Source organism: Tasmannia lanceolata, unplaced genomic scaffold (assembly GCF_043159265.1).
Source record: "Tasmannia lanceolata isolate RefF3 unplaced genomic scaffold, GAP_Taslan_0.1 ptg000011l, whole genome shotgun sequence".
Taxonomy (NCBI): Eukaryota; Viridiplantae; Streptophyta; class Magnoliopsida; order Canellales; family Winteraceae; genus Tasmannia; species Tasmannia lanceolata.
The window spans coordinates 19,268,646-19,374,177 of NW_027518688.1; the positions used below are offsets into that span (position 1 = coordinate 19,268,646).

General features: G+C 40.1%; 5 protein-coding genes across 18 annotated transcripts in view; 3 read left to right on the forward strand and 2 right to left on the reverse strand.

The window, feature by feature from the left end:
* The first annotated feature begins 727 nt into the window (after positions 1-727).
* Positions 728-33,108, forward strand: LOC143886555 (monooxygenase 1-like). 5 transcript variants are annotated; one of them, XM_077390583.1, is made up of 7 exons: positions 728-873; positions 2,042-2,188; positions 15,764-15,814; positions 27,301-27,465; positions 27,831-27,903; positions 28,959-29,187; positions 32,446-33,108. In XM_077390583.1, exons 1-7 carry the CDS (start codon positions 791-793, stop codon positions 32,967-32,969), a joined length of 1,272 nt encoding a protein of 423 aa, XP_077246698.1. In that variant the 5' UTR covers positions 728-790; the 3' UTR covers positions 32,970-33,108. The 5 variants fall into 5 exon arrangements, with proteins under 5 accessions (XP_077246698.1, XP_077246699.1, XP_077246700.1 ...); XM_077390584.1 differs by lacking the exon at positions 27,831-27,903 and having other exon boundaries at positions 27,297-27,465; XM_077390587.1 differs by lacking the exon at positions 2,042-2,188 and having other exon boundaries at positions 732-873.
* A 1,068-nt stretch (positions 33,109-34,176) lies between these two features.
* On the reverse strand, positions 34,177-44,215 carry LOC143886558 (putative hexosyltransferase MUCI70). Of its 7 annotated transcripts, none has more exons than XM_077390596.1 (9): positions 44,111-44,215; positions 43,424-43,481; positions 43,044-43,290; positions 42,653-42,832; positions 38,917-38,988; positions 38,618-38,817; positions 35,288-35,703; positions 34,854-35,038; positions 34,177-34,578 (listed from the first exon to the last, which is right to left on the reverse strand). In XM_077390596.1, exons 3-9 carry the CDS (start codon positions 43,126-43,128, stop codon positions 34,205-34,207), a joined length of 1,512 nt encoding a protein of 503 aa, XP_077246711.1. In that variant the 5' UTR covers positions 43,129-43,290; positions 43,424-43,481; positions 44,111-44,215; the 3' UTR covers positions 34,177-34,204. The 7 variants fall into 7 exon arrangements, with proteins under 7 accessions (XP_077246711.1, XP_077246709.1, XP_077246712.1 ...); XM_077390594.1 differs by having other exon boundaries at positions 43,044-43,327; XM_077390597.1 differs by having other exon boundaries at positions 43,424-43,471; positions 44,111-44,213.
* Positions 44,216-48,913: 4,698 nt separating this feature from the next.
* LOC143886560 (aconitate hydratase, cytoplasmic-like) lies at positions 48,914-68,196 on the forward strand. The gene is made up of 20 exons (XM_077390601.1): positions 48,914-49,216; positions 49,553-49,657; positions 49,758-49,918; positions 50,028-50,120; positions 54,176-54,361; positions 54,538-54,699; positions 55,250-55,394; positions 55,552-55,694; positions 55,772-55,828; positions 55,942-56,021; positions 56,150-56,225; positions 59,695-59,880; positions 61,003-61,070; positions 61,165-61,283; positions 61,383-61,504; positions 65,346-65,444; positions 65,540-66,019; positions 66,255-66,353; positions 66,736-66,978; positions 67,708-68,196. The coding sequence occupies exons 1-20, from the start codon at positions 48,943-48,945 to the stop codon at positions 67,780-67,782; spliced, it is 2,973 nt and encodes a 990-aa protein (XP_077246716.1). The 5' UTR covers positions 48,914-48,942; the 3' UTR covers positions 67,783-68,196.
* A 6,074-nt stretch (positions 68,197-74,270) lies between these two features.
* Positions 74,271-93,106, reverse strand: P4H5 (2-oxoglutarate (2OG) and Fe(II)-dependent oxygenase superfamily protein). 3 transcript variants are annotated; one of them, XM_077390604.1, is made up of 8 exons: positions 92,776-93,106; positions 92,563-92,647; positions 86,182-86,279; positions 85,986-86,083; positions 81,439-81,568; positions 81,115-81,302; positions 80,927-81,016; positions 74,271-74,289 (listed from the first exon to the last, which is right to left on the reverse strand). In XM_077390604.1, the coding sequence occupies exons 1-7, from the start codon at positions 92,976-92,978 to the stop codon at positions 80,943-80,945; spliced, it is 876 nt and encodes a 291-aa protein (XP_077246719.1). In that variant the 5' UTR covers positions 92,979-93,106; the 3' UTR covers positions 74,271-74,289; positions 80,927-80,942. The 3 variants fall into 3 exon arrangements, with proteins under 3 accessions (XP_077246719.1, XP_077246718.1, XP_077246717.1); XM_077390603.1 differs by lacking the exon at positions 74,271-74,289 and adding an exon at positions 75,340-75,681 and having other exon boundaries at positions 92,776-93,105; XM_077390602.1 differs by lacking the exon at positions 74,271-74,289 and having other exon boundaries at positions 80,759-81,016; positions 92,776-93,103.
* Positions 93,107-98,286: 5,180 nt separating this feature from the next.
* The window catches only part of LOC143886562 (uncharacterized), a 13,142-nt gene continuing 5,896 nt past the window's right edge, over positions 98,287-105,532 (forward strand). The window contains exons 1-2 of one of the 2 annotated variants that reach the window (XM_077390605.1): positions 98,287-98,479; positions 100,291-101,144. In XM_077390605.1, the coding sequence (XP_077246720.1) occupies positions 100,401-101,144 (744 nt within the window). In that variant the 5' untranslated portion in view covers positions 98,287-98,479; positions 100,291-100,400. The remainder of the gene's footprint in view (positions 98,480-100,290; positions 101,145-105,532) is intronic. The other variant, XM_077390606.1, reaches the window with a different exon arrangement.

Consider the following 105,532-nt stretch of genomic DNA (forward strand, 5'->3'; position numbering starts at 1 on the left):
AGAAATAATTGCGAGCCCAAAAATGACTTTTGGACTCAAAATTAAACCATAAATTTGAGCCCAGTTCTGAATGTCCAGAACAAATAAGGTCTTGTGACGGCATATTTAGCAATTTAGCAATTTAGCATTAGATGGGTCATTTTACGTGAGACATGGATATTTTGGTAATTTCCTATGAGATAGTAGTTAGGGGTGTAAACGAGCCGAGCCGAGCTTGGCCAGGCTCGGCTCGGCTCGTTAAGCTCACAAGTGAGGCTCGGCTCGGGCTCGGACTCGAACCAGGCTCGTGAGCCTTACCGAGCTTGGGTTATATTATGTTCACACCCCACATCTTCCCTGGACAGCCCTACTAGTGTAATTTGACTACTTTTTTTACACTATGGGGGGTGGTCCTAGTAACAAATGGGGTTCCAAAAATGAAGTGACATATTTTGCCCCCCCCCCTTTCCCTCCATGGATAACCCTTTTAGTGTTATATAATATATATATTTAAATATATTAAATTCTTAACGAGCTTTAACGAGCCGAGCCGAGCCTGGCCTAACTCGGCCTCGGCTCGTTAAGCTTAACGAGCCGGCTCGGCTCGGCTCGTTAAGATTCGAGCCGAGCCTCCGAGCCCGAGCCAAAATTGACACCCTTAATAGTAGTCTTTTTGACAATTTTTATTAGAGGGTAATTAGGTCATTTTACATGTTGTCATTTCCCATTACACAGGTCAACAAATATTAGAGAGAATATTAGAGAGGCTTGAAAAGATGAAGCTTTGAGAGAGAGAGAGAGAGAGAGAGAGATGAATATCTCCAAAATCGATTACGAGATAGCAATAGTCGGTGGTGGAATTTGTGGCTTAGCGACCGCCCTCGCACTTCACAGGTACTCCTTTTTTCAGTTTATTATTATCTCCACACTTGCTTTTTTTCTTCTTCTTATTGCTAAATCAAAATCATGCAAGGAGATATACAAGAATTAACTAAAACCCATCTCAGATCCTTTAATTGAGACCCTAATTTAGCGGTTTTCTTGCTCTTTTGAGAAGTTTTCCGGCAGTTTTGTGGTGGTTTCGGGTGATTTGGGCGGTTTCACTGCCACATTTAGGGTCTCTGTCTATGCATTTGCAGATAAGATTAGATTGGAAATGTTATCAGCACTACTGTATTTTGATGAGGGCAATCCTCACTTTATTCAAAGTACGGTATGCCCCGCACCATAGGATGATCCAAACCATCCATTAGATGGGCCACACCTTAAATAGATCGTGCCCCAAAAATTATTTCCATAGGTTGATCCTAACCCTCCGATCTGAATGTTAGAGGGTTAGGATCAACATATGGAAATGATTTTTGGGGCAGTCAGGGTCAACCGTCTAACATTCAGATCGAGGATTAGGATCAAACTATGGAAATGATTTTTTGGGGCACCCATCATCTAATGGAGGTTTGGATCATCCTATGGTGCGAGCCATACCATACCATACTTTTAATAAAGTGAGGGGTGCCCTCATCAAAATACAGTAGTGCTGATAACATTTCCCTATTTTAGTTGGACTTGGATCTTATCTGTAGATGGGACTTGTTTGTCCTTTTTGAAAATTAGTTCATATCCACCCGTAAAATCTCGTTAGATAAAGCCATTTTCAGGAATCGACGAACAAAAGAGGGTGGAAAAGGTTTAAAGGTTTAAAATTGAGTGGAAATATCATTTTCCAAAGGTCGATGATAAAGAATGGAGTGGAAATACCATCCTATAGAGAAGATTTTCTGGGCACACCGTATTTGTGTCTGCCCAACAAATGAATGGTTTGGATCACCCAAATAATGCGGGCCCAGCGTATTTTGGGCTGCACCCTCTCATTATTATAAACTATAATATTTAGTTATAGAAGTATAAAACAAAGAGAGGAGTGCCATTATCAAAACTGATAATAGATAATTAGAGATGTGTAAAATAAAGAGAGGAGTGGGATTGTCAAAACAAGGAAGTGAGGATATCATCCCCTCCTAAAAATTGTATTGAAATTATCTTCATTGAAATGAAATCACAGGAAAGGTTTGAGAAGTGTAGTTTTAGAAAGAGCAGAGTCTCTGAGGGCTACAGGAGCAGCAATAGGCGTGTGGACGAATGGGTGGCGGGCACTAGATCAACTCGGTGTGGGTCCAATGCTTCGCCAAAAGGCTATGCTAATACGAGGGTATGCCTTTTCATTTTTTCCAACTTATTCATCTATTTAAGTTGTCAAGGAAAGACCGGGAAACAACCAATTATTCCAATAGCTTTAGTTATTAGAGTTGGTGTTTTTTAATCATTTATACTTAGGGCGTGTTTGGCGTACCGTTTGAAATAGCGTTTAAAACGCCGTTTTGTAAAACGGTATTTTGGTTCAAAACGGCGTTTTGCTAAACTGTGTTTTCATGTTTGGTTGGCCAAATCAAAACGGCATTTTAAACGGCAAACGGAGGTATTGTTTGTTTGGTTGCAAATGCCCCAAAACGGAGTTTTAGTGGTAAAATGACTAAAAAGGGCATTGTTTGGTTGGCCTCAATGTAACTCAACTACTCCCTCATTAGGCCCAATATTAAAAGATCATTAGGATCTCATTCAAACACTATTAAAATTAAACATCATTGCCAAAAAAATAAATGGCTATACCTTTGGGGTTCTTCTCCTTCTTCTTCTCAACAGCCGGATTTGCCGGATTTGACGGACGAGTGGAGGTGCTGAGGCAGTGAGGCGTGAGAGGGTTTGTAATTTTGCAAAGTAGATGAAGAAAGTAAGAAACTAGGGTTTCTTGTAATTCTTTTGTCTTTAAAAAATCAAAATTAAGAGATCATATAATGATATTAGCAGCCCCTTGTTTTGAATTAAATATTAACAATTTAACAAATTTGTGTCCTCAAGAATGATATTAACACCCCCACTTTTTTGTATTTGACGTAACGCATAAAATCGCGTGCATATACGTAAAAATGGGTTTTGGTGAGAGCAAACATGTAAAAACCCACAGCCCAAAAACTCCGTTCAAAACGGCGTTTTGCAAACGGACTTCCCCCCTCCATTTGCAAAACACCGTTTTGAGGGTTCAAAACGGTGTTTCAAACGGCGTTTCAAACAGTGGCTGCGCACCCAAACACTCTCAAACGGCCGTTTGGCCCCAAAACGGTGTTTCAAATGCCAAACGGTGTTTTAAACGGTACGCCAAACACGCACTTAACCCCTTACGAGTTGGCCGCTATTTTTTTGGGTTGGCTAGTGGATTTTTAATATCAAGGAATTGTTGAGTTTTGAACCCAAGACCTTAGAGTTGGTGCTATTTAATCATTTATACGTTGACAAAAACTACCAAATTGGTAATTAACTTGGGCAAAACTACCAAGTTACCAAGATTTTACGGAAACCCCTAAAGAGGTAAAAAACACTAAAAGCACAGAAAAAATCTCCAAAAATTGGAGAATAATAAAACAGAAAAAAAATAAAAACAAAATAAGCATTACCATATTAGGAAACATGGATTAAACATGCACTACTAGGTTAGGATTTTCCTATAACCAATGGAAAATAACAATACGAAAACAGCAACTAATGAGCTGTCGACGCGTGGCCCCGGAAGGGCCCACCACAAACCCAACTGCTGCGCAGGGGTAATTCGGTAATTGCCTAAGAGTGGGTGAACCTAAACCCACAAAAGGTCTGACACCTGTCCTGGGGTAGGTAATCCAACCACCCCAGGTCTCCCTCTATAAAAAGCCTCTCAAGGCTCAGAGTAAAGGATAATAACTTCTAAGCTACCACTCTTAAAATTTGGATCTGCACTCCTGCTCGTACTGACTTGAGTGTCGAAGGGCCCGTCCGGAGCAACGACTCCGGGTTGGTCTTCTGACCTCGTTTGCTCTTGTGCAGGGCTCAGCTCCTTCACTTCAGTTCCTCGGGTCCTCCAGCCCAGCTCTTACGTCACTGCCGTATATGTTACCGATTTTAGGCTTAACAGATTTGGCGCCATCCGTGGGACCCCGGACTAAAAGCTGTTTGAATCCCCTATACAAAATGGTAGGGCGGAAGAGTGCTCGGGTACCAACTGCACGAACTACCCGAGCCGTAATACCTCGCAGGACCTGGAGTGAGAGAATCGCCTCGCAGGTGGTGGCTCCCTCTGCTACAGCAGAGCAGAGCCCAGCTCATTCGGAACATCTCAATCCCACGCCCACTCCGGATCAAGTTCAAGCTCTCTTTCACCAGATGACGGCTCTTGTCGGTCAATACCAACACCTGATCTAAGCGCCTCCCCAACATCCTCCGGAAGCTCCACGACCTACACAGAAAAGGTCAAATGCCCACAGGGGAGAGCCAGCGCGCCCCAGTAGAGACCGGACACCCACCACTCCACAAGGCGAGTCCATCACTCCAGAACCAGGCATGCCCATACAGAGCCTCACCACAGTCGGAGGTCACAGTCCCGCTCCGCGCGAAAGCACCGAGCCCAGGAAGCCCGCTCACCGCAGGAAAAATCCCGGCCTCATCGAAGGAGTCCGGAAAGTCAGTCCAGCTTCGCTGCGAGCCCATCGGAGGAGAAAAACAAGTCTTTGGACCGAGCATACCGGAGGGCTGACCCAATGTTACGGAGGATAGAAGAAATAGATCACCATATAGAAGAGCTGGCAAAAAATCAGGGCCGGCCCGCTGTGAAGATGTACTCAAGCAGACCTCCGTTCACAGATAATGTTATGAACGTGCCAGCGCCCAGAGGGTTCAAAATGCCGACGGTTCCGCAATACGACGGAACTACCGACCCTGTGGACCACCTGGAAACGTTCAGGACTATGATGCTCCTCCACAGCGCCTCTGACGGATTCCTCTGCAAAGCATTCCCGACCACACTAACCAGTGCAGCCCGAGACTGGTACTCGAGGATCAAGCCGAACTCCATTAGCAACTTTGAGGACTTTGGAGACAACCTGGTCCGCCATTTTATGAGCAGCCGAAGGCCAAGGAAAACAACAGCATCCTTGATGGCCTTGCGGCAGGAGGATAACGAACCTCTGAAAACATTCGTCAGCCGTTTCAACAGAGAGGCTCTTCAAGTGCCGAATTTGGATCCATCAGCCGCCATGAATGCGCTCCTCGCAGCCGCCAAATCCAACGATTTTCGCCGATCAGTTGCTCGCCAGAACCCGCACTCACTGGCGAATCTGATGGCAGGGGCTGAGGAATATATAGCCGTGGAGGAGACTCTAGCGGCCTTAGACTCAAACCGGAGGAGAACCTCCGAAGAAAAGAACCCTACCAGGCAGCATAAGAATGATAAGGCCCCCAGAAGAGAGAGGTCCCCCCAGAGGAGGGAAGAAAACTTTAACCCTCTCAATACCTCCCGGAGACACATACTGGCCGCAATCGGAGGAAAACAATTCGTAAGGTGGCCGACCAGAATGATCTCCAAGGGAAATAAGAGAGACAAGTCGAAATATTGTCGGTTCCACAGGGACCACGGGCACGACACAGACGAGTGCTGGCAGCTCAAGGAAGAAATCGAGCTGCTGATTGGTCGGGGATACTTGAAAAAGTATGTCAAAGATGACGGCCACAGAAGAGAGCGCAGAGAGAAGAGTCCCCAGGGCCAGAGCCCTCGACGGTCACAGTCGCCCCCTGCGCGGGATCAATCTCCCCCGCCATCCAATCCACGACCAGAGGCACGCCGATCCCGGCCAAAGGGGGTCATCAACATGATTATGGGCGGACCGGCCGCTGGGGGCACATCATCCGCCGCTCGAAAGCCTACGCGCGCCGAGTCAATGCCGTGCACACGTGCGGCAAAAAGATGAAGACGGAGAACGAAATCGCCTTTTCAGATGTAGATCTCGACAACTTCATACTACCTCACGACGACGCACTGATCATAAGCATGCTCGTCGCAAACTGGGAGCTGAAGAAAATCCTTGTCGACAACGGAAGTTCAGCAGATATCCTATACTATCATGCTTTTAAGCAAATGATGATAGGAGACGACCGGTTGAGGCCAGCAAACTCCGACCTGTTCGGTTTCTCGGGTGAAATCGTGAAAGTAGAAGGACAGATCGAACTCCCAGTCCTCGTCGGGGAGCCACCCTGTCAAGCCTTCAAAATGGTCAACTTCCTGGTAGTGAGGGTCACCTCGGTCTACAACGCTATCTTGGGACGACCCGGCCGGAACCTCATCCGTGCCGTCGCCTCAGCATATCACCAGAAAATGAAGTTCATAACACCAAAAGGCGTAGGCGAAGTCAGAGGAGATCAACCGCAGTCGAGGGAGTGCTTTGCCATGGCACTCAAAGGTAAGAATGCCTCAGAGTCGCTGCCGATCGAGCTACTTGACTTGAGAGATGAAGCTCAGGTGAGTCAGCTCGCCGAAAACCTTATCACCGTCTCTCTGTGCGAAGGCGATAGTGAGAAGGTCGTCCAAATTGGCTCCTCTCTAAACGGTAGCACCCGGCAGAACCTTACCCAGTTCCTTCAAGATAATGCAGATGTCTTTGCATGGGCCCCCACGGACATGCCTGGCATAGACCCGGCAGTCAGCACGCACAGGCTCGGTGTCGATCCCACCTGCAGGCCGGTGAAACAAAAAAGGAGACATTTTGCCCTGGAAAGGCGGCAGGCGATCAAGGAAGAAGTGGAGAGGCTCTTAAGGGCTGACTTCATTCGAGAAATCCAATACCCGGACTGGCTGGCAAACGTGGTCCTGGTAAAGAAGACCAATGGGAAGTGGAGGACCTGCGTTGATTTCACCGATCTGAATAAAGCATGTCCCAAGGACAGCTACCCGCTCTTGAAAATCGATCAGCTCATTGATGCCACCGCAGGTCACGAACTACTGAGCTTCATGGATGCCTTCTCCTGGTACAACCAAGTCAGAATGTATGAGTCAGATATACCAAAGACTTCCGTTATAACGGATCAGGGGACGTACTGTTACCGTGTCATGCCCTTCGGCCTAAAAAATGCCGGGGCCACGTATCAGAGGCTCCTGAACAAGCTCTTCCAGAAACAGATCGGCCGTAACATGGAAGTCTATGTGGATGATATACTGGTCAAAAGCCGAAGTGCACAAGATCATCTCTCCGACCTGAGAGAAACATTCCAAATCCTAAGAGAGCATAACATGAAGCTCAACCCCACCAAGTGCACTTTCGGCGTCAGCTCGGGAAAGTTCTTGGGATTTATGGTAAGCCAAAGAGGGATAGAGGCTAATCCAGAGAAGATCAAGGCCGTGGTGGAGCTCACTTCACCAAAAACCATTAGAGAAGTACAACGGCTAACCGGAATGGTGGCCGCACTGGGGCGCTTCATCTCAAAGTCTGTAGAGAGATGCCTGCCTTTCTTCAACGCCGTTAAAGGAATCAAGACAGCACCCTGGACAGAGGAGTGCCAGATCGCGTTCGAGGAGTTGAAGCAGTACTTGTCCTCCCCACCGCTGTTGACAAAGCCGGAACCGGGGGAGGAGCTGCTCCTGTACCTGCCCGTGAGCCCCATGGCTTTGGCAGTCATCTTAGTTCGAGAAGAGCACAGCCAACAAAAACCGATCTACTATGTCAGCAAGGTCCTGCACGATGCCGAGATCAGGTACCAGTGGGTCAAGAAATTGGCGTACGCCCTGATCATGGCAGTCAGAAAATTGAGGCCGTACTTTCAAGCCCACACAATAAAGGTCCTGACAGATCAGCCGCTCAGGCAGGTTCTCCATAGGCCGGACATCTCAGGGCGACTCGTGAAATGGGCCGTGGAGCTGAGCGAATTTGATATCCAGTACCTGCCTAGGCCAGCGATAAAGGCTCAAGTGCTGGCAGACTTCGTTGCTGAATGCACCATCCCCCAGCAGAGCATCGAATCTGAAATTGTCCAAACCCCGGTTGTGGAGAAGGTAACTACAACTGGGGAGTGAAGAGAAGCCGAGACTGAACCAGTAAGAACAGAAATCGTCCCCATACCGGCAAAACAGGACCCATCGACCACCGAACCGCTCTGGGAAGTATATGTTGACGGATCGTCAAACAAGGTTGGTTGTGGAGCCGGTTTGGTTCTCTTGGGGCCCGATAACTTTGTTCTGGATTATGCGCTGAGGTTCGGGTTCCGCGCGTCCAACAATGAGGCAGAATATGAGGCTCTCATCGCCGGAATGAGCCTGGCAGTCCAGACCAGTGCCCAAAGGCTGAAGGCGTATTGCGACTCCCAGCTAGTCGCAAACCAGATTCAAGGGGTCTATGAGGCCCGCGACGAGCGTATGATCAAATACCTCTCCAAGGTCCGCCAGTTAGCCAGCAAGTTCAAAAATTTCGAGGTCATCAGAATCCCTAGAACAGAAAATGCAAAAGCGGATGTGCTGTCTAAGCTGGCTGCATCCGGATACACCACACTCGGGAGTATATGTATGGAGTTTCTACAGAAATCCAGTATCGAAAATGAGGCCGCCGAAATAATGCAGGTGGAGCACGAGTCATGCTGGATGGACGAAATCATTGAGTACCTACGTAGTGGGAAGCTTCCTGAAGCCAAGAAGGAGGCCCGCAAAGTGATACAGAGAGCAGCCAGGTTTTCCCTCGATGGTGAGAGCCTGTATAAACGGTCGTACACTCTTCCATACCTAAAATGCCTCCGTCCAAGCAACGCCGCATATGCTCTGCAAGAGACGCACGATGGAATTTGCGGAGAGCACCTGGGGGCAAGGCCTTGGCCATCAAAGTACTGCTAAGGGGCCTGTACTGGCCAACCTTGAGACAGGACACTCTAGATCTGGTCAAAAGGTGCGAGAGATGTCAGAAGTTCTCTCCCACCATCCACCAACCTGCTATGTCCATGGCCCCGATCATCAGCCCGCTCCCTTTCGCAGTATGGGGATGGACATCTTGGGCCCCTTTCCACCTGCCTCCGGGAGGCGTGAGTTCGTCGTGGTAGCCATTGACTATTTTACCAAGTGGGTGGAGGCTGAACCTCTGGCCCAGATCACAGAGCAAAACGTGCAGACCTTCTTTTGGAAGTCAGTAGTTTGCAGATTCGGGATCCCCCGTGTCTTGATAACGGACAACGGTAGACAGTTCGACTGTGGGAACTTTCGAAAATTCTGCTCTGACTTGAAGATCGAACAGAGATTCACTTCAGTAGCGCACCCTCAGACGAATGGGCAGACCGAAGTAACGAACAGAATCCTACTTCAGGGGATCAAAAAGAGGCTGGACGAAAAGGCAAGCCGGTGGGCAGACGAGCTTTATCACGTCCTATGGGCGTATCGTACCACCCCGCGCACATCGACAGGGGAATCACCATTCAACTTGTCATTTGGGACGGAGGCCGTAATACCCGTCGATGTGGGCGCCCTTCTCCCAGAGTCACCAACTTCAATTAACAGCTCAATGGAGATGGGCTCCGCGCAAATCTCGACTTGCTGGAAGAAGCCCGGGAAGAGTCCCGAATCAGGGTCGCGGCCTACAAATAGAAAGTGTCCAACTATCATGATTTGAAGATACGCCCCAGAGAATTCCGAGCAGGGGATCTAGTCCTAAGGAAAGCTGCTATCTCCCAACCGAAGAAGGTCGAAAAACTCTCCCCGACCAGGGAGGGGCCGTACCGAGTGAAAGAGGTGATTCGCCCAGGGAGTTATAAGCTGGAAACGCTCGGGGAGCACCTACTACCCCATGCCTGGAATTCAAAGGACCTCCGAAAATACTATCAGTAGTTGGCCGCCCGGCGCGAAAGTGACGTTGTAAATATATATTGAATGTGAATGATAAAGAGGACTCTTTGCAAATCTCCTAGCACTCCTCCCCGAAACCCAGTTCACTAAAACTTGGGTACTCGCTGCTTGGTTCGCCTCGACTCGTCTCCGCAAAGACCGGGAGCGCACTCCTGGTCAGGAACGAGCCCGGACAGAAAAAACCAAACCTACTTGGAAACCCAGTTCACTAAAACTTGGGTACTCGCTGCTTGGTTCGCCTCGGCTCGTCTCCACAAAGACCGGGAGCGCACTCCTGGTCAGGAACGAGCCCGGACAGAAAAAACCAAACCTACTTGGAAACCCAGTTCACTAAAACTTGGGTACTCACTGCTTGGTTCGCCTCGGCTCGTCTCCGCAAAGACCGGAAGCGCACTCCTGGTCAGAAATGAGCCCTTACAAAAAAAAACCAAACCTACTTGGAAACCCAGTTCACTAAAACTTGGGAACTCGCTACTTGGTTCACCTCGGCTCGTCTCCGCAAAGACCGGGAGCGCACTCCTGGTCAGAAACGAGCCCGGACAGAAAAAACCAAACCTACTCGGAAACCCAGTTCACTAAAACTTGGGTACTCGCTGCTTGGTTCGCCTCGACTCGTCTCCACAAAGACCGGAAGCGCACTCCTGGTCAAGAACGAGCCCGGACAGAAAAAACCAAACCTACTTGGAGACCCAGTTCACTAAAACTTGGGTACTCGCTGCCTGGTTACCTCGGCTCGTCTCCACAAAGACCGGGAGCGCACTCCTGGTCAGGAACGAGCCCGGACAGAAAAAACCAAACCTACTTGGAAACCCAGTTCACTAAAATGTGGGTACTCGCTGCTTGGTTCGCCTCGGCTCGTCTCCACAAAGACCGGGAGCGCACTCCTGGTCAGGAACGAACCCGGACAGAAAAAACCAAACCTACTTGGAAACCCAGTTTACTAAAACTTGGGTACTCACTGCTTGGTTCGCCTCGGCTCGCCTCTACAAAGACCGGGAGCGCACTCCTGGTCAGGAACGGGCCCAGACAGAAAAAACCAAATCTACCCGGAAACCCAGTTCCCTAAAACTTGGGTAATAGCTGCTTAGTTCACCTCGGTTCGCCTCTACAAAGACCTGGGTCAATTAAAGCTTGAATGTCTGCCCAGAGTATTTTTGGCCCACAGTGAGTCAAGCAGTATTAGCCAGAGGCAGACATAAGTGGACAGTGGACAGTGGACAGCGAAATGTAACTTCTATTCATGAAAAAGTAGGGCCTCGAAGGGCCATTACAAAAAGTAGGGCCTCGAAGGACCATTATAAAAAGTAGGGCCTCCAAGGGCCATTACAAAAAGAATCAGGAAGCCGTGCCCAAGAGGGGAAAATGGGGAGCTCAAGACACCCCGTGAGGGATGTGCCCCCGGGACCTCTGCTGCTGTTGTGGTGTCCTGCTCGTCGTCGCCGACCACCGGCAGATCAGGAATGACAAGGCCCGTCAAGACGACAGCCGAGTTGGATCCCTTGACCTGCTCAAGGCAATCCATGAATCCCAGCTTGTAGGATTCAGTGGACAAACTAATAAGTTCTTCCTCTTTCTTCTGCACGGCCTCCTCGACGGCCGCTGTCTGCCTCTCCCGGGCTCTTTCCCTCTGTGCATTAAGGGCTTCGGGGCCCTTCTGCTTCTGGGCGGCCATATCATCTTTGAGCCGCTGTATCTCCGCGTCCCTCTCCCCGATGGACCTTTGGAGCTCGGCTGCCTCCTGCATCAGTTGGCCGCACTCCTCCTCGGACTTAGTAATTGCCTCAGAAAACTTCCGGCTCTTCTCATGGAAGTCATTATAATACAGTCTGATCTGCAGGCGAGCGCAAATAAATGATTACCGAGCGTTAAAAAAATAATATACCTAATAGAGTGAAGAGAAGATGGCCTCGTCGGCCGCAGCTGGAGGTTCGTTTAGAACCTGGACCTTGTCCTGATTCAGGAGACCCTTGGTGACGATCTCCATGGCTACCCGGCTCTCACCCAGGCCGGTGTCGCTCTTCTGAACGGCCCAGTTGGGCCGAAAAACATTATCCCCAGACTTCGCCTGGGCGGGGCGGACTCCGGTGGATGCTACCCCCGACTTGGAAGACCCCGCTCCCCGGCCGTAAGCACCGCCCAGCTTCACTGAGGGCTTGCCCCTAGAGGGCGGTGCGTCCTGGGTCGGAGCAGGACTCGAGGTCTCTGGGGCTTTCCTTTTTTGGCCCTGTTGGCCCTGCAGGCCCCTGACAAAGGCTCCTTGCCTCACCTTCTCCAACTTGGACTGCGTCTGCATCTCTTAAAGTCAACATGGACGAACAAAAACCGGTCAGGAGCAGAAAGGAGGAAAAAGAGTTTAAAAGCAAGACTAGCCACATACGTGCCGGGGTCGCAATACTAATGCCAAGCCCGACCAGAACCTCTTCCCCAGAGAATTCCGCACAATGAATGAGGCCCTCCTGGTGCAACTCCTCACAGACTAGGGCGAACGTTCCCATATCCTCGCCCTCAAGGAGCGGCTTGCGGCTCAGCGCAAGTGTGTCTGGGGTGTCCCATTTTAGAGGAACCGGCCAGGGCTCAGTAGGCTCTCTGTCCTCGACATAGAAGAACCTGTTCTTCCATAGATGTATGGAGGATGGAATGCCAGTAATCATTTTCACCTCAGGGCGCTGGCTAATGTAAATCCAACCCCCGTCCTTATGCCTCTTCAAGTGCGCACACATGCGGAACAACGGCACAGACAAACTTCTTTGAAGCCGGCCCTGGACGAGGTATATAAACCTGATCAGCGTCCTCCATGAGTTCGGCGCGACCTGAGCCGGACCCAGCCCGTAATATTGAAGGACCGCGATGAAGAATGGATGCAGAGGGAACCTGAGCCCGGCCCTTAACGACTCGTCGTATATACAGACGTCGAAGCTGTCGTTGCAAGCCCTATCTCCCTCTATCGCGGCCCTAAACCCAAACCTTTGGGGAATACAGTACCTATCCCTAATGTCACCTAGCCTGGACTCATCAAGGATATTCTCCTCGGAAGTAACTATCCGTTGGAGGCGAAGTATTATTCAAATCCAAAATCACCTCGTCCCCACTATCTATGACCTCTACGCTAACGTCAGGACTCGCCATATAGGGGCCGGGAATCTTGGTCGGACTAGTTCGAGTCCTCTCCGACGAGCTAGATGCCGAACTACTAGAGGACCCGGACTCCCCTGAATCAGACCTAGAACCGGACTCAGAACTTGAAGCACTACTGGACATAAAGAACGCTGAAAGAAATCAAATAAATATACTAAAAGAAGGATTACCGGCCTGAAGAGAAAGACTCCTAACTCGTGGACGACCACAACCCCGGGCTATCAGAGCCGAACAGGCAGAGCAAGAAAAAAAGAAAAAAAGGAGAGAAAGCAAGTGAGTAAAAGTGAAATGTGAAAAGAGAAAACCTCCTTTTATAGACCTTGGCTTAAGGCGGTTTGCATTAATGAAAGGCGCGCGCTTCGAGGGCCCTTACATGGTGCCACGTGTTCCTCATTAATGAAGGGGTCACGTCCCGAGGCGGAAAACGCGCGTGCAATACAGGCGGAAAACGGTCGGTTATTTAAACTGCTTGAGCGCGGGATACCTTCTGAGTAATTGTGTCCGGTCCAAACCGGACACAAAATCAGTCCGGCCCAAGCCGGACAGGATATGACGCGTCCGCAAGACGACAAAAAACTGCCTGGCCCAAGCCGGACAGGATATGACGCGTCCGCAATACGACAAAAAACTGGCCGGCCCAAGCCGGACAGGATATAACGCGTCCGCAAGACGACAAAAATCAGTCTGGCCCAAGCCGGACAGAATATGGCGCGTCCGCTAGACGACAAAAATCAGTCTAGCCCAAGCCGGACGGAATATGGCGCGTCCGTTAGACGACAAAAATCAGTCTGGCCCAAGCCGGACAGAATATGACGCGTTCGCTAGATGACAAAAATCTGCCCGGCCCAAGCCGGACAGGATATGACGCGTCCGCAAGACGACAAAAAACAGTCCAGCCCAAGCCGGACAGGATATGACATGTCCGCAAAACGACAAAAATCAGTCCGGCCCAAGCCAGACAGAACTAGACGACAAAAATCAGTCCGGCCCAAGCCGGACAGATTCCCCAGGCCGGACAGACGGCTTAGCCGAACAGATTTTCCGGACAGACGGCTTAGCCGGACAGATTTTTCATGCCGGACAGACGACTTAGCTGGACAGATTTTTCGCTCCACTTCTGGTCGTCCCAGGCCAGCAGACGGCTTGGCCAAACAGGTTTTCCATCGAGCCATCCCGAACACCGGCTCATTCTACCATTTAAGAATACAACTCCTCACACTTCCCCAAATCACTACAATGACTTGGAGAACTGGGGGGGCAACTGATGGGGTACGAAAAACAGCAACTAATGAGCTGTCGACACGTGGCCCCGGAAGGGCCCACCACAAGCCCAACTGCTGCGCAGGGGTAATTCGGTAATTGCCTAAGAGTGGGTGAACCTAAACCCACAAAAGGTCCGACACCTATCCTGGGGTAGGTAATCCAACCACCCCAGGTCTCCCTCTATAAAAAGCCTCTCAAGGCTCAGAGTAAAGGGCAATAACTTCTAAGCTACCACTCTTAAAATTTGGCTCTGCACTCCTGCTCGTACTGACTTGAGTGTCGAAGGGCCCGTCCGGAACAACGACTCCGGGTTGGTCTTCTGACCTCGTTTGCTCTTGTGCAGGGCTCAGCTCCTTCACTTCAGTTCCTCGGGTCCTCCAGCCCAACTCTTACGTCACTTCCATATCTGTTACTGATTTTAGGCTTAACACGGACAACAAGATCATCATATTGAGAGGATTTCTAGTCTACGTCCTACTTACGGCAGGGCTGAGCAAATAAGAGGTTTAAATCACCAAATACGTGGGATTCACCGTATCTTTCTTACCATGTACACTCTCTTGTCCGCGAATTCACAATATAAAAAGGGGAAATTATATATTTTTAACTTGGGAGTTGGGACTGACCCGTCTAGTGTAAATGTAAAACAGTAATCATAAACGGGGTTTTAAATTTCGACCGAGACCGACACCAAAACCACCGTAACCCGAAACGGTCATTTATTTCGGCCGAAATTAAATTCCTGAATTTCGGTGGAAATTTCGGTTTTTCCGAATTTGACCCAAAAATCTGTTTTTTTTTTTAATTAATTTAATATTTCACCGAAATTTCGACCGAAATTTAATATTGAATAAAATATTAGTTTCCATTTTTGTACCAGATTTCGACCGAAATTTCAAAATTTCAGGGTCCGAAACCGAAATTTTAAACCTTGATCATAAATACTTTAGAGTGTCTGTCTCAAGTACAAAAAAAAGTGCCCAATACTTTTCCCTACTAAAACTTATTTAATAACTAGTGGGGATTTGCTAGGGTCTATCGCAAATGGCATTTCGTGGAAGGTATGTTGTATGAGAGAGCAGCCACCTCGTGAATAATGACAAAATTTGTTGGAAAGTGAGCCTATGTGGCTGCTCTCTCGTGCAAGGCGTTCCGCGAAATGCCTTTTGCGATGGGCCCTAGGCAAATCCCTAACTTGTATTTAGGGCCTATGTCAGGCATGGGTGCATCAAAACATGAGATGTAAAATGAAGGGCTGCATCCCAGTGCATGCATAGGATTACATATGGTGGACCCCACCTCATCAATAACATTAGGAGTGAATTGGTGGGACCCATCCCATCAATAGGATGGTTTATAAAATGGTGGGGCACACCTATGCTAGGCATGGTCATAAAATGTTGTGCCCCACCCCATCATAGCATGAGGTGTAAAGTGGTGGGCCCACTTATATGCATGGATTTGTGTATAGTTGGTAGGCCCACCGGATCTAAGTGTAAAATTTTAATCCTAATGCGTGACTTCTATATAAAATGTTGGGCCGATTATAGACGTTCCATCAAAGTTCATGCATCCATAATCTTTTTTTATATTTTTAGTTGATTTTGACAAAAAAATTTCTATTTTCCCTCTCTCTTTTTTAATTATAATCAGGTCTCGAGAAATGTCGGTGGATGGCAAGACGATACATGTAATACCGAACGGGTAATTCCTATTCTTGTAGCAACATCTAATATTTAAGGATTGATTAAATGGGCTTGTCCTAATTTTTTCCTTTTAAGAAAATTAAGGGCAAGCAAAAGTATAAGTTGGACCACTTGGTCAATTTGCACACTATTCATTTGTTGGGTCTAATTGCGGATGGCCCATGCACTAAAAATCTTCCATGGTAAACAATCCTAACCCTTTAAATTATACTCTCCAAAATGGTCAGTTTAGAAAATAAAAGGCAAAATTTTCTACAAATTGGCGGATTGGGATTGTACAATGTACGTGATTTGGTCATCCATTGTTGGACTTAGAGATGAATGATCACACCATTATCATGGCAGACAGGAAGTGGGCATTGATGCGGACGGAAATAACCAAGAACGTTCGGTTCAATGGCATAGAACATGATTCTTATTTTTTAATTTGTATTTTAATCATTTTATTTGTAGTTTTTTTTTTCAGGCATCAAATCTTGTCTGTTTGGCTGGATTTTGGTATCTTTGGAAAGGTTTTTCGATTACCTATCTAACGAGCCCAAGATCACGCGATTTGGATATGATTTGAGCAAGTTATTGGCATTTTACGGCTATGGTATATGCATATTGCGGGATTACTATTTTAGGCAAGTTTTAGTCAAGTTTTAGGTTTTATTTATGTTATTTTAGATGAATGGCTAAGATTAGTTGCTTAGGCCTTAAGTTAGATTTTAGGGTTTCTTTTATTATAAATAGATGATATGAAAGCAATGTAACGGACTTCTTTTGAGTATTGAATGAAATTTGCCTTTAAGCTAATGAGCTCTTTGAGAACTCTTGGTTGCTTGGATTGGCACCTGTAGGAGTATTTTCTAGTTTTGCTATGAGAAACTCGACTTCGACGGGACCAAAGTAAATCTCATCCCCTTCGACGGTGATCGAAGTATTATATTCCCTACGACGGTAATCGAATGGTCATTTTCTACTTTATTTTGTCTATTTTGCTTCCACGGGTACGCAACGAAGAGTATCCGGATTTTCGGACTGCATCAGTTGGTATTAGAGCTTATTCATTTCTTAGGTTGAAGAAGAAATTTGATAGCGACGTTTGCGTGGATTCACGGTAGTTATAGAGTATCTTCGGTCTCTTCAAATGAGAGTTTCTGGATGCCAAGATTGAGAGGCAAACCACTTAAAATCGTTTTATTATTACATAGAGGAAGAAATCATAAATTGAGACTCACCACCAATCTATGATGAATATTCGGAAGATGGGTATTTAATTAGAGTTTCTGGATGCCAAGATTGAGAGGCAAACCACTTAAAATCGTTTTATTATTACATAGAGGAAGAAATCATAAATTGAGACTCACCACCAATCTATGATGAATATTCGGAAGATGGGTATTTAATTATTTGTAAAATTTCATATAATGGGTCATTGGTTTTTTATGGCGACGAAGTGATCAACGAATCACTTAAAGTGGTAAAGGATGTGCCCCATGCTATCATGAACGAAGAACTAAAAGAAATTGGATTAAATAGCTTATTTGGTGAACCTATGGAGATAGAAGAGGGGTGGTAAAATATTACATTAATTTCTTCATCAATTTACATTGATCCTTTTTTATTCGATCCTCCATTGAAGCCTATAGCAGTTATTTACGAATTCAATCATGTTCAAGATCAAGACATTATATTTTCGTCTTCGGGATTATGATGCAAGATTTGATCTTCAACAGTTTCAATTGATAAATGTTCTTCAACACTTTAAAACTCGAGGACGAGTTTTTTTTAACCGGGCGATTTGGATGTGATTTGAGCAAGTTATATGCAATTTATGGATATGGTATATGCATATTGCGGGATTACTATTTTAAGTAAGTTTTAGTCAAGTTTTAGGTTTTATTTATGTTATTTTAGATGGATGGCTAAGATTAGATGCATAGGCCTTAAGTTAGATTTTAGGTTTTATTTTCTTATAAATAAATGATATGAAAGCAATGTAATGGACTTCTTTTGAGTATTGAATGAAATTTGCTTTTAGGCTAATGAGTTCTTTGAGAACTTTTGGTTGCTTTGATTAGCACCTGCAGGAGTATTTTTTAGTTTCGCTATGAGAAACTCGACTTCGACGAGATCAAAGTAAATCTCATCCCCTTCGACGGTGATCGAAGTATTCTATTCCCTACGACGGTAATCGAAGGGTCCTTTCCTACTTTATTTTGTCTATTTTGCTTCCACTGGTACGCAACGAGGAGTGTCCGGATTTTCGACTGCATCAGTTGGTATCAGACTTGATTCATTCCTTGGGTTGAAGAAGAAATTTGGTAGCAACGTTTGCGTGGATTCACAATTGTTATAGAGTATCTTCGGTCACTTCAAATGAGAGTTTCTGGATGTCAAGATTGGGAGGTAAACTTAAAATCGTTTTATTATTACATAGAGGAAGAAATCATAAATTGTGACTCACCGCCAATCTATGATGAATATTCGGAAGATGGGTATTTAATTATTTGTAAAAATTCATATAATAGGTCATTGGTTTTTTATGGCGACGAAGTGATCAACGAATCACTTACAGTGGTAATGGATATTCCCCATGGTATCATGAACGAAAAACTAAAAGAAATTGGATTAAATAGCTTATTTGGTGAACCTATGGAGATAGAAGAGATAAGTGGGTGGTAAAGTATTACATTAATTTCTTCATCAATTTACATTAATCCTTTTTTATTCGATCCTCCATTGAAGCCTATAGCCGTTATTTATGAATTCAAGCATGTTCAAGATCAAGACATATTATATTTTCGTCTTCAGGATTATGATGCAAGATTTGATCTTCAATAGTTTCAATTGATGAAGGTTCTTTGACACTTTTTAATCTCGAGGAGTATGATGCGGATGGCAATCACCAAGAACGGTTGGTTCAATGACATAGAGCTTGATTCTTATTTTATAATTTGTATTTTCGTCATTTTATTTGTAGCCTATTTTTCAGGCATCAAATCTTGTCTGTTTGGCTTGATTTTGGTATCTTTGTAAAGGTTTTTCGATTACCTATCTAACAAGCCCATGATCACGAGATTTAGATGTGATTTGAGGAAGTTAGTAGTATTTTACGGATATGGTAGATGCCTATTATTGGATTACTATTTTATGTAAGTTTTAGTCAAGTTTTAGGTTATTTATGTTATTTTAGATGGACGGCTAAGATTAATTGCTTAGGTATGTAGTTAGATTTTAGGGTTTCTTTTATTATAAATAGATGTTATGAAAGCAATATAATGGACTTCTTTTGATTATTGAATGAAATTTGCATTTAGGCTAATGAGTTCTTTGAGAACTTTTGATTGCTTGGATTAGCACCTGCAAGAGTATTTAATAGTTTCGCTTTGAGAAACTTGACTTCGACGGGATCGAAGTAAATATCATCCCCTTTAATGGTGATCGAAGTATTCTATTCCCTACGATGGTAATCGAAGGGTCCTTTTCTACTTTATTTTGTCTATTTTGCTTTCGCTGCTACGCTTGTCAGAGAAATTAGGTCAAGCAAGAAGTTGTTTAAAGCATTACACCCAAGGTATCTAATTTGGAATACCAAGTTTGTTGCCTCCAGCCCCTACATATATTAGATACACTATAGGGTTTTAATAGGTTAGTGGGCTCTAGCCCAAATAGGCCCACTACACCGGTCCATTATCTTATTAGGCTTGTATTAGAACATACATGGGTTATATTATATACCCAACAATCTCCTCATATGTTCTACATATAGCACAATCCAATAGATAGATAATGTGATGTTCAAACAAAATATTGAATCATCCATAGCACCATATTAAAAAAGATCTGTAATCCAACTGAAAACATGAATACTTTTAAGACTAACTAAGAGTTTTAGAAATAATCTAAACTCAACGAAAGCAGTTTCACATGTAAGTGAACCCCACTGATCTTAGATGAATTCATTCATGGGGTATGATTCTCATCGAGATCCAAAATAAAGTTTCACAAAAAAGTGAACTCTATGCATACTGAAATGCAAGCATAGTCTTTATGACTTTAGAAGATTTACTCATCAAGTAAGTCATCTTCATCAAAATTCAAATCAAGACAAGCTCCTCCTTTTTCGCCAATCCCTGTGAATTACCAAATATGGATTTCATGAAAATGAATCCAATCATTTGTATAAAACACTAAAGTATCTAGTTCTACCTGAAGAAGAACTTAGTACAATTCCATAATTCACAAAAGTATCTAGTTCTACCTGAAGAACTTAGTACAATTCCAAAATGGTTGAAAAAATATCAGTATCACTCTCACCATAAGCATCATTGTCAAGTTTCAATAAAGAACAAGACCTAAACAGTTTTTTTTGCAAAGAATCATTCATCATTGTCAAGTTTCAATAAAGAACAAGACCTAATAGTTTCTTCTGCAAAGAACCATTTCATGTTTTCATTTGGAATGTTACAGTCATCTTATCCATATTTGAGTTAAGCTGAATCATCTATGTATGGAATGTCCAACCTTTCCCAAAAAGGATAACCAAATTTGAGGTGAGTTGTATCATCTATGTATGGAATATACAACATTTCCCAAAAAATGGCATGTTATCAAATGTGGAATGACACACAACAACTGTAAACATCAAGGAAAACATATCAAGTGCCTATCTTTGGGCCAAAAGGGAGATTTGAAAATTCAAAATAACTTGGATGATGTAGAGATTAAGACATGTCTACACAGTCTTTAACCTCATCTCCCCCACAGTTTTGAATATTCAATCTTTGTTCAATCCCTTTGTGAGAGCATCGGCCATATTATCCTTCGATCTCACATCAATCAAAGTAATAATCCCGTGTTCAATGAGATAATTCAGCATGGCATGTTTCAGCCTAATATGTCTCCTCTTACTATTAAAGAGTGAGTTCTTCACAATCGTAATTAGCTTGATTATCACAGAACGCACTTAAGGAATTAATCCTTGACCGAGTCAGTTGAATGTTCATAATCAGATTCTTTATCCACTCTGCTTCATCTCCTTCAGAAGCTAGAGTATAAAGTTATAGTTCCATAGATGACAGAGCAATGCAAGTCTATCTCGTCGACTTCCACGCAACAACAGCTCCACCCAGGGTAAACACATAACCACTGGTAGACATACTGTCTCCTAATTCTGAGCCCCATGATGCATCAGAATATCCTTCCAATACAGTAGGATGGCCACCATAACAAAGAGCATAATCTTGAGTACCCTTAAGGTATCTCATCAGCCTCATAAGGGCATCCCAGTGCTCATGACCAGGATGACTAGTGAAACGACTCAGCATGCCAACTGTAAAGGCTATGTCTGGCCTAGTGCAACTCATAGCATACATGAGACTACCAATCAGTTTAGAATAATCTAACTGACTCACACTGTCACTTCCTTAGAGATCAGCTTCTTGGTATAGTCAAAATGGTGTCTCAGTCGGTTTGCACTCACTGCATCCACAAAAAGAAAATAGTTTTTCATATAATGGGCTAGGCCAAGGGTGATTCCTTGACTTTCAAAAACTTACTTTCATGCTAAGAATGGTGTTATCAACACCCAGGTCTTTGCATGTCGAATTCTTTACCTAAGGATTGTTTCACATTACTCATCACACAGAGAGATTGGAAAGAAGAATCAACATCTACATATAAGCAAATAATCATGACCTAATTAGATACAAAATTATAGTAAAGGCATTTATCCGAGTAATTGATCAAAAAATCCAAAGCTCTTTACTACTTTGTCAAATTTGGATGTCACAATTTAGGTGCTTGTTTAAGACCCAACAAAAGTTTGTATAATCACATACAAATATCTACTTATAGCCTATAGTCGTAGCCCCTTTTGGCAAATCGACTAGCTGTCAAGTTAGATTTTCTAACAGAGAGCCAATTTCATCATGAATGGCTTCTGCCCACAACATAGAGTCCTAGATCTCATCACTTCCTGATAGGATGATTGATCGTTCTCCAATTCGTAGGTCATAAAGTCCTCACCAAACTTCTTGGGTACTCTATCACATGGAAGAGCATTTAGAGTTTTAGGATGTGATTTGCAGTCAAAGCTGCCTCTCCCCAAATGCAACTAGGCATGCCAGCTGCCATTAACATGGAGTTTAACACTTAAGTTACAATCATGTTCTTACACTCAACTATGCCATTTGATTGAGGCGAGTGAGAAGCAGTAGTTTCAAGAATTACGTCCTGAGAGGCACAGAATTCCTTGAACCCTGTCAATGTGTATCTTCTCCTTCTTTATCACTCCTGACTCTCACACTTGTCAAATTTATGATATATATAATGGTATCTTATGAGTGATAGTAAGGTGGACCATTTTCTGATAGTGCACATATCCCAATCGGTTGTGTAACAACTTAGGATCAATGAGCGGTGAACTATCATAACTAACGGTCTCATTTTCTAAACTCAAACCATACATACCATCTATCAAATATGCACAATCAAAATAGTATGAGTTAACAATCAAAAATTACTCTACCACACATAAATGAAGTGCATATGCCATCATAGTCAAACAGACTAATGAAAAACACTTTAACATCTTATAAAGTAAGCAGTTTACCTGAAGAAAGGGCCAAGTTCGCAGTACCAGTGTGAGTAACTTCCACGTCTGCTCCACTAGCCACTGTACCAGTCTCCTTTACTTCGATAACACTTAGTGAACAACTTTCTTTGAGTTGCAAGCATGATAAATGGCATCTGTATCTAACCACCGATCTGAAGAAGTACTGGCCTTATCTTTTCCCAACATGGGAGTGAAACTTTTAGGCTCAGCCTTATCTACTAACATAGTAGCTTCCTTGTATGGTGTGTCAGATTTAACTATCTTAGGTTGCCGACACAGCAAAGTGACCATATCTCCCACAGCTGTAGCACTTGCATTTCTTTTTCTTAAAGACAGTCTTTTTGGCGTCCAACTTGGAGATATCACTCTTAGGTGACTTGGATTTCTTAGGAAAGTTCTTGGGATATATCACCGTGTTAGCAGCTAACTTCTGCTGTCTAACCATCTCCAAGTTATTCCTAGCTCTATTCTCATCTTCGATTCGAATGAATCATTTGAGATCATCCAATCCCACTTGCACCTTCTTTCTATCCAACTCTGTTTTGAAAGAGTGTCATGCAGATGGTAACTGATATATGATGGCACCCACAAGAAATAGATCACACACTACTATTTTCTCATTGGTTAATTTAGATCTCAAATTCTCTAAATCAGTTACTTGAGGAGTGATTTTCATGTCCTTTTGGAATTTGAAATCCATGAATTTGTCCACAAGATGAGTCTTAGACAATTCCTCCTCCTTTCAGAATTGAGCATCTAAATTATCCCAAATTTCTTTAGCAGTGGGTTTCTGCAAGACGGTCTGAAAGACAGTTCAACAAGTAGTCTCTGTAGAAATCCCCATCTCGAATCCATTGAGATTCCTCAACATCTTTAATCGAATCAGCAAAGGTACTCAAGACGGTGTAGAAAACATTCACGTATTTCAGACCGAATTGAGTCTTTCGCTTCCAAGAATTAAACTCAGATCCTCCAAACGATTGAAGTTTGACCATCTCAAATGGAACTGTAGTCTTTTCCATTGTAATAAACTATTTACGAAAATAAAGTGGAAAGAGTGCACCTGGTTGGCGAATCACAAGAACCCAATCCGAGAGCCAAATCCAAGACCCGAACCGCGAGAACCACAATGAACCGTGTGAACCAGGCGAAAAACCGGCAAGAACCGGCTATAAGAACCCGCGCAAGAAACAAATTCTAGGCCGAGCTCCAAGAACCAAATCCCTTTCCCAAGAAAGTCGAATCGCAAAACCCGCCTGAACTGAACCGAAGCAAAACCGGTGAAGAACCGGTGAGATCCGATTGAAACCTTTTCCAGTGTTGGTGTAATCCGCCCAAAGAATTGTATCACAAAGAATCAGCCCAAACGCTTTGATTTTGCACCAAACGACCACCAAGATGACCCAAAAAGGGGTTCGGCAATGGAAGTTTATGCAAAAATTGGATTCAGCAATGGATGGAATAAATCCAAGTGTGAGGGCTGTTATCACGCCCAAAACATATGGAACAACCACCAATAGGAGTTCATTTTCCAGCAAAACTTGTTGTGTACTCACAACCTCCACCAAGTATTTCACCAAAGTTTTGGTCTCCACCAAGTAGTATTCTAGGCCACCAAGAACTTCCACAACCTCAGCCCTTTGGAGCAGGGACGGGTCGTTCAACAAGATAGAACCCAACCAATCTCAGCCCTTTGAACAAGGATGGTTCAGTCAACAAGATAGATCCCAAGATGAGAAAGAGAGTGACCATCGCCCAAAAACCAAGCACTTCGGCTCAATTTCTGGAACGTGAAATCCAACCCACAAAGAAAAGAAATTTTGGCCACCAAGGATGGTTGTGTTTCAAGTTTGCAATTGCACAAAGGCTCAGATGAGGGAGAGGGCTGCTCGGTGTATAATAGCAGGTTCCAACAAACGATGGGGGCTCGGTGTATAATCGGTGTATAATCAGTCACAATGGATTGAAACCCCAATTCAAAACCTTGTTTAACTTTTCCTACTGCCGTTGAAGAGGGTTTCACCACCGTTTCAATAGGTTTCTTCCAACCGACATACACACTCACTTTCTCTAGGATGATCACACGAGTTGTTTTTCCTTGTACGAGAAAAAAGAGTCATCACATCTCTGTTGGTATTTTGGTGGAAATAATAAACGAGAAATTCAACGAATATCCAAGAGAGATAATTGCAGGCCACATGTCTGACGATGGCTTCTTTGATTCTCTTTTCAGGGAACCCACGCTTGAAAACAACCCATGTTTTAGAGGCAGACGTCCTCTTCTTGTTTTGTGGGAGTTTAGAACGTCCCTAAGAGGAAAAAAAACAAACGTACTTTAGGGTTTTATGCCTAATGCTTTAAGATTGTTAGAGAAATTAGGTCAAGCAAGAAGTTGTTTGAAGCATTACACCCAAAGTATCTAATTTGGAATACCAAGTTTGTTGCCTCCTGCCCCTACATATATTAGATACACTAGGGTTTTAATAGGTTAGTGGGCTCTAGCCCAAATAGGCCCACTACACCAGTCCATTATCTGATTGGGCTTGTATTAGAACATACATGGGTTATATTATATACCCAACAGCAACGAAGAGCGTCCGGATTTTCAGACTGCATCAGGCGTCATGGCCCCGGCACACTCCCTATGTGTGCTCTTATCATTTCAAATAGGCTTATTTCTTTCTACGTAAATTGGGCCTAAAACAAATTTTAATCCCATTTTACATCGAAAATACGCATTTTACGCCCATTTTCCACTTAAAATAGCTGTAAATTTGTTTTACAATTGCTTCTTTTAACGTAAAATAGGCTTAAAACAAATTTGACACCCATTTTCCCACTAAAAATGGCCATAAAAAAATTTTTACACCCACTTTCCCACCAAAAAAAGCGGTAAAAAACTTGTCTTATACTGAGTTTATGTTGAAAGAAATAGAACCTTAAAAATAGGTGAAATTTTTTTTACCCCCATTTTAAGTCGCAAGGAAAGGAGACTTAAAAAAAAAGGTTTTGCTAACGAGTGCCATAAGTTACATTGTAAACTTCATTTTACACAAGGTTTGGGACTTCTTTATCAAAACATGTGTCAAACCCTCAAACCTAGGGTTGCAACTTGGGTCAGGTTTTACCCAACCCGCATTGACTTGACCCGGAAATAACTCAGGTCAGGTTTAGAAATCATGGGTATTGGGTTGGGTAGGGTTTTAGGTGGAAAAACCCGACCTAATATTGGGTCAGGGTGGGTTTAAAGAAAAAAAAACCTGAAGCCTGACCCAACTCTTATAGATGTACTAATGACTTTCTTAATTATCTCTTTAATAACATGGCAAATTATTTTTAGAGGGATTCTAAACTCACAGGAGCCCTTGTAGAAAAGGTGGAGATGGGCGCCACTATTGGATCCATGTCATAGTTAGAGCATTTATTGTGGCTCTGAAAACAGTAGATGCAATGACGTGGAGCCAATAATGCCACCCTTTTCCACCTTTTCTACAAGGTCTCCTATGAGTTTAGCATCCCTCCTATTTTTAATATATTGATATAATTGTTTGAGAGATGATATTTTCACTCCCCCTGCATTACCCATGTGCTCCCCTTATATCATGAAAATTGGGCAACTTTAACATTTTTTGACGTCAAATCACGTTACAAGGGGGGCGCATGCGTAATGCAGGGGGTGAAAATATCATCGCCCTAATTGTTTTTATTGGGCCGATCATGTTTGTGATGTGAAAAAATAGTTTCCTTAAATTAATGCACCTGATGATATAAATTTAGAGATTTTTGGCATGAAAATGTGTTGTTTTCTACAATCTTTGAAATTAGTCATTATCTTACACTAAATAATACAAACCCGACCCGACCTGCACCAACCCGAGAAATTATATTTCTTGTGTGTGGTCAGGTTTATGAATCTAGGATTTTCTCAAAGAAAACTAAACCCGGCCTAACCTGAGGTAATTTCTTGGGTAGGGTAGGGTTCTAGAAAACCCGACCTGGCTGACCCCGGTTGCATCCCTACTCAAACCTAGTGTAAAATAATAGCAAAATGAACTAAGGGAACTGTTAGCAAAACCCCCAAAAAAAAAAAAAAGTGAGCGGCTAGGTAGACCCGTCTGTGTTATTGAAGGAATGATAGAATGAAAGGCAAAAACTGCTCCAAGGGCGCCCTGATTGGTCGGGTCTACTTTTTGCAACCGGATTTACAATCCCATCCAATTGTGAAATTTGGTCTAATACGCCTTTTTTTACGGGAGAAAGAGATTTGTGTTTTCATTAAAAGCTATTAAATCTCTTTCTCTCTCCTCTCTCTCTCTCATGCCAATTAAATCTCTTATAATCTCTCTCCCTCTTTATTAAGTTTTTATTCACGATTTTTTGTACTATAATTACTATGGAGTGGGCCAATAAGCTGATTTTTACAAAATCTCTCTCTCCGTCTCTCACACACACTCTCTCTCTCTCTCTCTCTCTCTCTCTCTCTCTCTCTCTTACACACACTCACAACCCATTTTAATAGGAGATTTAATAGCTTTTAATGAAATTTAGGTTTAACACCCAAATCTATCCCCCCCCCCCCCCCCCTCCCCCTCCCCCCCAAAAAAGGCGTATTAGACCCGATGAGATTGGAAATTCGATTGCAAAAAGTAGAGCCAACCAATCAGGGCGACCTTTGAGCCATTTTTTGCAAGGGCGCCTTTCATTCTATCATTCCTCTGTTATTCAGCCATCTTTCCAAGGGTTTATTTTTATGATAAAACTATAAAAGTACCCTTTTTATGTAATAAAAATACAAAATTATATGTACTTTGGTTCACTTGGTAATAGTAAGAAGGCTACTTGGTATAATATCCTGATTCAATGCTATCTGTGATAGGAAGGAAGAGCACCGATGCCTTAAAAGAAGCGATCTCATTGAAGCCCTTGCCCACGGATTGCCTCCCCAAACAATCCGTTTCGGTTTCCGTATTGTTTCGGTTGAAATTGATCAACTCACCTCTTTTCCGGTTCTTAATTTACACAATGGGGGCGTCATCCGTGCCAAGGTGACTTAATGATTCTCTTTCTAAGAGATTGTATCTGGTGCCCAGCCATGAAGTCCAGTGTGGGCAGTACCTCCCTTGATATTTGATCCAACATCTGACCACTTTTAAGGGCGGTCCTTTTATCCATTGTTTTTAAATTTCGGTCGGGTCCGGATTTCGGTGGGTCGGAAATCAGTTCAATTTCAATTTCGGTTTCAATTTCGGCCGAAATTTGATCTGTTTTGACCGAAATTTGTCCGAAATGACTGAATTTGGAAAAAAAATTCGGTTTCAGTCCCTGAAATTTAATTCCATGCTTTTATCAGACCATCCACACTGGACTTTACAGTCGGGCACCATATAATTTCTCCCCTTTCTGATTATAGTGCTGCTAAGGAGATCAGCTGCCTAACCGAGAGTGGAACAGAACAAATCACCATATGCCACATGGCACAAGAGGTAGTTTTCGGGGAATAATGCAAAAATATTCATTGACATTTTTAGATCTCTCTGATCTATTTTTTTTATGAAATAATACTACAAAAACTTTATAATTATCCAATATTTTGAGCTCAACCATGTTTTAACTTGTATTTTCTTTTTTTTAATGGGCTTGTGAGAGCTTTTCGTACTGTAATAAACTTTTGATAGCTCTTTAAATATTAATAGATAAGATGCTTAAGTGGAAATATCAAAAGATGGTAGTGCAGATACCATTTATTTATTTAAAGGAAATTGCTAGTGTCCATAGGAAAAGGCATTTCGCGGCTGGTCTGTCGCATGTCAGACCACCCACCTCGTGAATGGAGACAAAAGCTGTTGTCTTCATTCACGAGGTGGCTGGTCTAACATGTGACAGACCAGCTGTGAAATGCCTTTTGCGATGGACCCTCTCAAATCCCTTATTTTAATTGTAAATTTTCAATTAGAAATAAAAAATTATATTTACTTAACCTACTAAAATTTCCGATATATTACCTAATTTATCGGTGAATCCAAGAATTTTATTTTTCTCAGGTTAGCCGAATCGGACACTCAGTAACGGTATCGGATTCTGACATTCGTACTCATTCTCATGCCTATGAGTTCATGTACCGTGTTGTCCTTTTTAAAATTCTACATATCAGAGGGTTAGAGTCATCCTACGTAGATGGTTTTTGGGACACGGCTTATTTAAGTTTAGGCACAAAATGAACACCATATAAATACACCCAACAAAATGTGGGCGCTAATGAGTATTTCAGTGTACTTGAATATACTACCCAACACCATATAAATACAAGGAGCTGGTATACATGACACCCATTTTATTTGACTTGAAAGAAGGGCACACCTCCTTTTAAAAGAAAGCCTCAAGTTTTAATGCTTTTGGAGTTAACTCTTGCTCCTCCAGCCCTTAAAGATATCCTAACGATTTCTGTTAAAAGGGGGTGTATTCTTCTTTCAACGGGGTGAATTTATCACTGCCCAAAAAAAAATATGAGGTAAAAAAATTCTAAGTTTGTTCAGTGCAGGTTGTACTCGGCTGTGATGGGGTAAGCTCCATTGTTGCGAAATCTTTTGGACTGAAACCTCCGAGGATTTCACCGATTATCGAAAGGAGAGGCCTTACAACTTACCCAAAAGGTCACGGATTTAGCAATGAGTTCATCCGCATAACGGAGAAGTGTCTGCTTGTCGGTATAGTTCCGATCGACGACAAGTTGGTTTTCTGGTTCATCGATCGTCCACGGCTTCCTAGAGGTTTGCCAATATCATACTTAATATAATAAGTAGATAACTAAAGATCGTATATAGTTACCACAAAATCAATCTGATCATGCACTCACACATCTATAGTCATTAGTGCAATCTAGAGCGTTAAAGTTGCATTAATATATATATATATATAGAGAGAGAGAGAGAGGAAAATGATTGTGAGCTTGAAGCTCATATAGCTTATATGAGCTTGAGGGCCCAAACACATGTGGGCCCATCTTGTTAGAATGGTCCAAAGCATTCATTTGAAAGGCCCTTACATAGATAGGGTGTGTATAAAAAATCAGCTCCATATGATCATCCTAACCCATCCAAAAGTGTAGGGCAAAATGGACAGACACCTTTGGTCACAAATTTGCCCATTTTTGCCCTCCGTTTTTAGAGGGGTTAGGATGATCCAATGGAGCTGATTTTTGGTACACACCCTATCTATGATGGGGCCTTGCAAATGAATGGTTTGGATCACCACAAAAAATGTGACACCATGTGTTTGGGCCCTCAAGCTCATATAAGCTATATGAGCTTCAAGCTCACAATCATTTTCCTCATATATATATATATATATATATATATATATATATATATGTATGAGAAAACGGTTCCTACACATATGTGTAGAGAGTTCTCTACACACTAGCTTAAAATACAGTGGGGGCCCACATTGTTTGGCTGATCCAAGCCATCCATTTTAAAGGCCCTCATATAGATAGGGTGTCTACAAAAAATCAAATCCATAAGATCATTCTAACCCTACGATGTGTGGAGGTAAAATGGACGTCTTTAAACCTTCACAAATTAGTCCATTTTTTGCCTCCACAATTCGAATGGTTAAGATGACCCTATGGATCTGATTTTTTGTGGACACCCTATATATGTGAGGGCCTTAAAAATGAATGGTTTGGATCACCCAAACAATGTGGGCCCCCACTGTATTTTAAGCTAGTGTGTAGAGAACTCTCTACACATATGTGTAGAAACCGTTTTCTCATATATATATATATATATATATATATATATATATCGGAAAAATGAGTGTACTCGGTCAAGTAGATAAGCTTATGTACTCGGTCGAGCTATAAAAAGCGGGGGCCCACATTGTTTGGGTGATCCAAACCGTTCATTTGAAATGCCCTTTACCTACATAGGGTGTCTACAAAAAATCAGATCCATAGGATCATCCTAATCCATCCAAATGTGGAGGGAAAATGGGGGAAAATGGACAGACACAATTTGACCACAAATCTGCCCATTTTTCCCTCCATTGTTGGATGGGTTAGGATGATCCTATGGAACGAGTAGATAAGCTTATCTACTCGACCGAGTACGCTCACTCACACACACACACACACACACAGAAAAGGGTTCCTGGGGTGGCGCTAGCGCTACTTTATATGAGGTGGCGCTCACAAAACATAGGAGGTCACTTTGTTTGGATGATCCAAAGCATTCATTTGATAGGCCCTCACATAGATAGGGTGCCCACAAAAAATCAACTTCATAGGATCATCCTAACCCTTCCATTTGTAGAGGTTAAAATGGATGGGTATAAATCTAAACCTCCACAAATGGAAGGGTTAAGATGATGCTATCGACCTAGTTTTTTGTGGGCACTCTATCTATGTGAGGGCCTATCAAATGAATGCTTTGGATCATCCAAACAAAGTGGGGCCCCTATGTTTTGTGAGCGCCACCTCATGAACTGTGTGTAAGGCATTCACATAGATAAGGCATTCCTAAGAAACCATCTCCATACCATAATCCTAACCATTCGATCTATAGGAGCCTAATTTCTAGCCATCCATTTCAAAACCTCCACAAATCATAACCCTAACCATAACCCATAATCCTAACCATAACCATAATCCTACCTATAACGTACAGAATGAATGGGTTGGATGAGTCAAACAATTATGGGAGATGGCGTATTTAGAGGGCTGCTCAGGCTGCGCGATACCACATAAACATTTTCCTAATATATATATATATATATATATATATATATATATATATATATATATATATATATATATGAGAAAAGTGTAGCTACACATACGTGTAGCTAACTTAGCTACACCAACGGCTTAAAATACAGTGAGCTTAAGTGCACCATTTTTTTGGTGCGCTTAAGTTGTTATAACACCTCTCATTGGTGCGCTTAAGTGGGACCCAAACATTTAAACGAATGGGAGGCGTTATAACAACTTAAGCGCACCAAAAAAAAAATGATGAGCTTAAGCGCACCAACAGTTTTCTCATATATATATATATATATATATATATATATATATATATATATATATATATATGAGAAAATAATTCTTGCGCTCGAGCGCAAATAGCTTATCTGCGCTTGAGTGCAGAAAACAAGGGTTGGCCCACATATGCTAACCATTCATTTGAAAGGCCCCATCATGGATGGGGTGTGTACCAAAAATCAGCTCCATTGGATCATCTTAGGGTGTCCAATTGTTGTGTGTGTGGGAGGGAGAGGGGACAGATACTGCTTATCCACAAATCTGCCCATTTTTCACCCAACAAATGGAAGGGTTAGGATAATAGAGCTGATTTTTTATACACTCGACTCCTTAAATAGACACACATATATATAGCATTCGGCCCATGCTATGCATGGAGCAAAATAATGGCCCACTTCATAGAATGATCCAAACCGTTCATTTGTTGGCCACAACATAAATTGGCTCCTATGGAGATGATCCATGGGGTACAACCAATTTATGTTGTGGGCCAACAAATGACCTGTTTGGATCATCCTATGAAGAGGACCCCACTATACTTTTTCAAATATATTGAACTTCATGCGCAGATAAAAATCCGTCGCTAATTATTATGTAAAAAATGAAATAATTTGGTATAATGAAAACTTTCGGAGACGGACTGTAGAAAAGTGTTGCTAATGATATAGGGTATATTAAATCGTTGCTAATAGTTCAGTAATAACTCAACTCAACTAAGCCTTTGTCCCAAACTAGTTGGAGTCGGCTTGCTAATAGTTTAGTAATGACAAAATTTATTTTGTCTTTAAAAATTGTCTATAGCGACGGATTTATGGGAACGGTTTATTTTTCACTCCCCGGAATGGAGTTTTTCTTGCAATGTTTTTTCATAGATTCACTCCGGACTTTATTCGTAAAATGTGCTTAAAACAAATTTTATGCCCGTTTTTAAGTGGAAAATAGGTGTAAAATTTGTTCTTGATACTCAATTTAGAAGACATGTGAACAGATTCCCGAGTTTCTCGCGAGCCCGAGGTTTTAAAAGAAGCAATGGTGGAAGAAATGAAGGATTTTCCTGCAGAAATAACTGAAATGGTGAAGAACAGCGATCTCGACTCGCTGAGCTACACACAAATAAGATATCGGGCCCCATGGGATCTATTATTGGCCAGATTTCGGATTGCTACAATGACAGTGGCTGGGGACGCAATGCATGTAATGGGCCCATTCCTCGGGCAAGGTGGGTCCGCAGGCCTTGAAGACGCCATCGTGCTAGCTAGATGCTTGGCAAAAGAGATTTGTCTAGATCAAAGTAGTAATGATCGCAATCTGCGAATAAGATTCGAATTTGGGCTGGATAATTACATCAAAGAACGGAAGACGAGGATTTTGATGCTGTCTACAACTACGTATCTCGTAGGATTGATGCTTGGGACCTCATCAACGGCTAAGATGTTATTGATCCTTGCAATTGTTAGGATTTTCTTTGGAAATCCATTTAGCCATGCTCAATATGACTGTGGTCACCTTTAAATTTCTTTAATTCCTATATGTTTTGATCTTGTTAGTGGCAGAAGAAATGTTTACAGATGGTTTAATTGTGAAGATGTGTTGCTCGATCTGAACGTTAGAAGTATTTTATTGTAATCAAACGTATGTCGATTTTACGTTATGTAAGAACAGATTACATCAAACAAGTTCTAATCGTTAGCTCGGCAAGGTGTTAGATTAGTATACTATGTTAGAGTAAGTAGTTAGGTTAAATTAGGGACTAGATGGTTTGGTCTGGTTCATGGTTGGACGCAAACTAAGTGTACAAAACTTTTCTTCAAGCATTACCCTACTCATCCTTATATCTTCTGCTTCTTATCTTAATCTCTCTTCATAATTTCATGTTTATCCTTTTAAGTGCTATATATATAAGCATTGATCTTATGCAATTAAATAAGATTAATGAAATCATTCATTTTACAAGTAGCCAAATGAAATTTTCCAGTTCCTAGGTACTACCTTTTCTTCATAATATTATTATCACAGCACTACCTTTTTTATGAATAAAAATAACAATAGCCCCACTCTTGGATAAAGTGAGATCCAAGGTGGGGCCTATTAAATGATCTACCGCCAATGGCTAATAGCCCCACTCCTGGACAATGTAAGCTCTAAGGTAGGGTCCATCAGATAATCTTATCTTTAAAGGCTATCAAATCCGCTCTTATGCAATGAGAGATCTCAGGTGGGGCCCTATTAGATGATCTCTATCTTCAATGGCCATAAACTTCACTCTGTAGAAAATCAAGATCAAAGAACAAAGCTTTGATAACACAAAATCACAGCAAGAAGCAAATTCACCCAAACACAAATCACATGGAGGGAGGGAGGGAGAGAGTTATTGTAGCCCTAAGTTCTTGTTGCTGTTATCTTCTAGATTGATTATCTTTAGCTAGACACAATCTTTATAAGTCATTATTTATATAGTGAAAGATTTTATTGAACTAGGTCCCATGGTTTCTTTGAAGAGCTAACGAGTCCATTCATTCGCCAATTGTAACCAAGTTGACCTTAACAAGGATACGTCAAGAGTCTCATAGTGAAAACATGCTCAAGATATATAAAGGTTTTTTTCCTATTATGTATTTCTGTATGCTCTACCTAAAGGGAAGTTGGAACAGACCAAATAAATCCACAATCAAAAACTTACTTCTTAAATACAGGCAGGAGAGATTGCTTAACTTCAAGATTAAAAAAAAATGCCTTGTATTATTTTCTCAGCCTGCCTGTAATGTCCTTGGAACAGTTGGGAGTTCAACTGAGTTCAAGTCTCCAGGATAAGGAGACCACAGGCCTAAACCCCCTCTGGTCTCTTTTAATCCACTACTATTCCCTTTAAATTCATCCAAAGACTTAACCCACTCAATAACAGAAGAATGCTCCCTAGTATGTCTATGTAATATGAACAATGAATTGTATTCACAGTTGGGAAACATAAAGAACTTGAATGACCCTGCTAACCTGTAGACTATGTAGCCGAAACTCAGCTGATCCCTCGGCGTGAAGAGGTTGACCTCATTGAACCACAGACAGCTGAACAAGTTGGTCAGTGCCGTGTGTTCCCGTATGATGACAGCTCCCTCCGGCACATCTGCATTTTGTCATCGCATATTAATATCATTAACTAAACAATGTGAAATTTGTCTATCGATCTTACATAATCAATAGTTATCACTCTATTCTTTAATAACTCTCTTATGGAGTTAAGCCTCCGACGAATGCGAAAGGATTTTTCATTATACACATTGTTCCCTGCTCTTGGGTGACCTCCTGGGAAGTCCTCATATTGCACCCATGTCACTTTGACCGTTCCAAAAAAGAAAAGAAAAACCAATGTGAATTGACCGGGAAGTTTCTTTTTCTTACCGCTAAGTGTCCCATTCTCTGGACTCCATGGTTCCATTCCCTCGTAAAGATATATTTTCATGTGAAGGTCGATGAGAGGCCGTGCATATCGCTTCCTTCTTTTGATCGCGTCAGCCTCCTCATATATACTCTGGTGGTGTTTGTGACGAGCAATAGCAAATGTGTGCTTCCCACGCCACAGGTATCTGCAAATTATATAGATGGAATTGCTTGTGTATTTTAGGGTTTGGTAAGTATTGTCAGTATTAAAATAGTAAAATACTAATGTAATTTGACCAACGACTCAAACCCAAGATAGCAGAATGTCAACACATGAGTCTAGCCACTAGCCCAGTCAATGATTTGGGTAGACGTGATTATTTATATTCAAATCAAATATAAAAGAGAAATATTAAAGAGGACAATGGTCCGGTCAAAAAAGACAAGGATCGCACCTTTCGAGAATAAGCAATGGGTCGACTATAAGCTCCATCTTTCCATCAATCCAAATGCTATACTGTGCATTAGGAAATAGCCTGTGGGCTAGGATCTTAGGAACCTTCCCATTCCTTCTGGGCTCATCATATGGAGGATGGCGTACTAACACAAGACGCCAAATACCAACCCATTTTCCCCCATCACTATCCTCTCTGACACTAACATTTTGTCTGATGAAATCAAGGGAGTTCTCGTCCACCACCATAAGAAAACAAAAGAGCTTTTGGGAACGAAGGCTTATATTTGAAGGTTGATGAGGGGTATCATAACCATCAAAAATGCCAGAGGCAACCACAAACTTACATTTCTTGGCATACTTGATGTCCACTGCATCCATCTCTGCACCTCCGTTTTTCATAAAACCACAGTGAACCTGAAAGACAGCATGTGAATACCAATACAAATTTCCAGCTTGCAGTGTCTATAATGCTGGCACACAACAGGATCAAAGATAAAGAGCAAATAAACAATTCTTCTTGAAAAAAAAACTTTGCCATTTAAAAAAAAAACTTTTCAAAAAAAAAATCTTCTTGATCTATTTTGATAAAGGGACCCACATACAAGTGGTTAATAACATATTTTTAGGACACAATGATATTCACATGAAAAAAAACTGAGATGACACAGTAAAATTTATATTAAGTCGTGTTCTGTACGCATGGTACATGCTATCGCAAATAAAATAACTCTTTCAAAAGAGCATTTAGACTCTTTCCCAGTAATCCATCATCTATTTAGGAGGTTGAGAACCAGATGGCTGGTGAAGATACATGCACTCAGTATCATTAAATGGAAGTTATTGGGGATAGTATTTTGAGGCATGCTCTGATAAAACTTTGAAGATTTGCCTGTTACTGATTGGCATTGCTGATCACTATAACAGCATGTGAACTCAAGCAGGTGCAAGGAACACATTTTTAATATGTACCAATGCAAGAGATAGAGACCATGTATCTTTGGGTAATCTTCGCCATAGATAGGCTACTGGGTTTCTCAAATTTCGTGAAAGGAATGAACAGTAGCAGAGAGTCACAGTAGTCCAAAAAGAAAAGGAAAATTAAAGCATAGCAAGTAAGAAACCAAAAGACACCTCAAACGCTCATTTTCGGGAGTCTCAACTCAAAAGAAGAAGAACAGGTATGATTGAGATGGGAGAGAAAATAAAAAATCTAATCAATCATGTTCTAACCTCTAAAATGAAAGACATGGCCCGTCTTTACACATTTGTCCTGAACGACGAAACCTCATAACATTTTCACTCCATTCACAGGAAGCTGACACTTTCCCAAGACAAACCAGTTTTCCTAAAATATTTACATCTACAAGTCCTTCCTAACTTCAGCATGCAAATCTCATCCCAAGTAACAAATGGATTTTATTCTTGTATTCCTCACCAGTCCTTTTGGGGTTCTATTTCACTATGCTTATAGTTTCAACGAAGTGGCCTTGACCAATGTGACCCTATTAATGAGATCATCCAAGATTCAAAATCTTAGGATATAGATACCACAAGGATCTGATATGTGAGTGTGGGATATGGATAAGGATCCTTTGAGAAAAGGTTGGAATAGTTTAAATCGAACACAGTTTGAAATTTGAAAAGCACACAGAGTCTGGAGTTGCTAGGCTGAGCATGTAGATGAGAATGGAGATGTTTGACAAGCTCCCCCCTTGATATTTCCAGTGTGTTGTTCCCATTTTTTGTTTTTGTTTCTTTCCTCTGTATTGCTCCGACCATCTCGGTAGCAGGATTCCTTTGTATTGTACCCCCTTTTCTTTTTTAATAAAATCTCTCATCATTTCAAAAAGAAATCAAGGGAACATGTATATATATATATATATATATATATATATATATATATATGAGAAAAGTGTAGCTACAGATACGTGTAGCTAACTTAGCTACACCGACGGCTTAAAATACAGTGGGCCCCATAATGTTGTAATAATTGCACAAACTGAGCTTGTCTTTTTCTTTTTTAATTGGCTTATGAGAGATTTTTAGGAACTGTAATAACCTTTTACAGCTGTTTAAACAACAAAAAGACAACACAGCATATAAATAAAATCTAATTTTCGAGAAAAGGGGTTAACATTCTGCAGCAAATGATCCAAAGAATGCTGCACAATGATGAACAGGGGTTCATATTGCAGTTTGATATAATTAAGTTCAATGTTACCCTCAGTAACAAAGGCCAAGCAATGACAGGAGGTTCAAACTCTTCAGTATTTTCCAACAGCATAAGGTCCTACAGAGGGTATGAGCATCAAGGTACCAGAAAATATTTTACCAAATTATGTTCCTAACAGAAGCTAATATAGCCATTAGACAGTCAAGACAAATGGAATATCATGAACCCTAGTAAACCAAAATTACAGGATTGGGTGAAAAACATGCAGGTGCATAATGCAATCAAGATTTACTTGCATCAGAACTGTTATTATCATAGGAAAATAGCATGCCTTTATGAGGTTTAAACAAATGTTGCTATAAAGGAGGTTCTATAACGAACTAAACTTGGAGGCGAGGATTTGAACATAAGAGAACAGTTCAATTACACAAGCCTGTCCTTAAATAGTAGCATTAGCAGATAACTTTCAATTTCTAGATATAATATAATCTACAAGAACAAGAATTTTCAAGCTGGAGTTATGTGGTTCATATTATAAGAAGTCTACCGAGCCAGGATAAAGGAGGAGGGTAGGCGTCAGGTTGGCAGCTGGCCGTAAACTTTGCCACTTTTCTATGAAGCCGCCAGAAAAAATTTACCAAATTATGTTCCTAACAGAAGCTAATATAGCCATTAGATAGTCAAGACAGATGGAATATCATGAACCCTGGTAAAAGAAAATTACAAGGTTGGGTGAAAAACATGCAGGTGCATAAATGCAATCAAGATTTACTTGCGTCGGAACTGTTATTATCATAGGAAAATAGCATGCCTTTATGAGGTTTAAACAAGTGTTGCTATAAAGGAGGTTCTATAACGAACTAAACTTGGGGGTGAGGATTTGAGCATAAGAGAACAGTTCAATTACACAAGCCTGTCCTTAAATAGTAGCATTAGCAGATAACTTTCAATTTCTAGATATAATAAAATCTACAAGAACAAGGACTTTCAAGCTGGAGTTATGTGGTTCATATTATAAGAAGTCTACCGATCCAGGATAAAGGAGGAGGGTAGGCGTCATGTTGGCAGCTGGCCGTAAACTTTGCCACTTTTCTATGAAGCCGACCCCAACTAGTTTGGGACAAAGGCTTAGTTGAGTTGAGTTGAGTTGAGTACCTTCATGGTTGAATTCAGTTTAAAACTCTCCTCTCTCTGCGCCCAGCTTTGGTTTCCTCCAAATAGTGGAGTTGTCTCTGGTTCACTCTTTGCAAGCTCATCCTCCAAAATATATGATAAACTTTTAGGAACTGTGTCAGGAGTTTCTCTTTTAGGAATGACTACAGCATCTGGGTCATCCGAAAGAGGAATTGGGCAACCTAATTGCATTACCAACACAAAAACGGCATCATTTGAACCTTAATATCGCAAAGAAAAGCCTTACTAATAAAGGAGATCCTCTAATATCATAATCTTACGATGTTGTGGTTTTGGAACAAATCCCATATTGTCCAAAATAATAAACAGCTTGCTGTCTCTTCTACAAATACCTACAGATAGTGCAAGTGAGAACCATATAATTCAGAGAGAGAAAATTAGGCCCAGCAATTTCAATAAACTGGTTTCAATCATGAACCCAGGACAATTAAGAAGTGATAATTAAACAATGGACAAAATCCAAAGAAAACATGATACTATCATCACGACAATGAGGATACCTCATGGAAACAATACACCTACAGTACTGTTTTCCTAAAAATGCTTAGTGTCAAGAGACTTAAAAGGTAAAGTGGGCATTGTGGGTAAGATGGACATAGAGAAGGGATGTGATTATGTTGAGAATAGTTTTCTAGATTACAAGATGTTAGGCCTGATGGAACTGGACTGGTTGAGAGCGTGAATCCGGACTTGCATATCATAGGCTTGGTTCCCTACTTCAGTTAATAGCACATCCAAAGGATTTTCAAGAGCAAAAAAGGTTTGAGACTAGGAGGCCAATTACCGTGTTTCTGGCTCACTATAGTATCTGAAGAAGTCAGTAGATTGATGAAACGGGTTGTATATCTTGAGTAGATTAAAGGATTTAAGGTGCTCAATCCAGACTTTCAGATTACACTTCAGTTCGTTGATGATCATGACACCAGATCATCACTCGAAATTGATTATCAAAGTTTTGAAGTAATTTAGATGTGAATCTGAGAGAGAGTTTGATTATGAGCATTAGAGTCGAGGAGATATTGATGGAGGTGATGACCAGAAGATTACGATTTAAAAATGAGACTCTCCCTTTTTCTTTATTTGGGACATTCAGTATGAATTTGAATGCCTCCTAAAGCCCTTTGGGACCCAATGGTGGAGCACTTGGACCATAAACTTGACTCATGGGAAGTATTTGTCTTTGCCTCTTTGGGAGGTGCATCACTCTTGTCTTCGAAACTATGAATGCTAGAGTCTTCAAAGGTTATGCAAAAAATCCATCGTATCTTTATTTCAAAGTGGTAGCTTTGATTATATCGTGGGTTAGAACTCTCCCTTGTTTCAGATTCCTCTCTGCCTTTGACTTGTCGAATGGGTGGCAGGAGGTGTGCTCGAGCAGGCGGTAAAAGGTAAAGACTGTACCTGTGTGGTCTCCTCCTCTCCCTGGATTCCTGAAGCTAAACTTTGATGGGTCTAGCTTAGGAAACCCGGGCCCCACTGGATTGGTGGAGTTCTAAGGAATGATTCAGGAGAGGTGATTTGGGCTTTTTCAGGTCTGATTGGCATGGCAGATGCCAATGAGGCTGAGGTGCGAGCAGTGCATCAAGGTATTTTGCTCTTGGATGTTAGTAGCTCGAGACAAGTGGTGGTAGAAGGAGATTCCCTAAATGTTATTCGGTGGCTTAAAGGATCTCATAGTCATCCGTGGAGATTTGACCGCTTCTTCGATGAGATGAGAGAATGGGAGGGGTTTAACTCTATCGTCTTCCAGCATGTTAGGAGATCTGCTAATGTTGTGGCTGATTCCCAAGCTGGGGAGGGGGTGTCTATGGAGTCTTTGGCTTTGTTCGACTCTCACCCTCCTTGAGCTTCTTTTCTTTTTGTCTTTTTCTTTTGGATGTGCTGGTTTCATTTCTGTTTGTCTTGCATGGTTGTATTGTTCTGACCATCTCGGTCATCCTTTTCTTAATAAAGCTGCTACCATTCAAAAAAATGAATATATTAGAACACAAGGATTTCCCAGGATGATACTCCTTGGGAGGTGCAACACTCATATCAAAAAGGACCCTACCTAATGGACTGTTCGGATGGTCGACTTAATAGTGATTTTGAAAACTCAGCTGAGTCGATGATCCATGCAGTGAGTTTTTGACGAGTCGACACTACTCGATATGCCCAAAACCGAGTCAATTCAACTGATTCTTGAGTTGACTTGACTGGGGTTTAGACATTGTTGTGAATACTGTTCAGGTATTTATTGGGGATCAATGATCTAGAACTCAAGGTAAATTTGGAAATCACCCAAGCCTTGCACGAATTATAAGAGGAAAAGGGCAGCCCAGTGCAGGATGCTCCCGCCATTGCGGGGCCTGGGGAGGGCTAGATGTACGCAGCCTTACCCCTGCTTTGCAGAGAGTTTGTTTCCGTGACTCGAACCCGTGACTACCAGGTCACAATGGAGCAACCTTACCATTGCGCCAAGGCTCGCCCTCTAAAAGGACGGCCTAGTGCACGAGGCTCCCGCCATTGCGGGATCTGGGGAGGGCTAGAGGTACGCAGCCTTACCCTTGCTTTGCAGATAATATAACCAGTGGGTCCAAACATAACTCTTTCAGTTCATAGAGGCAAAGAATCACTCTCTTGGATATGTGAATTACATCCAAAACCGCTAAATTTTTCTTCTTGTTGTCAACTCAACTCCAGAAGTTTGGGACAGAATGATGGTGGCATATGAAGGAGAAACGTCAGAATAGTTGGAATGGCCGTCCGCACGATCCTAGTTTCAAATTGCGACAACTTTCAGTAAATATCATTTAGAAGAGATCTTCTAACAGATTCCATACCAACAACCGCTTTGCCCTTAGCGTATGGAACTAGCATTGATATCCCTTACATAAATAGGTAACATGCGGCAATTATTAAGCCACCTTAATCATGCTATACATGTATAGTAATATAATTAAATCTGTTTAGGACTTAATTCCAACTACCTTTGTGAAGTTCTATCCCAGCACCCACTAGCCTGAGAAGCATCGCGGCATTCTAGTCATGGCGCATGCACAAGCATGTATCCCATGCATCCAAGCCAATATGATTGTGAACAAGCTTGCTTGTTGTTCTGTCTAGCTAACCCTTCTAATTTGTTTGGCTTACCAAAAGTTGCAGCCAAAATTTAACCATAACATTGGATCTTGTTCACAATCTTAGCTAACTAAGCTAAGGGATGTCATTTTCTCTTATGTACATAGAAAGCCCAACCTCACCAACAAAGTGAGATGTTTTCTTATATAAGGATTGTCAGTTGAGACCAAGGTTTTAAATTTCAAGAAATTTCGGGTTTCGATCGAGACCGAAATCGAAATTGGGAGAAGTTGAAACGTTACAAAATTTCGATCGAAATTTCGTTTCCCCCGAAATTTTGGGCCGAAATTTAAGGGATATCACCAAAAAATCTGGTTTTTAATCATTATTTAATATTATCCCGAAATTACTGAAATTTCGGTAATTTCGCCGAAATTTTGTACGGGATAAAATGTTACTTAAATTGATTTCGATAGATTTCGTCAGAAATTTTGAAATTTCGGCTGAATTTTCGGTTTCGGTGAGGGCCGAAACGCATTCCGAAACCAGAATTTAAAACCTTGGTTGAGACAACATTGTGGAGTACATAAGGCATGGGGAGTGGGGACATTTTTTCCCTTTCCAAGGTATGTAACTCGTTTTCCCTTTTTCAGTGCTTCACTTATGATAATATAAATAGAAAAAAAAAAGATAAGACAAGAATAAAAATATGCACATGCACACGCACACATAAAAGGGAAAAAGATCTTAATGAAGCCTGGATTTAAACAATGAGAACTGAGAAGTACTCTACAAGTACTTGAAATTGTATCATAACTCCAGTTCAAGGAATCTTTAAGAACAAAAATGACCATACATAATATAAATAAAATAAAAGGGCAACACTTCAAATGGTAATCACCTAAATATTAATAGCTGAGACATTCTCTACAATACCTGAAATGAATGCTGCAGAAGATTGGCAAGACCACACATGAAATAATAGCACAACAAGAATGAGAAACATCCACAAAATTCCTACTACAAGACACAATCGTATAAAACCCCTCCTCCAAACAATCTTCATCAGGCCATCTTGCGGTAGCCTCCCTTGAGAAAAGAGACCATCCTCAATATCTGCACGCACCACACTATTCCACTACGTAAGAACTAAGAATCCCACAAAATACAATCGCAAATTGAATACGTGAGAGAATATCCAGACTTCAAATCCAAATCCTACAATAAAAGACAGTTAACTCTATAATGTGTTTGTAAACATTTAGTTTGACTTCAAATCCAAATCCTACCATAAAAGAAGGTTAAACTCTATAATGTGTTTGTAAACCTTTAGTTTGTTGGCCTTGATTATTACGGTCTGCTCTGCGGTATGCTGCCCTAGAAGAGAGGGAGCGCTGAACATCATTCTCCATTATTTTCTTTCTCTGTCCATCTAAAACAGAATTTAAATTTGGAATTAAAACCAAGGAAGCAGGATTCTTCCCTGGGAGCCTTCGATTCCTGCTCTGGCAACCTTGAGCAGGATTCTTCCCTGGGAGCCTTCGATTCCCGCTAACGATTCCCACTGTGGCAACCTTGATTAAAACATTCACCATGAAAGGGATAACACAACTACAAGTCATCAAATCAGATCAAACCAACTACTTTCAATTGCCACACTATCCATCTTGACAACAGAATTTTCAAAAGTAAAAGCGAAAATCTTACAAATTAGACTGTGGCAAGAACTGAAGCTATTCCTTACAATTCATCATGCTGAAAATTCCTAAAACAAATCATCAAATTAGCAACCACACAACATGCTACACATGATCCAAACAGCACTCTCATATTGTTTTTTTTTTTTACTTATACCACAACATAAAACTCTGCCACAAATCAAGTGACCAGATTACCGAAAAAATGCTGCTTTCAATGAAATTGATTAGCAAATACAGATCTCTAGATGATTAGGTATCAAACTACTTTCTTTTCTTTTCTTTTTTCATTTGTTTTTGGTGGAAGAAATAAGAATCAAATTACTTTCTCATTTATTCAAACGTGTATGTAAATTTCACGAAGCTCTTCAGATTGGATTGCATAAAATAAAATAACTGAACAAAAGAAAACCTCAATTGTAAGATTAATCTGGAATAAAAATATTAAAAAATATATGTGGAATTTTTTTCAGGACCCATATCTGGAAAAATCATAAAATGAAAAACCCATGTTCCAAAACAGAGAGAAGTTGATCCGAATTACTCGAAAGATCTATAGAAAGCATAATGCTTTTGAGAAGAAATAGAGAGGGATAATTATCATGTAAGCAAATTGGAACAAAAAAAAAGGTTGGGGGGGGGGGGGGGGGAGTAAAAAGGAGAGGAGAGAAGGAGGAGAGTAGTAGAGGAGGGTTACATATCGGTAGAAGTGTAGAAGAAATAGCAGCTGAAAATTTCGTTTGAGGGCAGATTTCGGTCCTCCGCTACGAAGTTTTGTTTGTCTCAAAATATCACCGAATTTACAACGTAGTAGAGGAAAGCTCCACCCAAAAGAAAAAGGGGGTCGGGTCCGGTCGGTCTCGAGTTCGGGTTCGGGTTGAGTTTTCCCAAGCCGGGTTGAGTTCGGGCCGGGTTCGGCTTCAGGGCTTGGGCAACCTGACCAAGTGAAACCCGATATTTTTGTAATCATTTTTTTTCTACCAAGCTTGAAAACTCGGGTTAGGTCGGGTTAAACTTGGGTCGAGTAGGATCAAGTTGGGAAAAAGGGATCGTTGGATCGGGTCGAATTGAACCTCGTCGGGTTGGAACTTGGGTCGGGACGGGTTCGAGTTGAGTAAATGGTTCCTCGGGGTTGGGTACCGATTGGCCTCTACCCGACCCCATTTGATAGGAGTTGCACCCCTGGCCTTGGTATGGCTGGCAATTCAACCGGTGAAAATGGGATCCGTCTTGCCCCGATTTAAATCCCCCTTGTTACGGTGTAAACCTCCCTTGTATCTAATACATATGATCTCATCCGTTCGTGTAATCTATAAAATCCAAGACCCTGATTCTCCAAGAATCCTCAAATGTCAAGCGAGTAATGAGTGGGATCGTTGCATGGATCCGACAGCCTATCCCGTAGGATACTTAGAACCCCATTGCAACCTCGCTCTATAGTCTTACTACGGTTGCACTTAGGTAAGTGGCCCCCACCGTGACATTACCCTGAAGATGACCGCTAGGTCATCCAAATACCCCTAATCACATCCTATGTATATGTCCTTCCTCCAATCCTCATTTACCAAACTGGGTCCTAGGGGTGGACACTTACTACCCTTGGGCCCACACAAGGTATGCCTTTCAATCTAAGTGCTTGGGCCTACAAATGCATTTGCAAATTCCTCTGAAAAATAAACAGTTGTTTTCGAAAGCCTTTTGATGGACACTTTATCAAATCATCTAGCCGGACATATTTTAGAGGTCCACGTTGAGACTGTAATTGTAAATAACTTTCGTCTGTAAAAGAAATGGAGGATTCCGTGTTGGGCATCCCTATTGACCTAGTGGGTTACTCTGTGTCCCAACAAACCTGAAAGTGATTATGAGGCCAGAACCACCATTGGGTAGACAAAGCCATAAAGCGGGCCCACAAACCAATATGACCCCTCATGTCTAAGGACATATCAAGGGTCTTTTATGGCATAATAGCCTAATCCTTATTCCTCGTCCACAAGATATTATGTAGCGAACTATTCAATGCAAAAGGCATTTGTTGCACCCGTTATGCATGCTTAGGGTCCACTACCATGCTTAGGGTCTACTACCATAGTGTCAAAGATAAATCATCCATATTCATGTATTGAACATTTTAGGTTTGCAAAGAGCTGGAATATCATATCTCCCTGCCCTTTTAGGATCTGTGAAACCATGGGCATGATATTCCTACGATGCTACCTAAGGAGAGACGTATGTCAAAGTAAAACAAGCATATCACAAGCTCCTTTATAGTACCCTATTATGAAATGAAATCCTTCTTAATAAATCAAGTTTTAATTCATCAATGACTGGCTTTTAGGGTATAAACTCCAACGCTATCATCTTTTTCACCGTCTAAAGTCCGGGGAGAAGTCTTCTGAATTTTTGTACGTCAAATCCTCCAAGGTCTATCCTTTTTCATCACGGAGACGGAGAGAGGAGTCATCATTTTGCTTGTAACGCATGAGTGCCAGGCTGGGCCGTGTCCCGGGGTCCGGGTTTGGGTTCGAGTTTGAGTTTGGGTAAATAAAAAATTTCTTTTTATTGAGAAAAATGGCTTTGATTTTTTTAATTAGTAATTACTAATTTTAATATAAAATCTAGTGGTTTTACATTCTTAAACAGTTTTTAACTGCGCCATTTAATATTGTTGACTTTTTTTTACTGTTCTGGTGCGATTCATGTCCTCCAAACAACCACAAGAAGTGAATGTTGGGAGAGATGTTTTATCTTCGAAAGGTCATATTCTTCTTTATAGAGGCGGAGAGTCCTAGCCCCCAAAGAATAGTCTCATACATTAACACAAAAAATACAGGAACTGATTTTTTCCGTCAGTTTTGGAGTATATTTTCTCGTCTTCTCTGATCCGTGCCTTAGGATAGCTCTAAGATGATTCAAAATGAACCAGTGAGCGAGCGCGCGTCTACTGGAGCTTGTGGGGCTGTTTTATCTTGGAGCGTCGATTAACGAATCCCAGCTGCATTATAAGGGGCGAATACAATTCTTAAGGAGAGTGACCAAGTGGCACAACTCAGCCCGTCTTCTTTCTTCCATCAACAATCAGCTTTCAAAGGGAATTTATCTTCACATCGATAAGTGCAATCTGACTTCTCGATTTTATTCTTATTCTGATTTTCCAACAGTATAAAAATTTTGGATTTGGACTAGCCAAATAATAGTTCGAATTGGCCATAGATCAATCCTTATTTCTATATTTTCCAATATGATTGATTTTTCCTTATTTTTTAGCCACTTCTAACCCTTTACTCATTCAATCCCTCTCTAGTCTCTCCTTCTCCAACCCACCCTATGCCTCTCTCACCACTATGAGAAACAAATTTTATCAAGGAAAAAGAAATTTCAAGGTTGCCAACACATGGCCTTAATGTATCAACTTTTCTACTTTGCCTTTATATTTTTTAAAATACAAAATTACACCTAGAAGTGGTAATACTCTAATATGCCATATTCCTCCCATTTTAACTCCTCCCTCTTGCTTGAAGTTAGTGACATTCTTAGGATTTTGTTGTTGCATATGTGTATATATATATATATATATATATATATATATATATATATATATATATATATATATATATATATATATATATAGAGAGAGAGAGAGAGAGAGAGAGAGAGAGAGAGAGAGAGAGAGAGAGAGAGAGAGAGAGAGAGAGAGATGCTCCTAACAATCTTCTCAAAAGATAGATGAAAAAAACCTTCATGGGGCCCACTCAACACGTATCCTGTAGTGATTCTTATTCGAATTAAGTAGGCCCCACAATGGTCAATGCAAATCACGTGTGTAAAATAGGCCAAATCTTCCTCTCCCATGCAAAGGACCCCTCCATGTGGCATGTGGCATGTGGCATGTGGCATGTAAGATTTTGTTCGGTTCCGATCTGCTTAGCAGCACTCAAAATTTTATATTTCATTCTATCTCGTTCGTATATAATAACTTTTATGTAAATAAACTATCCTTTCGATACATAAAGCAAAGCCCTCTCTACATTTTTTTAGGGTGAGTGGGTGTCTGTTAATCATATAATACATGATGAAAAGATATGGGTTGCCTGCGAGGTTTTCCAACTGCAATGCCCCAAATCAGTTATGAGTAAGTGCATTGCCCCAAATCAGCCCATTCACCTTTATGTGAACGGCTTAAATTAACATAGTTCAAAAACATGTTTTCTAATATCAGTCATTCACCAAAAAGTAAATGGGATGATTTCGGATGACACACTTTAGGGGTGCAACTAGGGTCGGTTAGGGTCGGGGGCCAACCTGAACCCGACCCGAGGAACCATTTACTCAACCTGACCCGAGTTCTAACCCGATGGGGTTCGAGCCGACCCAACCCGAGGAACCCTTTTTTTCAACCCGAACCTGACCCGAGTTTTTAAGCTTACTAAAATAAAAAATAATAATAAATGTTGGCTTTCACTCGGGTCGGGTTGTCCAAGCCTTCTACCTGAACCCTAACTTGACCCGAACTCAACCCGCCAACTCGACCTTTTTTTTTCGGGTTGAACCCGACCCCCCCTAACACAATTAGTGGCCGGTGGAAGTGAACTAGCTTCATTATTCAAAACGTCACACAGGTAAAATTTTAGGGGAGTGATAAATCGACTCCCCATGTGTCTTTCTCTCTCCTCTAGGTTAGAGAGAGAAAGAGGAGAGAGATAGACACATGGGGAGTCAATTTATCCATTTGGGGAGTCGATTTATCAGTGCCCAACTGATATTATATTAAAATGACGTCACTCCTTACCTGAGCATTTCCTCCGTAAAGCGGACCCTACCGGCGGCCAAAAAATCAATCTTCTCGGCGGAGTCGCACGCTCGCCACGCGCACCTCCTACCCTTCTCCTCGAGTCCTCTCCGTCTTTAAATCCCGTCCCCATCTCCCGATTTCTCGCATGTCGTTAAAAATGATAAAAAGTCAAAAGGGCGATATTTTTTCACCCCCTGTAGGATTATGCGCCCCTAATAACACTTGATTTGACGTCAAAAAGCCTTACAGTCTGCCACAATTCACGTGAAAAGGGCGAAAAAATCATTTCCCAAAGTAAATACCAAAAAACAGAAGACAGTCTCTCTCTTGCGAGTAAGTTAATTAAGGAAGATAATATTTTCACCCCCGTACAGTACGCATTCACCACCCTTGTAAACTGAACAGTGGACAACTTTGGCGCTTTTAGCCTTTTTGACGTCAAAATCTGTAAATCACGGTAACAGGGGGGCGAATGCGTTTTGCAGGAGGTGAAAATATCATCTCCCTTGGCGATATTTTTTCGCCTCACTGTAGGATTATGCGCTCCACTCTTAGCGTTGGTTTGCGTCAAAAAGCGTTAAAGTCTGCCTACAATTGACGTCAACAGTGGTGCGCATAATCCTACAGAGGGGCGAAAAAATATCCACTTTATTTTTTTGCCAAAAACAAAGCTTTGAAAAATCAACGATATACAGAAATACACAAGAGAAGACGAGAGATAGAGAGAGAGAGATACGATGTTTATTGCATCTGGCACTCTTATTAGAGCCTCCCGTCTTTCTCCTTACCTTCCTCTTTTCTCACTTTCTTCTTCTTCTAAACCCTATCCACTCTCTTTTCCTCCTCCTCCAAACCCTAACCCTAACCCTAACCCTAGATCTCCATTTTCTTCTCCTTCTTCTTCCTCCTCCCGTCATTTCTCCGACTTTCGATCTCCTCTTAGCCACCGCGCTCTTCTCAGATCCTCGGCTGCTGTAATCGAACGCTTTGAAAGGCGGATCGCCACCATGGGTGATTAAATCTTAAATCCTCTCTCTTTTTTCTCTTTCTATCTGTGTTTTTCTCTCGGTGATCTTTTATAGATGTATCTGATCTTAGATCTGATTTTCTTTTCTTTATTTTTGCTGGATTTCAAATACGTGAAGTGCTCAAATCAAATTAAACTCTATTCCTGATTATTCTGTCTTGATATCATTCATAAAGAACAGATTAAATCCAGAATCTACTTCTGGTACTCAATCTGATCGTAATATCATAATAATATGTAGAAATTGGATCATTTATAAATTAATCTGTTCATAGATCTGATATTCCTTTTTTTTTTTTCCATTTTTTGCTGGATTTCAGCTACTCGGAATGCTTACGAGAGCATCTTGACACCTCTTTCGAAGCCAGGCGGTGGTGAATTTGGGAAGTACTACAGCTTGCCTGCTCTCAATGATCCAAGGATCGGTAAGCATTTTTGTTGTTGTTGATTTAGAGTGGATTGATGGATTTTTGAAATTTGAAAGTTCTGCTTTTGATTTTTCTTTGATGATTTGTTGTTTTTTAGACAAGCTCCCTTATTCGATTAAGATCCTGCTCGAATCGGCAATCCGAAACTGTGATGAATTCCAAGTAACGGCGAAAGATGTTGAGAAGATCATTGATTGGGAGAATACTTCTCCGAAACAAGTCGAGATTCCATTCAAGCCGGCTCGGGTGCTCCTCCAGGTAATTAGATACAAGACAAGATGTTTTTTTTTTTAATTCTTAGATAATTTTGTTCTTTTTTTCCCTTTTTGGAATTGTGTTGTGAATTTGTGCTGTTTTCTGTTGTTAGGATTTTACTGGTGTTCCAGCTGTTGTCGATCTTGCGTGTATGCGAGATGCTATGAACAGACTTGGCAGTGATTCAAACAAGATTAATCCATTGGTATGCAGAATTCTTGGTTTATGTTTGTTCCATTCTGTTAAAAATGTTATTTTGTACATGTTCATTCATTTATTCATGCATAAGGAATTCCTGTGCATGTGTATAGATATTTCAGACACGCCTTTTCGTACATCTTATACACGTGTGCTCTTTTTCTGTGTAAATACAGTCGTCCCCATATGTATGTATTTGTAAAATTATAATTATAATTATAATTAATCTTGCTTTAGTTTATTTGTATGTTGCATTCCTTGCTATGCCAATAGCATGGACTTTAATGAACATTTAAAATTACATGTCCACCATAATACCTGAGAAGAATACCTGCGAAGAACGCCTATTCTTCTCAGGTATTTCATGTGGCCTACATGCTTTTACCCTGTTAGTTTGGTAAGCTATTCCCCTTCCCCTTGCAACTAGAGAGCTACTACATAGTCCACACTCAGAAGTGGTTGTTGAAAATTCAGTTTCACTCCTGTGACAGTAGGATTTCATTAGATCTAAAAAGTTTCTTTTTAGTTTTATTTGTCTTTACTAGCATTTATGAAGGTAAAATTACTAGGAGCTACGTTTAGTGGCAGGTCTGCTCAAGCTAAGTGTAAATTGCTTATCATTGTCGGTTGAATGATCTAACCAACATTTTATCTCAAGCATTGTATGTTTGTTATATCATCCATCAGCTCTTGAGTGATCTTGTGTTGTGGACTTTTACTTCCTTTCTCTTTATAGTGCAATTTTTTGACATGATTATTTGTGTTTTTCAGAAGATATTTCTATCATATTAGAAAATAAGCAGTAACACATCTCTTTAGTATTACATGTTGTCTACCAATATTGAGATTGAATAGTTTTTGTTTTTTTATCACCTTTGTGCTCAAATTTTCCTTATTCTTTGTTTGCACAAGAAAGATTTTTTATGGCGTACTTCAAGTACCAATCTATTTTTGCATGAGATGATTAAGTATATTGAGAAAGCTCCTTTAGCTGAGCTACTCTGGAGACTAAAACACTCCCCAATTTGTTGTTCTCTTATGTATTGGAAGAAAAGGAAATTATAAGAAAATTTCCATTAGCCATCCTTTGAGGATTTTGAATTAGCACCACCCCAATAAGATTCTGGTTGAATCATCTAAAAATTTTACATTCTTATAATATAATGTTGGTGAATATTACTTCAGTTTTTTATACTAGATTTTACATGTATTAATTTGATCGCTATTAGTTACTATATTTACATAAATATATCATACAGGTTGCTTCTGATGTACGTCTGTCCTGCCTTCTTGGCCTGTTACTCGCATGCTCTCTATTTGCTCACATTCTACCCTTTCCTTTTTTGTTATATAATTCTCTGTATGTTTTCATTTTTTGATTCTTGAGACTAGGTTGATCTTGGTGTTGTAGCTCTTGCTCTTAATAAAAATTCTTATCATTAAAAAAAAGAAAAATAAAGGATAAGAAAAGAGAGGAATTGATTGGATCAAGCTCTACACTAATCTGTAGTCTCTGACAGCAAAAGCATGAAAAAAGCCCTCAGTAAACAGTGTTAGGAATAGTGTTTGAACTTTGAATAATAAGATCTTCTCTTCCAAACATATAACATCATACATACGAAGTTTGTAAAGATACGAGTCCTAATTATAAATCTTACTTTAGGCCAGTTCCCTATTCTAGCAAAACTTTCTAAACTCGATTCCCTGCAACTAAAGAAGTCTGATTATAATAACTTGCTAATTGAGAAACACATTTTTTTTTTCTAAACATGAATCTTCTAATATCCCTAAAAAGGTTTTCAAACTTTCCAAAAGATATCCAAAAATAATACAAACCCATCCCACTTTCAATTTTCTCCTCAATTGGGTGCTTGTAGGAACTTTTAGGCCCACCCAACTGGTATCAATTCCTTTCGATCGCAGAAAACTGGTCGAGTATAATTCCTTGAATGCTTTCATCCTTCTTTCATCTAACTCCAAACATGAACTTTAGTATTGTGAATATTCATTGCATCATATTAAGCACTGTTTAAAATCTTCCTGATTCAAATCATTCACTCACACGAGTCGACTCAGTTTTGGCCCTACCGAGTCAATAGAAAACTCCATTGACTCTCTTAAGTCGATAAAAAAACTAGCTTTGCCAATCGTTCAGCAAAAAATAGAAACTTCTCTAACCTATTGGGATCTTGAAATAAAAAGCAGAAAGATATAACAAGAGATTTATTTATTTATTATTCAAGTTTTATTTACTATTCATGTTTTCTTAGGTGGGACCCACCAAAACCAACTTGCTCTCACTTCTAACTTCAATTAAAAGTCCCCAAAATTTCCTTAAAATTATAACAATGCCCAATGCCAAGTTTCAGCCTAAACACAGACCTGATTGCATCTACAACTCAATTTAGAAAGAAAAACTGATTATTCACATTTTTCAAATGAGATCCAACTTAGAACCCACTGAAACTGACCCCAAAAACTTTACCATAAATCCCCATAAATAAGAATGAGCAAGCCCCTGAAGCTTTCTCTAGAGCATTATTACCTTCAATTTCATGTTTGAAGGATCTAGTGTTTTGCGCCGCATCTAAAACAGTCAAAGAACTTCAAACCAGTGTTTCAAAACAAGGCCGGCGAGGATCCTAGTCAACTAGGCACGACGTGGTCAAGTACTAGATTGACGCGGCTGAGTACTCGGTTGACGTGGTCATAACTCAGGAGAGTCAAAGGAGTTTTTATTGACTTTGTAAGGCAAAATGCGGAACGCGGCCAAGGCAAAATGGAGTCGACTCGGGGGAGTCCACGATAGTGCGGTGGAGTTTTGAAACTATGCTTTAAACTAGCACATACTCAAAATCCTATTGGACTCTCCTGTAATTCACTCAAATCATGATAGATAAAAAAAAGTGCCTCATTTTGGTTGCAAGTATCCCTCCTCTTCTTTAGGCCGTCAGCGTAATGTCATGCTGACATCTTCACTATGGATTGCTGTTACTGTTTTTCGCCCCTTTTTCTGCAGTAGCCTTTTATGGGGATTGGACTTTTGAACGTTCATGCAGTTGGTGTCTGGCTCCACAGGAATTGCATCACAAGGCCCCTCAAATCCTCCACATCGCATATTATTCGACTGTTTTTACTGTGCAACCTCTACCTGGTACATTTCCTTGTTGATAATCACGTCCGAGGTAGAGGTTGGGTTGGAAAATGAGGAAGTCAATAATTGGTTTGGGGCTTACAATCAGTTGTTAAAATCTAAAACGAACAGGGCCTAAGAGAACTTCCCTAACCATGGACAATTGAAAATCAGTGAGAAACTTAGGTCATATTTATGACTATGAGGAAGGATCTCTGGCATATGAATTGAATTCTCCAAGAGGACCTTCATAGACTAAGCTCACCTCTCCCAGCACCGCATGGATGGCATATGAACTGAATTCTCCAAGAGGACCTTCATAGACTGAGTTCACCTCTCCCAGCACCGCATGGATGACCCCAACAAAACCAGTTGCCATTGGGTAGCTTTATTGTTCCCATCAAGATTCACTTTAATGCTTAGACAGATTACTGGCCAATATGAGGCCAGTAATCTATGGAATGTGTCCTGGTTGGATAAGGCAGAAGAAAGGAAGACTCCTCTTAGCAAGGTCATGCTGCAATTTCCGCATTGTAGAGAATCTTATAGATGATCAGACTAGAGGTCTCATCTTATCTGAACAATCTGCAGGCAAGTTCCTTCATATCCCATGAAGAATACAAAAGGATGCTCAGCCATTAGAAGGACTTTTAGCTCCAATTGCGAATTGCAAAGTTTGTAGGACTTGTGGTCTGTTCTAAACATTTGTGTTGTGATTGCCCATTCTGGGAATTGGAATCCGTTTAGTTTCTGTGCTCTAGCTTCTAACCTGCATCTTTAGAAGGCAATAAAAACATAGTTTGCATGCACCCATAAACTGGAAGCTAATATTATGTTCAATATAATTTTATCTACGATGTAGGGTCTCTTTCTTTCATACCCTCCTTTCTTTTAGTTAAATTTGGGACTACAAATGTTGTGTGGTGCAGGTCCCTGTGGATCTTGTCATTGATCATTCAGTGCAGGTTGATGTGGCAAGATCAGAAAATGCAGTGCAGGCAAATATGGAACTTGAATTCCATAGGAACAAAGAAAGATTTGGCTTTCTGAAGTGGGGTTCCAATGCATTCCGTAACATGCTCGTTGTACCTCCTGGATCTGGGATTGTTCACCAGGTAATAGGATTATTTAATTTTGAGAAGAGTGGATCTAATGATGCTTTGAATTCATTGTTTGGCTAGATTGTGATTATTTATTTTTTTCGTTTGATTGCATAGCGTCAAGATGTTGTTCTTTTCTTTCTGTAATTGCTATATTGGGAAGGGAAGTTATGATATCTTTTGATTTCCAGGTCAACCTAGAATATCTTGGCCGTGTTGTGTTTAACACCGGGGGCTTGCTTTACCCTGATAGCGTGGTTGGCACTGATTCACACACAACTATGATAGATGGTTTGGGTGTTGCTGGCTGGGGAGTTGGTGGAATAGAAGCAGAAGCTGCCATGCTTGGTCAGGTAAACAGGTTTGCATGTGGAACTTTATTTTTATAAAGCACCTTAAAATCCTTCTTTTTTAGTTCCCAAGCTGCATTCTGGTTAAAATGCTATTCTGAGAATGTGCCACATATAGCCCATGGTTATTTTTTTTTTATATTAGTACATATTGTTATTAAAAAATGTTAATAATGAAGCACTTTTTATCCTATTTCAAAAAAAAAAAATGACGCACTCTTTACTTACCGACATTTGTGTCTTGAATGTTTTGAGTCTCAAATAGCATCTGTGTGCGCATGTGGGTGTGTTCATAACTTCATATGCATTCTTATTGCTGGAAACATGTGAACGCATCATTCTTTTCTTTTTCTTTTTTTACCTAGTGTAAATTGCAGATTTCAGCTTAGTAAGTGCATGTTGCCATCTGTGAATTATGTGCCGCAAGTTGGCAGTACTGCTTTTTGAGTGCTCGGGAGAGCTTTGTGTTTGTTTGTTTATGCATTCTTCTTTCACTTGTCAAGATACTGAGAGCTGTTGTTGTTGTTCTTTCTTTTTTGTAATTTGTGTACAGCCAATGAGTATGGTGCTGCCTGGAGTGGTTGGGTTCAAATTGTCAGGAAAACTGAATAACGGAGTGACAGCTACGGATTTGGTTTTGACAGTAACCCAAATTCTTCGGAAACATGGGGTTGTTGGAAAATTTGTGGAGTTTTATGGTATACCCTCAATGGAAGATATTTCTGGTTTCTTTGTGTTCAAAATGTATCCTACTTGAGGCTAATCAGAACATTTGATTAACATTTTTGGTGTTTAAAGCTGTTCATTCTGTTTCTCTACCGAGAATCAGACTCATGATTTTATAATTGGATACAGGTGAAGGCATGAGCGAACTTTCATTGGCTGACCGTGCTACTATTGCAAACATGTCTCCCGAATATGGAGCAACCATGGGTTTCTTTCCCGTGGATCATGTTACTCTCCAATACTTGAAACTGACAGGCAGAAGTGATGACACAGTGAGTCATTGGCCCTATGCAAATTCTGTTTCAAGCAATGATAGTTTCATATTAACTAATTTTTCATCAACAATTAGGTGGCTATGATAGAGTCGTATCTGCGAGCCAATAAGATGTTTGTGGACTACAGTGAGGTAAAATTGTACTTCGTAGTGATGTTTAATCAACAGTTCAACAGTTCACAAGTTTCCAATGAGTGCATTCACAGATATGGGTTTCTGACTGAGACTTCAATGCTTGAACTCAGCCCCAGATAGAACGGGTGTACTCATCTTATCTACAATTGAATCTTGAGGATGTTGAACCTTGTGTCTCAGGGCCTAAGAGGTAAGAATTTCCGAAAAAATGTTTGGGCTCGCATGCTGTTCCTTTCTGTGAAACCATGAGTTCATTTCATGTACCCATTTCCCTCTCTAGTTTTTATTCAATTTCTGATGAGAAATGTATGCCTGCAGGCCACATGATCGTGTTCCCTTGAAAGAAATGAAAGTGGATTGGCATTCTTGCTTAGACAACAAAGTTGGATTCAAGGTGAGCTGAATAAATCCGGTTCCCTTATATTTTAGTAGGGCTGTTATCAAATGTCTCCAGATTGAAGTGGTCCCTATGAGGGGTATTTTTTGTGTTCGTACTTTTTCTCAAACTGTTTTTTGACTTATTTCATAAGGCCTGTAAGTTCATGCTACTCTTATTTATTTTGTATGCATATATAGATATTTTGGCCAGATTGTTGGTGGATGTTGTAGTCGTCCCTATGATGGGTATTTTGGTTTTCAGAGTTTTTCGTAAACTGTTATTTCTATGATGGGTATTTATTTCTACATGATTGTGTTCATCATGGCAAAACAGACAAAGACTCATCCTGACTGTCATCCCCAAAGCTTTCCATCTCTTCCTGGAGCCTGGAGATAGATCTTTTAATAGCCTCTGTAGTTCTCTCATTACGCCTTTTTGTTGGCTTAGCTTTAGTTTTCAGTCTTGCTGGTCCTGAGTGAGATTTAATTCGTTTGATGTAGTAGCTCTGTTAAACCTAAGTGGCAGGCACCTATTTACTATTGTCAACTAATGAAGGAAAATCGAGAGTGGACAGATCGATGTTCTGTTTGACGGGGGTAAAGGGGATACGCGATAGAAGAGCTTCCAAAAAAGGTCCAAGGAATGCTAATTTGAAGATCCTATTCTCGATGAATTACATAATGAGCTTTCATTAATGAGAGATTTACAATAGTGGTGGTCTCATACTTAGTGCAACACTTATAATGAAGCAGCCTATACTCTAAAGCTAGACGGACAGCGAAGAATTAAGGAGACTAATGAGTTGTTATTCAAGAGATAAATTCGTGAAAGTTGCAGCCAATGCGCATTTCCAACACTCCAAATAAGAATGGTTTGAGATGTATGCATGTGTACAAAGTCTCATTGTCACCTCTCAAAAAAAAAAAAAAAAAAAAACAAAGTTAATAAGAATTTTTATTAAGATAAAATCAAGTATATATATATTTTATTCCTTGTTTGGATGATATATGGAATCTTCTATTTGTTTCTCCATTTTACTCCAAAATTAGCTTGAGAAGTGGGGTGTCATTAATTGCTCATGAAGTTGGGAGATGAGTGGAAGACGCGTGATTACAGGTGGATTATATGAGTGGCTTCTCATATCACTCAGATCATCAAATGCGCCAAGTACATTCACAAGCATGATGATTCTTTAATCACTTTTTGAGAAATTTGTTGTTTATTTTGAAGATATTCGTTTTTGGTGATAACAGAACAATGATTCATTAAAAAAAAGATGCTAAAGCAACTAACAAAAATAGAAATAGCAACTAGAAGCTATTACCATGGTTTTGAATTTCCACAAAACTGCCACAAACAACCAAAACAGTTATGTTTCCATCCCCCACTGAAACGCATACCAAAACCGAAATGCATACTGAAACCAAAATCTCAAGTGTATTAGTGGTGTATATAAGTATGTGTTGCAAAATTATATTTATCTGAATTACATGTGAAATGTGAGGTATGCATTATGTATGAATATTTATATGAATTACACGTGAAATGTGGCACGCACCGAATTATTAGACATTCGTGACAACTCATTTCACATTTGGGTTTGCCACTTTTGGAATATTATTATAATATGAAGAGACAGTCAAGATAATGTCTAGCATTTCCAAGGTATAAATCATTAGGTGCACAGGCCAGAGATAATCCTGTGGCCCAATTAATTACATTCTTTGAATCTCCTTCCACAATTAACGTACTGGACAATTCATCCTTGAAAATGTGCAAACCAGCTTGGAGGGCCCTCACCACTTCCTCATTAGAATCCGATATGCCTAATGGGACCCGAGAAAGCTTTTGCTGTGTATTTCAAAGCATCACTAGACACACCACCAATTCTAACCTATGTCACAAATGTCTTTCTCGGGAATTTCTCGGACAGGGAAAATCTCGGGATATATTAATTTTTATTATTTTTTTCTGGTTTATATCGGGAAATAAACGGTAAAAATAAAATTATTTAAAAATATATAAAAATATTAAATTTAAGAAAAAAATAGAAAATAAAAATATCGTAAAAATATTGGGATGATATCGCGATCTTATCGGGATATTTTATGATAAAAATGAAAATATCGCTATATTTAGAAAATCTCGGGATTAGTTTTGGGATTTTGTCGTTTTATCAAAATCTCGCTATAAAAACGCTATATTTTGAAAATATCGGAGATATTTGTGACATAGATTAACCTCCGGATTACCACGAGAACTTCCATCGAAGCTGAGCTTGATGGAATTAGGAGGGAAGGGCACCGAGTGACTTCCACTCTAGCCTTTTGGAATCTTGCTCGTCACAGCTTGTTTCCAATTCCTTAGAACATCAACTCGATATCGTAAAAAACACTCCGCAGAACTTGCCTAACAAATTATTGATATTTCTATATCCTTAATGAATCTTCCTATTCACTTATCTTTTTCTTTCAAAATTCTGAAGTCTCTTTCATTCTAAATATGCCAAAGGATTGCATAAGAGGTAACCTTCCAAAGAACTTTGCCAATCGCAATCTTCTTCTTCGGGTGATGGAGATTCTTTTCTAGGAGAATCTCTATATTAATTTAAAGAGATGTATGATCATCATACCAAGTTTATCGATCTTGCGTAAGTGGTGTTTTTTGAAAAGGTGAAAGTTGATCAGGAGAACTGAGGTCGACTTTGAAGCTAAGTCACAAATATCGTTCTCGGGAATTTCTCAGCAAGGGAAAATCTCGGGATACATTAATTTTATTTTTATGTTTTCTGGTTTATACCGGAAAAAACGATAAAAATAAAATTATTTAAAAACATATAAAAATAAAAAAAATAAAAATGTGTAGAATTATCGTAAAATTATCATGATGGTATCATGATATTATTGCGGTAAATGAAAATATCAATATATTTTTTAAATTCTTGGGATTATTTCGGGAATTTGTCGTTTTATCAAAATATATCAAAATATCACGATAAAATCACCATTTTTTGAAAATATCGGAGATATTTGTGACAGTTTTGAAGTGACCTACACCTGCTACAGTGGGTGATTGGCAAGGCAACATTTTTTTATGGTTTTTATTTTTTGATTGGTAAATTGGATTTTAAATTGTATTTACTCAAATACTGGACATGTGCTTTTGTGAATCGCTGTTGATGTTTATGTTTCCATCTTAGTTATTTATAGCCTGATATATATTTTCAATCCAACTTACATCTTGTAATGTGCCGTTTCTTCTCCACAATCATCCCCACTTTTTCCTTATAATTCTTCCTTTTTTTTGGATTCAGTTACCAGTTGTACTATTTATCAACTTCAAATCTGTTTACAAACTAATTTACAGGCCCTGAGCCTGAATTAAACCAGTTGATTTTATTGAAAACCTAGCTAAATAGTGTTGTAAATAAAGATGCTTCATTGCTAATATTCTTGTGATGCGGTGCTTCCTTAATGACATACAGGGATTTGCTGTACCAAAAGAAACTCAAAATAAAGTTGCAGAGTTCTCATTCCATGGGAAATCAGCACAAATTAAACATGGTGACGTTGTCATAGCAGCCATCACTAGTTGCACAAACACCTCGAATCCTAGTGTGATGCTTGGAGCTGCTCTGGTGGCAAAGAAGGCCTGTGAACTTGGTCTGGAGGTAAGAGTCTTTTTCTTCTTCTAATTATTTGAGCATCGAGTTTACCCTTTCTTTATGCTTGGAAGGGATCCAATTCAGCTGACCTAATTTAAGATCCAAATATTGCTATGTCTCAGTAAGCTTTCTCCAGATGAGACAAATACCCTGGTGCTCAATGCTCACAAATCTGGAAATATACTGGCATGCATTCATTTGGCAGCTCAGTTTAAGAGCAATAGCAGAAATTTCATCTTCATTTTTCAAAAAAAAGAAGGAATTTCATCATCATGTCTGAATTCTGCAGTAGTGTGACTGGCATCTCTAGTGCATCCAATGGGAAAGCAAATCCTTTATTGTGTTTGGGTCTGTGAAATGCCAATGTTGAATGTTGTGTTAAAATAGATTGATTCTAAACAGCCTTGTGATCTGTGAACCAACCAGTTACTCCAAAAGTTTAAGCTGTTGGAGATGGAGTTATTTAATCTTTTATACTTTAACACTGCCCCTCACGTGTGGCCCCTCTTTTTTAGGGTTGGCCTACACGTGGCACATGTGGCCCCTCTTTTGGTTTTGGCCATTGCATGTGGATTTTTACTATCAAGGAAGTTTGAACTAAGGACCTTTTGCTCTGATACCATGTGAAACAACCAGTTAGTTGGAGAAGGTGATATTAAATCTTTTATACTTTAACATGATCAATGGAGTTGGGTGCCAAGACCTGTTCTTTTTTGTCCCAACTCCCGAGAACCAGAATTTATGCACCTTTCTTTCAGACTCGCTAATTCAAGTCACACGGCACCACCAGCTTTTGCATCTCACACTTTCCTTTGTGCAGAAATGCACAAACACATCTATACCAGTATGGACTTATTGATAACGGACAGCTGTGTGCTTACATCTTTAGGAAATATCACTATGTTTCTCTTGCTTTTTCTATAGTGTGAAAACTGTTCATTTAAATGCCCAGGAACAGGTCTTGTCAATTTGAAGCGTCATAGCTTGGATTGTGAATTAAGAGAAAATCTTTTGTTAAGGTTGTAGTCTGTTTCACAAAGTAACATGAGTATGTTAAAAAACACCAACCAGAGCAAAGCAACTGTCTTTATGCCCTTTTACTTATAGCTTTGGGTCATCTTTTGCCAGGTGAAGCCATGGATTAAGACAAGTCTCGCTCCAGGTTCTGGAGTTGTTACCAAATATTTAGAGAAGAGGTATTATTATAGAGGTCTATAAGAGCCTGGCATTTAGTCGACTTATAAAGTCTTCTTTTGTAACATAGCTCTAACTTGGGTCTTGCCATTGCAGTGGCCTGCAGAAGTATTTGAATCACCTGGGCTTTCACATTGTTGGGTATGGATGCACCACATGCATTGGAAATTCCGGAGATCTTGATGAAGCCGTAGCTTCAGCAATTTCTGAAAATGGTGATTTTCTAATTTAACCATTATTTATGTCCACTTCTGTACTTCCTTACAAATTCTCCCGGTGTATCGCAATTCTGAAAAATTTTGGTGTATTTTCAGATGTAGTTGCTGCAGCTGTGTTGTCTGGTAATCGGAATTTTGAGGGACGTGTTCATCCCTTAACGAGAGCAAATTATCTTGCATCCCCTCCCCTTGTGGTTGCCTATGCTCTTGCTGGCACGGTATGTGGCTAGAAACGTTTTTTTTTGGAATGGCAATGTAGCTAGCAATGTTATTATATTTTTGTTTGCTGGTTCTTTGATTTGAAAGCGGTACTGCTACAAAGAGAGTCTAGTTTTTTGGAAATATGATGTTGCGTCACACCGAACAAAAGCGGGTAAAGAATGACTTAGTTTCATCCTGTACGAGTCCCCGCTAGAGTGTCATGTCTAAAAATTGCTGAAAACTCACTTCAAATTTAGTTTTATCTTGATAAAAGTTTTGTTTTTTTGGTTGAAGATAACAATTTATTGAAACCCAAGAGAAAGGTACAACGGTAGCATGGGGTGACAGGGTGTCCCAAGCAAAAACACATCAGACACAAAACTAGAGTCCTAAGCTCTACGTTGTTTCCCCCTTTAGTTCTGTACTAAACACCACAAACTCCGCTTCTTCTCAATTCCATCATTTGCTAATGAATCTGCCTTATCATTTGCTGAACGCAACATATGTTGAAATTTAGAATTGATTATCTGTGCTATATCTCTGGATTGATGGAAGTCTATGGCTTTAGTTTAAGCATCAGGCCAACTGGGACGGAGAATGACGGTGCGAAACTTCTTTACACACAGGCGGGATAGTTCCCCTGGTGTACTCTGTTTGGGCAACTTGATAGGAAGGAGAGCCTGCAGCTATGGATACGACATTGAAAGCTTGAAAAACCTACCTTGACATCATTGAGGCACGCTACTTTGTATACGAGGCGCTCCAAACCTTGGAGATAAATAGGGATTGTTGTAGGAAAAACCTCATCCTACTCGGTAATGGGAAGAAGATAGGCAACTCGAGTCGCTCGTCACCTCGAAACAATCATAAGTCATATGGGTCTGGTAGTGAAAGTGAGTGGCAATCTCTCGGTCGAAGGACCTTGTGGAATGGGTGGCGAGAAGGTCGAAAAACTGAGGGTTATAACCCTGATAATATCCCGCTCTATTATGGATCTGAAAGCGAAGGCGAGCGACATGCTTTTGAGCAAAGAACCTCGGCGAGGGGAAAAGGAGTCGCTAGGGGTGTGCCTGGGTTTAAGCCACAAAAGCGAACGCCAAAGTTTCCTATGGAGGATTTGAATGCTCCAGTTGTGGTTACTACAACTTCGGTGGTAGAAGTCAATTCAGAAGATGCATTATGAAGATCAGGAAAGGCCTCACTATGAAGGAGCGTGTTGGTGGAGATCTCCCTAAAATTTTGAAATTAGTTGATGATGCCAATGAAACTCATAGCAAAATCCCGGAACTATGTGTTTCTGGTAAAGAGATTGAGGAACATGAGAGATTCCTCAGGTCGTGCTTGGTGGGGTGTATGAAAATTAGGAGCTGGAAGATGGAAGAGGTTTGGGAATGGGCCAAGAAATCGTGGGGAATGCCTAACCTCCAACAATCTATGTCAATTAGTACCAAAGAACTTCTATTCCAGTTTGAATCGGAAAAACAAGCAAGTGAATTGCTCTATCGGGGAGGTGAGGCCATGGTAAATTGCCTTACCTCTCTGCAACCATGGCACCCGGCTTTTAATACTGGGGCTAAACCCATTTGGATAAGATTCTATGACATTCCACTTCATGCATGGACATCCTCAACTATTGAATCTCTCGGTATGTTTTTTGGTCAGGTCTTGCAAATTAAGATGCATGGACACCATGATCATTGTTTGGCCTTTGCTTCTGCAAAAGTCCTAACTCCAAAGTGGAAATGTTTGAGTCCATTTATTAATTTGAGGATGAGAACAGATGTTATTTAATAAATGTGAAGAGTAGCTTGGATGAAGAGGCTATTAATGGTGGTTTGAATATTAATGATACTCTCTGCTTGGATGACATATCTGACCATGCAAAAAGGGGTAAATCCACCTCCGTAGTATTGATATCGGAGGGGAGGATAGTCTCCAGCGAGGGTTGTTAAGGAAAAACACCGGCCAAGGGGAGCAGGGAGCTTAAGGCTCTTAAGAAATTGGGGTTCCTTGGCCTTTTGCCGTAAATGTTTTTTGGGTTTTGATATGTTTTGTTTGGCATTTTTTGTTTTTTCCGGAGAATGGTGCAGGTTTTTTCCTTTTTGATGGTTGAAGAGGCGTGTTGTGAAGGTTTGATTGTGGAGGTGGATGCGAACTGAGATTATTGGAATGTGCTCAAGGGACCTTGGGTCCTTCGCTGCTCGAGAATTCTGTACTTTATTTAGGGTTAAAGGACATATGATATGGGTTGCTTTAAAAAAAAAGTTTTTTTATTCTCTTTGTGCTTCCGGAGGAAGCTTCAAGTGATTAATGATGGTTTTTTACTAGAATCTTGTTTTCTGGGTTTTCATCTGATATGTTGAAGGGGATGAATTGTACTGATATCCAAGAGGTGCTTGAGGAACCTTGGTTCTTCGCTTCTCGAGATTTGTCTTGCCCTTGGATAGATAGTCTACGGTTGTATTGAAGGTATGAGGTTCTAAATATCAGTGGGTATGGTTTGTTGATGATAAAAGTCTCGTATGGTGCTGACAGTTGGTTTCTTGGGGTATTGGGGGATGTTGTAATTCTATGCTTCATTCTGGAGGTGCAGGGTGGGTTACCAATGAAGTTTTTAAGGAACTTCCTGATGATGTTCTTTCTCCTTTTTGTTGCTTTTTGGCCGTTGGAGCGTACTCCTCTCGCTGTTCATGATGTATGTAATGGGGTGGGACTACTTGTCCCCAATCTTTGTACATCTTGTTGTTATTATGAATATATATGTCAATTTTCAACAAAAAAAAATTATGCGTGCTATATCTCGAATTTCAGCAATTATCCCTGCTAGTTTCCTAGGGCCATTTGCTTTATTTGATGCCCACCCTAAAACATTTGCCGAGTCTCCTTCGATGATAAAAGTTGCAGCTTAATTTTAAACTACTGATTGCTTTCCCCAGTGTCTTTTTGTGTGGTAGTGGAAACTTGATAATATGCTCCTAAAACTGCATATCTACATACTAGTATGCCACTGAACAATTGTATACACGTACATTTAGAGTTTATAGTTATTGCCAATGCCACATGTCCACCACTTCTCCTAGAGGGTCAAGCGGACAAGTCAACCTGTGCATCCACAGCACAGTCACCATCTGAACTTGATGAACTTCTATTGCTTTGTGATACTACTTTCAAAATTCAAGTACGATAGGTGGATAGGCAAGGCGGCAGTGCAGAATTCATTTTTATATCGTCAATTTCTTTTTCCTCACCAATGATAACACAGCCATTGAAGGAAATTTATGAAAGAATGCTAAACAGATGAGCTGGATGCGAGTGTAAATGACCAACAACTTCCATTTTTGAGAAACTACAGATAATTAAAATATGCGTGTAATTGTGTACAGTTTCACATAAGTGGAGCAGCACATCTGTACGTTGGGCAACAAAGCAATAAAGGTCAGTGGGCTACTGCTTTTGGGACGTTGGATTTGCTTCCCACACCCTTTCTGTCGTCAGTTTTCCATATCTTTTGGTTGAAATGAGGAATACATTAGTTTTGGAATAAAAAAGGTTATTTTTTCCTGGATAGTTGTCTTCAAATGCTTGATTATTCTCCTTGGCACCAGTGTCCCATTCATAAGTATCAATTGGCTTGATAGTGCTGTTGTTAAATGCATAACAGCTTTGGATTGTCTACTTACACTTTATTGTCATTATTGCCACTAGTTTGAAAAATTTTAGTCTACTTGTGGATCATCCTAACTCTCATTTGAAACTCAAAATACACTAGTATTAAGTGAAAGAAATATAACTCTTTGTACTTGATCTTAACCAGGCTTCTTTCAGCTGTCAGTATTAGCTCACCTTAGCATCCTGCAGGTTGACATTGATTTTAATACGGAGCCAATAGGCACCGGAAAGGATGGGAAGAAGATATTTTTCAGGGATATTTGGCCGACCAACGAAGAAATAGCAGATGTGAGCTATTCCAACATTAGTTTTCCTCTGATCTTATTATAGTTATGATAATATCGATTGAACTTTCACATCCTTTCCCCTCTTGGCTGTTCCAGGTTGTGCAATCTAGTGTTCTGCCAGACATGTTTAAGGCTACATATGAAGCAATTACAAAAGGAAATCCCATGTGGAATCAGTTACCCGTGCCATCTGGCACTCTCTACACCTGGGACCCGACTTCGACCTACATACACGAGCCGCCCTATTTTAAGGACATGACAATGAGCCCACCTGGTCCACATGGAGTGAAGGATGCATACTGCCTCCTCAACTTTGGGGATAGTATTACAACTGATCACATCTCACCTGCTGGGAGCATCAACAAAGACAGTCCTGCGGCCAAATTCCTCATGGAACGTGGTGTTGATAGGAAAGATTTCAATTCTTATGGGAGCCGCCGTGGTAATGATGAGGTGATGGCTCGGGGAACTTTCGCCAATATTCGTATTGTGAACAAGCTGTTGAAGGGAGAAGTTGGGCCTAAAACAATCCACATTCCCACTGGGGAGAAACTATCCGTGTTTGATGCTGCCACGGTAACATCCCTACACTGAACTTTTCTCCATTCTCTTGCAGTAAAACAAAAGAAATGATACCTGAACTCGAAGTTTTTTAACAAGTTTCTCATGATTTTGGATGGTGTTTTTAAAATTTTTGAACCTACCCCTTTGAAGTACTCCTAATTGCTTGGAATAGATGCCTGTTTGGTTTTAATTTGAGGATAATTATTGTTGCTATAAATCTTGTGTTTTATTTTATTTCTCTAAACAGAGGTACAAGAGTGAGGGACATGACACCATTATCTTGGCTGGTGCTGAGTATGGAAGTGGAAGCTCTCGCGACTGGGCTGCTAAGGGGCCAATGTTGCAGGTATATGAACTCTTCATGTCTTGTTTGGTTCTCTTCCTGTCTTCATTTTGCCTTATCATTGATGATTATTTGTGATCTATGCCACAAATATCGTTCTCGGGAATTTCTCAGCAAGGGAAAATCTCAGGATATATTTATTTTATTTTATTTTTTCGGGTTTATATCATGGAAAAACGATAAAAATAAATTATTAAAAAGTAAATAAATAAATAATATCGTAAAAATATCATGATATTATTGCGGCAAATGAAAATATCGCTATATTTTTTAAATTCTCGTGATTATTTTGGAAATTTGTCATTTTTTCAAAATATCGTGACAAAATCGCTTTTTGAAAATATTGGAGATATTTGTGACATGGTTTGTGATGCTTGGACCTCAGGGTGTTAAAGCAGTGATTGCGAAGAGCTTTGAGCGGATTCACCGGAGTAATCTGGTGGGTATGGGCATTATTCCACTGTGCTTCAAGCCCGGGGAAGATGCAGACACTCTTGGATTGACCGGCCATGAACGTTTCACAATCGATCTCCCACCAAGCGTAAGCGAGATCAGACCCGGCCAGGATGTCACTGTTGTGACTGACACCGGCAAGTCATTTACATGTATTGCCCGCTTTGACACAGAGGTAAAAGAAATAAACACTACCCGTTTTTTTGTTATTTAAGGAGATTTTATATTGTGTAAGCCTGTGTAGTCCAGTATTTTTTCAAAAGGCGCTCTACATGCCACACTATAGAATGATCCAAACTGTCCATTTGATGGGCCACAACGTAAATAGGTTGTGCCCAAACAATCATTTCCATAGGATGATCCTAGTTTTATATGGTGTCAGCCCGTGTAGTCCAGTATTTTTCAAAAAGTACTTTACATGCCACAACATAGTATGATCCAAACCGTCCATTTGATGGGCCACAACGTAAATAAGATATGCCCAAACAATCATTTCGATCATCCTATAGGGCACAACCTATTTATGTTGTGGTCCAACCAATGGACAATTTTTATTATTAAAAAAAAAATGGATGGTTTGGATCATCCTATGCTATGACCCGTACAACATTTTGAAAAATACTGACATGTTTTTGAGGTAGGCATTTGAGTTCATTAGTAACTAATTTACATGGATTCTTCCAAACCGGCGAAGAACCGATGTCCTATGATACTTCATGGATTCATTGTGACACTTCTATATCTATTATTTTTCTGAATACTACTACTAATATAAATTTATAGTTAGCACAGGTTTTGATTTTATAAAAAAAAAAAAAATGTCGGCACAGGTTTTGATTTTATCCATGGTAATAATAATAAACAAAGAAAGCATAGATTCATAACAATATTACTGATTTTCCAGGTGGAGTTGGCATATTTCGATCATGGAGGCATATTGCCGTATGTCATTAGGAATCTGATCAACGACAAGCATTAGATCAACTGGATTATGATTCAGACAAAGGTGAGTTTTGTAGTAAACTTTTTGTATGACATTTTTTGTTTCCTGCTCCGAATAATTGGATTCATGTTAGGTGTGTGTGCGCGCGCGCCCGCGCGCACGTACGGGACACGTAGTTTGTATTTTTGGGTACTGGCCCTATTTTGGAACATCCCTCAAAATGTAAGTGCATGAATAAGAGGGGGAACATGGAGAGGAAAAATTCGCTAATGGGTGTTGATATTTGGGTGATCAATGTTTAAGGGTGACATGATAGCTGGGTGTGGCTTTTATAAATGCGGCGTATATTTGAACATCTGAGCCTCACATAAGGATTTTTTAGGTAATTTTATGGCACTTGTGAACAAAACTGATCTTCCAATATGAACACGTTTTCCTTATTGTGTTTTATTTCAGAGCAAGCATTGAAAAATACTCTATGTTGTCTAAATAGTGTTTGATTTGGTGAAGTTGAGAAGAGGGATTCACGCGTAATGCCGAGAGTTTTTATTTTTATTTTGTTTCATTACTAGTGTATCAATTACAGTTAATTTGCGGCACTTGTGAACTTTATTTACACGACAGCGCCGAGAAGAATGCTGAAAAGACTAGCTGTTTTGCTTTTTTACACCACCAATGTGGGCACGCGATTGGGTCCGTTGATTTAACTAGCGAAATCTGAAGACGGGCACATCTACGATCAGGATCATTTAGACTCCAGCTCCATGCCAAGTAGAGATTTCATTCTACTAGATTAATTGATCAAGATTTGGTCACAGTTGAAACCCTAGAACTAGAAACTTATTTATGATCAATCTTGAAGTTAGAATCACCCATCAACAGTGGGAATTCTTAACATCCAGGGAATACTAGCCCTAAGTAAGGGATAATTAGTTGCCCCTCTAGCTCAAGAGATAAATTCTTCGGCTAATAGTATCCAAAATAAACCTTGTAATCTGGAGGGAATTAGAATGTAGATTTCTCAGTGTTTGGCCAAAGCTGTGAGCCTATTGGTGGCATGGCAGCTTAGTTACTAGTGTCTTAATAGTAAGTGTTTATTATGTTCCTAATCGAATGGTCCATCGACGGCCAGCAAAGAATCCATTGACAGAAAAATTTATATAATTGAACAAAGCCATTGGGGCACCTGAGAAAAGAGCTTTTATTTTATATGAAATTTATGAAAGGGTGATGATATTTTGACCCCCCCCCCCCCCCCCCCGGAGTACTTGCACACCTCCTTATAACGTGATTTGACATAAAGTTGTCCACTTTTGAACGAGGTCAACACAAGTAATCATCCACGGTGCCATGGCCTTGCGCCCACGGTCTTTGCAACCGACCATCATTGCCATGGAAAGTGCCGGGGCGCCAACACTAGCAAGCCATCATCTGCCGTGCTATGGCTTTGCACCCATGGTCTCCACAACCGAGCATCTGTGGGGGCGTGCACGTAATGCAGGGGGGTGAAAATATCTTCTCGCTTTATGAAAACTCGATATTTGAAGGGAGGTAAATTAAGGCGTGCACGTAATGCAGGGGGGTGAAAATATCTTCTCGCTTTATGAAAACTCGATATTTGAAGGGAGGTAAATTAAACCGGGTTGCAAGTTTTCAATTTAATATGGTTACTTTGTATTAGATTTCAAGATGTAGATCAATTTGGATAAGTTTCCGGTTCTGCAATCCAACTCTACTCCCAGGGGCACTTCAAGTATGCATGAATTTGCAGTATTGCTTCCCTTTGTCCATGAGAAAAATACAGAGTGGGATGGTTACAACACTTTCCTATGGGACATGAATCTTGAAAAGGTAGTGTGAAAAAGACCCTATTGCCCTTCTTGACACCATCAGAGCCTAAAAAGCCTCTTCAGATTTTGTGGAAGATAGTACACGTTATTAAGGAAACCCTATTATTAAGCACCCTCACGTTGTGGCCGTGTTATCAAAATCCCACGCCAACGTTATCAAAGTATTTCGGCCAACATCTTAGAATAAATTTTTAAAGGATCTTCAGAAACGGCAACGTTATTAAGAATATGACAGCAACGTTCCTTGCCTATCGTTGCCAACTAACGGAAACCTTAAACTCAAAAATGGCAACGTTATTAAGAATATACCGGCAACGTTTTTGGCCCATCGAACGGAACCTTAAACTCGAAAACGGCAACGTTATTAAGAATATACCGTCAACGCTCCTCGGCCCATCATTGCCAACGAACGAAAACCTTAAACTCAGAAACGACAACGTTATTAAGAACATACCGGCAACATTGCTCGGCCGGTAGTTGCCAAAACCTTAAACTCAGAAATGACAACGCTATTAATAATATACCGGCAATGTTCATCGGCCCGTCGTTGCCAACGAACGGAAACCTTAAACTCAGCTACGAAAACGTTATTAAGAATATACTGGCAACGTTCCTCGGCCGGACGGCAACGTTATTCTCTAGTCGACCCGTACTTTTAAATAACTTGAACCCAATCAAAGAGAATGAATGACGTGTGCTATCTTCCATAAAATCCGAGGAGGCTTTTTAGGCTCAGTAGGGTATTTTTCCCACCACCTTTTGAAGATTCGTACTTGTTACATTGATAAGACAAAAGGTGCCCTTATGGCATAGAAAAGTCCTGGAATTATCCAATTTCCGTATTTTTCTCCTTGTCCATGTACACCAACAGAAAATATATTGGGGCCTACATTATTGGGTGATCCAAACCACCCATCCATGGGGTCCTGACCATAGTTTTAAATACCGGACCGACACCGAAATGGCTTATAACCGAAACAGTACTGTGTGTCGCCGAAATTTTCGGCCAAAATTTAGCCGACACTGACAGAAACATAGAGAAACCAATGCAGATTGCATGAGTTTTTTGAAATTTGGCCTAAGTTAGTGAGAAATGATCCTTTGGACGAAATTTGGGTGAAAGTCTCATGGGTTGTCATAAGACTCATAACTTAGCTCGTGGTTTTAAAGGTTTTAAAGAAACCATGTGGTTTTGATCAAAAGCTGCCCAAAAAACAAATCAGCATAGGCCATAGGGAAGAGATAGGGAGAAACAAAAGAGCATATTTTCCTAGATATGGAATGCCCTATATTAACCATCCTTCACTTGACCGAAATCATACCCCAGTTTTTTATTTCAAGATCTCTCTTTCCATTTAGTAGTTGCTTTCATCCAACCAATTTCAATATTTTTTCCTCAAGGCAGTGATAAATCGACCCCCATATAGGGCAGTGCTTAGAGAGAGAGAGACATGGGGGTCGATTTATCACTGCCCTTCCCTTATTACAAGTAAATATATGCTTTTTTTCCTTCTTTCCTTCTATTTAGTGGTTGCCTTGTGTGATGTAAGTGTTGAGCAACCTTAACACTTAGGAAATTGTTAGCCAATTTTGGGAAAAGCCATTTCGCAGCTGGCTTTTGCATGTGAGAACAGCCACACAGGTTGGGTTTTTGGCAGATTCATTTAATTCATCTGGGCTGTGAAAGTTTTCTGCGAAATTGATCCCCCTTATTTAAGGATATGCTAGGCAATTTAGCAGAAAGCCATTTGCCTTCTGCATGTGAGAGTAACCTCAGAGGCCTACTTTTTTTACAAATTTTGTCTTATTCATTTAATTCAGCTGAGGTGGCTGTTTTCTCATGCAAAAGTCATCCGCTAAATTGCCTAGGATCTCGCAGAAAGCAGCGATATAGGAACAGATTAAATGAATAAGACAAAATTTGTTCCTATGTGGGTGGTCTCTCATGCAACAGCCGATGGTCCCTAGCAAAACCGGTATCCAAACTTAAAATAGTGGGCCCAATCCCGTCATAGAAAATGGTTATAAATAGTGGACCCCGTACATTTGGTGACCCACGAGACCCCTACCCATGCTATGCTTGAGTATAATATTATCCCCACTGTCAAAACGAAATGTCAGGTATAAAGAAAGGTTATATGTGGATGTTTTTCTTTGTAATTTAGCTCTTATGGATGTTGTAAATGGTGTAGTACTGTTTCTAAGTTGTAGATGACCTTGGAATTGCCACATAAATGGAGCAGAGACAACATGGGATTAACTGGATGTTTATTTTTAAACAGACGTGTAGCTTTATATGTTTTAAAATGTACAAGTTTTTATCATGTAAATCTGATTTGAGGGTTTATGGGCAGCATATTCACTATGCCATGTCATGCTCGGGATGAGAACGCATTGCCGACCTGAGGTTGTTATATGCAAAATTTTGTGAGAAGAGAATATGCTGTTGTGGTGTTAAAAGATATTGAAACACGACCTGAAAGGTAAAGGGAGAAATATGACAGCATGCCCAAGTTGCCCTTAGTCCAGGAAATCATTTCAAAGTCCCTACAGGAGACCAAACATGGTAAATCAGATAAAGCAAAAGGAGAAAGTAGCTTTCATTGATGTTGTATCAGGAAAGTACGATGGAAATGACAGAGCGGACGACGATATTAGATACCCATCTGATGTCGATACAGGCTTGAAGAAAGCGCAACATAGGCGTACAGTGAGAGTCCTTAGCTGATGAGCACGAGAGGAGGCAGATGACCCATCTTGCCTCCACCAGGCCGAATTGGGGACCATATATGCATGAGGTAGGCGGTGGTAGTTCAAGAGAACAAAGGCCGAGGCAGACGGGCTTGACACGTGGGGGCTGCCTAAGGGATACAAGAGTCTAGGACCCTGCACTATACAGAAAAGGAAAGCAGAGGAATATTAAAAGCATGTTGGGAAGTACGAATGAGCTTGTTGGGCAAGCATATGCAAAATTCTCCTCCTACAACGCTATCCCGGCAATGCCGCAAACATACTATATTTGGAGCATTTTGTGGACGTAGCTGGCCAATATGGAGTAGGAGTGAAGACTCCCATTTCGTATGAGATTATAAATAAATACTTGCCCATGGAGGTTTAGGAACTCGAGAAGTACATCAATGGGATGAAGAGACAATGGCCTTAGTATGGAGTGACAATCATGTCCGGTCGTCGGACTGGTCCCACAAGACGGTCGATCACCAACTTTATGGTATGCTGTGACGGCAAGACCATCTTCTTAAACAGTATTGGGGCTTCTGATGTTGTGAAAAATTACAAGTTCATCTACAAGCACTTGGTCGAAGTAATTAGGAGGTTAGGGAGATGAATGCTGTTCAGATTGTCACTGACAATGGGAGCAATTATAAGAAGGCTAGAAAGAAGATTATGGATAAGTATAATATTTTCTGGATCCCATGTGCAGCACACTGTATCAACCTTATGCTGAAGGACATTGAAAAAATGAATGACGTAGCCTGTGGCCCATCAACTACCTTCTTCACCGCATTCATTTTTTCAATGTCCTTCAATATAAGGTCGATATAGTGTGCTGCACATTAAGTCCAGAATATATTTTACTTATCCATAATCTTCTTTCCAGCCTTCTTATAGTTGCTCACATTGTCAGTGACAATCTGACCAACATTCATCTCCCCAACCTCCCTAATTACTTCGAACAAGTGCCTGTAGATGAGCTTATAATTTTTCACATCAGAAGCCTCAATACTCTTTAAGAAGATGGTCTTGCCGTCATAGTATACCATAAACTTGGTGATCGACTGTCTCGTGTGACCAGTCCGACCATCGGACATGATTGTCACTCCATACTAAGGCCATTGTCTCTTCAACCCATTGATATACTTCTTGAGTTCCTCAACCTCCATGGGCAAATATTTATTCATAATCCCGTACGAAGTGGGGGCCTTCACTCCTGCCCCATATTGGCCAGCTACGTCCACAAAATGTTCCAAATATTGTCTATTTGAGGCATTTGCCGGGATAGCATTGTAGGAGGAGAATTTTGCATATGCTCGCCCAACAAGGTCCTTCGCACTTCCCAACATGCTTTTAATGCTCATCTCCTTTTCCATTCTTCGTAGTGCCAGGTCCTTGCGTCCTGGATCCTTTAGGCTGCCCCCACGTGTCAAGCCCGTCTGCTTCGACCTTTGTTCCCTGAACTACCGTAACCCATCTCATGCAGATGGGCTCAAATTCGGCCTGGTGGAAGCATGATGGGCCATCTGCCTCCTCTCGTGCTCATCAGCTAAGGACTCTCACCGTACGCCTATGTTGCGCTTTTTTCAAGCCTGTATCGACATCAGATGGGTATCTAATATCGTCGTCCGCTCTGTCATTTCCATCGTACTTTCCTGATACAACATCAATGAACACTACTTTCTCCTTTGCTTTATCTGATTTACCATGTTTGGTCTCCTGTAGGGACTTTGAAATGATTCCTTGGACTTTCCTAGGGCAAGCTGGGCATGCTGTCACATTTCCTAATCTACCTATCAGGTGGTGTTTTAATCTTGTAACACCACTACCGCCAATTCTCTTCCCACAAAAATTGGATATAACCCGTGTGCTGTGGCCCTCAAGTCGGCAATATTGCCAACCAATGTCTGCAGCTTCATTTGCATTCTCATCCTGAGGACGACGCGGCATAGTGAATATACTGCCCATAAACCGTCGAACTAGATTTACATGATGAATAGATGATGATACAAACTCATAAATTTTAAAACATGAAAAAGCTACATGCCTGTTTAAAAATAAATAAACACCCAGTTAATCCTATGTTGACTCTGCTCCATTTATGTGACAAATCTGAAGTCATTTACAACTTAGAAACAGTACTACACCATTTACAACATCAATACAAAGAAAAACAAAGGCATTTTCGGTCTTAACATTTTGAGAATGAGGGGCTAACATTATACCCATGGATAGAGGCCACTATTTTACACTATCTCGTGGGTCACCAAATGTACTGAGCCCACTATTTTACACCACATGCTATGACAGGATTGTGCCCACTATTTTAAGTTTGTTGTATCGGTTGCTGCATGAGAAAGCAGCCACTGAGCAGCCCTCAGGTCCCTACCAAGTTTACTTAGCCCACTATTTTACACCACATGCTATGCACTATTTTAAGTTATAAGGGATATGCTAGGGACCATCGGCTGTTGCATGAGAGAGCAGCCCTATGGTCGGCAATATTGCCAACCAAGTTTGTTAAAACAAATGTACTTAGGAACAGATTAAATGAATAAGACAAAATATGTTCCTATGTGGTGGCTCTCACAGCTGGTCCGCAAAATAGTGGCTGACTTTTGCATGAGAGAACAGCCACTTCAGCTGTATTAAATGTATAAGACAAAATTTGTCAAAAAAAAGTAAGCCTCTGTGGCTGTACTCACATGCAAAAGTCGACCGGGAAATGGCGGCGTTCCGCAAAATTGCCTGGCAGATCCATATTAAGGGGATTTGCTAGCTAATTTTGCAGAAAGCCATTTCACGGCTGGCTTTTGCGTGTGAAGTGTGAAAACAGCCCCCTCAGATGAATTAAATGAATAAGACAAAATCTGCCAAAAACTAAACCTGTGTGGCTACCAAATCCGTAAACTGTTTCGGTTAAATGCCATTTCGGTGTCGATCCGGACCGACATCCGAACTTTCGGTGTGTCGGCCGAAATTTAAAGATATGCAACCTAGCTAAAAAAAATGATTCAAAAATGCAATCTTCATTATCAGCACAACAGTGACTAATCTTTTAAACGAGAGAGACTACAAGAGAAGAATATTTGAGTAACATTTCATCTAATATTTCTTGAATTACCCCATCGATTCTTAGTTTTACAGTAGAGTATCGAAGTGGAAGTAGGTAATGGGTCTTCCATCACTAATCTCCGATGGAGAATAAATATGGCAAGAAAACCCAGTCTTATTTCTTTTAGTAGATTTCCCAACTTGATGCTAGTTAGAAGATATAGTTTATCAAAATTGAAGGTATTAAGGCACCTGGAAATCGCAATGAATACGCTGTGCATTTGATTTGGACTCCACACTATAAGAAGGATGTGCACACTATAAGAACCCATGTAAGCAGTCATCTTTATAACCCAGAAAGGGTGAAGAACAGGAGATGTTATCTCAACTCAACTCTAACTCAACAAGGCCTTTGTTCTAACAGGAAATGTTATAAACCATGAAAATAAAGGAAATGTTGCAGCTGGAACTAAACATCAAATTTCAGCAAATTTCAGATGGATCAAGAACAACAATAAGAGAAACACTGTTTTCATAATCACCGCTTCACTTCTTCCCAGTGTTGTAAACACAACATTATATTCATAGAGTTTCTGCAACTACCTTTCAGTGCATTCATTCCTTAAGTTTATGAGTTTTTCAGATGAGTTTTCCCACGATTTGGCGGGAAAGAAGAGTCTAGAACTAGAAGGAAGGTGTTTCCTTTTGTCGATTCGCCACACAGTTTTCTTCTCTCTTTTTTCTTTCTTTCAAAGTTAACTCATCATTTTCCCCTGAGGTATCTTTTCTATGTACAGTAAGGTTCAGGTTGGTATCACTGAGAAAAGTAAGATTGGTTCCTTCATATGGTACAATAAAAGGCGGGGCCAAAATACTCTTGGGGGCCGTTTGGATATGCGAATTTTAGAATTTTGGATTTCCTCAAAATCGTAGTTGGGAGATGAGAGAAGGAGACCGACTGCTTCACTTCTCTTTAGAATCTCTGATTTTAAGTAAGAAATCCATGTTTTAGAAATCTCTCCCACATCCTGAGATTTCTAAAACCTGGAAAGATGGGATGATCTCCTCCTCTCCTGCTGGCGAAAAGAACATCGAGAAAACAGATAACAACGGCTGGTCTCCTTCTCTCGTCTCCCAACTACGATTTGGAGGAAATCCAAAATTCTAAAATCCGCATATCCAAACGGCCCCTTAAAGAGGACTAGAGCACCATGAGATGACAGGCAAGGGGCACATTAAGTTGCACGAAGCAATAAGTTTCTTTCAACGGTTGTGATGAGACAAGGCACGAGACATGCCAGGTGCCAATTGGACAAATTGGATTTGCTCTTCCATTCGCATGACAGAAGCAACACATATTCATGAAGCACACTCGACACAGTCTATAAAGCAACATAAATGAGATTACTCGAGAACAATATGCCAGGTCAAGACTCGAGAGTGATGACAATTTAGATTTGAACATACTAGGCATCCTGGTTGCTCAACCACCTTAAATCATTAGACCAGATGGCCTTCTTGAAGGGAAACACAAGCAAGATGAGTCCTGCTCTAACAGAATTGGGCGTGGGGAGGAAGAGGCATTTAAACTTCTAAGTCTGAGTGCATAATAAGCATGCAAATATATCTAAATTTATATTGTGCACATGATATAGACAAATAGTAAGATAGATAATAAACCTACATAAAGATCATATACATGCAACCACACAAATACACAGAAACCAAAACACAAAAAAATAGACGTGGATCCTGTTTTCTCTGAGTTCCATGTGTCTCACATATTTATCAACTATCAACCAAGATGACTATTTAGGATTTTCCTCTTTTGCTGTTGAATATTAACAAAACTCTACTAAAAATCACATGGAAAGGCAGATTTGAGATAGCCTACTCACAGGACAAAGGGAGGACAGAAAGAAATAGAACTAATACAAGTGCAAAGATTGCCCAATATAAAGATCAGTGCCCAGAGCAATCCATCCCTAGCTAAAGAATCTGCCACCGAATTGGGGCTTCCCTCAAAGCATGCCCAGAAGATAAATCACAAATTTAATCAAGGAATTTTGCTCCAAGGATCCAAGATGGCATTGGAAGCCCAAGCAATTGCATTACAAGAACCCATCATTAGCCTCCCATGATGTTAAGTTATGAAAAGTTAGTAGAGCTTCAAGAATAGCCCGCCTCTGCCTCATATGAGCCACAAATAGAAAGATCTCTTCAATAGGCCAAGATCTCACCCAAACCAGCCAGCCCTGGATTACCTGCAGGGCTAGCATCAAAATTGAGCATAGTAAAACCATCATGAAGAGGTGACCATCTAGTCACCACCCTATTCACTAAGCCTTTTTTTCGCTCTCTTCCTCTACCAATCTCCAACCCAACACCTCTCCTATTCACTAAGCCTATCAGCTACATAACATGTTTTTTTCAAGCTTGCAGGGGCCATGGATCCATTTCCTTGACACAAAGGTGATGGCCTAAGTTGGAAAACTCAGGAATTGGAGTTGACACCGCCAGGATTTCGGATATGACTTAGGATAGTCAATGCGGTGGCTGGGGAGAGTCAAGATTTTTCTAAAAGAAAAATAATTAAAAAGAAAATGTAGTAAAAAAAACTATATTAAAATGGTGTGAACATATAGATAAATTTTATTACCAATAAAAAAAGATGAAATGAATTTCATATAAGCACGAGCACAACATAGTTATGTCAAAGATAGAATCCCTATCTATGTTTTGCATAGGAACAGGTTCGAGTGTCTGGAATTGACACGGGTACCGGTTGTTGGATTTGGCAATTCTAATTTTTTTTTTAACGTAATAATATGATTATAACATATAATATATTGGGAAATTTGATGTGTCAAGTAAATTTAGTGTTTTATTTCCATATAAAAAACATACTATTAGGATGAGTAGAGCTCAAAACATGTAGTAATTGTAAATTTTTGGTAGTTGTATTAAAAAAGGAATTAGATAATAAAAATTTAGAAGTGTCACAGAGAACTTTGAAGTATTGCAATCTGACACTTGTTTAACATGGGTACTTTGTGCATTCAGAAGAAACCATGTAACACAGCCTCCTATAATAACATGGAGAAGGAGACAACATCGAAAAGGATAACAACAACATTAGAAAGGAAAAAAAACAAGCACACACACAAACAGAGAGAGGGGCAGAGAAGAAGAAGAAGAAAAACAAACCAAACCAAAACAAAGAATGGAAATATCATGGAAGAAGAAGAAGAAGAATAGGAATAAAAAACAAGAAATACAGGTCACAAAAGAATAAGAAGTTGAAAACGAAAAAGAAAAGAAAAAGCATCATGACATTGAAGAAGTGAAGGAAGAAGGAACCCTTCATCACACGCGGTCAACAGCACAAGAACCTTCACGATTTTCGTCCAAAGAGAACAGTAAAATGATCCACTTAAATAGCATGTAAATGTTTTGAATACCCTCGAGGATTCGCTCAAGTGGCAAATTGATTGTCTAAGTTGCAACTAAGACAAAATTAAGAAGAAATTTTTGACTCATCCTAAGTGACTCAGCCAATCACCGAGTCATTACAAAACTCGGACAAACTCGGTCGAGTCACGACTGTTTTTATATAAACCAAATCTTCTCATATTTTGACTCGGTGGGTTTTCAAACCTTGGTAACATATTTTCGCCAGTACTAGATCCAAAATCTCTCTCTCTCTCTCTCTCTCTCTCTCTCTCTCTCTCTCCACACACACACACACACTACCAAATCACTGTTGTACAATTCCAGCAGATACGCGTGACGCGTATATGGAAAAGGAAAATGCCACCCCACAGAAATCTGCTAAAAACAATTATAAATCCTAAAGAATCTACTACAAAATGCCAATTTGACATTATATAAAACATGAGAATGGAAGTATAAACCACAACTAAGTAGAAATATTGTGATAAATATCTCTGAGATTTTGTCTCCCGATATGCAAAGGGTATTTTTAAAAATTGAAATTTTTGCAACACATGATTTTATCCCATATTTCACATGATGCACATATTACTTATGTTTATCTATTAACAGCTAAATTCTCTTTGTTTATTTGTTGATTTTCTCTCTCTTTTTTCAATTTTTGGTTAGTTTATTTTCTGCAAGGCTTTCCTGATAATATCATCAGAAAGAAAAAAAATCAACAACTTGGTAGGGATTCCACAACTTAGTTTATTTTTTGCTCTAGTTGGGTACTTCTACGTGGATCATTCTCTTCCATTCTATCCTATCCAAGGTCATGTTCTCTGTTATGTTCCTCGCTGTCAAATATTTCCTCACTGTTTCTACCCAAGTTGTTTTCGGTCTGCCCCTACCTCTTTTTACTCTATCAATTTGGCACGAGTCGCCTCTTCTCACCAGAACATCCAAAAGCCTACGTCGGATATGTCCAAACCATCTTAAGCGGTGTTCTCTCATCTTCTCCTCAATTGGTGCCACCCCCACCTTTTTACGAATGTCTTCATTTTTAATTCTATCTAACATTGTGTGGCCGCACATCCATCTAAGCATTTACATCATCGCTACACTCATCTTATGCACATGTTGCTTCTTGGTGGCCCAACATTCTGAGCCGTACAGCATGGCTGGCCTCACAGCTGTCTTATAAAACTTCCCCTTCAACTTGGTAGGGATTTTACGGTCGCACAAAACTTCTGAGGCAAGCTTCCACTTCAACCAACCTGCTCTTATTCTATGGTTAACATCCTCTTCAATCTCTCCTTCCTTCTGTAGAATTGAAGCAAGATAGCGAAAGATATCCCTCTTAGGTGAAAGGAATGCCCAGAAAAAAGAAATTAACAAATAAAACTTCAGAGTTCAGAAGCCAAGAAGATATGGAAACGAAATAACATTTCTCGAAGATGACTGACACTTTCTTTATTTTTTCAAAGTTAAGAAAGGAAAAACAAAAAGATATATTTATCAGTGGAGAAATTCTACCCCGACGCACCAACCATGTTGCATACTCCAACACACTGGCATGGTTAGTACATTGGAATACATTTCCTCTTTTAGCGTAATTTGTAATTAGCAAGATGGCAATATGTTGTAAAGATGCGGCTGTTCCTGATGATCCATAAACCCCATCACATATCTTAATATAATCAGATGAACCTAATATAGATTAAAGTACTTTTGCTTAAGCTAAAGTTAGATGGTTCTAGCCTGGGGAACCCTGGACCGGCTAGTGTGGGAGGCACTCTTTCCGGGCATGATGGTTTGATAGTACAAAGAGAAGGGCTAATTCGGGGCCTTTGGGGCATACAAATGCAACTATTCGCATTTTTTTTGTTTGTTTTTTACCAGCTCGGTCCCCGGCATTTTGGCCCTTTCGTTTGAATGTATTATTACCTTTCAAAAAAAAAAAAACCTGAAACTTGTGACATGTATTCTTCTGCAACATTCTGTATGATGGCATACTTCGTAAGTGTAACAGCTACATAATCCAGGAGCAGTATAAATTATGCACCTAAACTTTCTCAATCACCTTTCATGGGGTTTAAAGGAAATACCTTATGGGGTAGTTTATTAAGCCTTGTACTCATTGACATGCAGCCACTTTGTAGATGACCACTTGTTCCCTCTAATAACAGGGCAACCGCCTGGAAGAAATTAAAAAACGCAAAATATCAGTCATGAGTCATGACCAAAGACCTTAATTTGGAGCTATTATTGGCTACATATTTAAGAAATAACTGACCATGCAAACTCATTGGATCTAAAGAGGCATCAGGTCTCATGCTCCAGAAAAGCAATGCATCCCCCATCCTTGGTTTGACAGAAATGCCCTTTTTTGCACATTCAGATAACTCATTCCACCCCGGAACAGAGCTGCTATTTACTTTGGCAGAGGGAAACACAGTCTCACCACCTTCTTCCACGTCAGAGCTGCATCAATAGTGAAAACAAAGATAGAATGGAAGGAAGAATCAGAGATGGGCTCTGTATGATGTAATCGAACGGAAATTTTGGATCACAGTACGAAGTCTATCAAAGAGATTTGTGGAGGGAGTATAGTTTATACAGGTACATAAGAACAGTAGCTATGCGCTGACCCCCATTCTTAGTGTTGAATTCATCAAGGAAGTAATCAAAGTGAGGCTCGTATTTCTGTCCAACTTCATAGTGAAGAATTTGAAGCCCCTCCCCATGCTCTGTTAATTGCAGCATTGGCTTTAAAAGAAATTTATGTAGAAAAAGAATTAAAGACGAAGTGCAAAATGAAGCTATCCAATTAAAAATTATGCATCAAAGTTGTCTGAGACTCAGAGTACCAAAAGCAAACTCTAAATATCACCCATCAACATAGCATCTAACCATATTAACATTAGTTGTGCAACAAATAATTCCCTCTTCCAAAGTCCCTCTGAATAAGATCTAATACGGAACCTACTAGATAGTTTCTTGCTGCTTTAGTTATTCACAGAAATCACAACTTGGTCACACAAACAAATAGAGGCTAAGTTTGGATGCCACTGCCATAACAATATTGATCCTCAGTGAAAACCTTGCAGATTCTATCTCCCTATAACAAGTCGTCATACATATATGTAGCAAATATTCCTTGCAACAGTGGATCTTGTAAGAGTTGATAAATTGGACGAAACATGCTTTAGTTTTTTTTTTCTTGGTTTGGAGTGGTTTCTAACATCGCTTTTTGAAACCTTCTCATACATTGTGTAAAACCAGTTCAATAGTTATGTTGAAATTTTGTAATGTCGCAATGATGAGGACGACACTGGCGTGATTGATGAAGTGGTGGGAGCGAGCTTCCTTTTAGGAAACTGCTTGAAGGTCAATATAGTCTCCTTCTTTGAATGGAACAACTCATACGAGAGGTTTTTCTTTTTGTATTTCTATTTCGTTTTGTTCAAAAGATGGAAAACGTTTCCAGAGTCTCCTCAATGTAACGAAAGACCGAAAAAATAGAAACATTAAAATTAAAAATTGCAAGTAGAATAGCTAACAACCCTGGTAATGGTAACGTGAGTGAAGTGGGGTGCCCTTCTCATTCTTCAGACGTATTGCCTTGTTTCTAAATTTGTTAGTTTTTTTAGTAGAATTACAACTCTGAAAAAGTATTTAAACATAGTAGCTTTGTTCTCTCTCCATTCTCTTCTCTTTCTCCATTCTCTTTTATTCTCTCATTTCTTACCCTCTTTGAAGCATGGGTTCCTGTTCGCAATTCGAACTAGATGAAGATCGCAATTGGAACCATATGAAGAAGTTCTAAAAGCAGCGATCCTCTTTCATAGGCGGAACAACGAGCTGGAAGACTCAATTAAGCGGAAAAGATTACCAGAATTGATAGCTTACATTGAGGTTACCTACAACCCGTACAAGAAGTGCCAGAAAAAGACACTGCCAAGTAATCAAGTCTCTCCGCGTAAATCTCATGTAGCCAAGCCCTGTCCTCTCGTTGGAGTCCCACCACCGGAGTTTCCAAGGACGAGGGTATTGACTGAGTTGGTTAGACAACACGGAGAGTCCCTTTGTATCACCCACAAGACGTTGCACATGGAGAGCCCCTTTGTATCACCGTTACATCATAGCGACAACACGGATTTATGCGAAGAGACATGATTACTTGACGGTGTCTTTTCTAGCACTTCTTGGACGGGTTGTAGGTAGCCTCAATGTAAACTGTCAATTCTCGTAATCTTTTCCGCTTAATTGAGTCTTCAAGCTCGTTGTTTCGCATATGAAAGAGGATCACTGCTGCTTTTAGAACTTCTTCATCTGATTCCAATTGGGAACAGGAACCCATGCTTCAAAGAGGGTAAGAAAGGAGAGAGTAAAAGAGACTGGAGATAGAGAAGAGAATGTATAGAGAACAAAGCTCCGTCTTTTGAACAAAGCGAAATATAAATACAAAAAGAAAAACCTCTCGTTGAGTTGTTCCATTCAAAGAAGAAGAGTACATTGACCTTCAAGCAGTTTCCTAAAAGGAAGCTCTGTAATACCCGGTAAAAATAACAGTTATTATGCATAAAAATTATTCACATGTTACTATTCCCCTCAGTTTTTCCTATAAATAGAGCAGTCAGGAAGAGAAAAGGAAGAAAGAGAAAGAAAATGGAGGAAGAGAGGGAGAAAAAGGAAAAGGCTAGGAGAATCACTTCTCCCTGATCGTTGTCATCTTCAAGGTCAAGCATCTTCAAATTCCCACTTCTCAGGTGCAGGTGATAGCTAGACTCGACTGGTATCTTTTCTCAATGAAAGTGATAGGGATATGATTATATGTTGTTTTATTCAGATATTTCTTATCCGTTTTATTTCAGATATTCATTGTTTACATTTGAGAAATATCAAATCATATTTGTTTCAAAATGATGAAATGTGTTTCATTCTGGAAAATGAAATGAAATGTTGGATTTCATATGCACGAAAAGTTTGAACGAAAATGAGAAATAAAAGAAATAGAAGAGGTAAATGTGTGATAGTCTCTCTCGTGTGACGTATTTATACCTCTGAGCCGTCGACTTACCCAAAAGCGGAAGCGGGCCAAGTCAAAAGCGGACAATACGAGGTGAGACGGATCATTCTAAGAAACTTCAGAAATAGAAACAGTTGGAAACTATTGGGCTTTAAATGGTTTGTTTTACTATCTGGTTAAATTGTGTCTATAAAAAAAATCCTATTAGTATTAGTTTTAAATTCACATTATGTTCTATACAAAATACTGCATATTTTTATAGAACTGTCTCTTATTATTGATTTCAGTTAGTTGCCGTAGCTTCTATATACCTGCTCTCCTAACCCACTTTTTTCCATCATGATTTGAAAATTTGGATGCGGGAGTATTTGTCAATGAGGAACCTTAGTTATGAGAAGTGTAAAAGCAACTTGAGGAAATACGGAAATGATGTACGTAGTCAATCTCCTCAGATATAAAAAGATTTTAAATATGTCATACTTGGGATTTTTATAAATTCAGGATGTACTTTAACCTCCCGCTGTGTAATTACAGGAATACATAAGTTTTGTTGCCCGTAGCGATTCGTGCAGTAAAAATCCAAGTCGTTACAAGCTCTCTCCCACCACTTCATCACTCACGCCAGTATCGTCCTCATCACTGCGACTTTGCAAAAACTCAAAAGAACCATTACACTAGTTTTACACAAAGTATGAGAAGGTTTAAAAAACGATGTTAAAAACCACTCGAAACCAAGGAAAAAATATATACTAAAGCATGTTTGGAACATCAACAAATAGGTAGCCTCAACATCAACATTAAGATTAGAGAGTGAATCAAATATGCACTAGCCCTACGTCGATGAATGAAAAAAATAAGGAAAAACAATAAAGATCACGACCATTAGATCGCTTTCGTGCAGAGTGAAAGAAAATGGAACGTCAGCAAATATTTCAAGCAGTTAAGGAATAAGCATTCATTGAGCAGAGTATAGACAGATAGAAGCCTGTAGATTGAACATTGAAGCACATGCTCATTCTTAGAATGAAATGTCATTGTAAGAGACAGATGGGATTGAGGGATTTATAGTCAGAAATTAAAGGGTGCCTTTCTAGTTGTTCATTCTACTACAATAGTGTGTTGGGGCTTCAATATCAGTTAAACCTAAGATGTATACATTTCAGTTTTCCAGACTTCCCTCTGTAGGGCAAGTGATAGACAATGTGGCGACAACCTCAAAGATACTACAAAGGCTTACATTCTGATGTAACAGGTCTAAGTATAAAGCATCCAAGAGAGAACTACATTTTATTTTTGTTCTTAATCATACATTTATAATTGTTTACTTATCTTTGGGCAATAGTACACATATCATGCAACTCAATTTAAGAAAAACAATGATTTTTTAAACCAAAGCATTTAAAAAAGCTTTTGAAATGGCAGCCTTGGTTATATTTATCGGATCAAATGGGTCCATCGTCTGTACATCTCTGTGCCCTTACAGGTCAGAAGTTTAAGTATGTTTCTGCCACTCAACAATCCTCGTGGTAGACTTCCCAATAAATTCCCTAGGGCTACTAGCATTGTGTTGGTGAAAGTCTATCTGAGAAACTGCATGCATCTGCAACCCTCCAAAGCTCCCAGCCATAACACTCACTTCTTCTCAATTAGGTCGTAACAGTTTCAGACTTAACCCATAACACTCACTTCTTCTCGATTACGTCATAACAGCTTCAGACTCAAAAGTGGTTGCCAGTGTCATGAGTCACATGACTCGCCATCTTTTACAAGCATCTGAAACTCCTTTCTAGAAGTTATCAGCCAAGTGAAGAACAGAACCACACATCAGCAGCACAAACGTCAAAAGATTATCCATATCTCCTTGTATATACACCAGAGTTTGTTCTCCGCATGCTAAGCTATTTCGCATTCATTATCTTCAAAACCATAAAATAATGTCATGTTCATGCCACACCTAAAAATTAAGAAGAAACGAAATGTATTGGCCACCAATAAATGAAGGTTCAGTAGTTCCACCAATCTAATTTCCACATGTTGGCTTCCATTAAAAAAAGAGAAGAACCATTAGAGAGAGAGAGAGAGAGAGAGAGGAAAAAAATGAAGATTTAAATATGGGTACTAGCCGAGCTGCGTACCTACAGGTATGAAGCTGAAATCTGATATCCTTTTCTCAATGTCCCTGATGATCTTATCACGTCCCCTCCTGAGAAACATTCCCGAGCTTGTGCGTACCCTTCAGACAAAAAGTTAATTTCAATACACCTTCAATGAAAAACAATACATTTTCTACGCTCGACTAAAACTGCAAGAAAAGAGGTGGGAAATGCAAACCTGCTGTCTTTACTCCGACCAGTTTCACTATCAACAACAGTTGACTTTGCCATGTAAGGCTTGGCAAGTTCAATTAGGTACTCGCATTCACCCTTTGACTGCTCAAGAAATAATGAATATCAGTATTTGTGACTTCGAGCTATTTCCTATCAATCTCTCAGCTAATTCAGTCCCTTCTCCGTAAATAAACAATCGACGACTTCAGAAGCAGAAAAGATGGTATTTTAACAGATTGAAATGGAACAGGTATATAAGCAATCTACAAATTAAGAAATATAATGCAGCATTCTGTTGAATCTCGACATTTGCACTAGCTACTGAAAAACAAAAGATGGAGTTTCTGCAAATTAAACCGAGGAAGAAAAACAAATTGAGCAAAAGAAGTGCAACAATTTTTTTTTATAGTAACCACAAGCAGTCAATCATGTTTATTGGAGGTATTGGCTATGAAAACGGCCTCTTTGAACTAAAAAATGACTGATCACTTATAACTTCTGATGTGAAATGAAATGACCCAATTGAGAGCCCTATGTTCCTTTCAGTTACATGAAATATTTTAGATTAGGTTTATTTCTGTTTTAGCTACGTTTAATTTCCATTTTGGGACATTTTATTATTCTAGAGATGGGGGCTATCCACATCACCTATAGTCCACACATAACCAATTCAAAACATGGACTTACTATTTTTAATAAGTATGTACTTACTACTTTTAGTAAAGATGGATTTAGTATTTTATTAAGTATGGAGTTGCTATTTTTAGTAAGTACAAACCACTTATAAGCCCTCAACGCTCCATATTTTTAGTAGTACAAACCACTTAAGAGTTTTAGAGAGGTGATTTCCTCCACAAAAGCAACCGCCCCTCTCTTCCTTCCCCAGGTTTTCCCTCTCTTCTCTTCTCCTTCGCCCTTCCTCTCCTCCTCCTCCATTTTCCTCTATCCCTCTCGATTTTGTCTCCCTACACCCGTTGGCCCGAAATCCAAGAATTTTTCTGCACCCAACAACCCCCTCTTACCTTTCCCTTATCCTTTCCTCCCCTCCTTTGTTGGTCGGCCTTCTCAATGCAGCTGACAATGACTCTTTTCCTTTCCTGCGGTCTCCGAACAACATGTGCAGATTTTTCCTTCCTTTCTTCCCCCCTTTTTAGTTTCTTCTCCTTGATGAACAGCCAGCTGTTGTAGTTGTTGTTTAACTGCAGCTTGATTGCTGATTTCATATCATATCTGTTGTCCTACACCTCTTTACAACATATCCGGCCATCACTTTGTCCTATCAATTGTCTTTGCAGCTCCCTACTGATTTCTGTGCAATTCCACCTATTGGGAAAGTGTCTTGTTTCCCACTGTTTTAGTGAGAGCCAAAATAGGAAAGGGGACTGTTTTAGGTTTTTGGGAAACCTATGGAAAAAATTCTCTCGAAATCTCACGACCTAATTGAGGGAGGCAAGAGTGCAGCTAAAGAGGAGTAAAACGTGGACTTTCTCTTAGTGCGCAAGAGTGGTTTTTCTCTTGGGGAGAGAGAGAGAGAGAGAGAGAGAGAGAGAAAGAGAGAGAGAGAGAGAGAAAGAGAGAGAGAGAGAGAGAGAGGAGAGAGAGAGAGAGAGAGAGAGAGAGGAGAGAGAGAGAGAGAGAGAGAGAGAGAGAGAGAGTTCTTGATTCTCCCGTGGGTTGTTCTATGTATGGTCATGGTTGAGAGGATAAGGGAAAGGGTTGTGGTTTGCGGGTTTGAGTTAATCAATTGTAATCCTTGTAATTTGTTTTCTCATAGTGGAAGGTTGTGTTCTCACCCATAGAAGTAGGCATATTGGCCGAACCACGTAAAATCTTGGTTTCTGCATTTTGTAATTTGTTTATTTATACTTTTTCTATTTCTTTGTGTACGATCGGATAGGATCTTGCCTGGCAGATTTCTCAACAGCACCATTTTCCCACCCTTTTCTTCATCGCCGGTGGTTGATACATTTCTTGGATGGAGCATGGCTGCTGGTATCGCTCGATCCCCTCTTGGGAGTTTCTACTCCAGAGGGTTTCAGACCAAAGCACACACAATCACGTGAGATAGGACATTTCTTACACACTGCCATCTGTACACTTCCATTTATAGCTCTATTTCTTGACTTGACCGTTTTCTGCCTGTTGAAGTATAAATGAATAATAAGAGTACCTCTAATAGCTTAAGCTTTTGGAGTAATTGGTTGTTTCACATGGTGAGCTTTTACAGTAATTAGTTGTTTAACATGGTATCAGAGCTATTGCCTCACGGAAGGTCCTAGGTTCAAAACCCAACAACTTCTCGATGTTAAAAATCCATATACAGTCAACCCAAAAGAGGGGCCATATGTGCCACATGTAAGGCCAACCCAAAAAGAGGAGTCACATGTGAGTAACTCAAAATCTTTAAATCTTTGCAAACACTAGCTATTAGCTTATTAATTTTGGATATTTAAATACGTTCACTGTTTTAATGAGGTTTAGACACTTTTATGCTCCTCAAATTCTCTAAAAGAACTTGTGAATGGATTCATCTTAAGTGTTCTGAGGTAGAGAGCATTTGATTACAAATTATTTCAAAGATGGCAATAGCTCAGACCGATGGATGGCCTGAGCTCATAGCTCAATTATAAAGGTTTCAACACTACAATCTTGAGTTCGTTAGTCCAATACCATATTTCCTATCGAAGGAGAAAAAAGAAAGAATGAAAATCACCAGTGCAAATGTGAAAGTATTCATATCTCATATGAAAGGAGCTTGTGAGTAGTGAACTATTGTCCTACGATCCTATCCATATCATACGGAGATTATCTGAGCATGGTTGTTAAATGGAAAATTGTCCATCTTACAGATGATGCTGAGTTGATTGCATGTAGGTTAGGTATCTACAGTTAATTGCTCTGATGTTATTCTCATTGTCTACCAGCTTATAAACCATGTGCAATAATCCAATTTCATTCAGGACCTCCCCACTTACCATGTTATGAATATCTGCACCTCTCTCCCACTTTCAACTGTCATGTTTTATGATTTATGTTTTTGTATACAAGTATTCTTTAGTAAGTACTCAAAAGTTCCATCATGTTTTTTCCAAAGTTACCCTACCCTCATCACAGGGGATGACAATTTTTCAAAAAAATTTCTATCCTTTTCTTCCACATTCTGCCGCATGTGTTTATGATTTCCAGGTCATTTCTAAACTTTCAATCACCCCAGATCTACATATTGACAGTCCTCTCTGCAACTCATTTACAGAAAGTGAGCGAAAAGTATTCCGAAAAGATCCAGGTCAAAAGTTCTAAAACATCTAACATAAAATAAAGATAAGCATAAAAAATTTGAAACATACTGAAAAATGGAAAAAGACTTTACATAAATGGGAAAATATACCCATAGATACGTGATCATGCTCAAAACATGCATTTTAGTGGAAAATAAAAATTAGAATAAATAAATAAAGGAAAAAATGAAACAAAATAAATAAAAAACATCTTAACTTGGTAGATCTAGCGTAACTGATGTATAAAAAAATGAAATAATGCATTAAACGAGCAAATCTATCACCAAGCATTGCAGTATTACGAAATAAAATAAATAAAAACGGCAAATAGTAACTAAAATGAAGAAAACAAACAAAAAAATGCATAACTTGGTAGATCTTGACTAATAGATGAACAAAAAATTAAACAAGAATATTTATCATTAAAAGATAAAATAAAAAGGGCGGCCCAATTAAGCGTTTTTCCTTATTTTTTGCATTTTATTGAAGAATGTTTTTTTTTTCATATTGCATCTTTTAATGATAAATTTTTAATTTTTAATTTATCATTAAAAGATGCAATATGGGAAAAAAAATTCTTCAATAAAATGCAAAAAATAAGGAAAAGCGCGTAACACTCAAATCTTGTAAAAAATACGCAAATTCAACAAATCATTACATTTTTTTATTCATTAGAAGTGATCAACTGAAAGAAATGATAAGAAATAGAGATTTTACCCCATATAAAAAACTCCCCAAACTTCATTACATTGGCAGAGATTCATCAATTGTACTTCAAATGGTGTTTTCACGATTGAATCATGCATATCTTACTTGATAGAGATTTTACTCGCCCAGTTGACTCTCTAACCAAGTCAATCAAAACTCCTTCGAGTCTTCGACTCACCGGAGTTAATGAAAATTTGACCATGTTAATCAATGACTTACCCAAGTTGACTCCCTTTTACCTTAGTCAAGTTCTCGTCCAATCCAAGATTTGAAGCATTGCCTAAATCCCTCAATACCTCTTTGAAACAAGCACAAAAATATCGGAAAGTAGGTTATATGCAAACCCGAAAAGGCGAATAGAAAATAAGTGAAGACAACATAATACAACACTCATATCGGCCCCGCAACAGCCAGTACACCCAGCGTACAGCCAATACGGACCGATATGCATTAGATTTTCTGTGATTTTCTATTAGCACCAATACAAGGGGGAATCTTTTTTTTTTTTAATGGTCAAGGGGGAATCATTACTGATCTAGGCTAATAGGATTTTGTACCAACTGATATGTATCTGATACCACCGATATTTCAAACTATTAGCACCAATACAAAGGGGATGGACTCTTAAAGTTATGTTGATGTTATTATTCAGGCCTGGCGTCCTCTCCAGGATGGACTCTTAAAGTTAAATTTCGATGGTTCTAGTTTGGGTAATCCTGGCCCAGCCGGGATAGGGTGTGTCCTAAGAGACTGCGACGGCGAGGTCATTAAGGCTTATTCGGGTCCGATTGGGACAGTTGATTCGAGTGAAGCTCAGGTAAGAGCAGTGCATCAAGGCTTTTTGTGTGTGGAAAGGAACAGGTTGAGCAGTTGTATTGTAGAGGGTGATTCGCTTAATATTATAAGGTGGCTCAGGGGCTCTTCGGTTCCGCCGTGGAGATTTCTTCGTTTCTTTGATGAGATAAAAGACATATCGGAAGGGCTTTCGATCTTATATCAGCATGCGAGAAGATTTGCTAATACTATTGCAGATAAGTTGGCAAAAGATGGAGTTTCTAAGCAGGTTTTAGAGCTTTTTGATTTTTTACCACCCTAATTGTATAATTGTAGGGTTGCAGGATTGTCTCTGTTTTCTTGGTTTGTATCTGTGTATTGTACTTGAGGGGGGACCTTCTCAGTCTTCTTTTTAATGAATTCTGTTACCATTCAAAAAAAAAAAGAAGCACCAATACAAAGGGGAATCCTTCCTAATCTAGGCTGATAGGATTCTGCACCAACTGATATGTATCTGATACCACTGATGTTTCAAACCACGACTATGGGTGGAGACCATCAAAGACAGTTCCAATTGCTAAGTCAATAAAAGTGCATCAACGATCAGAAATGATAGAGAGACCACTGAATGAAGGGGTTGAGCGCCATATGGACTTGGGTGAAGTTACAATCTTCCCTCACAAAAGGGCCTAGTTTTGTTTTTTTCAAAGTTACATCAGATTTCGAGCGACTCCAAGTTACATCAGATTTCGAGCGACTCCAAGTTACCTAGATTGTTACTCGTATGAGATAACTTACTAGGGAAGCAAAAGCAATTTCAACTGTCATGTGATCCAATGTATGGATTTGTATTTAAGGATTCCAAATTTTCATGATCGTTTTGTTTTTTTCAAAGTTACCCTCATCACAAAGGATGACAATTCTCCACCATATCTTCTGTCCTTTTCTTCCACATTCTGCTACATGTTTTTATGATTTTCAGGTCATTTCTAACTATTACCCATCCCAGATGTACATTGAGAATTAGAGATAGTCCTCTCTGCAACTCATTTACAGAAATCAAAGCTCAGGTCTTTCCAGAATTCAACAGAAGCTCAGATCCTTCCAGAATTCAAACAATCAACTCTGATAAAGACAGTAAATAAAAATCCAACAATAATTTTCACAAAATTACACAAAGAAATTGGATAAAAAAAACTTGCACGTAGCAGCAGATCAGTTAGGTATTGAATAAAGAGGATAAACAATGCTTCAAGAACCTATATTACAGAACTGAAATATCAATTAGGTCTTTATTTAGTTATTTCTCTTATTATCATAAGATGTTTCAAGATCTTTCTATGCTTATCTGTAAGTGCTATATATAAACACATATTACATTTAATGGAAATCAATGAAGAAACCGTCTTAGAAATTGTGTCTTTTTGCACAAAGGAGGAGTGATCCTTCTCTAGAAGTGGATCAAGAGGCTGATCTTCCCTCTAAGAAGATCAACCACGTAACAAAACCTCGCACATAGCAGTAGATCAATCAGTTATAGAATAAAGAAGATCAACAATGCATCAAAAAACCTATATTAGGTATTCTAATTAGGGCAAAGAATAAAGAGAATACGCGAAACTGACCAGGAAATTGTGATAGACAAAAGCTCTCGGCTCCCACGAAATAATTTCCGTCCACTGCTCTCCTCTCCGCCCTAATCCATCGTCTCTAAAAGCACAAAATTCCTCAGTTCCGATTACAACCTATAAATCTCCAAATCTCAACCAACTAGGGCCAAAAAAAAAAAAACTCGCATAGCACATCAGATTAAAAACAATAGATTCAAATTCACGAACCTTTCCGTACTTGATTTTGAGACTGCGTTGAGATCGAGTGAATTAGGAGAATCGGTGTTGGTATTGAGAGGGAGAGAGAGGATTCCGAGAGCGAGGAGCATGAGGAGAAGGAGAGAGAGCATGAAGAGCATAGTGAGAATTAGGCTTATAGAAGAGGATCTCCTGTTTAGGAGGATTCGAGAATTTCGAACGCCTTTTGCCATGGAAGAAGCACCAGTAAAAGCTCGGATGAGAACCAATAAACCCTAGAAATCGAGAGAGAGAGAGAGAGAGGTTTTTGCAGGTACGGAAGAAGCAACAGAGCCGTTTCTGTTGACGGGATTATTAATTAACGGTAGAAGATAAATTCGCTCCTGCTGTAGGATGATTCGCACCTCTGTAATATGAATTGGCGTCAAAAAGGACGGTAACTGACCAACGGTGAATAAGACTTTAACGCTTTTTGACGTCAATTCATGTTTCAGTGGTGCGAATAATCCTAAAGGGGTTCGAATTTATATCATCTCCCATTACTAAATGGTACTTTGTATTTTGAAGTGATTTATGGAAATGCCATCGGTTTTATAACTTATTTCCGGTACTCGTTTGATGAAATGTCGCCATTAATTTGTCGCTGTGAGTTTTTATATGGTGTATATTTGTAAGCCCTTATAATCCCGTATTTTTCAAAAAGTACGGTAGGATAATCCAAACCGTCCATGTCATGGGCCACAGGGTAAGTAGGTTTTGCCTTAAAAATCATTTCTATAGGATGATCCCAACCCTCCGATCTACAGAGGAACTGCATATTATGGAAACCTAAATAGATCGGAGGGATAAGATTATCCTATGGAAATAATTTTTGGGGCACAACGGACAGTTTGGATCAACCTGTGATGTGATCCGTACAGTACTTTTTGAAAAGATATGAGACTATAAGGGCTTACACCGTATAAAATCCCGTTGTTAAGAGATAATAAAGGAATTAGGATTGAAGGCCCATTTTAGTGTGGGTTTGGGCCACATTTTGCTAAATCAAATTGGAAACCTCCCTAGTTTAGTTTGCATTGGCACTGTTAAGAGGTCGGGCCCGCTGTACATGGGCGGGCCATCAACCAAATATCACACATTAGACAATCTGGAATGTCCAATTAATAGCCTACAAAAGATGATAGAAAGAAATCCAACCATTGGGTCATTTGATTGATGCAATTTTCATTCCATGGCTTTCTATTTCTATAACTTGCCTCTTGACATATACATTAAGATTAGGGGTCGCGGTGTCGATAGGCCCAGATGGTCCAATGGATTGAAATTGTTCGAATATTAAGGGACAGGATTTGAGCACACCAGTTGATCTAAATTGCGTCCATTGGATCCATATCAAGTGAAAAGATTAGAAAGGGAGGAAGAAAGCATGAGTAGAGCATGGGGAATCCCCAAAAATCAAGTGAAAAGATATATGCTACTTCAGATTAGAATTTTTTTCTACTCTGAATTTATCTAGGAACCTCGGGGCATCTGAAATTTTATTGATAGAATAAATGAAGTACAAGATGGGGATACACCACCTTACCTCAAAACCAAAATAAAAGGAAAACTACTTATAACCAGTACTAGGGATATCCAAAGAGTCACATCTTAAAGTGCTCCTAGCCCTTCTAGGAAGGTCCTTCAAATGTCACTATGGGTGATTCTCTTTTCTTTTGTAAGCAAAATTAGCTAAAGAATCCGGAATTTGGTTAGCTTCTCTAAATTATTGCCTTTCAACTTCTAACTCTAAGACAGAAGTTCGAAGCTCTTGGCAATAATATTTAATGGACCATGGGAGATCCTTCTTGACGATGACCTCTGGTCTTTGCTTGCAAGTTGGTGCCATTATCACGAAAAATTGAGAAAAAGCAAATAGAATCTCACCTTTTTGGTTTCTTACGACTCCTCCTCACTTGATAAGTCAGGATTGCCTTTGGAAGCACCATCTGTATTCTATTTGAACCCATTCTTCTTGGGCTTATTCCACTTCACTTGACACATCCTTAGAATTTTTACCAGGTCAGGCATCGTATCAATAGCCCTGGGACCCAAATTCCTTGAGGACTTCATAGAAAATTTACTTGGGTTATTAAGTCACCAGACTAGTGTCGGAAGTTTCTATGTTTAAAAGTTTCCAAAACTTGAAGGTGGCCTTGCACTAGGCAACTCTTTGATTAAGTACACAAATCAACTTATTTGGAAAGGTTATTGGGCTCCAATATTAGCATTAAAGGCTTGCTAATTTTGTGCCTAGTGGGTCAAACGAATTTATTAAATTTGGAAGCTTTATGGGAGCTTATTTGCCTATATAGAGGCTCTTGGTCTCTCTTTCTCTCACCACAAAAGTGTTCCGACTCTTTCTTTAGAGAGCTCACATAAGGAGAGGTTTCGCATAAGCCTAGTGGTGAGGAGAAGGAAGAGAAGAATAAGGGGTGTTTCCGAGCCAATTCGGTGCTCATAAAAGCGAAGATTTTCATTGGATTACAAGCTCAAATGTACGGCCGCGATGAAAGGTATTTCTAACCCATCTCGTTAGAATTCAAATTTTTCTTTGATTTGAATGCCCAAGATCCGTAGGGATGGATTCGGTTATTGTTTAAACAAGCTCTTTCATGAGTCCGTGCATTCAGATGGACGGCCTTTCATGACGAGATTCTTATGATGAATCATTTGAGGAGGTGAGGAGTTTTGACTGTGGATTATTGCACGCTCTGGGTGAAGGTGTGGGAGATAGTAGACCATCTATTTATTTATTACAAGACTAAGACAGAGATTTGGAGTCCCATCTTGATGAGATTCAAGATATCTTGGGTCTTCCCATTGGATATGGTCGATTTACTACAATGTTCTTATTTTGCTCCGGAAAGGGAGAATACTTTGGTGAGTGGATTTGTAAGAAAAGAAATGCAAGATTTTTCAGAGCATACCAAAAAAGCGCATTTTTCATGTATCCTGAGGTGATAATGCTAACTATAACGAGGGTAAAAATCCTTCCCTATTCCAGGTTCACCTCATTCTCTTATCTTTAGCAATGTTGGAGAGAGAGATTTCTATCACTAGAGAATGAGTAGAGACTTGTATGCCGACGAGTCCTCCCTTATCCTGGAAAACTGGAGCTCAACTTTGATGGGTCTAACTTAGGAAATCCTGGGATGGCGGCTATTGGAGGATTACTAAAAGTTGAGTTAGGGGGGGACCAAGTGGGCTTCTTTTCGAGACCAATAGGATTCGCGGGCTCGGATGAAGCATGAGTGAGGGCATTCCTCTGGGGCTTTAGTGGAGGGTAGAGATTTGGTTAGATTGATAGTGGAGGGTTGACTCTCTTAACGTGGTAAGATGGTTGGAAGGCGGGCTAGCCGCATCTGTGGGGATTTGCACACTTCATTGAGGAGATTATGGATAGAGCGGAGGATCATAAATTATCCTATTGAAATGTAAGGAGATAGGCAAATACCGAGGCTGGTAGACTTGCTAGAGCGGAAGCTCAAAGGAAGAGCTTGGCATTCTTTGATTTCCTTCCTCTTTGATGTCCTATCAATTTTCTTTTTTCTTTTTTTTTTGTCTTGGCCATCTCGGTCAGCGTTTTCCTTTCTTTTATTATTAATATAATAATTTAGCATTGAGAAAAATATTGATTTATATTCTTAGATAATTTTTTCTTGATTAATCCTTTAAGAGTGACTACCTTGCCAGCATAGTATGCTCTACCCATTAAGGCCTTCTCATCATAGATGGGAAAGCAAAAACCCTATCCAAGGATAAAGCATAACCATCTTGCTTTCCCATGAAGACCAATTCCATTTGTAGGAGTGTCAATGTATCCACTTCGGATTGGATCCACCTATGTCTTAGTTACGATATATTCAAATCACTTATCGGTCAGATTAGATTCACAATGTTCTTCGGATTCTACATTTTGTGTCCTAATCACGATCCATTTCAAATTGGACTGTCCATCGGATTGCACAAGTAGGTCCTAATTACATTGTACACAGTTAAAATTCTCAGAAGAGCACGAGCGCAAGGGGCACCGGTGAGGGCAAGCCGCAACCGTGGCAATGCAATGGGTTATTGATGCAGGTGCATCTCACACTATCACAAAGATCAACGGCCTATGTTTATCTCTACGTTTGAAGAGTTTAGATTAATTAGGAATTTCATTTTTTTTTCTAATTTTTTATTGGTTGGATGTGGGTTTCATTTCCTACTTTGAGTTAAATTAGGCTTGGCCAATGAAAGCTTATAAATATGGATCTATATAAACGAATTGACAAGTTTTTGATTAATAAAAAAAGTTTGTTTGCTGCATCGGAATCGTCCCGTTGCTTGAATCATCGCCAGAAAACAACCGATCAGCTGCTTGTTGTTGCCTCCCACGTAAGCCACCTGCTGCTTGCTAGTGTCACATTCCATAGAAGATCGGGACGTTGCGCCACCCTGCATAGAGCTAAGGCTTGCAAGGTTTCTTAACTCTGCAAATCTTGGATTCTATTCCCCACCAAGAGATCTTGCCACGAAGATGAAAGAAGATCCGCCTCGCTTCGATGAATTCAAAGCCCTTGATCCCGATAGAAGTGATAGTTACTTTCTGCCTTCGCCACCAAAATTCGAAGACTATATCGAGGGCTTACTTTCCGATCAAATCAAATCACACTGCCAGTCGAAGCATGCTAGAATAATTGCCCGGTAGAAGTATCTAATTCGTTGCAAAAGTCTCCAATTTGAAGTGGGAGCAAAGTGAGCGTTGATTTGACCTCGCAAATATGAAATCCCCATGCCGATATCAAATTTGATCTGAACTCATGGTCGAGTTCTTTTTAAGAAAGGGGGTCTGATGCAGGTGCATCTCGCACTATCACAAAGATCAACGGCCAATGTTGATCTCTACGTTTGAAGAGTTTAGACTAATTAGGAATTTCTTTTTTTCTAATTTTTTATTGATCGGAAAGACTTATTTAGTAGAGATTTTAGGGAGTTTGAATTTTACTAGGCATCTTATTTTTAGAAGTTGACTTGTAGTTGGTCATTTAAAGAGGGAGAAAAGATTGGATTTTCCTATATTTTAGGGGCGGGGATAAAGTTTAACAGAGATGTTTTAGGGAGTCTTTTTTAAGTTATGGTTTCCTACTTTGAGTTAAATAATGGCTTGGCTAATGAAAGCCTATAAATATGGATCTATGTAAACTAATTGGCACCCTGCTAGTGTCCCGTTCCATGGATCTGGTCATATATCTAGATCCTGTCCGTTAGGTTTGGATTTGGATAGTCCATCGGACTCTGCCTGGGTCTGTGGCCTACCCTGGATGTGCTATAGTAAAAGAAATTGCACCCACCGTTGGTTGCATGCATTATGTCCCATCTACATTGGAGCCCACTGTCTCGATGGTTTGGATCATCTGACTTGTACCACGTGGACTGTGGGGATGAGCTGGGCCCACATGGACTGTTTTGGGAAAGATTTATTCGCGGCTTTAGTTCCCTGGTCCACCAATTCTAAACGAAAAAAGAGAAGGGGGCGAATATATCACTTCCCCTATTTAAAGCCCCCTTGTTTTAACTGATGCACCCCTCTTTTTTTTCACTTTCGTCCCCTTCTCCCTTTTCTCGCTTCTCAAACCCTAACTAGCCGGTAACATCTCGCCGGTAAATCGACTACGGCGACCTTCACCGCTCGTCCGGCAGAGATCTGCAGGTTCTTTTTCTCCTCTTTCCCTTCTTTGCATCTATTCAAATCTCGCCTTTTTCTCTACTCGATAGATCGAAAAAATTAGGGTTTTCCGAAACCCTAATATGCACTCCATGTTTTTTTCTTAGTTATTTTGTTCCTTTCCACTTACATAGCTCTCTACTTAATGTTTCTTTCCTCTCCATTCTCAGAGGATTGAAGATTAGGGTTTCTTTGATTTTCAAAACCCTAGGGTTTCTTTCAAGCTTCTGTTATCTCTTTTCCCTTTTTGCTGTTTTTCGTCGTTTGTATTTTCATCAAAAGAATAAGAAGTATCTTTCTCTGGATGGTAAAAACAAAAAATTAGATTTTTATCAAAATCTTGATTCCTTTCTCTGTATTTCTAGGGTTTGGATTTCTTTTTTCACCCCCTCTCTATTAGTCATTTTTACCCGATTTCTCTTTTCGCTTTTTTGTATTTTTTTAAAGATAGGAATCGATATTGACACCCCTTTGTTTTGGTAGAGAAACTACTATCTTTGTCTTACACTCCTTCGTTAGCTTCCTATAATATCAACAAAAGGTTTTGATAGGTTTTCATATTTCTGTACCCGTTGTTTTGATATTCGCACCCTTCTCTCTTAAACTTTTGGAATTGCAACTACCCATGAGAGAAGTTCAAAGCAATTTACAAAGACTGTTGTGGGTATGAATTTCTTTATTTTGATACTTTTGTACCAGTTTTTTTTTTAATATTCACACCCTTTTCTTATAAACTTCTGTCATTCACATTGACAGTTTATCTGAATTTGGAATTGTAACTACCAGTGAGTGAAGTTCAAAATCACTTACAAAGCTGATGTGGGTATCATTTAAAAAAAAAATATTAAATCCATATATTTCGTCTACAAGGCCTGATCAAAACTAGATGAACTTCCATTTGGGTTTAGATGGTTTCAATCTGTCGTTACAAACTTTTACTTCTCAAGGAGCTCAACTAGTGAATTAGAAATGGTTAAAATTAAGAGAGGGCGTGTTAATCAAAACAAGGGGGTGAAAATATCAACAACTTTCAGGAAATTAACTAATAACAACTACTACTGTTGCTACTACTGCCATCTTGAAAGGGAAATGTTATCAGCATAGCCATATTTTGATATTTGCACAACCCAGCGGTATTTTCTTCTTTAATTATCGTCTTGAGAGCTTTTTGGGAGATGCAATAACCTTTTGACAGCACTTTAGATACTAAGGGGCCGTTTGGATACGCAGATTTTAGAAGGGAGATGGTATTTTCACCCCCCTGCATTACGCATGCGCCCCCCTTATAACGTGATTTGGCGTCAAAAAGCGTTAAAGTTGCCCACTTTACACGTCAAATCACATAATAAGGGGAGCGCATAACGGGGAGTGAAAATATCATCTCCCATTTTAGAATCCAGGTTTTAGTTTGAAAACAATGTAAAAGAGAGTTCGTGATCAAGCTCTTGTATGTTGTCCTGTTGCATTTTAAGTAAGAAATCTCTCCCCCATCCTTAGATTTCTAAAACCTGGAAACATGGGATGATCGCCCTACTCTCTTGCTGTTGGAAAGAAGGCCGAGAAATCAGAAAACGACGGCTGGTCTCCTTTTTCTCTTGTCTCCCATCATGATTTTGATTAAATCCAAGATTCTAAAGTCCGCGTATCCAAACGGCCCTTAAAAGACAAGATGGTTCATGAAAATATCAAAATATAGTTGTGCTGATATCATTTTCCTTTTGAAACCCAAATTAAAAATCTTTCTAACTTCTTTTAGGAAATTAACTAATAAACTATTTTTTTCTAACTGCTTCCAGGAAATTAACTAACAAACTACTACTAGTAGCCGTGTAGACTGAATTTCTCCTCATTTCAGACGGAAGGAGAGAGAGAGATAAAGAGAGCTTGGTGAGCATTTGTGGCTGACATGGAAATCGAAGACGATCATTACAAGATTCTGGGTCTTCCTACGGGTGAGGAAGGTTTGAAGCTCAGCATAAAAGAAGTTGAGAAGGCGTACCGCATCCAAGCAATAAAATGCCATCCCGATAAGAATCCTAACGACCCTTTCGCAAAAGCTGCCTTCCAAAAGCTGCAGTCCTCATACGAAATCCTCAAGAATGAGGTGACCCGCCAAGCCTTCAATGATCTTATCCGTGCCAAGCTTGATCGCCAACACCAGCAGAGCGAGTTCGATGCCAAGCGCCGGAGAATGATGTCTGAGCTGGAAAAGAAGGAGCGTGCCAAAGATAAGGCATGGGAGGAGGAAGAGATGGCTGCGAAGAAGTTTCGAGAAGAAGTAGAGAGAATTCGAGCAATGCAGGCCCAAAAAATGGGGGAGTCATCAATGGACATGGCGGCAGTAGCGGAGGTGGAGGAGACCCCACCACCACCATCGCCGCCATCACCATCACCACCACCACCACCACCAGGGCCGTCAGCCCAGCCTCCCCCGCCGCCACCGCCGCCGCCGCCACTGCCGGCAGAAAGCGTGGGTTTGTATAAGGAGAGGGTATTGGAGGTTTCTTGGGAGAAGGGTCGGGATGATTACAGTGCAGAGAGGTTGAAGGACTTGTTTTGGGGATTCGGAGGTGTCGAAGAGATTGTCGTTACGGGAGGGTCGAAGAAGAGGAAGAATGCGATTGTCGTCATGGCGTCTAAAAATGCTGCTGTAAGTTTTTCCTTTTCAATTCATTTAAGAATAATTTCTGGATGAATATATTGTTAATGTTTATAATGAATCTGTTATTTGGTCTTTCATTATTTGTATTTGAAACAACTGTCAAATGAAATCATGCTTTATTAAGGGTTTGCAACTGTGGTTTCCATACTTTGCTGTGACCAATGAACACCTCTTATACGTCCAGGCTTCCAATAAGCATTATGATGTTTCACATGGAGGTCAGTATTCATATCCCCTACCCCCATCTGTGATGGGTGGAGAAAATGCATCGAAAGCTGTCGTAGATTGTGTCATTTAGCAAACTGTATATAACATTTTGAACATCATCCTCAGATAGAGATGTTATTTTGGTTGCCTTGTTCAAAGTTTCTTTGAACATAAAGAAATCGAAATGTTATCTTGTTAGCCTCACACATACCTTTTATTTGCTTTGATCACCACAGGGTTACAATTGCGTAAACACAATCCATTCAAACGAGGGCCCACTGGAGGGCTCCTCCATGAATAGGTGCAATCCCATGAATAGGTGCAATCTTGACAAAGGACCTGCGTTAGTGACCCTTTAGAACAATTACCCTAATGGGGAAGCTGATTGCCTTTACCGCAATGATGAACACAAAATGGTGAAAGAGGGCCATCGTATCTCAACCTCATAGACGGAAAACCCCTGCATGACCCATTCAGGAAAATGGATGGCCTGACATGTGACATCCTAGCTAATATACTTGATATTTTTCCGAAATCTAAATTTTTTCTAGGAGCTGCAGGGAAACTGTCATTTGATTTGGTCGTAAGTTTTTATTGAATCCACCTCGATGCCCTTGAGGTCTGTCAATCTGTCATCAAGGTTTATATTTTTTCAAGGACACCACAAGTTCAAATTGATGCAACACCACAAGTTCCCTCGCACTGTTTCACACTAAGTTATCAATTATTACAGAGAGTCCCATAGACTTAAAGCTATATGTTTAACAGCCACAATTTGCAGTTTAATGATTAATTGTGTAGCTCACTTTTTGCATGGGAAGGTGACTTTTCTTAAAAGTCAAGGTGTGCACAATCTCTCTCTCTCTGAGGGCCCCACTATTACTATTATATAGTGGGCTCATGATTGAATGATCTGGCTTACACCATATGAGGTTACACTGGATTGCGTGGTCTAAAAGATCCCATTAATTTGATGATGATGTCTATATGATCAATGAACTATTTAATGGACATTTGAAATGAAAGAGTGAAAGAGGCCTTCCCTTCTCTTAAAAAAATGTTTTTTGGCTAGAAGACATAAAATAGAGTTGGCTATCTTTTTTATTCCTTTCTCTAAGAGAGGCAGGTCAATTTCCTACACAAGAGGGAATCTTTCCTCCTAAATTCACATTTTGTTGAGACCTGGGTAGAACTCACCCTTAAAAGCTAGCCGTTAAGGGGAGGGTGCCCGAGTCCTTATAAGCCCATCCACATCCATTCACTTTTTCGATGTGGTATATTTTTTTTTGCTTTTGTGTGGAACCTCAATAATCTCCCCCTCCACGAGGAAGCATAGTGGAGAATCTTGCCCCTCCACGTGGATTGCGGATGAAAAGGTAGAGAATTGGGGATGATTGAAGGCTTCAGAATGTGCGAGAACAGATCTCAGATTTCGCACCTTCAATTTGCGGATGACACTTTAGTTTTTAGTGTGCCTAATGTTTCGTAAGTGATAAATCTTAAATTGATTTTAATACGTTACGAGGTAATAATAGGCCAAAGATCTAACTTCGCAAAATCCAAGATTATAGGTGTTCATGTGCATCGAGCAGAGTTGGAGGGGTTGGCGAGTCTGTTGGGATGTAGAATTGAATCCTCTCCATCTACATATCTTGGTCTTCCGCTTGGGATGGGCAGACCAAAGAAGAATCTATGGGACCCGATCGTGGAAAGGGTGGAAAGAAGGCTTGACACTTGGAAGCGGAAATTGGTATCTTTGGGGGGACGAATCACGCTAATAAAGGCGGTGTTATCGAATATCCCGATCTACCAATTATTGGTTTTCAAATGTCCAATGAGTGTCATTAAGCGTATAGAATTTATTCAAAGAATATTTCTATTGGGTGATTCAGATGATAAGAGGAAGATGTCTTTGGTTAAATGGCAGGATGCTTGCAAACCAATGAATGTAGGGGGTTTGAGTATAGGAGACTGAAAGAGGTGAACTATGTGCTTTTGGGTAAATGGCTTTGGAGGTATGGGTATGAATCTCAAAGTTTGTGGGTGAGACTAATAGGGGAGAAATATGGGGCTTTGCCTGAGAATTGGATATATGATGATAAATTCAGCAATAAGGGTGTTACAGTTTGGAGAGACATTCTCAATCTAAGCTTCAAATTTAATGGTGGTATTCGTTTTAGGGTTTATTTAGGAGAAAGGGTCAAATTTTGGTCGGATAAATGGTGTGCAGAATTTTCTTTGATGGATTTATTTCCTGATGTTTTTAACATTTCCTTTAAAAGGGAAGCTTGGGTCAAGGGCTTTATGGTGCGTGGGGATAATGGTGTTGCTTGGAATCTTCATCTCAGAAGACACTTCTTTGACAGGGAATTAGATCGGCTTTCTGAATTGTTGGAGATTTTGGAGGCGCAGTATGTCAGTTGTGTGGGGTCTTATAAGAGGGTTTGGATCTGGTGCACTTCTGGAGAGTTTAATGTTAAATCATTCTATATGCATCTTTCTCTTGGCTCGGGGGCTCTGCTGGCAGCCAAAGTTTGGACCATTCTTGCTCCTCCCAGGGTTTGTGCTTTTGGTTGGACAAGATTCTTACGGTCAACCACCTGAGAAGTCGCAACATGTTGATTGTGGATCGGTGTACTCTTTGATTAGAGGCTGGTGAGACTGTGGAGCATCTCCTCTTGCATTGCAAGATCGCGCGTGAAGTTTGGAGCAAAATACTTCTTAGGTTTGGATTGAGTTGGGTTTTCCCTGAAAAGATGCCGGATTTTATCATTGCTTTTGGTCTTTCACTCTTTCTCTCTTTGGAGGAAAAAAGGTAAGATCCTTTGGAACTTGTCGTTGTTGGCTACGATTTGGACTCTCTGGAAGGAAAGAAATGCTAGACTCTTGGAGGGCTTGACCAGAAATTCGCATCATATATACATTTGGGTTATTGCCTTAACCATCTCTTGGGCTAGATCTCTCCCCAAGTTTAGATTCGTTTCGGCACATGATCTTTGGCATGGGTGGAAGGAGATTTGCTCTAGCGGAGAGAGTGTCGCTAAGGAAAGATCCCATTGGAGTCCTCCTCATGTTCTTCTTAAATTCAATTTTGATTGTTCAAGCCTGGGTAACCTAGGCTCCTCTGGGAGTGGTGGCCTTAGAGATGAGGAGGGGGTGACGATTTGGGCCTTCTTGGGTTTGATCGGTTGTGCCGTTTCTAATGAGGCAGAGATCAGAGCAGCGTTGTAGGGCCTTAGATTCTTGGGGTCGCATGATTTATCTAAGGTCATTATTGAGGGTAACTCTTCAAATGATATCGGATGGCTAAAGGATAGAAAGGTGGAACCCTTGGAGATTAGGCTGTTGGATCGATGAAATTAGGGATCGTATTGGTAGATCTAAGGTTTCCTTTATCCATGTTAGAAGGTCCGCGAATGTAAAAGCTGATAAACTCGCTAGGGATGGAGTAGCGAGGCAAGATCTAGGTTATTTTGATTTTCTTCCTTCATGAGAGGCTTTTGTTTGTATTTTCTTTTTCCTTCTCCCTATTTTCTTTTTCTATTTTTTGCTAACTATCTCGGTCGGCCTTTTGTCTTCTTTCTTCATCAATGATATCTTAGCCATTCAAAACAAAAATCAAGATAAAAACACATGAAAGATTAAGATCAAGAAAGATCACGATCAATAAAGATCAAGATCTAGGTGATAAGAGTAAAAAAGGAGAGCGGTTTATGAAGTCAACTAGGAAGGGTGAAAATGAAATGAGGAAAAAAAAGGAAAAGAGAAATTCGACTAGAAAGAAAGAGAGATGAGAAGAAATATGACAAATGTAGAAAATGATATAAGAATAAAAGGATAAGGGGGTGTCGGCTTATAATCCCGGCCGAGAGGAGATGAGGAGGAGAGCGGAGGGTCCGGGGGAATAAAGAAAAAAAAAAATTTAAGATTTTAGGGATAGAAACTAACCTCATATGAAGCATGACACTTAAGAAATACATCACATCCAAATAAGAGAGAAAAAACTTCAAATCTTTTTTCATTCCATCATTGCTTAGCATTCTAGAAAAATGCCCTAAGGCTAAATATAAATAAGAAAAGAAAGTAAACTAGAAAGTTCTAAAACCCTAAACAAATACCTAACACTTTGGGACTAAAATACCCTCTAATGACTTAAAGACTCTCTCCCC

Coding starts and splice junctions, on each gene's coding strand:
- LOC143886555 (XM_077390583.1), top strand. CDS start 791: ATGAATATCTCCAAAATCGATTACGAGATAGCAATAGTCGGTGGTGGA. Junction 874..2,041: donor ACCGCCCTCGCACTTCACAG/GTACTCCTTTTT, acceptor ATGAAATCACAG/GAAAGGTTTGAGAAGTGTAG. Junction 29,188..32,445: donor TCGTCCACGGCTTCCTAGAG/GTTTGCCAATAT, acceptor ACATGTGAACAG/ATTCCCGAGTTTCTCGCGAG.
- LOC143886558 (XM_077390594.1), bottom strand. CDS start 43,311: ATGGTGAATGTTTTAATCAAGGTTGCCACAGTGGGAATCGTTAGCGGG. Junction 38,989..42,652: donor TTCTGCAGCATTCATTTCAG/GTATTGTAGAGA, acceptor CACTATCTGTAG/GTATTTGTAGAAGAGACAGC. Junction 34,579..34,853: donor AGAGAATGGGACACTTAGCG/GTAAGAAAAAGA, acceptor GACAAAATGCAG/ATGTGCCGGAGGGAGCTGTC.
- LOC143886560 (XM_077390601.1), top strand. CDS start 48,943: ATGTTTATTGCATCTGGCACTCTTATTAGAGCCTCCCGTCTTTCTCCT. Junction 54,700..55,249: donor AAGCTGCCATGCTTGGTCAG/GTAAACAGGTTT, acceptor ATTTGTGTACAG/CCAATGAGTATGGTGCTGCC. Junction 61,284..61,382: donor TTCAGCAATTTCTGAAAATG/GTGATTTTCTAA, acceptor GTGTATTTTCAG/ATGTAGTTGCTGCAGCTGTG.
- P4H5 (XM_077390604.1), bottom strand. CDS start 92,978: ATGGCAAAAGGCGTTCGAAATTCTCGAATCCTCCTAAACAGGAGATCC. Junction 86,084..86,181: donor GGTCGGAGTAAAGACAGCAG/GTTTGCATTTCC, acceptor TTTTGTCTGAAG/GGTACGCACAAGCTCGGGAA. Junction 81,017..81,114: donor AGATCCAATGAGTTTGCATG/GTCAGTTATTTC, acceptor AATTTCTTCCAG/GCGGTTGCCCTGTTATTAGA.